The sequence below is a fragment of the Miscanthus floridulus genome, chromosome 19, assembly GCF_019320115.1.
Source record: "Miscanthus floridulus cultivar M001 chromosome 19, ASM1932011v1, whole genome shotgun sequence".
Classification (NCBI taxonomy): domain Eukaryota; kingdom Viridiplantae; phylum Streptophyta; class Magnoliopsida; order Poales; family Poaceae; genus Miscanthus; species Miscanthus floridulus.
The window spans coordinates 113,997,892-114,141,227 of NC_089598.1; the positions used below are offsets into that span (position 1 = coordinate 113,997,892).

Here is a 143,336-nt window from a genome sequence, read left to right on the forward strand (position 1 = left end):
TTTAACATTCATTTGATATAGTTTCATTTCATGATGCGGTGCATATGCAAGGAGGATACGAATGGCTTCAAGTCTTGCAACTGGTGCAAAGGTCTCTCCAAAATCCAACCCTTTAACTTGAGAGAACCCCTTTGTAACTAGTCTTACCTTGTTCCTCACAACAAAGCCTTGATCATCTTGCTTGTTGTGGAACACCCACTTTATTCCAATGACTCTTGCACCTTATGGTCGCTCTTCAAGAGTCCAAACTTCATTGTAAGTGAAGTTGTTCAACTCTTCATGCATTGCATTTATCCAATCCAAATCTTGAAGAGCTTCTTCTACATTCTTAGGTTCAACACAAGAGACAAAAGAGTGATGTTCAATAAAAGAAGCAAGTTTTTTAGATCAAGTCATTACACCCATTGAAGGACTCTCTATGATGAGATCTTGTGGATGAGCTTGCAATAGAGGTGAATTTATTCTATCAACCACTTGAGGGGGAGGTTATGGAGCGCCAACATCTTGTGCTTGTGCCACTATTTGATCATGAAAGACATAAGTATCTTCATTTTCTACTCTCCCATCTTTATCATCATCTTGTGGCACATTTGATGAATAAGGCAGATCAATCACTTGTACATCATCTCCATCATCTTTAGGCTTGATTTCTCCAACCGAAATGTTCTTCATAGCCTCCCTTAATGGTTCATCACCTACATCATCAAGATTCTCATGTGCTCCTTAAGAGCCATTAGATTCATCAAATTCCACATCATATGTTTCTTCAACCAAGCCGGTGGCATGATTAAATACTCGATATGCTTTGGACTTTGATGAGTAACCAACAAGAAAACCAATATCACAACATCTTTGAAACTTTCGTAGGTGTTGTTGCTTTTTGTAGATGTAGTATTTGCAACCAAACACCAAGAAGAATGAGATGTCTGACTTCTTCCCATTGAGCAACTCATAAGGTGTCTTGCCAAGAAAATTTTGAAGGAATAGGCGGTTGGATGCATAACATGTGGTGTTGATAGCTTCTACCCATAGAGCTTTGGGTGTGTTATACTCATCAAGCATTGTTCTTGTAAGTGTGATAAGTGTCTAATTTTTTTCTCTCAACTACACCATTTTGTTGAGGAGTATATGTTGCGGAGACCTCATGCTTGATCCCAACTTCATCACAACAAGCTTAAATGTTTGTGTTGTCAAACTCTTTTCCATTATCACTTCTTATCTTCTTGAGCTTCACTTTAAACTCATTTTGTGCTCTCTTGGCAAACTTCTTGAAACATGAAGCAACCTCGATCTTGTCATGAAGGAAGAACATCCAAGTATATCTAGAGTAGTCATTAACAATCATAAGACAATAAAGATTTCCTCCTAAACTCTTGTAAGTTGTTGGTCCAAATAAGTCCATGTGAAGGAGCTCTAGCACTCTTATTGTTAACCTGAAAGCTTTTGTAGGATGAGTATTTGCAACTTGCTTGCCGGCTTGACATGCACTACAAAGCTTGTCCTTCTCAAATTTCACATCCTTCAACCCTCTCACTAATTCATTCTTCATAAGCTTCTTAAGTGAGCTCATCCCAACATGAGCAAGTCTTCTATGCCATAGCCACCCAAGTGTTGTTTTGATGAATAGGCATGTCTTCAAGTTAGCATCTTCGGAGGTGAAATCCACTAGATATAGGTTGTTGCATCTAAATCCCTTGAATATAACTTGATCATCATCTTTCTTAGATACAACCACTTCCTTCTCGGTGAACAAGCATTGAAAACCAAGATCACACAATTGGCCAACAGATAGCAAGTTGAAGCTCAATGAAGCAACATATAGCACATTTGAGATTGAATGATCATTTGATATTGCCACTTTGCCCAATTCTTTAACTTTGCCCTTTGAATTATCACCAAATGTTATCCTTTCTTGGCCATCAACTTTTTCATCTAATGAGGTGAACATACGAGGATCATCGGTCATATGTTGAGTGCAACCACTATCAATTACCCAATGACTTTCACCGGTCTTGTAGTTCACTGCACCAAGAGATCAAGCTTATTTAGGGACCCAAACTTGTTGAGGGCCCTTGACTTTCTCAACAAGTGACTTTCTAACTCAAATTTTCTTAGGCCTATTCTTATTAAGAGGTCCTAAGAACATAACTGAAAGCTCTAGTTTGGTTTTGGTTAATTGATGAAACCCTAAGTGCTAACCTAGTTTATCAAAGTGATTATGAGATAGGTAGCACTACTCCAAGTGATGAAGCAATGGCGAAGATCATGATGATGGTGATGGCATGGTGATGATCGAATGCTTAAACTTGGAGAAGAAGAAAGAGAAAAACAAAAGGCTCAAGGCAAAAGTAAAAATTGTAGGAGCCATTTTATTTTAGTGATCGAGACACTTAGCGAGTGTGGTCATATTTAGGATCGATAGCCATACTATTAAGAGGGGTGAAACTCATATTGAAATACGGTTATCAAAGTGCCACTAGATGCTCTAACTCATTGCATATGCATTTAGGATCTACTGGAGTGCTAACACCCTTGAAAATGTTTGTGAAAATATGCTAACACATGTGCACAAGGTGATACACTTGGTGGTTGGCATATTTGAGCAAGGGTTAGAAACTTCACCGGCAGAGTGTCCGCCCGTAGAGTGCGGACAGTCCGATGGTGCCACCGGCGCCCTAGACAGAAAAGATGAAGGTCACTGTAAGTGACCGGACGTTGGTCTCGGTTGAATCGACGCGTCCGGTCAGTGGCAGCAGAGGGCGCGTGTTTCGGTCTTCGACCGGACGCTGGTAGGGTGCGTTCGGTCAGTGCTGACGTACGCTGACGTGGGGCATACAGAAGAGACGTTGAGTGACCAGACGTTGGGTGAGTTCGGTCGGGCATGACCGGACGCGTCCGGTCGTGAAAATTCGCGTTAGGAACATTTCTGGAAATGACCAGACGCTGAGGTCCAGTGTTCGGTCACTTTCTAACTGACGCGTCCGGTCATCACTTGACCGTTGAAATCGGGCGATCGGCGTTTGAAGCCGATGACACGTGGCGCACATCGCACGACCGGATGCCGAGGTCTCACGTCCAGTCAATATGACCAGAGCATCTAGTCGGCCCATGTTCAGTGCAGTGAGGAGCCCAATGACTCTATTTTGTGGGGGCTTCTATTTAAGCCCCATGGCCGGCTCAAGCTCACTCTCTTGGCCATTTGCATTGACATAGCAACTTTGTGAGCTTAGCCAAAGCCCTCCCACTCATCTCCATCATTGATCCATCATCATTATGAGATTGGGAGAGAATCCAAGTGCATTGCTTGAGTGATTGCATATAGTGGCACTTGGTATTTGTGTTTCGCTGCGGGATTCACCTGTTTCTCTTGGTGGTTGCTGCCACCTAGATGGCTTGGAGCAGCAAGGATTGTTGTGCAGAGGTTGGTGATTGTCTCCGGCTTCGATCGTGGTGATTGTGAGGGGTCTTGTGCCTTCCCTGATGGAGCGCCGAAAGGTAACTCTAGTGGATTGCTCGTGTCATTGAGTTACCTCACATGTGGTTAGGTTCTTGCGGTGTCCAATTGTGTGGACGAGGTTCGTGCAACACCTCTTAGCCGCCAAACCACCAAGTGTTGGTCGACACAACGGGGACTAGCGTGCCGGTAAGCACGTGAACCTCGGGAGAAAAATTGGTTGTCTCTTGCTCTTTGGTATTCTCCCAGTGATTGATTCGGTTTTCATCTTGTGATTGGTTCACTCCTCTACACGGAGGTATAATCATCCTACTCACTTATTTATATTCTTACAAACTAGTTGTAGCAAGCTCTTTAGTGTAATTAGAATTGAGAGCTTGCTTTGTTATTTTAAGTTCATCTAGTGGAGCTCTTTAGAGTAGCAAGATTGAGAGCTCTTAGTGAGTAGTAACATTGCAAGTTGTGTGCCTAGTAATCATTGCAACTAGAATTGTTGAATAGGTGGCTTGCAACCCTTGTAGAGCTAGAGCAAGTTTGCATTTCGCTATTTGTCATACTAATCAAATTGCTCTAGTTGATTTGTAGATTTTTAAATAGGCTATTCACCCCCCTCTAGCCATATTAAGACCTTTCAATAACTTTCATTTTTTTCATTAGAGTCCTTTCTAAGCATGTAATGAGCATTGAAAGCAAAATGTCTATCATGCTTGGGCAAAGGTTGTGGTAGTGGAGTTTGACACTCATGGGCAAAGTGACCTTCTTGTCCACACTCAAAATACCTCTTTGGCTTTGGCTTTGACTTGTGTTGTTGTTGGTGTTGAGCTTGAGCCTTCTTCTCTTGATGTGCCAAATATCTAATTCCACTTCTATCCATCTTCATGACGGTGTTCATGAGTAGCTCACTTTGAAGATGTTGACCTCTTGTGAATTTGCTCAAACCGGTCTTGAGATGTTCTTTTTCCAACTTGGGCTTATTGTTCTCTTCCTTGAGTTCATCATGATTTTTCTCCTTCTTTAGTCTCTTATTCTCTTCTTTGAGCATCTCATTCTCAAGAGCTAGATCATTATCATGGTCAAGGTTCTCTATCACAATAGTGTTGGTGGTTGATAGCTTTTCAAGATCTTTCTTGAGCTTCTCATTTTCATTTTTGATCTTGACATGCTCATCATAGTTATCGGACTTAACCACTTGCTTGCCTTTGCTACTAGAACCTTGCTCAATGCTCTCAATAATCAAATCATCACATGTTGTAGCTATATCAATCTTAACAACATGGTTAGTAACATCATGTGGCTCATTGGATAATAGCTCATGAGAAACAACAAGATTATCATGATTGATCTTGAGATTTGTATATTCTTCTTTTAATATGTTGTAGCTAGTGATGAGCTCATTATGTATCCTCTCAAGTTTATCATGTTTTTCTTTAAGCTCCTTGAGTTTAGATGACATAGCTTCATTTTCTTCTCTAAGTTCAACACTAGCTTTTTCTCTATGTCACATTTAGCTAAAAGAGAGTCGTTCTTAAGTTCTAGCTTTTCATTCTTAGCTCTAGTCTTTCTAATGATCTTAGTGTATTGATTTAGCAATTTGACAAGATCATCATATGAAGGTGATTCAAATTTATCATCACTATCACTATCATCATTGCTAGCATGATCATCACCACTACTATCATCATCATTTGATACCTTTCGTTCACCCTTGGCCATAAGGCATAGGTGTGTAGAGGATGGTGGCGGTGGTGTCGGTGAAGATGATGAAGAGTCAATCACAATAGCGGCCACCTTCTCATTTTCACTGTCATCATCGGATGAGCAACTTGATAAATCAATATCCGTGAGCCAATCACCGACGATGTATGCCTTGCCATTTTTCTTCTTCTTGTGGAAATCCTTCTTCTTGCCATCCTTCTTCTTGTATGGCTTATTTTTCTTCTTCTCATCTTCATCTTCATTACTTGAGGCATCCAGCGACCCACGCGCCTGCGGCCTGCACGCAGCACGCTGTGGCGGGCGGCAGCACTACTTCAGCCTCTGCTCTGTGACTGCTGGTCTGCCGCCCAACTCCTGCCTCCTGGAAATACCAGTTTCTCTTTCCCCATTTATCCATTCTCACTTCTAAGGGTCTGATTTCTAAATTAAAGTTGAACTCTTCCAATTTTTATAGTACTCAATGAAGAGGAGCATGACAATAAAATCCTTTTTTACTCCGGGTCCTACGTCAATTACTTCTCAGTTATGACATTTGTGAAGAATGAGTTGAGGAATAAGATGGGAAGTGAATGGTTAAATTATAGGATGGTTTGTTATATTGAGCGAGATGTCTTTTCAAACAAGGATGATGACATTTCATATCATCTTTAAGAATTAAAGTCTCGGGATATTTTTTAAAGTCTTTGCAAACATCAAGGACCATAATTAGCTTGGTATTTTTTAACCACTATCATGTTCCATCAATTATATCATGGATTTAAAAATGAAATCGAGATATCATTTAAACTTATGCATCTACGAGCTTTGTTTTGTTATTTATCGGTATTAATCCCGGTGCGGATGGTATTCTAACCTGGTGCGGGCGGTATATATATGCTTTGATAGTTAGTGACGGAGCTCGTCAATGATAGTGGCCCTAGGCGTCAAAATTGACGAGCTCCGCCACTGCTAAGAGGCAAAGGCATCATTGACCTCTTGCAAAGCTAATTTGATAATATGGGAAGCTACCAATCGTGATGGTATGGACAATGCATGTCAAGGTGGAGGATGAACCTATAAGCAAGAGTGTAGCGTTGGGACTGGCCTTAGAAGCAACAAAAATATATGTGATGTATTTGTGCGATTAACATCTACTTTTACTTTTGTAGTACTTATGATGAGTGTATTTTGCATTCTTACGCTATTCATTAATATAGATAGCACTGGACTTTGAGAAAGATGGTTATATGAAATTTCTTTAATTCCTACCAGGACAGATCCTTTACACAAAACAGTTAAAAATAATTGCCAAGTGTTCAATGGCGCTTCCCTGTGTTTGGCTTCCGAACATGGAGCTTCGATGCTAGACCGAGCTCAGGCTCAGTAATTCGACGTGAAAGCGAACACCCACGTCCCATAGGGCACTGCCGTGCACCTTGAATTATCAGCTCCTATTTCAAGAAGCAGAGCCCAAACGGTGATAGGACTGGCAAGTACGTGGTACCGGGCATGCCTCCTGCTGTGCCTGTTTTGGGCAAATGGTTAACGCACTAGTAGCTCCAAAGGCCCAACACTAGACGTGCAACCCGCGTGATTGACCATTGACGTTTTTGACTGGTGCCTGGTGGTGACCCGTCGGTCGCCGGACCTTGTGTGAAATGAACGAGAACGAAAGGAAAGGATCGAACCGAGACCGGCACGCACCGCTCCAAAACTAGAATGGTCCCCTTTTTTCTCCACGGAAAATACTCAACCTGCTGGGCGGCTAAAGATGGCAATGGGACCCGCGACCCGATATCCGATGGGTATTTACTCCATTAGGGTCTAAATATGGACTAAACACACTACCCACGGTTACATAAATGGACCAAACCCTTCACCCATCGGGTACGTGGGTATGGGTATGTTCCAGCAATCCCGGTACCCGTTTACCCATGGGTGAAAAATACCCAGCCAAAAACTAAATAAGCCCACCATCCCATATAAAAATCCTAGGTTCACCCGCCGGTCCCGCTTGCCGACTTGGCCGTTGGAGCCCTCGACCGCTTGAGGGAGGCTCGACACCTGGCCTCCCGCCGCCGAAAAAATAGGCGCGTGAGTAAAGCACGTCGTTACCTCGTCTCGGTGCTGGCAGCCTGGCACCGCAATCACCACTCACCAAAAAAAACGTCGCCGCCGTCGAGAAAAAACTACGCCGCCCGCCCACCCCTCGTGACCTCGTCTCGGCATCTCGCGTATTCGCATCGCATCGAAGCGCCAGGAACTCGCCATGCCATGCCGGCGACGGAGCAACTCGAGCAAGAACGGTGATTGCCATGTTCCCCTTCCCCTAATCCCCTTCATATAATATTCTTTGCACTTGCAAGAGCAGCACTGCAGAGGCGCTTGGCCCTCCGCGCTCCTTTGCCTCTTTCCCCCGCACTAACCAACTCCTTCACTCCGGCGTCAAGGGATTTCGTGGAGGTCCTAGAGGATGGTGTCCACCTGAAGCCGCCCAGATCTCGAGCTCGTCGACGCCGTGAACACTCTGAAGCTACAAGATCCGGAGGTCCAAGTTGAAGTCACCGCCGACGCTCCTGCAGCGGATCCGAAGAACGGCGCCGGCGCCGCCAGTACTCTTGTATCCAAGCCCAAGAACGGGAACGACGCCGCTCATACGTCCAAGTCCAAGAACACCACCACCAAGGAGAAGAAAAGGACCGGGGTTACTGCGGTCGTGGAGAAGACGAAGCAAAAGGACGGCTGACCCCCTCTTTCTCTGGCTTCATCTCGGGAAGGTGCTGCTGCTCCTTTTGGCCGCCGCTCCTCTTCTGCAGCCACATCTTCGGGTGGAGGTGGTGCAGTAACTAATACTCGACCTCCTAGTACTAGCCGCAAGTTGCTGCAGCCACTGATGTAAGTAAACCCAAGAACAATAGTGCTAGTGCCAGATTGTATTTATTCTGACTATATGCTTCTTCTAGTTTAAATGAACGAAAGCATATCCTGCCATGTCTGTCAAACCCACCATATCACCATGTCTTTACTTTCAGATTTTGTTTATTGGCATGCCTAAATTTTTTATTTCATCTTAACATACAGAAATATTTTACTATGGACATCATGACTATGCATGCATATAGGCAATATAGCATTGCATTCAGTCAGTATACCACTAAAATAACTTTATTTTTTTCTATTTTTAGTGACATAGCTATCCTAGCTCCTCAGTTGTACTGCCGTGTTGTGCAATTACTAATTCCCCTATTGCCATATGTAAGCAGTTCAAATAGAACAAATTGACAGATTTTGCTTGTTTCCCATGTCCTACCATACCTGTTATGTTTGATATTTTTTATATCATATCTTTTTTTAATAACATTCATTCTTATTATGTCATACATATTGAAAAAAATGAGTACTAACCGTGATAGCTAGGGTGGACCGGTCGGCTGTTGAATTATTGATTTTCATATGCGTGAATAAATTATTGGCGGGTACGGATGACCCGTCGGGTATGATTTACCCGGGCGGGTATGGGTCTGGGGAAAATTCCCCACCCATGACGGGTATGGGTATTCTGGCGGTACTAAATTTTTATGGTGGAGATGGGTCTGGAGTGGCCATACCCGATGGGGATTTACCCATTGCCATCCTTATGGGCGGCACCGCGGCAGTGCTTGGTCGGCTCTGCCGAGCACACCCACTAATTAGCTTCAAAATAGTTTTTTTTAGCCTTTTTGTTTCTGTAAAAACAGCTCTACGGGTGAACTAAATCTGTTTTGGTGAATCGTTCGATAAAATAACTTCTCTTTGTTGCGGGTGCCTGTAGACGTTTTCCGCGTCGTTTCGCACATCCATGTGGGACCCACGCCACCCTGAACGTCACCAGCATCGAGAAAAGAGGGCCGGGAGGAGGAGGAAACACCGAGGCGATGCAGCAGAAAGCGAGAAGGGGGATGCAACATCCGATTTATTTTTGAAACATCTAGATGCAACACTTGCAGCATACGTCTAAAGGCAGATGAAACACTTAAAATAAGTGTCTGAAACACTTGTGGAAAACGCTTGAAAAACATTTGAAAACTATTGCAATCATATGCAACGTACAGATGAAACACTTGCAAACATGCGTATGAAAACACCTGTGGAATTACTTAAAACATATGCTTGTAACATGCAACATCCAGATCTACTTTTACAACATCCAAATAAACACACCTGCCACATACGTCTAGAACAGATGAAATATTTGGAACACACACTTGAAACATACGTGTATAGCCATTATAACATGTGCAACATCCCGATTTACTTTTGCAACATCAATTAATATACAACACTTGCAACATACCTCTGAAAACACTTGAAACATACTCTTGCAACATATGCTTTCAGCGTAGCATCTACTTGCTGCTCGGATGAATGGAGACTCGCCGACGCGGAGATCGATGCCGCGGAGTGGGGGGAGATACCAGCGGGCGGGTGGCTGCGTGGCCCCGGCGGGCCATTCTCTCTCTCCTTCCTGCGGTCGTCCGCGCAGGTGCAGCCGGTGCGTGCGATGAGGCCGCCTGAGCCGCCGCGAACCTCATCCGCCTTGTCGAGAAGCTTTGGGAGCAGGAGTCCGGCCTTCGCACAAGATCCTGAAGGAGACCGTCGCCATCATGCCGTTCCTCGAGACCGACTTCGAGGGTCCAGGCCGAGAACGTGCGCCTCTGCACCTAGCTCGACGCCACCAGGACCAGTTAGCACCACGTGGTTGAGTTTTTTTAGGGGAGCAGGTGGTTGAGTTGGAGAAGGAGGTGGCAGAATCATTTTTTCGAAGAAGTCAGGAGCAAGCTTCATATTGGACTCCACAAGCCCACAAAGAGCACGTGCAGAGCGTCGGATGCCCTAGGTAGAGCATTTCCGTTGTCAAAAAGAGTAAGAACCCATAATACGTTTTCATTTTTCATTTTTTTGTGTTAATAAACTTTTCATTTTTTTTCTTTCTTTTTTTCCCTCTCTTTTTTTCTCTTCTCTTCTCTCTCCACGTTATCTCTTCTCCCCCACGGCTGCACCGAGCCGGATGAGGTGAGTAGAATTCATGCGTTGGCGTTTTCAAAAAAAATTCATGCGTAGGCCCTCACGGTGGTCTTGGGCCTGGAGTGCACGGCACGGCCCAGGTTAGAATCTCCTTTTCAATTTTCTCACAAGATCGGCGGCCACTGCGACGCGGACTGCGCCGGCGGCGCTGAGTAGGAGTCGACGTTGACCCAGAGCAGCGAGAGCACGGACACGAAGAGCACCGACCATAGCACTGCGATGGTGGGTGCCCTCCTGTCCCGCCGCGCAAGGAGGCCCCTGAAGAAGCCCTGCAGGTGCGCCCACCACACCCACCCGGCGAGAGCCAGCTTCACGAGGACCCGGCCCCACGACCGGTACCCGTGGTCCACCCCGTACGACACGGCCACCACCACGCCGGCGAGGTTTCCCAGCAGCAGACTCGCCGGCGGGATCAGCAGGTTCGACCACCGCAGCACGTACGGATTTCCGCTCGTCGCCGCCGGCGCCATTGTCGTCTTCCGAGGACGACCGCCTCCTGGTCGCCGTCTCCGTGGAGGTGGAAGAGAAACCGACGTCGACCCCGGCGCACGAGCGGAGGATGCCCTGGAACACGGCCGCGAGGCACGCCGACGTGCCGGTGACAACCCAGAGCTTCTGGTCCCGCCACCACGCGCGCAGCGTCACGCCGCTCCACCGAAGCTCCAGCGCGACGGTGGCCACCACCGAGGATAGGAGCAGGATGAGCAGGACCGCGTCGTAGTAGCCCACGTCGTCCGGGAAGATGGACTTGCCGGTGAGGAGGAAGGCCGCCGGGAGCGCGCAGTAGACGGTCAGCGAGAGGGATGCCAGCGGGTAGGCGACGCAGCTCACGTAGCCCAGCCGCTGCATGACCGCAGGCGCCCGCCAGCGCCGGCACAGACGGGGCAGTGCCGGCTCAGCAGGACGCCCATGGCCGCGACCGCTCGCTGCGACGCACAGGCGAGGACGTCAGAGGGGTTGGCACGCGCGAAGCTCCGGAACGCGGTCCGCGCCGGCGCGCAGTACGCTGACGCCCACCCGCGCGCGTGCATCCTAAACCCCGTGACCACGCTGCCGCCGCCAGAACCGTACATCCAGCCAACGTCTTTCCCCCACCTAGTCCGCTCCTCGTACGCGCAGCTGACGACGTGGATCGCCTCCCTGAGGAGAGAAGAAGCGTCTGCGGCCGTGGGCGAGCCGCCGCCGCGCGCTCTTGGCTCGCGAACGCTGACGCAATGAACGCCGATGAATGGCCCAAGTGCTGCTCCAACGCGGCGTGGCAGGAACTTGTCGGTACTAGGGACACCTTAAGGCTGGGCTCAGCCTCGTCCGATCCTAAGGTCGTGGGTTTCGTCTCACCCAACTTTGAGGCCGTGATCTTCGTCTCGCCCGACCCCTAGGCCGTAGGCTCCGTCTCGCCCGACCTCGAGGCTACGGTCTCCGCCTCCCCCGATCCCTAGGCCGTGGGCTCCGTCACGTCTGACCTCGAGGCCGCGGTCTCCGTCTCGCGTTGACCCCTTGGGTTCGGGCTCCGTCTTGCCCGACCCCTTGGTGCAGGCTCCGTCTCGCTTTCTCCTCGGGTGCGGGTTCCGTCTCGTCCGATGGGGACCCATATCGCCGCCAACCACTCCAGGTCCAAGCGTATGGATCTGGGTCAAAACCCTGACACCAGGGAAGAGACTGGCATGTCTCGATGTAACCCGCGGCCCTGACGGGCCATACCTGAGGATTCACATCAAGAACAGCGTCGAGCTTGCTGGTGCTATTCTGTCTAACTCTCGTACGAACGCTGACAGACGCGTCAGTTCACCACGACTCCACTAGGACAGAATGGAACGCCATGACCGACAGATGACACCTGCGCATGGCGCCAGTGATGAACAGGGTCCCGACGTGGAGCCATCTCTGTCGACATCTACAGGATCGACGAGACCCGCATGAAGGAGTAGAAGGACCCGGCAATCCTGAAAGCCTTCTGCTCCCTCTCATTCTTCTCCTTTTCCTTCGCTGTAACCCGCGTTTTCTCTTCGCCTATAAAAGAGAAATCAGGGCGCCCCATGAAAGGAGAATCCAGATCCGCATGAGATCGAACCACGAAATAAAAACACAAGAGCACGACACGAGCACACGGCTGAGCAGGGATCGAGCTCTCAACACTCGTTCACCCCTTTCACCAGAGACTTGGGATCATTTTCCTCTCTCGCCTGTTTATAACCCCTACTGCAAACTGAACGTAGGGACATTTCGCTCGAACTAGTATAAATCCTTGTGTCTTCCGAGCACACCATCCAAGTCAGATATGTAAATACAAATTTACTCGTCGATAACGTAACCTCCGCCTTCTTCCTGCCATGCCAACGGTTAGGACTCCAAGCAAACCGCTCCGAGCACCGAGAACAAATGAGAATAGCTAGCTTGCCTGCATCCGTCAGCTCGTGGGTATCCTCCGAGTCAAGCAGAGGCACGGTGGACATGGGCCTCCTCAACACTCGCTTCTTCACCTTCCCGAACCACCACCTGCTCCGGCGCACCGGCGCGTCCTCGTCGTCTTCGGAGAACGCGGGATCGAACCCGTACAGCGCCTTCCTGTTGAAGCAGCAGCCGGAGCCGACGTACACCGGGCCCTGGATGCCGTCCAGGCACTTCATGTCGATCTGAACCCCAGCGTGCATCACAAAATCGGGTCGGGTGTTAGTGTTACACGATTCGGAGAGCAGTGTCGGACAGCGCTGCAGTGTGCAAGTAAAGCTTTGATCACTTACGTCGAAGAAGACAGAGTCGCGAGTCGCGAGTCGCATGCCGCCGCTCCCATCGTCCTCGACGCCGATCCTCAGCGGGAACTGGACGAAGCACGTCCTGTTCCCGGCCTCAGGGTCCATGAGGAAGCACATTGCCTCCCTCAGGACGCCGCTGTTGGCGACGCAGTGGTCGTGGTCCAGGTTGAGCACGTACGAGTCGTTCGTCAGCAGAGCGGACACCCGGAGCTGGCGAACAAACAACTCAGAAAACTATGGCAGGTTGCAGCTGAAGAACATACTGCTGGAAACACGTACCAGGGCGTTGAGGGCGCCGGCTTTCGTGTGATGCTGGAACCCCGGCTTCTTCTCCCACGACACGTAGAACAGCCGGGGCAGCTCGTCCCCCACGGCGTCCTGATCGCCGGGGTGGCCCAGAAGAACCTGGACACCATGAATCAAACTCCATGGGACGTCTCGCTGGCACGTTGGGGTGAGGTGCAGAGAGTACTCTTTGACAGTTTGACCCGTATCATGGCAAGATGGTCTCTCGTGTTGTTCCCGGGCCACGGCGTGCCGTCCGACATGACCCAACCGTCCTCTGGCACCTTCCTCGCCTTCGCGGCGAGGTAGTTCATCCTCACCTTCAGCTCCTCGTACGCTCTCTGCAACATGTTGCCTCTAGGTTATAAGCGAAAGCTTGATTCACCTCCCTCAACATTCTCAGCTCTGCCATTGCGCCGTCTTCGAAAGCGCCGTCTTTCTCTTATTCATTGTTGATCTAGCCAGATCCATGAAACACCGAACAGAAAGTGCCAGCAGTATATAAGGGATATACAAACTAGATGCTCTGGAAAGCAAGGCAAGTACACAAAGTTAATTGGTGAAGCGTTGCCTCCCCTCCACAATGAAATTCATCATGGACAAACAGAAATGTTTCTCCCCTAGCAATCCTTCAATCCACACTAAGAGCAATGCAACCAGCAGCAGGTAGAGGATTAATTCACAGTTAGTACCTTGGTCCCTCATTATATTCAAACATAGAATTCACACTAGATCCGGTCATAGAAGCATGGCACTGCCAAAGAAAACGTAGGTACTACATAATTAACTATTCTTGGTCTTGGTTCACCAGTACAGCGGCACAACATTCTCTCTTAAAAATACATGCTACTGGGGTTATCTGGTTATCTTCAATTATCGCATTTCCAACACCATGGAATCAATTCACATATATTTCGGCTTCATTTGCTCAGAAGCTTGATATGAAGTGGCTTCCTGCAAGGAGAATAAGGCATTCAGGTTCAAGGAAAGTTCAAGTTACAATTGTGCTCTAATTATTGTGTGCAAATGGCCGAACAAACATACACCTCTCGATTGAATTATATATAGAAGGTTAAGCAGGCAGAATGCATAGAACATAAGCAATGAAATGGGAGAGGCATGGTACCTCACTTCTCAGAACGATTTCTTTCTTTGAGTGCTTCAATCAATTGAACTTGTTCAGATAGTGTTCCTGACTTGGGACAGAGCCCCTGCATTGCATAAAGAAACCAACAGCTGAAAATTATAATGCTTAGAAGCAGTATCTGGCACAAAAGCAAAGAGATACGGATGTCATTGTACCTCACTTGATCCAACACCAATTTCTTCCTTTAATTTTTCAATCTCAATAACTTCTTCAGGTACTTCGGATCCCACCTTGGCACAGAGGTCCTGCAATGCATAATTATATAATGATCAATTGTAATTTGTAAACCAGTAGGATGCAAATTGAAACAAAACAACTCAAATACCCTTATATGCTTGCTCAAAACAACTGAGATCTGGGCACTACGCTCAAGTTGTTTGTTCCGCATCAAAAGGTCTTCGTAAGTCATGGCATTCTCTGGCTTTCCATTGCTACCTCCTGTTACGGAAAGTGGAATCAGGGTAGGGGTATGGATGAAAACGATACGGATATTTATTCGACCGTCCGTTCGACCGAACAAATATGAACACTTATTACTCGGATATCCGTATTTTTTTTTCAGATACGGATAATAAAACGGATATCTTAGGCGGATATCAAATACGGATGTAATATCATCGATATTCGGCGGATATCGGATAATCCGATTAAGTATCGGATATATCCGGATATTCCAAACGGATATTATTCAAACGAGATGGAGAAATTTAAAAATCACAAATTTGAACCGTCCAAACTATCTCAAATGGAAAGTTGACCAAAACAACAATTGTAGATCTTAATGAGTTGAACAAACTTGGTATTCAAAACTTTTCAATTTGAAGTCATTTAGAGTTCATAATACTAGAGTCAAAGTGTTATTTTTTCATTTGACCAAATTTGACTTGGTCAAACTTGCTCAAATGAGACACTAAATGACCTCAGATGAAAAAACTCTGAATACCAAGTTTGATCATCTCAGCAAGATCTACAATTGTTACATAGCTTATTTTCCCATTTGAGAAAGTTTTATCAAACACTAGTCACAAATTCTTAAATCTCATATAGACTTTCTAAAACTATGTCACACACTTATGAAATTTGAACTACATTTTGTTCAAACTTTCTCAAATGAAAAAATGGCCTATATAAGGATTGTATATCTTGATGAGATGAACAAACTTGGTATTCAAAACTTTTCAATTTGAGACAATCTAGGGTTCCGAAAACTAGTTTGTAGGCATCGAAATTTAAAAATCACAAATTTGAACCGTCCAAACTATCTCAAATGGAAAGTTGACCAAAACAACAATTGTAGATCTTGATGAGTTGAACAAACTTGGTATTCAAAACTTTCCAATTTGAAGTCATTTAGAGTTCATAATACTAGAGTCAAAGTGTTGTTTTTTCATTTGACCAAATTTGACTTGGTCAAACTTGCTCAAATGAGACACTAAATGACCTCAGATGAAAAAACTCTGACTACCAAGTTTGATCATCTCAGCAAGATCTACAATTGTTACATAGCTTATTTTCCCATTTGAGAAAGTTTTATCAAACACTAGTCACAAATTCTTGAATCTCATATAGACTTTCTAAAACTATGTCACACACTTGTAAAATTTGAACTACATTTTGTTCAAACTTTCCCAAATGAAAAAATGAACTATATAAGGATTGTAGATCTTGATGATCTGAACAAACTTGGTATTCAAAACTTTTCAATTTGAGACAATCTAGGGTTCCGAAAACTAGTTTGTAGGTGTCAAAATTTAAAAATCACAAATTTGAACCATCCAAACTATCTCAAATGGAAAGTTGACCAAAACAACAATTGTAGATCTTGATGAGTTTAACAAACTTGATACTCAAAACTTTTCAATTTGAAGTCATTTAGAGTTTATAATACTAGAGTCAAAGTGTTGTTTTTTCATTTGACCAAATTTGACTTGGTCAAACTTGCTCAAATGAGACACTAAATGACCTCAGATGAAAAAACCCTGAATACCAAGTTTTATCATCTCAGCAAGATCTACAATTGTTACATAGCTCATTTTCCCATTTGAGAAAGTTTTATCAAATACTAGTCACAAATTCTTGAATCTCATATAGACTTTCTAAAACTATGTTACACACTTATGAAATTTGAACTATATTTTGTTCAAACTTTTTCAAATGAAAAAATGGCCTATATAAGGATTGTAGATCTTGATGAGCTGAACAAACTTGGTATTCAAAACTTTTCAATTTGAGACAATCTAGGGTTTCGAAAACTAGTTTGTAGGCGTCGAAATTTAAAAATCACAAATTTGAGCCGTCCAAACTATCTCAAATGGAAAGTTGACCAAAACAACAATTGTAGATCTTGATGAGTTCAACAAACTTGGTATTCAAAACTTTTTAATTTGAAGTCATTTAGAGTTCATAATACTAGAGTCAAAGTGTTGTTTTTTTATTTGACCAAATTTGACTTGGTCAAACTTGCTCAAATGAGACACTAAATGACCTCAGATAAAAAAAACTCTGAATACCAAGTTTGATCATCTCAGCAAGATCTACAATTGTTACATAGCTCATTTTCCCATTTGAGAAAGTTTTATCAAACACTAGTCACAAATTCTTGAATCTCATATAGACTTTCTAAAACTATGTCACACACTTGTGAAATTTGAATTATATTTTGTTCAAACTTTCTCAAATAAAAGAATAGCCTATATAAGGATTATAGATCTTGATGAGCTGAACAAACTTGGTGTTCGAACGTTTGAGACAATCTGTATCTTTATCTTATTTGTTGCTTTACTCTTTAGTCTTTCGGCTTAATCTAGATGGATTATGGACTCATAGAGTGGCGTAATGGTTTGCTCACGTATGATATATACTGCTTTTACTCAATATCCGAATAGATATTTGTATCCGACCTTCTCCGAATCCGATTCATACCGTATTCGATACTCATTATTCGTATCCGTAACCAAGTCAATCCGTATTCGTATATGTATCCGAATGCTATCCGTGTCCGAATCCGAATCCGAACAGAAATATGAAAACAAATATAATATGAGTGATATCTATTCGTATCCGATCCGTTTTCATCCCTAGGTAGGGGTCGTCGGGGTTGGAGATGGCAATGGCGTCCTAGACTTGGCCCTCTGGTGCGGTGGCACGTAGCGTTGGACACCGCTGCCTGCAGGAGCAGCCACCTGGTTGGTGTTCGCGTTGGCCAGGCTGGCAGTGCTGATGGCCATCCCTGGCCCAGCTCCACTTTCCATAACACTTCCACCCTTAGCCTTCTCTGTGTCATTGTCAGACAGTGTAACCTTTTCTTTTATATCTTTCTCCAAACCACCTTTTCCTTGTGAAATAATGTTATCACCTCCTTGTGCTTTCATGAAGGGTGAGTTGAAGATTTCCACTCTTTTGCACATTACATGAATTGGTGATGGCATGCAGTTCTTTGCTCTAGTAAACAAGAAGAAAATTCACTTTGTTAAGACCTAGCAACTATAGAAGTAGAAAATTTAGGACCCACAGTAAGAACTACTCACTCCATTCTAAATTATAAGACGGTTTAGGTTTTCTAGATACATTGCTTTTGTTATGTATCTAGACATGGTGTATATCAAAGTCCATAGCAAAAGCTATGTATCTAGACAAGCCAAAATGTCTTGTAATTTGGAATGGAGAAAGTAGCAAATAGAAATTTCTCATGTTAACAAGAAATCTACTTTGTTAAAAAATGTACTTCACAAAGTATACAAATTGAAAATATGAACTAGCAAGTTGACTCACATTTCTTCAACCCCTAGATTGACATCAAGGGTATGGTGCAATAAATTGAACCACATCTCTGGTACAAAATCACCAAACTCTTCAGGGACCATGAGCTCAGCCCCATCAACATTGAACAATTGCCTCCCATTAGCATCCTGCGCCAAAAGATAATTTTATTAATAACTTTATTGACACTTTTTGGATATATTTTGAGACAAAAGCATAAATTCAGAAGGTACATACCACGCTATTTTTCGAAACATGCGTTTTGTAGTTCCTGACGAAGATAAAAGCACTTGTTTATGTGTCGACGTATGGTACATTTTTCTTCCCAGCACCATCTGCCTCTACTCTCCACTGAAGAATCTGCTTGAATATGTCAATCTTTCGTATATTGTTTATCCAATCCATAGGTGGCTTACTGAGATCTAGAACATCAACAAAATCTTTCCTTTTTTTACCCACAAGGCGATCAAATTTAACCTTGAGCTGGTAGAGGGCATTTGATCCACCGATTGGGATAAGTAAGCAAAAGTGAGTCTCCAGTGACACTCTATACGATTCAAGGAGAGGACCACATGGAAGTTTAGTTAATTTTGTTAACAAATGAGATAGATAGGGTGGGTGCTGTTCGTCCAGAATAAAGATATTCTTGATCAGTTTTGCCAGCTCTTCGAAGTCTTTGAGTCTTTCACTATGGGATGCTAAACGAGGCTTTGGAGGCTTGAGTCCATGAACTTGCCCATACAAAACAATGAAGGAATCCAAATCAAATGCACCATCCCAACTCAGGTTGGCCGCATGGTTTCTCGTAAAGAGGCAAATCCAGCTGCATAAGACTGCACAACCCTCATCAGTCAGCTTAACTCTTAGAGCATTCTTCTTGGGAAGTTTAACCTTGATAAGAAGCCTGTTGCCATTGTCCCCAACTTTTCTCATCAGGGCAGTGGCAAAGTACTCAGTGTAATTCTTGTGTAAGAGAATGAGATAAGACTTCTTGTCGATCAACTTTTCATCTAATTGCATCTGTTGTATATTTTACAAGCAAAGGCATAGATCCAATTTACAAGAAAAGAAAGATACATAGAGCACAACAATACTACAATGTTAAATATTTCCTTGAATGCAATAGCAACATACGGCAAGCACCTTAACATTGTTGCAGACTTATTCCAGGAGATCAAACTAATTACTTCCTTTCTTGCATCTACAATATCTTTCAAATAGCAGCATGTGTGTAACTCCAGTTTAAGGGAATAAAAGACATATTGATCATAGTAATATTATAACATTTCCTTGAATGCAGTAGTAATATATGGCAAGCACTTTTAGCATCGTTGTGCCCTTATTACAGGAGATCAAACTAATTAATTTGTTTATAGCATTTACTATATCTTTAAAACAGAAGCAAGTGTTTAAATCCAATTTACAGAACAAGACATACTGATCATAGTGATAGTATAACATTTACTCGAATGCAGTAGTAATATATGTCAAGCACCTTTAACATCATTGTAGATTTATTCCAAGAGATCAAACTAAACACATGTTAAGCCTTGCAATATTTTAACATTGTCTAGGCAAGTTCATAAATCTAACTTATAGGAACAAAATAAACATTGAGCATGGCAAGATTATAACTTTCCTCAAATGCATTGCTAACGGCAAGCACCTTTAGCGTAATTAAAGATTTATTCCAGGAGACCAAACTAACACTCTATGGCATGAATAAATGAATTTAGGTAAAGTTCATACATGAAAAGCTCAAGTTTTAGGAATTATCATGTGACAATAATCTGTGTGGAATCATGAAAAAGGATGATCTGATAAGAATGCGGAATATTGTGCCCAGAGTGCTGACCTTCAGCGTAAAATGTTGTAGAGTCTACAAAAGTCTGAAGAAGCGGACTCCGAAGTGCAGACATTTCTTTGCGAAGCATGCTGAACTCCGTTGGGTCCGGTTTTGCCTCTTCGATCTTCATAGGAGGAACACGAGGCACGACGATCTTCCGCGGTTTGTATGGTCTGAGGAACAACGCAGTAGGCATGGTAAAAGGGGGAACGAAGCCCCTGTCCTCAGCTTGAGACTCAGCGTTGATGGGCGATTGTGGAGGGACGCAGGGATTGGTAGCACTGCCGCTGCCAGTATCCTTGCGATGTCCTGAAGCAGCGCTGGGCAGGATCCCCTTCGCCACCGGTATTCACACCCATGCGGGGTACTAAAGCAGCTCTCGGCAGGAGCTCTCCACCGCCAGTGTTCATGCGCGCTCCCAAAGCAGCGCTTGACAGGGTTACCCCTACGCCGACGCCAGTGTTCACGCCCGGTACCGGAGCAGCGCTGGGTATGCTCGAACTGTCTGTTCCGCCACCGTCGCGTCCTCCCCCTTGGATGTCATGAGAGGCCCCGGAGCAATGCTCGGGGGGGCTAAATCCGCGGGAGTTGTTGTCTCCGCCACCTCCGCAGCCGTCGCCACGAGCACCTCTTTCGGACCTAGGGTTGATGATCTGGGAGCAGGACGAGGGCAAGAGACCACGAGGGGAGAGCAAAAAGTAGGCGCGGCAAACCAATTCCAAATCCAAGACGCGGGCTGTGTGAGTCTTTGAGAGGGAGATCAATTAGCCCCACGTGTTCGGGCATTTGGACATCGGGATTCCATTCCGATTTTGGGTGTCGTGTGAGGAATTCATGTGGAATTGAGATGGGCGGGTCCATTGCAGGCTTGCATCAGGATGTGTTGTGTAAAGTTTGCACATAAAGTTACTGAAGCCTTCTACAGTAGCAAAATTGGAGTTCCGAATTTTGTGACCCATTCTGACCGATTTTGTAATAGTGTTGCCAAAAAGAGTGACGCCATGCTAGATTTTAAAACAAGCTAGTTGTTAGTTATGGCTTAAAAAATAGCCAGCTAAAAATTAACTAACTAGTTGTTGGCCCATGCCTAATTTGATCCTGGGCTAACATAGAGAGAGAATAGAAGATAGAGGTGACTTTTAGCCCCTATTAGTTGTGTTAGGAGGACTATTGAATTAACAACTAGTTGAGGCTTTGGCTAATCTTTAAAACCACCCATTAGCCCTTCATGGATGGAATGTCTAAATTTGGACTTTATGATAATCTAACGCTTCATAATAAACCAACCAATACACTAGATTAATAAAAAAAGAAAAGAGTCTACATCATTAAATTTTATGATCATCTAATAGCTTAGATTAAACCAAAGAATACATATCTAATATAATGAGTTGTTCATGTTCTGTTTGTTCCTAAATTGTATTTGTTGGTTTTGCAATTGAACATGAGAGAGGAGAGGTGGGTGAGAGGAACATAGACAAATGATTGATGGGTAAATGGTACTCTCCACCTTCCCCCTCACCCCCTCTTTTATAGGAGAGTTAGAATGAGAGGTTTTCATTTTTTTCCTTGGTGGGACTTGTATTTAGAAAAGAGTAAAATATATAAATGTCCCAAAACATTTTCAAACAAGCTTGCATACTTTGTAATTTGGGCCATAAAAACTCTAATGGGTTTAACATATGCCTCACCCCAACAATAGCCCCTCAGCTATTCGATTTTAGCTGCAAGTAGAAGACATAATAGCTAAATACAACTTAATGTGGCCCAATTACAGATTGAACTTGGCTATGAGGATCACCCTTCACAACCCACGTACATGTGTCTCGCTAAAAACTCCACCCCAAAAAAACACTAGTGGGAAAAATGGGTATGGAGAGCACGCACACGGCTCTAATTTATAGATCGACTAGATATGCTTTGTCCTAGCTGACTTTGCTCGAACATCCATGACTTTGCCTTTAGCATCATGCTCCTTCACATGGACTTGAACCATGGATAGCTTTTCTTCATGACAATGTTGAAGTCGATGGCGAAGCCACTCGCCAAAATATTGATGAAGGCATGTTGACGAAGCCAAAGTCGGTGGCGAAGCCACTTGCCAAAGAGTTGGCAAGGGTGTTGTCGATGATGCCTATGTCGATGGTGAATTCAGTTCCCAAAGAGTTGGTAAGGGCATTTCGATGGTGCTTAAGTCGATGGTGAAGCCCCTTGTCAAAATATTGATGAAGGCATTGTCGACGGTGCCGAAGTCAATGGCAAAGTCCCTTACCAAAAATGGTGAACGCATTGTTGACGAAGTCGAAGTCGATGGTGTAGCCAAAGCCACTTTTTTCCTTGGTTCATAAGATAGAGATGTTATTGGAGTGATGTCCAGTTAAGTCGAGCGAACAATGGATCTCCTTGATGTACTTTTGTCGGTTCAAAAAGTGACCAACTAGTAAATATTTGTAGTTTTGCTGCACGTTGTGATCGGAGGTGGCCTAGCACTCAATGACACGGGATTTAGACTAGTTCAGGCAACGTGCCCTACGTCCAGTGTAGGTCAGTCGGTGACTTTATTCCCGAGCCCAGGTGCTCGAAGTCTGTAGTGGAGTTACAAACGAGAGAGAGAGAGATGGGGTGTCTGGTCGGTCCGGTCGGAAGGGCCAAGATCGACAAGAGCTATGCTATGAACGAAGTATCCAACCCTAAACTTGAACTTGAAGAAGTCGACTTGGGTTAATTCTCTTTTGTTTGGAGGGAGCACATCCCCTTTTATAGAAGAAGGGGGTGGCTTTACAAGTGAGAGGGAGAGAGAGCATGGACGTTTCTAAGCCTTGTTGCCCACGCCGATGGGGATGGGACAATGGTGGGCGCCCGCAATACTGTTGATGTCACTGCAGAATGTCAGGTACATGTGGGAGATTGAGCTGCTTTCTTCTAGACTGGAGGACGTCGGTACCTGCAAAAATGTTGTCTCATCGGCTGGAGGCATGGTAAAGCCATGTTTGCCTGGTACGGTGAATTCCGGCACCCACAATACTGTTGATGCCTAGAGGCATGTGGGGGGTCTTACCGTACGGGCATTTTGACCGGTGCCTACAATACTGTTTAGGGCGGTTGTAAAGCACTGTTCCGCAGGGTATGGTGCCTGGTGCCATGGTTTGACTTGTGAGCCCTGTCTTTCCTTCCTTAGTACGCCTTCTGGTTCTTCCTGGGCGGGCATCCCCGGTCGGATGGCCCCAGTCGGTACTGGCACGCCAGTTGGCGAATAGCGATAGGCAGGGTTTTCTATGAACCCCGGTCGGAGACACGGGGTCGGAGTCAGAGGCGATCCTCGGGTCAGGCTTTCCAGGTGGAGGCCGTGCCAAGGCGGCCGGGGCCTGACGCTAGCACTCCGATCAGAGAGGCCGTTCAGAATTGGCCTGAGCCTGAGCTAGTGCTTTGGTCGAAAAGATGGGCTGAAGGCGGCCAGGGCCTAAAGTGAGTGCTCCGGTTTGTTGAACTTAGACTCTCGGGCCGGTCCAGAAGAAAAAAAGCCATCCTCCTGGGCCGAGCCCTGGCGTGGAAGCCGGTCCCCGAGGGACCCCGTGTTTATGAACCCGACAGGAGCCCCTGAGCCCCCGGGCGATTTGGGCAGAATCGTCCGGGGGATTTTTGTCTTGCCGACGGGTGCGCATGAGCGCACCCGCGGGTGTAGCCCCTGAGCCCCCAGGCGGTCTAGGGGGTGTTTTTTCTGTTTTATCGGCGGGTGCGCGCGAGCGCACCCGCGGGTGTAGCCCCCGAGCCCTAGGCGGTTCGAACCGAACCAGCTAGGGGTATCGTCTCAGCAGGCGTGTATGCGTGTTTTTTAGTTTTGAGACAAAATTTTGTTTAACCACGGTGTCGTTGCGCGCCGTGGGGCGGTTCGTGCCGAAGTTGTGAACGGACCATGGCGTCGGTGCGCGCCGTGGATAGGATCGAGGTGGAATCGCGAGTAGACCTAGGCGTCAGTGCGCACTGTGGTCAAGAGAGTTTTAGTTTTAGTTAGTGAAGCCGTTTGAAGCCATTACGTGAGTTTAGGAGTCGCGGTCCCAGGAGCCATAGCTGGATGTCGCCAATCCTATCGATGCGAGTTTAGGAGTCGTGGTCCTAAGAGCCGTAGCCGGATGTTGCTGATCTTATCGACGCTAGTTTAGGAGTCGCGGTCCCAAGAGCCATAGCCGGATGTCGCTGATCCTATTGATGTGAGTTTAGGAGTCATGGTCCCAGGGTTTATTTGGAGCGCAGTGAAGCCGTCTAAAGCCGTTACGAAGACGTTGTTAGTTTAGTTAAAGATCAGACGAGGCGGTGCTCGCGAGTCGAAAACATCCGACCGAGACCTGCGCTTGTTAATCGTGGGTTAGCCCTCGTGTGAATAGTTTTGTATTTAATGAACACATGCTCACCTTGATGACCTGAGAGACAGGGTTTGGAGAGCTTCAGTCAGAAATGTCTGACCGGGACCCGTGCTCATCATTCGAGACGGAGTCGGCACGGCCCGCATGGGGCGCCCCTTTGCTTCCTACCTGTATCTCAGGTGTGGATACTGAGTGATTCGATCGACTTAGGGGGTCGGTTGGTCTCTTGGTGGAGATTTTGTGTGGTGGTGTCTCCATCTAGGGGCTCCATGTTCTTCTACTGAGCATCTATAGGTGCGATGTCCTAAAGGTATTTATTGCGTTCACTGAAGTGGAAGGAGCGGAGCGCGACTGCGGTAGTATTTGTAGCAACAGAGAATGCAATAGTTTAGATTTGTGGGTGAATCCCCATGTGAATAGTTTTCTGTATTAATGAATACAGACGTGCTGTCCTTATGACAGAACCATGATATTCGTTCCCTGTGTTTATCTTAGCAAAACTTTTGTTTTTTATCCCTTCTTTCTCGTACCTGCCCGTTTGTTTCGTAGGCCACGACCTTGTGAGCCCGAGGCGTGGCCCACGAGGCTCAGCTGTTCGTAACCATAGGAAAAGGCGGGGTGCGTTTGGTTGGGAACAAGAATAGAGTTAAGTAAGGAAAACACAGGGAGTGGAATGCGTTTCTGTTTAGGGACACAGTTACTTTATCACGCGATAGTAAAAAGAGAGGTAATATTGTACATGGAACTCCCGAGCGACCCGGGCTAAAAGTGTTTCGGGCAGGGGTGCTCTTACGGGAGCATGTCTTAACAAAAAAGTGGTTTAGACCAAATTTAGGGGAAAAATGACGTAGTTGTTCAATGTTCCAAGTATTGTTGAGAAGGTTGCCGTTGTTGTCCTCCAGTCGGTAGGTGCCCGGTCGAACTACTTCGGTTACCGTATAGGGTCCTTCCCATGGTGGAGAAAGCTTGTGTTTTTCCTTTGTTGATTGGGTCCTCCGGAGTACGAGGTCACCGACTTCAAGAATCCTTCCTCTGATCTTCCTTTCGTGGTACCTATGGAGGGTTTGTTGGTAGTGAGCGGAGCGGATGATGGTTGCTTCACGGGCCTCTTCGAGTAGGTCGACTGCGTCTTGTTGGGCCTTCGTGGCTCATCGTGGTCGAAAGCCTTCACTCTTGGTGCGCCATGGTCGAGGTCAGAGGGCAACACTGCCTCGGCTCCGTAAACCAGGAAGAAGGGTGTGAATCCCGTGGATCGGTTTGGGGTCGTTCGTAGGCTCCAAGGATCGCTGGGACCTCTGCAACCCATCGCCTAGCGTATTTGTTGAGTCAGTCAAAGATGCGTGACTTAAGTCCTTGGAGGACCATGCCATTGGCGCGTTTGACCTGACCGTTAGTTCGTGGATGTTCGACCGAGGCCCAGTCGATCCTGATATCGTATCCGTCGCTATAGTTTAGGAACTTCTTCCCAGTGAAGTTAGTCCCGTGGTCAGTGATGATACAGTTAGGAATGCCAAATCAGTAGATGATGTAAAGGAAGAACTTGACTGCCTCCTCCGACCGGATGTTGGTGATGGGTTTGGCCTCTATCCACTTGGTGAATTTATCGACCGCTACGAGTAGGTGAGTGAAGCCGCCTGAGGCCTTTTTGAGGGGTCCGACCATGTTGAGGCCCTAGACCGCGAATGGCCAGGTGATAGGGATGGTTTGGAGTTCTTGTGCCAGCAAATGGGTTTGCCAGGCATAGAACTGGCATCCCTCACACCTGCGAATGACTTCCTCTGCATCTCATAGTGCGGTGGGCTAGTAAAAACCTTGGCAAAAGGCTTTTTCGACCAGCGACCTTGGGGCTGCATGATGCCCGCAAATGCTAGCATGAACCTCAAGGAGGAGATCCTTCCCTTAGCTAGTGAGGATACACTTCATGACTACCCCTGATGGACTCCGTTTGTAGAGCTCGTCACTGAGTGCGACAAAGGTTTTGGCGTGTCGAGCGATTCATCGGGCCTCCGTCCTTTTAGGTGGGAGAACCTCTTCAAGAATGTAGGCGAGTATCGGTACTCGCTAATCGGTTTGATCGGGCGCCAATATGGCGACGTTTGCAGGTGGTGTAGGGGTACTGGGGTCGGAGCCCCCGGGCGCTGATTGGGCATCGAGGCACGTTCGGGTTGGATCTTCCAAGATGCAAGCGGACGGCTCGTGGATGTCGTTGATGAAGACCCCGCTTGGGGTTGGATCCCGCCTGGCGGCCAATTTTGTGAGGAAATCGACGGCATCGTTGTCCCTTCAAGGGATGTGATGCAGTTTGATCCCCTGAAATTTGTCCTTGAGCTTGCGCACCTCTTGGTAGTATGCTGTCATGAGGGGGCTTTTGCAGGAGGATTCCTTCATGACTTGATCAACGACTAGTTCCGAGTCGCCACGGACGTAGAGTCGAGTAGCGCCGAGCTCGATGGCGATGCGGAGTCCGTTGATAAGGGCCTCGTAGTCCATAGCGTTGTTTGAAGCTAAGAAGTGGAGGCGGATGGCATAACGGAGCCTACTCCCATCCGGGGAGATCAGAACCACTCCAGCTCCTGAGCCAGCCACCATTACGGACCCGTTGAAGTAAGTATTCGTGGGTGACGTCTAGAATTGGTAGCTGGATCTCCGTCCATTCGGCGACAAAGTCCGCGAGAGCCTAAGACTTAATAGCGGTGCGGGGGGTGTATCTGATGTCATGGCCCATGAGTTCAAGAGCCCACTTGGAGATTCATCCCGTGGCGTCGCGGTAGTGGACGATGTCTCTGAGTGGGTAAGAAGTGACGACCGTGACTTCGTGGTCGGTGAAATAGTGTAGCAGCTTCCTGGTTGCCATTAGTACGGCGTATAGGAGTTTCTGCACCTGGGGGTACCGGACCTTGGGGTCGGTAAGCACTTCTCCGATGAAGTATACAGGTTGCTGCACTTTGAGCTGGTGTCCCAGTTCTTCCCTCTCTACGACCAGGGCGGCGCTCACCACATGGTTACTTGCCACGACGTAAAGGAGGAGGGGTTCTCCCCGCTCAGGAGCGACGAGGATTGGGGCCGACATTAGGGACGTTTTGAGGCTTTCGAGAGCCTGCTAGGCTTCCTTAGTCCAGACGAAGGCATCCGTCCTTTTGAGGAGCTTGTAGAGCGGCATCCCCCATTCGCCGAGCCGGGAGATGAAGTGGCTTAGGGCAGCTAGGCAACCTATGAGCCTCTGCACGCCCTTGATGTTGCGTATATGGCCCATGTTGGAGATGGCCGTGATCTTTTCGGGCTTGGCTTTGATGCCACGCTCGGATACGATGTATCCGAGCAGTTTCCCCTTTGGAACCCCGAAAACACATTTTTCGGAATTCAGCTTGATGTTGAACCTTCGGAGGTTTGTGAACGTCGTGGTCAGGTTTGCGATCAGGTTGCAAGCTTGAGCCGTTTTGACCACCATGTCATCAACATAGACGGCGATCATTGGTTTTGGCCGCTTGGCCTGATCGGGCTGGTCGAGCGGATCGATTTGGTCGGTGAAGCATTGCTGCATGCACCTTTGGTAGGTGGTGCCAGCGTTCTTTGGGCCGAAAGGCATGGTGACATAGCAGTACGAACCATATGGGGTGATGAATTAGGTTGTGAGCTGATCGAACTCTTTCATTTCGATCTAGTGATAGCCTGAGTAGGCATCCAGAAAGAAGAGGATTTCACAACCCGAGGTGGAGTCAACTATCTGATCTATGCGTGGTAATAGGAAATGATCCTTCGGGCATGCTTTATTAAGTCCAGTATAATCAACGTACATTCTCCACTTCTCGGTCTTCTTTCTGACTAGGATGGGAATGGAGAGCCAGTCAGAATGGAAGACCTTCCAGATGAACCCGGCTGCCAGGAGGGGATGGCCGATTCAGCGGCGCATGCCTCTCAATAGCGAACCTTATGCTGTCATTTGGTCCAGGCGGCGTCGGATCCGTCGAAGATCATGATACATTCGTTAGCGTCGGGGAAGTCGTCCGTGTCTTTGCCTGCCGTACCTACCTTCTTGGGTGCTGCCTCTTTGCCATCTCCCTCCTTTGGCCCGTCAGCCTGTCGGAGGAAACGTTTGAGGAGCTCACACTCCTTGTAGGGGTGTTTGACAGGGTAGGCGTGGTTGGGCATGGTCCGTCCATGAGTTTGTTGAAGTGGTCAGGCAGTCCCTGATGGGGCTGCTTGACTGTGCGATCGGTCGCGGTGACCAGCGGGGCGTTGTCCGACCGACGCCGATCCTTTTTATTTTTCTTGCCCCTCTGCATGGAGGGGCCCTCTTCCGGGTCCGTGCATTTGGCTTTGACCTTGTCTCGGCCTCCGCTCAAGATCGCTCCAACCGCCTCCTCGCCGGAGGCATGGTTGGTGGCTACATCAAGTAGGTCACGGGTGGTATGGGGTTTCAAGCAGCCAAGCTTATGGATAAGGGACTCGTAGTTCATCCCAGAGAGGAATGCGCTGATGACGTCCATCGATGACGTCAGGGAGGGAGTTACATCCTTGGGAGAACCTACAGATGTAATCCCATAGGGACTCACTAGGCTCTTGCTAATAGCTCTTGAGGTCCTAGGAGTTCCCCGGTCGGACATACATCCACTAGAAACTCCCGACAAAGACCCTCTTGAGGTCCGCCCAGTCGTGGATGCTGTCGTGCGGAAGGAATTTGAGCCACGCCCGAACATGTTCCCCCACGCAAATGGGAAGATATTGAATGATGAAGAAGTCATCATCTACTCCTCTGGCCCGACTGGCGAGCCGGAAGTCTTCGAGCCAAATGCCTGGGTTCGTCTCCCCAGTGTATTTGGCGATGTTGGTGGGCGGCCGGAAATGCTGCGGGAACGGTGCTTTCTGGATGCGCCGGCTAAAGGCCCGAGGCCCTGGGCCCTCGGGGCTGGGGCTTCGATTGTCTGGCCGGTGACTGTGCCTGGGGCACGTTTCACCGGTTCCCTCGATGGTTTGGCCAGGATTCGTGGCACCTGCCGCCGTATGGTGGATATCGTTATTACGTTGGGACCGATGCCAGTCGCCAATGGTGCTACGGGCGTCCTAGTGCGGATCGGGCCGCTTGTGTACCAATGGTGGGTGCGAAGCAGGCACCCGGTCGGACCGTGGCGCGACTACCGCACTCCGAGCCGGTGCTAGCGGCTGTAGCGGCGAGCGAATGGAGCGATCCATCTGGCACATCCCCATTCCCCTGGTGGGGAGAGAGGGCGTGCATCAGGGTCATGACGTAGAGCTTTTCGCCTGTTGGATGGTGGCAGCTTCTCCTAAAACCCATAGGTTTTGGTAGACTGCCCGCTCCTGAGGGTCAACGGGCTCAGGAACACCGTGTAGAAGCATTGCTGCAACAGCGATATTCTGGCCCACCTGGGCGAATTGTGGGACATCGTTTCCCTTGTTCACGATGTTGTGTTGGACCTGACGGGTGTGGCCTCGGGCGCCACCCGCCAGGCCATGCGCGTGGGGCGCGTCGTGCTGGGCCGACTGAGCCAGCGCGGGTGGCGGCTGGTTCTACTACCGTTGTTGCAATTCCTCAGCATGCGCTTGAGCAGACGCGAGGGCCTCCGCATGAGGGTTCGGAGGGATGTGAGTCTGTGTAGATTCCACAACCACCGACGGCTGTCCCGGAGCGTCCGCCATGGCGCACTCCCGGGACGGACAGTGGTGTGGTGCCACATCGCCAATGCTGGAATCGTCGCTCATGCCCTCACCATTCAAGGGTTCGTGGGAAGCGGTAGGAGCGCGGCCTACCATTCCCACAAATTCGGACGTGAGGGGGAAAGGCGTCAGCACCCTTTGGAGTCCCCGGGCATACGTATCCGCAGAGGACGCGAGGCCGTAGGGGAACCGATCGTGCGCTGTTTGCGGCGTGGATGACACAGCCTTTCCGGGTGCTCAATTGGGGATAGTAAATGAAGAGTAAGTAGCGGTACACGTATTACTTATAGCGAGGTTTGAGCAGAGAGTTTTTTCGGATAGAAGCGTAGATGCCGCGCCGTCGATGTCACGCATCCCAAAGTCGATGGAGGGCGCCCCTTCGATGGGTGCCGAAATGTGTGCCTCCTCATGGAGGTGGAGTACGCCGAGCCGGTCAGCGACAAAGTCCAGGCTTCCAAAACGGAAGGCCTAGGAAGGCTCTAAGATGGGTGGAACCCGCATCCCGACGTGCGAGAGTGTGGGAAATTCCATCGAGCCGAAGCGAATCGTATCGCCCGAACCCGCCACGGTGGGGGTGGCGGAGAAATGGGCCATCCGATTACCTAAAAAGTGTTGAACGTACAGCATCTTCCCCACGGACGGCGCCAACTGTCGGTTTAGAAAGTGACCAACTAGTAAATATTTGTAGTTTTGCTGCACGTTGTGATCGGAGGTGGCCTAGCACTCAATGACACGAGATTTAGACTGGTTCAGGCAACGTGCCCTACATCCAGTGTGGGTCGGTCGGTGACTTTATTCCCGAGCCTAGGTGCTCGAAGTCTGTAGTGGAGTTACAAATGAGAGAGAGAGAGAGATGGGGTGTCTAGTCGGTCCGGTCGGAAGGGCCGAGATCGACAAGAGCTATGCTATGAACGAAGTGTCCAACCCTAAACTTGAACTTGAAGAAGTCGACTTGGGTTAACTCTCTTTTGTTTGGAGGGAGCACATCCCCTTTTATAGAAGAAGGGGGTGGCTTTGCAAGTGAGAGGGAGAGAGAGCACGGACGTTTCTAAGCCTTGTTGCCCACGTCGATGGGGATGGGACAATGGTGGGCTCCCACAATACTGTTGATGTCACTGCAGAATGTCAGGTACATGTGGGAGGTTGAGCTGCTTTCTTCTAGACTGGAGGACGTCGGTACCTACAAAAATGTTGTCTCGCCGGCTGGAGGCATGGTAAAGCCATGTTCGCCTGGTACGGTGAATTCCAGCGCCCACAGTACTATTGATGCCCAGAGGCACGTGGGGGGTCTTACCATACGGGCATTTTGACCGACGCCTACAATACTATTTAGGGCGGTTGTAAGGCACTGTTCTGCAGGGTATGGTGCCTGGTGCCGTGGTTTGACTTGCGAGCCCTGTCTTTCCTTCCTTAGTACGCCTTCTGGTTCTTCCTGGGCGGGCGTCCCTGGTCGGATGGCCTAGTCGGTACTAGCGCGCTAGTCGGCGAATAGCGATAGGCAGGGTTTTCTATGAACCCCGGTCGAAGACACGGGGTCAAAGTCAGAGGCGGTCCTTGGGTCAGGCTTTCTGGGTGGAGGCCGTGCCAAGGCGGCCGGGGCCTGATGCTAGCACTTCGATCGGAGAGGCCGTTCAGAATTGGTCTGAGCCTGAGCTAGTGCTCCGATCTGAAAGACGGGCCGAAGGCGGCCAGGGCCTGAAGCGAGTGCTCCGGTCTGTTGAACTTAGACTCTCGGACCGGTCTAGAAGAAAAAAGGCCGTCCTCCTGGGCCGAGCCCTGGCGTGGAAGCCGGTCCCCGAGGGACCCCGGGTTTATGAACCCGACAAGTTTAATTCTGCCTTTTGCAAGCCAATACATAGTCTTTAAGATTATGAAGATGCTTTTGAGCTGGTTATTAGCACTATGGCTTGTAGAGGCAACACGTGCAGCTCTACAACACAGTTGCTACATGAGCGACAATGATGTATCCATAGCCACTCTTGGGGCAGCCAATGCTAGCGCATAGGCGTCGCGTAGTGGCCTCGAGGGTAACTTTGCCATGGCTTCGAAGCAAGTTGCGGGACTCTTGATGTATTGGTGGAGAACTGTTTGTTTCTATGTGTGGGTAGTTGGTGGGATGTTGTGGAGATATATGCTGGTGAAAGCCTAGTCGAAGATCTTATAGGTCTCGACAACAGTGACTCCTTCAAGCATTGTTTTCCTTCTTGAAGGCGGGTTGCGTCGGCTTTTCTTGTCGTTTTCCTCCTTGGAGGCGTCACCTGGGAGGTCTATCTTCATGCAACATCGACTGGTATGGATTTGTGCAACTCTTGGCATTCAAGGTTCAAACTTGTGCAAGATTTATTGTGTGTAGTCTTCACAGAAGGTAGTCGCTTGTGGGAGGCCGTGACGTTGGAAGGCGAAGTCGATTTCAGATAGAGACTTGAGTGTCGTTCTTTTATTTTATGTTACTTTGTTTCACTGTGTAGTGAAGTGTGTTCTGAGCACCATGGATATGTTGTAAAACACTGTACTAATTCATTTGTGAATGTCGGAGGTCGGAATATTATATTCCTTTATCTAAAAAAAAGATAGAAGATTCATGTATTTTTTTAGAAAAAAGAGGAGTACTAGAGCATCCCTCCATTTAATTTCAAATTACCAACACGTTTTGGCTTATCTAGATATGTAGGTTTTGCTATGCACTTAGGTATACACTATATCTAGATACACAATAAAAATAATATATTTAGATAAACTAAAACATCTTGTAATTTAGAATAGAGAGAATACTTTTTATATTAGTCATAAATATTAAAAATAATAACATTTAGGGCTTACAAATCTACATACTAGGTTTAATTGTAGACCGTGCAAGGATAGTTGACAACATGATTGCACGAGCAAGGACATGTACAACCCACAGACATAATGTTATCTGTAAGTTTTACACAGACATTTAAATGGACAACTTGTACAGTGGATAGTCTATTCACTACGTGAAAAATGGTTTGTAGCAACGGAATAAATTTTGTGTAGGGGCCCCTACAGTGGCGTGCTCGGGAGCCCAGAGACCAGCCGCCCCTACAAATGGCACAGTAGGGGTGGCTGGTAATACGAGCCGCCCCTACAAATACGCTGATTTGTAGGGGCGGCTGGTGTACCAGCCGCCACTGCTGTATCTATTTGTAGGGGCGGCTGAATCACCAGCCGCCCCTAAAAATGCACTTACGAGCAGCTAACCTAGGCCTGGGCCACGCCGGCCTTTCTGCCCACTCGAGAGGCGCTACAGTGTACTTGCACGCATATAAAACAGAGGGTGCACACTGGCTAGGGTTTGGCACTCGCACTTGCTGCCCCCGGCCTCCTTCCGCACGCGCTCTCTCTCCCTCTGACACCAGCGCCGCCGCCCTCCATGGTTTGGCACCCGCACTTGCCGCCCCCGGCCTCCTTCCGCACGAGCTCTCTTCCCTCTGACACTAGCACCGCCGGCCTCCATGCTCCTCTGTCCGTGAGCTGCAGCGGCGTAGATTGAGGGAGCCACGTCGGATAGCCAGGCCTAGGAGGCGGTGACCGCACGGACTAGGTAGGCCGCGGGTGGTGGCAGCGTCTGCGCCGATCCAGGAGACTAGGCCGCGTGGATCTGGCCAGAGACCGCGGGTGGCGGTGGTGGCTGTGTGGACTCCGGCCACGAGCCGGCGGCAGAGGCCGCGGGTGGCGGCGAACGCGTGGCTCGGGACACGAGACTGTGGTGGAACCTCATAGGAAGCCGTAGGTGGCGGCGGCCGTGCGGGCTTGGATCCGGAGACGGTACCGCAACCCTAACTGCCAAGCTCGCCACCGGCGCTGCTGCTATTGGTCAGCAGTACAAGAGGACGTCTCCGCATCGCCCCTGGAGATCCCGCCAACGAGGGCTCACCCTGACTGGACGTGGAGAGGTATGCGTTTGTTCATGCATCTTGATTGGTTAATCTACTAATTGGAGATTTGTGATGGCTGGGTGAGGAATCTGAATGCTCCGTGCATAGTATGCAGTTTCCACTATCATTTTTGCTAACTGGAATTGTTGTATTTGACATAAGTAACTTAGATTGGAAGATCTTGAGTAGCATATGTTTATCTGTATAGAGGGATGCATTTTCCACTATCATTTTTTCTAACTGGAATTGCTCTATTTGACATAAGTAGCTTAGATTGGAAGATCATCAGTAGCATCTAGCATATGTATATATATCCACGTTGGTGCTTTTGCATGCAAGTATTGAGGGGGATGTAAAAAGTCTCCTGGATGGTAAAACTTCCACAGAGCTTGAAGATATGCAAAGTCAAATTGAGTCCCAAATGCGCTCTGGAACTGCAAAAGTTGTTGAATACTGGGAATCTATCCTGAAACAAAGGTATGCCAGTGGGTCTGCAAATGCCAATCTATTCATACCGTTATACAAAGTAAACCGATGCATTTTTTTTTGAAAATAAGGATGCATGGGTTTATTGACTAGACCTCAGTAATAGGCAAAAGGCGCTACTTTGCCACCACTGGTTGGTTGGTAAACTACTAACCTGTGGTGCAGTTGCATGATTTGAACTTCTTTAAAGGCTTATTACAGTAATCCTTTATAATCTAGAGCTGCGCTATTGCATTGAACTTCTGAATTTTGATTTTGCAGTTTATACTTACAAAAAATGCTTGCCTGAGGGAGATCCATGCTTCTATCCTAAGGAAGCATTTACATCGACTGGAGCATCCTGGTGCTGTTGAACAGGATGTGGAATCTGAGAAAGAAGATGATAATAAACTGGAGGATGAGATGCATGAGGACGAAGGTTTACCTTCTTTTCTGATTACTCAATCAACTATGTTTCCAAGATAATGAAGTGATTTCCGATGTATGTTCTATTTGTAGATGATAAGCGATATTCGCCTGAGCCTATACCTCAGCACACAGAAAACCAATTTGAAGAGGAAGATGGATCCTTCTCTCCACAGCTAATGCATGGCAATGAAGATGAAGATGCAATTGATCCTGAAGAGGACAAAGCTGAGCTGGTAGAGTCCTGTGTTTCTATTTCTAATAGTATTAATAGAAACATGATTGGAACTGTACTAGTTATTTGCTTCAGTGCAGTTAACTGAGTAGTTTAATTGTCAAGTACAGATTGTTAGTAACTGGACTCCATATTATGCAACAAAAGAGGCTAACTAACAATATTAGGACGAAAAGTTCTACTGATATGTCTTTTCGTTAAGAAGACAACCTTTCAAGCTTCTGCAGGCCTTCCTGCATGTCTTACCCTAAGAGGGGGGCATTGATTCATTTAGATCTTACTTTTGATGGCAATGCTCCTTATGGTGACTTAAATTTGAGGGCTTTCTAGAGTTCATATACAAACACAATGGGTGAAGATTTTTCTTAAGAACATCAAGTTATTAGGGTTTATTTTGTGAGTTGATTAGATAATTAGAATGATGTTGGCAACTCATACTTAATGTTTTAATCATCTCCAGGACCGAAAACGTGAAGCTGTAGTTTTGGAGCATCAAAGGAAAGTTCAGGAAGCCATGAAAGCAAAGGCAAGAGTGCCTGATGAGATGGAGATGAAGGCCATAAAAACGATGGGAGCTATGGAGGAAGGAGATGCAGTATTTGGTGCCGGTGCTGAAGTGAACCTTGATTCACAGGTTTGGATGATTTTCCTTTGATCCCATTGCGTTTTTAGCATGGTAACATGATGATAGTTGTATATCTATATTTTCCAATATTCTGCCTTGATACTGGATTAGCGAGAGAGTTCTCAGAATTCAACTAGGATATGGCGTGACTGTGACACTTTTTTAGTGTTGATCCAGAAGGACCGATGGTTATCTTGCTATAATCTGGACCATAGATAACACACCTTAAGCTACACCAAAATTTTCAAATAATCTATTGACTCATGTAATTGTAATTGAGTATATTTTGACAGTTTAATATAGGGGTAATGCCATATTTGAGTTCGATACCATGGGTGGTAACAAGTTTTACACACAAGAAGCGTGATTTAGCAACTTTGGTGCATCCTACCGCATATGAACTCAGCTGGTTTCTGATGGCATATGCTTGTTCAATATGCTCGCAGGTGTACTGGTGGCACGACAAGTATCGACCAAGAAAGCCCAAGTACTTCAATCGGGTGGACACTGGATATGAATGGAATAAATACAACCAGACTCATTATGACCATGATAACCCACTGCCTAAAATTGTTCAAGGCTACAAGTTCAATATATTTTACCCTGATCTTGTGGATAAATCAAAAGCACCAACGTACAGTATAGAGAAAGATGGAAGATCATCATATTTGAATTATATATATATATATATATATATATATATATATATATATATATATATATATATATAGAGAGAGAGAGAGAGAGAGAGAGAGAGCTACTATACCGTGGCTAGCTACAAAATCACCGTGCGTCCAGCGCTCCACCCAACAGGATCCGGCTAATCCCCTTGGCGCTAGCGTCTTTGGTCCCATCCAATTAAGCCAGCAATTAATTCTGCTAATTAGTCGCTGGTTTCCTTTTGCACCCGCATAAACCATATGGCACAGAAAAACTCGCAAAAAGAAACATATCGGAGGCGCGGCGGCTGCGTCCTGCCAGCGACACCTTCCTCTTCGCGGCGGCAGCCTCACCTGTTACAGCTGGATGGCGATGGCCACAGTGACTCCAGGCCAACCATGTCTGCAGTTTGCACGGTGGTGACGGCGCGCCTTTCTGCTCATGGATGGGCGACAGCGCAGCCCATCGCGCGGATGCCCCTGGCGGCGATGCGGCTCGCGTCCGCGCCCACGGCGACCCTCGGCTGTGACGTGGCCCGCCCCGCGTGGATCGCAGCCCCGGCGGTTGCGCAGCCCGCGGCGGGCAGATGGTGCCCTTCGGCAATCTGGATTCTCTGACTTTCTTCAGAAAAGTCACAAGTGACTTTCTCTATGCCTGATGTCGTCCATTTGCGAGCCAACGGTGGCTGCGCATCTCAGCCTCCCACTCCCAGCCTGCCCAGCCCAAACGTTCACACCAGCCCATATAAGGCCCATTTCGTGGTCGAGGAAGGTCATGCAGTTTACAGACCAGTGTAAACGTAGGCAGTTTAGTGCATACGAAAATATTTTTAACGGTTCCATTCTAATAAATAAATTCCATCAATGGTGACCACTACAGCATATAAATGTTTGCCTTTAGCCAGAGAACTATCGAGGCTAAATACCAAAATAATATCCATTAAAGCAATCCATTAGCACACAGGTGCTCAACTGTCATCCCAAAAGAACAAAATGTCTAATATATGAGAGCAGCAACTAAATTAAACACCTAAAAGAAGTTCTTGAACGGCATGTCATCAATTTCACTAGGACCCTGCAAAGGCAAATGATAAATTAGAAAAGCAAAGAGAAATAATAACACTAGCTCTACAAAATTTAAGAGGAGCAATAGAAGTACCGTCATCAAATCTGTGAAGCTAGTGAATGCAAAGGAATTCTGGGCTTCATGAGTACTGTCCAATAACACTTGAGTTTGTGCATCACCATCATTCTGGGCTTCATGAGTATTGTCCACCAACACTTGAGTTTGTACATCGCCACCATTCGCTTCATGCTGCATAAAACATACGTCTTGTTTTTTTAGCAAGAAGTAATAAACTACGACACTATATTGCAAGTTTTCAGCAACATACATTAGAAATATCTGGCACTTTCTTTTTGTACTTTCGTGTCTTGTCAAGCCAACTTCTATGCCGCTTTGAACTTCTTGGTTGAACCTCCTTTTTCTTAAAGCGGGCAGCACTAAGCAATTCTTCAGCTTGTTCAACGTTAGGCTGGACATTATATGTATCACACGAGATACCTGTAGATGCACTGAATTTGTCATGTAGTTGTTTACCAAGGCAATCAAGTGCATTGTCAACCAAAATGCAACATTCTGGACCGCTTGCAGCTGGATATGCCAAATTCAGGAACTTTTTAGAAAGAAATTTGTAGCGAAGCATAGCATCTAATTTCGGATCTTCAATTATGCTCCTTCCTGTGTTGTCTTGGATAGGTCCATACTTTGCTTCCCTTGTCCAACGCTTCAGCACATAATGGTCAGGCAAGAACTTGATGTTCATCAAGTCAAGAACTTTCAAAGCATGGCTGCACAATACACCGGTCCTTGCAAACTGCCCACAATTACAAGAAGCCGTTTGCTCTGAGGGATCACCAACAACTACACGTTCTATTTCAAAACTTAAATCACCATCAGACCTCACAATTGCTACAGCATATGTGTTATTTTCTTTCAATTTTCTAGCACACACAGCCATGGATCTTTCATATTTAGCCTGGAATGCTTCAAATATTGGGGGAGTGTAAAGTTTGCTAGCTTGCACTAACATAGGTGTCCTCATTCTTAATCTAGGTAGTTTTTTCTGGCTTCAAAATCTTCTTCTAATTCCTTATTTCTTTTTCCTTGCACTGCCCTCTCAAAATGCTTTAGGAATCGAATGATGTCAAAATCTGATTTCAGATGGTCTTTTAAATCACTGTTGAAACTCTCACTTAATTGTGTGCTTCTCATTCCCAATGTGAAAACCTCCCTCATGTGACATTCGGCCCATTTTTCCTTTAACTTGCAGATGCTATCGAGCCAAGATGCCTTCTTCTTCTCCACCTTATTTCTCATAATGTTAAATGCTTCTTCGAAGGCCGACTTGTCCTCAATGTTATACATGCAAAAACTAAAATCTGAAAGAATATGAGATTCTTCATCCTCTTCCTTTTTTTATTACACAAGTGCTTGACAGCATTTTGCATTATGTGATAGGTGCACAATCCATGCCATGCTTCTGTGAATACAACTTGGATAGCATTTCCCATTGCTGTATCTTGGTCAGTAAATATAGTTCTAGGTTGTTTTTCATTGTGTGCGGTTAGAAATGCCTTAAATAGCCATGTAAAAGAGGCACATGTTTCATCAAATAGAAGGGCAGCTCCAAAAATGACAATCTCCCTAAATTGATTGAAGCCAACAAATACACCGAAAGGCATGTATTCTTTGTTTGTGCCAAAAGTAGTGTCGAATGTCACCACATCACCAAAATGAGCATAATCAACTAACATCTTAGCATCTGCCCAAAATATATTGGTTATGTGTTCTTCCGCGTCCAATTGCATAGCATAGTGGAAAGAAGGGTTCTCAGACATCTTGTCTTGGAAATACTTTAACATGCTTCCTACCTGACCATATGCCAACTCCCTTTGGCGCCTACCCTGCAAGTATTTTTTGTGATCACGACAAGTATAGCTAAGATTCATTCGTCCTCCAACTTGGCGACTAGCCAACTCATGTGCAGCTTTTGGCCAAATTCCAGAATCATCAGCTGTCTCAATTTCAAAAGCTTGCACTTCTGAAATTTTTCTCTGCGATGTCATCAAATGGAAGGTTTGAGGCAAGTGGAGCACATGATTGTGTTCAAGAATCAGATCAAACACTTCATAATTCCCTGTCACTCGATCCAATGTAATACCCATACGAACTGGACAACATGTTCTTGTTTCAGCTCGAGGATTTTTTGTGACATGATCTCTCCTATCTCGTGCTCGACAACCTTCCTTGGCACACACATATCTACACGAAGTTACCCTTTTATCACATTTGCTTTCATTTGCGTACCGTTTTCTGACCTCAAAACCTGCATGACCCCCATAATCTACCCAAAATGACCAAGCATCATCCAAGTTTCTGAAAATCTGACCAATACAAGGTACCCAAATTGGAGTTGCATTCTCTCTGTGTGAAACAAATACATGGTCATTGCTACAATCTGGAAGTAAACAGAGGGGGAAAAATCGAATGTAAGCATAACTTACTCGATGGGTTGCGCCATTAGTATCACAGGAAGGATGAGCAAAATGAGACGCCGATCATCACCCAGTTCACAACTCGCCACGATGTGGGCCTTACTTGGGCTGGTCTCAACGTTTGGGCTGGGCAGGCTGGGAGTGGGAGAGCTGAGATGCGCAACCACCGTTGGATCGCAAATGGACGGCATCAGGCATAGAGAAAGTCACTTGTGACTTTTCTGAAGAAAGTCAGAGAATCCAGATTGGCCCTTCGGCAGTGTCACCTTGCTCCCGACGCCGATTTGCCACGGGGATCCGTTAGGCAAGGCTCGGCGGCGGTGCGGCCTGGTCTACGCGGATGGCACACCTCGGCGGCGGCGGCCCAGCCCGCGCGCGTATATATGTCTCCTCCAACGGCGGCAGCGCTCACTTCCTCGGTGGATGGCGCACCTCGGTGGCACCATGGCCCGGCCTACACGGAGCGCGTCGTCCCTGGCCATGATCCATGGTGTTGTCGCCACCGAACTGCTGTGCAACGCTCCATGCTGTTGCTGCTGTCTCCATGCTGTTGTGCGACGCTCCATGCCCTTGCTGCCATCGAGCTGCTATGTGACGCTCCTTGTTGTTGCTGCTGTGCGACGCCTCCGCACGCCACAGGTCGTCTCTGGCCACCACCGAGCTCTCCACGTCGTTCGTCCTGCTGTCATACGTCGCCGACAGGTTCATGCTCCCCTGCGCGCGCGCGAACCTCCCAGAGGAGCCGAGGGAGTCGCCGCCGCCGGTGGGCCCGTCTTTGCTGACCGCGGTCGACGTTCCGGCTGCCGATCACCCACCATTCTTCTCCCTGGCGTTGCGCCGGCACCGGAGTAGAAGGTGTCGTCGATACGGATTACCGTTAATCATTCTCCGTGTAGTAAACCGCATGTGCCATTACTATGGTAAATGATAATGTGGATTATCGTAAAGCATTATTGTCCAGTTACGTTTTTTGTTACTTCATTTGCTCGTTAATATTGCTCGCTTTTTGGTAAATCACTAGCCACATTATCGTCACTTCTAATCCGAGGCATATTCTAGTAAATCATTTTAAAATAACAGGATTATGGTATTGCGAATCATACGGATTATCGTAACTACTCAATCATGGTAAAACTAATCTGATACAGTTTTAGTAAACGTTTCGTTGAAATAGTGTGCCACCAAATTATGGTAACTCACATTATCATTGTGGTAAATAATGCATGATTACTATAGTTGCATGCATGTACGTACAACTTCGGTTCTCATGTTACCATGCTTGCATGTGAGTACGACATGCAATGCACGTAGGCCTAGTAGTTACGACATGCAAGCCTTGTAGAACGTAACGCTGACGTCTGCAGTTTCGAAGCATGTAAGAGCAAGTATAATAGCAGGCCGTAAGCCGACTAAATGCTGAGGTGGAGGAAAGAGAGGAGAAACAGGCTGTAAGCTTACAGCCGGTTTGGGCACAAGAACCAAGAAAGTCTGTGAGAGAGACAAGTGAGTCATGTATTAACTGTAAAGAGCTAACTACTATACAAGTGGGCTAAGAGAAAGCTAAAAAAAACCTTACAGCCAGCAAGCCGGCTGTATTATTAGGCTTGCTCTAAGCATCTTCCGGTGATCTGACTCTAATGCCGTGAATTAATGCCCCGATGACCGGCTCATAAATTGTAGTAATTGATTAGCGCTGTTGCTGCTACATCCAGACAGCGACGGATCCTTGAAATATTTTAGGGGGGCTGAACAACACTGATGCTTGATCTTAAGTCCTAGCGTCCTTACACTATAGAATTTTGCCTAAAAATTCATGTGGGCTCCACAGGGGTTCTACTGCACCGGTATGGGTAGGGGGCTCGAGCCCCCCCCCCCCCCCCCCGCCCCACCATTGGATCCGCCCCTGCATCCAGCGCATAAGCACGATGGCTGGATTTGGCTAGGTTGGTGCGGTCGGTTTGGCCTGGCTATAGAATAAGCTATTTTATAGCTAGCTATAGAGTATACTCTCCATATATATATATATATATATATATATATATATATATATATATATATATATATATATATATATATATATATATATATATATGTGTGTGTGTGTGTGTGTGTGTGTGTTTTGGTCGAATTTAAATTATAAATTTGATTTTTTTGTGGAAAAATGTGCTGTAGGGGCGGTTCTAGATTTAATCGCCCCCTACAAATAGATATTATAGAGGCGGCGGGTACTACAGCCGGCCCTACAAATCGATTTGTAGGGGCCGCCCATACAGCCGCCTCTACAAATGCATGATTTGTGGAGAAGGTATGGTAGGGGCGGCTGACCGAGCCGTCTCTACAAATGATCTACAACCGCCCCTACAAATGTTTATTGTAGTAGTGATTTTTTTATTCCTCAACTCTTTAAGTACAAGTTGTAGTATCTAAACGTACACACCAACTCACACCACCACACGCACACAAACTCACACACACCCACCTACCCTAGTGTGCACGCTAGACCTACACCTATACGAAGAGGCTGCACATGGCTGAGAGATATCCAAAGTCAACCAGACTTCACACGTGACGGACACGTCACACTGACCATTATGGCACATCCACGTGTGAGGCAGCAGCCGGACCTACAAATTAATTAATGGGGAAAAACCCCGGTGAGGCAAGCAAGTTGATTCCAAGTGGAATTGAACCCGCGAGCGGTCTCTTCACACCTGGAAGCCAGACCAACTGCGCTATCGCTCGGTCCTCGCGGATAGTCTATTTGAGTGTCTACGGACCATTTAATGGATGTGTACATTCATGATCAACCATGGAAAGGGTGGGGGATTTATGTTATTTTGTTGCTTCTTTTTTTATACAAATAGTGAATGGTAGGTGTTTTGACATATCTTGCATATGTGGGTGGATGATTGACACATAAAAAAATTTTGTACTACATATTCTTTTATCGTATTTCATCACTCAAACGTTTAAAGATAGGATCTGGCAGGTCCTGAATGAATCCGCCGCCGCCATCGAGACGTCACATGCCGCAACTCTTCCCTCGCTACCACCACTGCCACCGCCGCGCCTAGGGCCCCTCTCCTCCTTCCTCTCGGTCATCTTCCGGGGATAAGAAGGGGAGGGGACCCATTCTTTTCATGCAGTTTCATATCTAGTTGTTTAGGGTTTAGTCAAATAAATTTTCCAACGAAATCAGATGATTTTTTGTCAGGATCGTGAGTCCTGTTATGACTTCGGTGATTGCCACGTCAAAATCGTTGTTGCAGGCATAGATTTCATCAGCAGACGGCCAATTTGTGGCCTTTATCTTCCAGGGGAGGGGTGCTTCCGGGTGCTCCCAACATGGACAACTACTCTAGGTCATCGATCTGTTCGTCGATGGTCACGGAGAGGAAATTAAGGTTTGGAGGTGATGTATCCGCATCCTATGTTGTACCTGACGATGCAACTGTCGATATTCTTTGATCGGTTCAGATGGGTTTTGGGCTGCTTTCGAATCGTTGGATCTTGCGGCATGTCTAATTTTTTGGGGTTGGCCATTGGATTTAGCATAAGAAATGCACTTTGGCTCTAGCGTTCGAGAAAAGGCATTGGAGAAAAAGATGATGGAAGAATCTGAATAAAATATTATGTATTTTTTATTTTAGATTTTTTCATGTGTAATTTGGAGATGGACTGTGCCAAGTTTTAATATGACCCCCTTTCCTTAAAAAAAAGGATAGGATCTGGCAGATGTAGTTGTCATCGGCACATCCGAACATTTGCATCTATCAATCTGAAAACAAGGCAGTCTTCTTACTCCACAATGCAAAGGAGCTACACGCAGTATAGAAAAGGGTGCAACCAATCAGTAGAGGAAAAGCTCCACAATGAAAAGTCAAAATTCTCTAGCTGCACATATAACTGAACTTTTTATAAGCCCAAATATAATATAATTTAAATAGCACATTTGTTCATACTTTAAGCAAAGTCAAATAGTACAAAGAACCAGTAACAAAAAAAAATAGTGGTCATCTCTCCTCTAAAGAAAAAACTGTGGGCGGCAAACTTGATTTCTCACAGGTCTCTAGCTAGCAAAGGTAAACTACTTGGTAGCTAATTTCTCACAGCTAACTCTTCTACATACAAGTTCACACATGCCATATATGAAGCAGTGAAAAAACATGGCAATCAAGGTGATGCATTCAGAACAATATGACATATAATCAGCAAGTCTGAAATTGATCGATATAGCGTGACTAGTTTGCATTTGCAACCAAGTGCAACCAGTGCCATTAATTCAGACATGACATATGACTAGTTTCCTTGATCAGCTAGGAGGAATGCATCTGCAACCATCAATATATAAGAGATGTGTACACAACTTTGTCAAGAAACATACACTTCTTATCAACCATTTCATTCATCAACTGCACAGCCTTATTCAAGGAACCAGTCTTGCAGAAACCATCAATTCAACGGCAGGTAGAAACTCTGATGGACCTGCTATCACTAAAAAGAATCGAGGTTAACCCATCGAGCAGCAGCAGCACTAGCAGATAACGAATCAGACCTCGTGTGCAATGATTGGGGGCGAATCGGCCAAGCAAGATCCACCATGGAGGAAGCCCGGTCCAGTGCTGCATGCCGCACCGCCGCTACTGCCGCCGCGGCTGGCCCGCCGTTGCCACGACCAACGGGGATCGATCTTGCCGCCGCGTCATGCTGCGACCAACAGAGATGCGTGTCATCCAGCGCCATTTAATTTCCGCGCGACTGAAGGGGGCGTGACTCAAGGGAAAGTGCGGGATGTAATTTAGCGCGCGTGTGCTACGACGGTGATGCTGTCTCCAGCTCGGGAAGGTGCGTTGTACGTGGCCTAAAACGGCGAAATAGTCGAATGGATGTTATGAGTCAACATTAAACATGAACCTAGACATATACGGAGTATCTAGGCAGGCATATATTCAAAGTGTAAAGTAGGGAAGGATTAAAACTTGGACCATAAAGTGGATAAAATTAATGTGAGCGCGATGAGTTGGTATATGATAACTTTCTTTCCTTTTTAATGGTTCTTACAGCTATATATACAAACGAGTATGCACATTATACAGGATATAATAATCTTGCGTGGATTAGACTAGCATTATGGATTTGATGTGCGTGGTCAAAGCTATCGTAGTCCTAATGGTAGCGATGGTGATTGGAGCTCGCGCGGCGCCGGTTCACAGGACCATCCAGGTATATACACTTGTGTACGTACATGCTATATATACCAACGAGTGACACGTACGTACACATGTTTGTTTTGCTGATCATGCAAATAATGGCACAGAGTGACGACGGCGACGTGATTGACTGCGTCGACATGTACCACCAGCCGGCGCTCATCAAGCGCGCTCCACTTGAGAAGAGCACAGAAATACTTCAGGTCTCTATCCATCAAATTCTTCGTTGTCTTCTTTCTTTTTTGCCGATGCTGATTTTGACGTGTCAATCCCTCTTACTTCCTCGGATCGATCCTTTAATTAATCTGTTGGTGATTTGTGCTATGCTGACCTATCACTACTGGATTCAGGTTCTTTGCCGAGTGCCTGAGGCATTCGGCAAAGGCCAGATTGCACTCGGCAAAGCCTTTACCGAGTACGACACTCGGCAAAGAACACACGGTAAAAAATTAATCGGCAAAACCCTCTTTGCCGAGTGTCTTTTATCGAACACTTGGCAAAGGCTTTGCCGAGTGCCCCGGGGACACTCGGCAAAGAAAAGCAGCCGTCACGGCGCCGGTCCGTTGACGGTCACTTTGCCGAGTGCAAACCCGACAGGCACTCGGCAAAGATTTTTTATTTTTTTTTAAAAAAAAAATTCTTTGCCGAGTGCCAACCCTTCAGGCACTCGGCAAAGAGTTTTTATTTTTTTTACAAAATTTCTTTGCCGAGTGCCAACCTTCATGCACTTGGCAAAGATTTTTTATTTTTTTTTAAATTTCTTTGCCGAGTGCCCCCTGTCCGACACTCGGCAAAGTTTGATTTTTTTTAATTTCTTTGCCGAGTGCCCTCTGCCCGGCACTCGGCAAAGTTTGAATTTTTTTTAAAAATTTCTTTGCCGAGTGCCCTCTGTCCGGCACTCGGCAAAGTTTGAATTTTTTTTTAAATTCCTTTGCCTAGTGTCCTCTGTCCGGCACTCGGCAAAGTTTGATTTTTTTTAAAAATTCTTTGCCGAGTGCCCTCTGTCCGGCACTCGGCAAAGTTTGATTTTTTTAATTTCTTTGCCGAGTGCCCTCTGTCCGGCACTCGGCAAAGTTTAATTTTTTTTTAAATTTCTTTGCCGAGTGCCATGGTCACAGCACTCGGCAAAGCTGGAAAAATGGTTGTCTGGACACCAATTTTTCCAGCTTTGTCGAGTGTTGTGACCATTGCACTCGACAAAGAGGTCCTTTGCGGAGTGCAACACTCGGCAAAGTGACCCAAAACTGTAATTTTTAATTTTTTTTTACATTCCATCATGACAAATAAATTCATACAAACATATATTACATATATATCTCATTCATCACATATATATCTCATCCATCACATATATATCTTATCCATCCACACATCCATCCGCACATATCACATCCATCACAATATATATCACATATATAACAGAAGTGCTCAAGTCCATCCAAATAAATACACAAGTCCATCAAAGTCCACAAGTGCATCACAAGTATATCACAAAGTGAACAACAAATGAAAAAAAATACAACATGCACTCATCTCGGCCAAGGCGACTGTGGTGAAGGCCCAGCTCCATCATTCGGAGGTGCATGAGGTGGATTATTCGAACCACCATCAGATGGAGACTGCACAAAGGAGAAAAGATTGCATGTGAGACAAGATTATTTGGATAGCTAATGTAGGAAGGTAGAGGCCATACAAGCAAAGCACAAGCGAAAGTAAAAAACTTTCATACTCATAGGAGTAGCTGTAGCTGCAGGACACGGAGGCGGAGGATGGAACCAATAGCCTAGGTGGCAGAGAGAAGCCCACATGTTGCCCAAGTCCTTGTAGAAACTCCGTAATGTCCATTAGCCTCTGCGCCTGGGCCTGCCGCTCGGCCCGCTCAGCCTCCAGCTGGGCCGCCATCCTCTGCTGCCCGGCCTCCAGCTCCTGACGTTGCCTCATTTCTTGTTCCAGCCGGACCTGCAATATTTCACTCCAATGTTTCAGTAATACAAAGCTAATTAAGGTGTATAAAGATCAATGTGTGACGAATAAAACAGGAATAACCTCGAGTGCGTCGACCCGGTGCTGTGCAGCGGTCGGCCGTGTGCGAATGGCCGGGCTCTCGCTCATGCTCCGTGCTTGGATCTGGGACAAAGAGGGAGTAGAGGCCGTGTCAATGATGCCGTTGCCAAGCCAGAACCGCCCATGCTTCTTGCCTTGCCCCTGCCCTCATGACGGCCTCTCCATCAAAGTCCTGGGTGCTCGGATCGTGGTCTGACCCATGGAGCGACCTCGCCACCTCAGTGTACTCACTGATGCGGGAGTGGACGCTCGGGTTCGTGTATGCCTCGGGCGGGTCCTCCAGGTTGAAGGAGACGTCGACGTCGCCTTGCCCTTATGGGCCATACACCATGCCTGGAAGTCCGAGCAAGCCTAGCCACTATGTGACGCCGACTGGGAGAAAGACAGCACGATGATTAGAAATCAGGCAGAACTGAGCGTCACAATAGATAAATGAATTCGCGTACCCATGCTTGTTTGTATCCAGCGAGGCTGCGGCTGCCTTGATGGTGTGCCTGGACCTTGCATCTGCAAACGACGGTCCTAGGCATCCCTGTGCATCTTGAGGTACTCCTCCGTGAACCACCTGTCCACCATCATCGCCCAGCACTCGGGATACGCTTGGCACCACCAGGGAATCATCTACACGTCATCAAGTATTGGACATATAAGAAGATCAAATTAAACCAACTTAATCTCAAAACGAATCAATATTGATGTTCTTCATTTACCTCAAGGTACTGCTCCCGGGTCAGCTGCATCTCTCTTGCGTCTTTCTTAGTTTTCCTCTCTCCAAGCTTCGACCCTGTAGTAGGTTACGATGGCCTAGATGCGCACCTCGTGATGCATGTCGGAGACGAGTTTTTTACAGGCTTTGGTAGTCACCTGCTCTGCCCTGGCCTCAAATCCCTCCTCGCATCTATAATAAGTCTGCATACAAAAGCGATGTATCCATTCATTATTTCAAGAAAAGTTCAATGAATACGACGTATTGAGCAATGTTGTGCGAGGGAGACTTACCCAAAGCTCTGCCTTCACCCGCGCCGCCTTGTTGGGGTACTCCGCATCGGTGGCGACGGTGTAGTGGTCAAACGAGTAGGCCGGCTCCGTCTTCGATGCATACGTGACAATGCCGGGGAAGTGTTGCCTGCACAGAAGACCCAGGATGCCGTTGACTAGCCGTGCGTTACCACCCAACACAACCACCCAGTTCCTGCACAAGTGATTAAGAAACATTATTAGTTTTTTTCATCATATCATATGAAGTAGTGGTGATAACATATAAAGTTACTTACTTTTGCCCTTCGGGGCGAATCACTGGGCGTTGGTGAGGAAGCGGAACATGTGGAAGGCTCGTGGGACCTCGCAAGTAGACACTCAAGAGGAGTCGGAGGAAGCGGAACCCGTGCCTGCCGCCTCCAACTCGTCGTCCTCGTGCGGCCCCTCCTCCTTGTCCGTCTGTCGAACCAGCTCATCATCTGACTCATCCACCGGCGCCACCTCCTCCTCTGGCTCCTCCTCATGCGGCGTGGGAGGAGACAGCCCCCTCCTGCATCTGGCAGTCCTCCTCCTCCTGTTTGATCCCTCCACCGCCCCCTCCGCCTCCTCCTGCAGCCGGCATGGTCTTTGGTATATCGAGTTCACGGACCAATGACTGTCACCCGCCATCTTTGTTCAATCACCTGCAACAAAAAAGAAAAACAAGATGTAATTAGAAATAGGTGAAAAAATGAACAAAACATAATTACAAAAAACATAGTAATACATGTCTTAGAAATATTTGCAAAAATGAACAAAACATAATTACAAAAAACATAGTATTACATGTATTAGAAATAATCTTCATGATTGAGATTAGCTGGATCATAGGTCTCATCATCACTATCAACATTGTCCAACTCATCAACACTATCCAAAGGAGGAATGTTGTCTTCATTGTCATTGCCTAAACGTAATCGCTCAAGCATTTGTATGTCCTTCAGATTTCGCACCTCATCTCCAGCGTCCTCGTCATCATCTCTTTCATTGTCTACTTCCATTCCTATCTTTTCGGTTAAGTCTATGTCAAACCTTCCTTGTAGTCCCTCTTCTTGATAGAACTCTCCATCATATGTGTTTGGGTTGAAGTTGTAATCTTCATCATTTGGGACAGGTAGTTTACCATGTGGCGATACCTTGTGCACAATAGACCAACCTTTAATATGCTCGGTGTCTTTGCACGCGTATGACGTATAATAAACCTGGACGGCCTGTTGAGCCACAATATAGACATCTTTTCCTGGATAGACGGAATCCTGTCGAATCTCGACTAGCCCAAGCTTAGGGGTCCATCTTGTTACTCTAGGATGAAACCAATGGCATTTGAATATGATAGGAGTAAGAGGTTTGGAAACATAGAATGATAGTTCGTAGATTTCTTTAATTCTTCCATAATAGTCGAGTCCATCAGTGCCGGACGTAACAACTCCGTTGTTTGTGGTTTTTCGATTGGACTGACTCTGCTCGTAGCTTGCTGTGTGAAAATGATATCCATTCATGTCATAATCGGTAAATGACTTGACCCTAACGGCACAGCCGTTTGCAACCTGTCTTAGCTCGTCACTTATAGACGCGTTAGTTTGGGCTTTCTATTTGAACCGACAAATGAAATCGAGGCTCCCTGGTCCCGCACCCCATGAAAGAAGGGTATCATTTTCTTGCGGGGTAGGTTGCCTTGATCCATGCTAGGATTGATGAAGAAATTCCCTGTACCAACGAGAAACAAGGGGGTTGGACGAAGAAACAAGGACATATGGTGAAATGAAACAAGTTCATTCAGAACTTACCCAATGAACGGTTGCACCTCGACAAGGTTGGTCAACACATATAGCATGATACTACGCCACTCTTCATTTTTCAATTGCTTAGTGGTCGATGCACTTGCGCTTTCGAGTTATCCTTGGAAAAGGCTGAGGTTTGATTCATTTTCGCCAGTATTGTAACGAGGGGGTGGATTATAAACGCTAGGAAGTTTCTCAGTGTAGTATTTCTCTATGAAGTTCGACACCTCCTCTAGAATGTATGTCTCATACGGGAGGTGCACAATCAAATGCTGCATCGGCAAGAAGAAGCCGGGTGGAAAGATCTTCTCCAACTTACAAAGCAACATGGGTGCCACTTTTTCCAAGTCATCAATGATGGTCCGAGAGAGCTCCTTGGTACAAAGCTAGCAGAATAAGTAGCTCAACTCTACCAGCACTTGCCAGACATGCTCCGGGACATAGCCTTGAACCATCGCTGGAAGAAGCCGCTCAATCCATATGTGGTAGTCATGGCTCTTCATCCCATTTACTCGTAGAGTGCCTAAGTTCACTCCCCTCTTTAGATTCGCTGCATACCCATCAGAGAACATTAGCGTCTTGATCCATTCAAGTACTTCCCTCCTTTGGTCCTTTTTCAAGACAAAATCAGCCTTAGGCCTTCTCCAGGTCTTGCCACGACTAGGAGGCTGCATCTCTTGATTTGGTCTATCGCACAATGTTGCTAGGTCCACTCTAGCCTTAGGGCTGTCCTTAGACTTTTCAGTGTCCATGAGTGTTGCCCAAAATGCCTCGACAACATTCTTTTCAGTGTGCATTACATCAATGTTATGTGGCAGAAGAAGGTCATCGAAATAGGGGAGCCTCGTCATGCCCGAGATATGAGTCCACATATGTTGCTCACCATATCCCACAAAACCACCTTCATTAGGCACGAGAGCATCTATCTGAGCATGAACCTCGGCACCAGTCATCATCCACGGTGCAGGGTTTGTCACTTTGACACCTTTCATAAAGTTCTTGATGTCTTGTCTGAATGGATGGTCAAGAGGTAGGAATTGATGATGTCTGTCGAACGACGAATACTTGCCACCCTTCTACAACCAAATGAACCTCACACCTTCCTTGCATATTGGGCATGGGAACTTCCCGTGAACACACCAGGCGCAGAATATCCCATACACCAGGAAGTCATGCAGGGAGTAGTGGTACCAAACGTGCATTTTGAAGGTTGTCTTTGTAGCTTGATCGTATGTCCATACCCCTTTGTCCTAAGCACGGACCAATTCATTAAACACAGGCTCTATGAACACACCCATATTACTCCCTGGGTGTCCAGGAATTATCAACGACAAGAATACGTTATATCGTTGAAAGGAGACACCGGGGGGAGATTAAGGGGGATAACGAAGACGGGTCAACATGTGTATGGGGCAGCCATCATTCCATAAGGATTGAACCCATCAGTTGCCAGCGCGACACGTACATTACGAGCCTCATCTGCTTTGTCACGATGTTTGTCATTAAAGCGGATCCAAGCTTCACCATCGGATGGATGTACCATCTTGTTAGGATTGTACCGTTTGCCATTTTTGTACCATGTCATCTGTTTCACGGATTCCTCGGTCATGTATAGCCGTTGGATCCTCAGTAGGAACAGAAGGTACTATAGGATTTTCATGGGGATCGTAAGTTGCCTCTTCTAGCCATCATCAGAGTCTACCTCTAGGTACCTGGAGGATTTACACTTTGGACAGAACTTTGCATGCTCGTGTTCTTTCCTAAACAGGACGCACCCCTTTGGACAAGCATGTATCTGCTCATACGACATCTTAAGTGCTCGAAGGAGTTTCTGTGACTCGTACATGCTCTTTGGCAGAATGTGGCCCTCCAGAAGCATGGTGCCAATCATGGCCAACATCTTATCGAAGCCAGGTCGACTCAAGTTTAACTCGGACTTCAACCCCATTAAGCATCCAATGGCATCTAGTTGAGACACCGTTGACCGATCGTGAAGGGGTTTCCATGCCGAGTCCATCATGTCGTAGAACGCCATGCGGCTACCTCTATCTCCTCCTTCTCATGTCCCTCATCGAACTGTCCTTGGTGAAAGTCATCTAACATGTCTGGTACCTCGGCATCACCATCAAAAGCCTTCACCCGTGGTCTCACCACCTCCTCTCTCATACGATGGGCTTCACCATGGTGGACCCACTGGGTGTAGTCCGACGTAAATCCATTCTTCACAAGATGTTTACCCATTTCCACCTTGTTTACCCTCCTCCTGTTTTCACATTTGCTGTAGGGACACAAAACTAGGCAATGTCCTTTAGCAGCCTTGCCAAATGCACTGTTCAAGAAAGCATTGGTCTTATTCATCCATTCCGTGGTATAATCACTCTGACTTCTCCAGCCCGTGTACCATCCACTGACGGTCATCCATCCTCTAACATATGTATCAGCAAGTAATGTAACCATCAATTGCATCTACATGGTGTTCCTACTATCTAATTAGGTGAGGATAGATCCTAATCCCACCCGTGGATGCGTAGATGAGGCTAGTTTTCCATGCTCTACTCCTATCCGAGATAGAATTTCGGTAGCACCTCCCCGCTGTTCTCTAGATACACGTCCTGCCAAAGAAGAGTGCGTATCCAGAGAACAACAAAGAGGTGATGCCGAAACTCTATCTCGAACCGGAGCAGACCATGGAAACTAGGCCCATCTACGTATCCGTGGGCTGTCCAAAAAACGTGGACAATCTGAAACAGATATAGTCATAGATATGCAAAGATCTGCATACCTCCAACCGTATCTCTTTCGAATGAGAGACGCCTAACTAGGTTACGCGATCTATGACCATGATACGGAAAGAGGGGTTATACCAAGGGTGGCGGCGGAGTCAGGCTAGCGGGGCCATGGCGGGTCGGTGTAGTGGCGAGGTGGCGTGGTGTAGGCAGACTGGCACGGCGGACGGAACTCCAACTCGGCTCTGATGAGCTCTTCTCTACAAAAAGGGAACAAAATACTGTCATTTAAAAAAAATCAGCAGAACCTCCCTACACAGTGAGGTTTCCAAACCTGCAAAAAACAGCGGCACGATGGCCGACAAGCACAGATGTCTCAACAGAAGCCATGTAATTGGGATATCAATCCATGCAGAAGAATATATTCAAGTAGTACCACTACTTTCTACTATTACTTCCACTATTGCTACTACTACTACCACTAGTTCTACTACTACTACCACCACTATTGCTACAACTACTACCACTAGTTCTACTACTACTACTACCACTACTTCTTCTCACTACGTACCACTAATTCTAATACTACTACGACCCACTAGTTGTACTACTACTACTCAGTACTTCTAATACTACTACTACCACTAGCACTACTAGTACAACTAATACTAAAACTATCACTACCACGACAAACACAAAAGAGAAGGAAGGCATACCTGACGGGTGAGGGGGGTACGGGCGGGCGGCGTCGGGGTCGGAGTCGGGGTCGTCGGAGTCGGGAACAGGGCCGGGGGTAGGGCTAGCCGAGGGGTAGGGCTGGCCTAGGGCAGCCGAGGGCAGGGCACGGTCGGGGACAGGGCGTGGGCAGCACGGGCGGCGTGGCGCGGCGCGCGGCGTGGGGACAGGGGTGGCGCGGGCGTGGGCACGGGGGCTGGCTAGCTGTCTGTTTGACTGCCCGGCCGGCCGAATTTGGTTAAGTCCCACAACCGCCCTTTGCCGAGTGCCGGATCAGGGAGGCACTCAGCAAAGATTTTATTTAAAAAAAAAATTCTTTGCCGAGTGTCCCAGATCAGGCACTCGGCAAAGATTTAATTTTTTTTAAAATTTCTTTGCCGAGTGTCCGCACTCGGCAAATTTTTTTTTGAAAAATACTTTGCCGAGTGCCCCTGGCACGGCACTCGGCAAAGATTTTTTTAAATTTTTTTTAAAAAAAATACTTTGCCGAGTGCCCCTGGCACGGCACTCGGCAAAGATTTAATTTTTTTTAAATGTCTTTGCCAAGTGCCATGTGAAGGCACTCGGCAAAGACGAATTTTTTTAAAAAAATTCAAAACCCTCTTTGCCGAGTGCCTTATTCGTGGCACTCGGCAAAGACACCCTTTGCCGAGTGCCATGCCCCGGCACTCGGTAAAGTTTTTTTTTTGTTTTTGGCCTCCAATTTTTTTGTGCAACCCTTTTAAAGCACCAGAAACTCCTAGTTAGAATTTGGAGATTTTTTTATGGCTTTTTGATATATTTAGTTACTTTATTTCATTTACTTGATTTTTTTTCAAAAAATATAATTTTGAACTGCACGTGGTGCTAATAATGGAATTTAATGATTCAAAAATGATAGTCATGTTACTGAGTGTAGTGTGAGGCCTATCCAGTAATGGACCCAAAATTTCGGACATCTTGTTCACGAAACATGACCGCAAACTTGCGTGCGAAGTGTTTTTAAATTCTATAAAAAGCAAACGAAGTCCGAAATCATGAAACTTGTTGAGATGTCGTGATATCATATGTGGAGGCTATGATAAAAATTTCAGAAGATTTCATACATGTTGTCACGTACAATGCTTACAAACTAGGACATCCTAAACCCCGTGACCACACCGCCGCCACCGGAACCGTACATCTAGCCAATGTCTTAGCCCCACCTAGTCTGCTCCTCGTACGCACTGCTGACGACGTGGATCGCCTCCCTGAGGAGAGAAGAAGCATCTGAGGCCGTGGACGAGTCGCCACCACCGACGCCGCGCTCTTGGCTTACGAACGCTGACGCAATGAACTCCGGTGAATGGCCGAAGTGCCGCTCCAACGCGTCGCGGTAGGAACGCAACCTCCGCCTTCTTCCTGCAATGCCAGCGGTTAGGACTCCGAGCAGGTGAGCACTAAGAGGAATGAGAATTGCTAGCTTCCATCCACGTGCCTGCTTCGGTCAGCTCGTCGGTGTCCTCCGAGTCATGGTGGACATGGTCCTCCTCAACGCTCGCTTCTTCACCTTCCCAAACCGCCACCACCTGCTCCGGTGCACCAGCGCGTCCTCATCGTCGTCTTCAGAGAACACGGGATCGAACGAGTACAACGCCTTCCTGTTGAAGCAGCAGCCGGAGCCGACGTACATCGGGCCCTAGATGCCGTCCAGGCACTTCATGTCGATCTGAACCCCAGCATGCGTCACAAAATCGGGTGTTGGTGTTACGTGACTCGGACAGCAGTGGCGGACATCGCTGCAATGTGCAAGTAAAGCTTTGATGGCTTACATCGAAGAAGACAGAGTCGCGAGTGGCATGCCGCTCGCCACCATCGTCCTTGACACCGATCCTCAGTGGGAACTAGACGAAGCATGTCCTGTTCCCGGCCTCAGGGTCCATGAGGAAGCACATTGCCTCCCTCAGGATGCCACTGTTGGCAATGTAGTGGTTGTGGTCTAGGTTGAGCACGTACGAGCCGTTCGTCAGTAGAGCGGACACCTAGAGCTGGCGAACAAACAACTCATAAAACCATCGTAGGTTGCAGCTGAAGAACAGACCCACGACGATGTACCAGCCTACCAGGGCATTGAGGGCGCCGGCTTTCATGTGATGCTGGAACCCCGGCTTCTTCTCCCGCAACACGTAGAATAGCCGAGGCAGCTCATTCCCCGCGGCGTCCTGATCACTGGGGTGACTCAGAAGAACCTGGACACCATGAATCAAACTCCATCAGATGTCTCACAGCGCTATCACGTTGGGGTGAGGTGCACTATGCAAAGAGTCTTGAACTCTTGACCTGTATCATGGCAGGATGGTCTCTCATGTTGTTCCCGGGTCACGGCGTGCCGTCCGACATGACCCACCCGTCCTCCGGCACCTTCCTCGCCTTCACAGTGAGGTAGTTCATCCTGACCTTTGTAAAACTTAAAACAGGATCTCTAGGCATAGAACTAGCATGTCTACTTGCTATTAAATAAAACCATGAGTCCTAAAACATCTGCTAATGCAATAACCGTAGATAGAACGAGAGAAAGAGAGAGGTGAAAGGTGCAAACCATCGACTGCCTTGGAGGAAGATGGGATCGACACCACAATGCTTGGCGATAACCCAGTGGCAGTGGAGTAGCGGCGCGATGGAGTCCAGCATAGTGGCGACGATGCAGAGGCGATGATGACGCGAGGTGCCACGGTCCTGTGGTGATGGCGAAGTCAGTGGGTCTTTCCGTCGCTGGCAGCACCCTCTTTAGATTAGGTTAGGTTTTAGCTGTTGGTGGGTCATGGTGGCTTAGGTCAACCTTGTAGTTAGAGCCCTGGTCCCCACCTCTCTTTATAGTGTTGTGCGATGGAATGGTTAGACGCCCCCGATCAGGGCGTTGATTCAAGGGCCCAATTGACCGTTGATGGAGATCAAACTAACATTCTCCCCCTTAATCTCACCTTACATCTTTCAATTTTATATCATTTACTTTTGTTCATTCCAATACAGATTAGCGCATAGAGCATGTTTCATCGTCACAGTCAATTGCTGATAGATTTAACAACTACAGCACACCACTCTATTCTAAAATAGATACTTAACTTTGGGTCTTCTTTTGTCTAGAAATTATAGGCTTTCCCTTAAACCCATGCCGGCTACATGTTCTTTGAACACATTGGGTAGTAAGCCTTTTATAAGCGGATCCGCGAGCATCTTTTCGGTACTTATATGCACAAGACTTATGACATGATCCTAGACTTTATCTTTCACAACATAATACTTTATGTCAATGTGTTTGGCAGCACCACTTGACTTATTATTGTGAGCATACTGTACTGCAGGATTATTATCGTAGCATAACTTAAGTGGTCTATAGATGTCGTCAACCACCTTCAAATCGGGTATGAACTTTTTTAGCTAGTTCACCTGCCCCGTTACCTCATAACACGCTACAAACTCGGCATACATTGTGGATGATGTAGTGACGATTTGCTTTGAGCTTTTTCATGAAATAGCTCCCCCTGTGAGAGTGAATACATATCTAGACGTGGATTTTCTATCATCTCCTGCATAATCAGAATCTGAATATCCCACTATATAGAGTGAATCTGATCTTCTATACGTCATCATGAGGCCTTTTGTTTTTCGTAAATAACGCAAGACTTTCTTTACTAATTTCCAGTGTTCTGTTCCAGGATTGCTCTGGAATCTGCCAAGTGACCTGGTAACAAATGCCAAGTCAGGACGCGTACATACTTGAGCATATTGCAAGCTTTCGATAACTGAAGCATATAGAACTATTTTCATTTGATCGATCTCGTACTGATTCCTGTGGCATTGAAAATCCCCATATCTGTCGCCCTTGACTAAGGAGCAGGTGAGGGACTACATTTGTGCATATTAAATTTCTTTAAGGTCTTTTCTATGTATGCCTTTTGTGACAGTCCTAATACCCCTTTACTTCTATCTTAGTGAATCTCGATCCCTAGAACGAACGAAGCTTCACCAAGATCTTTCATATCAAATTTTGAGGACAAAAACTTCTTTGTCTCCAGTAGTAGACTGATATCACTACTAGCAAGTAAGATATCATCCACATACAGGACATGGAAGATAAACTTCCCATTCTTAAACTTTGCATAGACATAATTGTCCTCTACATTCTTTTTAAACCCAAATTTCTTATTGTCTGATCAAACTTCAAATACCACTATCTTGAAGCTTGTTTTAATCCATAAATGGATTTCTTTAGGCAGCATCCCATTCGTTCTTTTCCTTCCATGATAAAACCTTTCGGTTGTGCCATGTAAATATTTTCCTCCAAGTCTCCGTTGAGAAATGTTGTCTTTACATCCATCTGATGTAATTCTAAATCATAATGTGCCACTAATACCATGATGATTATGAAGAAATCCTTACCTAAGACTAGAGAAAAGGTCTCATTGTAATCAATCCCTTCTCTTTGCGTAAAGTCTTTTGCCACAAGTCACGCTTTATATCTCTATATTCTCTTGAGAGTCAAGTTTTGTTTTGTAGACCCATTTACAGTCTACTATTTTGGCTCCTTTAGGAATTATTTCCAAGTCCCAAACTTTATTGGCATTCATAGATTTCATTTCATCTTCCATGGCCTCAAGCCACTTTGATGAATGATCACTTCTCATGGCTACTTCAAATGAGGTGGGATCATCCTCCATTTGAAATTCCTCAGTGTTGTATACTTCATAGTTAGTAGGAATAGCTGATTTTCTAACTCTTTGAGACCTTCTAAGGGCCTCCACATTTGACACATCTTCTGTTTGAGGTTATTGTTGCTCCCCCTCAAGTGTGGCAATAGGTTCTACAGGATCCTGAAGAGCAGGTTTCTCATCGTCATTCATTGTTGCCACAGGTGAAATAACAACAGATGCTAGAACCACAGTATCTTGCACTGTCGGTGCAACGACAACAGGTAGTGAGAAAAATGGCTCATGAATCATTGGAGTGGGCGCATACACCCGCTTTTTTCCAGGTCAATTTCTTGAGCTACCATGCTCCCCTCATCATTTCATCCTCTAGGAAGACAACGTGTCTCATTTCCATAAACTTTGTATGTCTGTCTGGACAGTAGAAACAAAAACCTTTTGACTTTTCAGGGTAGCCAATGAAATGACAACTTACTGTTTTGGGATCTAGCTTCCCAATTGTGGGGTGTATGACCCTGGATACCCAAGGCAGACCACATGGGCCGCACCCCTAGGGGTGGCCCAGCCCACAAGAAGAAGCCTTACGGGGCACGACTCTACTCGGCGCCTTCCGCAAGACATCAGAAAGATATCCTGATGATACTACAAGATTTGTTAGGATATGTATGATCCCAAGATTCCTGTAATCAGTTATTACTTTCCGGTTATCTCTCATATCTAACCGACTTGTAACCCTGCCTCCCGGACTATATAAGGCGGGCAAGGACCCCCTCTAAAATCACGACATATCATACGATAGCTAATATAAACCAACAGACCACAGGAGTAGGGTATTATGTCATATTGATGGCCTGAACCTGTCTAACTCGTGTGTCTCTGTTGCCTTCTTGTTCTTGATCTCATGCTCCTCTACCGATCAATCTACCTTCGTGGGATACCCCTTGGAGGACTGCCGACGATATTCTGTCGACACTTGGTGCGCCAGGTAGGGTGTGCATGCTGTTTCCTTGTCGAACAAGATGGCTTTTTCCGCAGGCTCTTCGTCCCTTTCGCAACCTGGCCAGATCTTCATGGTCGGATCCATCTCGTGGCTCATCAATGCTGACGGAGTCAGAGAGCTCCTCGAGCCAGGGCAGATCGGTTCTACGCCGGCCACCCCCGCACCTGCAACTGCTGATCTAATCTCAGAGCCAATTCTGAGGTCTCCTTCGACGACAACTCACCGTCCACTTCCTCGCTACTAGAGGATGCCGATCAATAATGATGATCCGATCAAATCCATCGATCGGGTCGGACTAAAGCTCACCGATTGTCTCTTCATCGCCGAATCGACAATGGACACTCTGGTTCAGCGCTGACCACCCTCCGATCCAGATCTATCAGAGGCTGCTCGGCAAACTGCAGGGGTTATGGCCCTACCCTTCGGATTCACCAACGTCGCCGCCGCTTACCAACATGCCCTAAGGGGCAAACTCGTCGACCAGGTCGCCATCCAGCCTCCGCCAGCTGTCAACACGCTACACTTAGGCCGAAGCCCCGGAGCGCACCTCTAGACCATCCCGGAAGAAACTCCGGGCTCTGAGTCTCAAGGCTCTACGGAGACCCTCGCTGAAACCTTCTTCGATCAATTTCTCCTTCCACCCTTCTAGGGTGGTGCGATCTTCAACGTCAGCATCGACACCCCTCCTCAAAACGGTGAAACCGAGGAGGAGCGCGTTGCTCGGGAGAACCAGAACGTCAACCGCATGCAGCAGCGAGAAAACAAGGCAGGCATCGCGAGGGCCAAGGCTGCTCGGAATAATCGGCCCGATTCTCAAGGAAGACTGCTCCTGCTCCACCACGACCTCGACGAAGAATTTCTCCACGTCGACGGCCACGACATCTTCAAGACTCCAAGCGCCAACTTGGCGGTAGCTGCCAACGAGCTCGCTCGTTTCCCTCAAACGCCCGAGCTCACCAAGATCGCCGCCATGCTCAAAGCGGCTCACTGTCAGGTCAATGAGATCCGCGAGGATCAGAGACCTTCATGCTCTATGAGCACGATTCACCAATCAGCTGCGCCGAGATCCAATCGCTGCCCCAATCAAAGATGTTTCATCGACCAGTCGCTACCTCTCCAGGGGGACACGGGGGCATCGCGCCGAACACCATCGCCAGCATGACCAGGAGGTCAAATAGGATGCTAGAGTACATCTTAGCAACCTCCTGGATGTGCGACAGCATATCGAGCAACATCGCTTTGGTCACCCCAAAGACGAAGTGCGTCGCCGCTAGGATTACGAAAAGGAGTACGGCAACCCGGACTCAGCCCTCGAGCCTATCCCCGACCACAACGCCACAGACGATGGTGTCAACAACCCTAAGGGGCCTCTGGCTTTTACAAGGGCACTCTGAATGCTTCGGTGGCCCTATGGTTTTAAGATCTCCGGGGTCGAGCCCTACGAAGGAAGAATGAACCCAACTCAGTGGCTGTAGGCTTATGCCACTGCCATCCGTGCCATGGGAGGAGACACCAATGTCATGGCAAATTATCTACCCATCATGCTCACATCGCCCGCCATGAGCTGGTTTACCAGCCTTGCACCAGACTCCATCGGCTCATGGGAAGAGTTGAAGAAAGTCTTCACCGACAACTATATGGCCACGTGTACTCGACCCAACATGAAGCATGATCTCAGCCGCATCAACTAGAAGCCATCTGAGCTCCTCCGCAGCTACATTCGACGTTTCTCCGAGATGAGGAACTCTATCCCCAACATCATGGAAGCTAAAGTCATCACTGCCTTTATCCGAGGACTCCACCATCGCGAGCTTCGCTCCAAATTCAACCGCAAGCCACCCACCAGTATCGGCGAAATGATAACTACCACCAACTAGTACGCAGATGCCGACGAAGCTGAGGTGCGCTTCAACGAGGATGCAGGCACTCAGTGCCTGCCTCACCGCTATGACAATCGCCCCAACGACCGATGTCACAGCGACCGCCGCACTGACGACCGCAACTACCATCGTGATAGCGGTCGTGATCGAAAAGGAGGACATAGGCCTAGCCAAAATCGCCGCCGCCGGCCAGAACACATTGTCATCGCTGTTAGTCCGCACCAAGCGTAACTATGATGAACAGTACCAAAAGATCATCGATGGCCCATGCCCTCTTCATAAGAACGCCAAACACAAGATGAAGGACTGCATTGGTTTGGCCAGGGAGTTCCAGGACAAGAGGCTCGATGATGACGCCAACGATGGAGCCAGAGGTCGCCGGCCACCTAGGAACAACAACAATGCCTTTTAGGACCACAATAAGGTGGTCGCCACCATCTTCGGGGGCCTCGCATCCACTAAGAGTAGAAGGGAATGGAAGCTCGCCACCCGACGAGTGCTTGTTGTCGCTTCAGAAGAAACTACCACCGACCCCAGCTATTGCCCATGGTCGAAGGTCACCATCACCTTCACTAGGGCTGACTAGTGGGCAGACATACACTACACAGGGCATTTCCCCCTCGTCCTCGACGCAACCGTCCAGAAGGTGCTCTTTAGAAAAGTCCTTGTTGACGGTGGCAGTGCTTTGAACCTACTCTTCATCGGGGCCCTAAGGGAGTTGGGCCTCGCGATATCATATCTCACTCCCTCAGACTCCTCCTTCTGGGGTGTGGTACCTAGAAGGGCATCCAGACCACTTGGAGAGATCACCCTACCAGTACAGTTTGGCATGGCAAGTAACTACCACGTCGAGCATATCAACTTCTACATCGCCGACTTCGACACCGCCTACCATGCCATACTTGGCCGGCCAGCTCTGGCCAAATTCATGGCCATACCACACTATGCGTATCTGGTGTTGAAGATGCCTTTGCCTATAGGAGTCCTGGCTCTGTGGGCCAACCTCTCTGTTGCCTACGCCTACGAGACAGAGAGTCTCGTTCTCGCCGAAGCCACCAACCTCTCCATCCAGATGGCTAGCATGGTCACTGAAGCCAAGATAGCACCCGCCGATGACATGGAGATTCCAGAGCTAGAGATTTCCCGCACCTCCGCCAAGTCCAATGAAATCAAGGAGGTCGGCCTCGGCCTCGACGACGCCTCCAAGACCATGAAGATTGGGGCTCACCTTGACCCCAAATAGGAAAGCGCGCTCGTCTCCTTCCTATGTGCCAATGTCGATGTGTTTGCTTGGAAACCTACAGACATGCTAGGGGTACCACGGGATAAGATCGAGCACTCCTTGAATGTCTCGCCGATCGCCAAACCGATCCAGTAGAAACTCTGCCGATTCACGCCAGACAAGAAGGAGGCTATTAGGGTAGAAATAAAATGGCTCTTAGCTGTCGAGTTTATAAAAGAAGTGTATCATCCAGCTTAGTTAGCAAACCCTGTTCTCGTTCAAAAAAAATAAAGAATGGAGAATGTGCGTTGATTATACTGATCTTAACAAACACTGCCCTAAAGACCCCTTCGGCTTGCCTCGGATAGACGAGGTTGTAGACTCTACCACTAGCTGTGAACTACTCTCCTTCCTTGACTGTTACTCTGGCTATCACCAAATCTCCCTCAAGGAAGAAGACTAGATAAAGACGTCGTTCATTACACCTTTCGGTGCATACTGCTACAAAACTATGTCCTTCGGACTCAAGAACACCGGGGCTACCTATCAAAGGGCCATCCAGATGTGCCTCGACCAATAGATCAGCCGCAATGTCGAAGCCTACATTGATGATGTGGTCATCAAGACCAAGACAACCGATAGCCTTATTGCCGACCTCAAAGAAACCTTCACCAACCTGAACAAGTACCGATGGAAGCTGAACCCTTCAAAGTGCATCTTTAGAGTTCCATCTGGTATACTGCTAGGCTACATCGTCAGTGCTCGAGGCATCGAGCCTAATCCTGACAAGGTCACCGCCATCACCAATATGAAATGGCCAACATGCGTCAAGGATATATAGAAGCTTATAGGTTGCATGGCTGCTTTAAGCCGCTTCATATCACACCTTGGCGAAAAAGGGCTACCTTTCTTCAAGCTCCTCAAGGCCTCCGAGCACTTTTCCTGGTCGGAGGAGGCAGACTCAGCTTTCGAGTAGCTCAAGTTGTTCTTAACAAAGCCGCCAATCATGACAGCGCCAAGGCCAGATGAGACTCTACTAATATACATCACCGCCACTTCTTGTGTCATGAGCACAACTATTGTGGTCGAACACGAAGAGGCCGGGCATGCCTATAAAGTACAACGTTCGGTTTACTTCATCAGCGAGGTACTTAATGAGCCCAAAACCCATTATCCTCAGGTACAAAAGCTGTTATACGCCATTCTTATTACGTCGCGCAAACTCCAGCACAACTTCGAATACTACAAGATCACCCTGGTCACTGAGTTCCCTTTGGGGGACATTCTTCGCAACAAAGAGGCCAATGACCATATCATTAAATGGGCTGTTGAGCTCAGCACCTATTCCATTGATTTCAGAAGTAGACCTACCAATAAGTCATAGGCGCTCGCTGACTTTGTTGCTGAGTGGACCGAGATCCAAGAGCCCATCGCCGCTGCTTGCCCCAAACACTGGGTGATGTACTTCAACGGTGCCCTTAACATCAACGGTGCTGGTGCAAACATTCTGTTCATTACGCCGACCAAGGATAAGCTACGATATGTTCTCCGGATACATTTCCCGGCCTCCAACAACACCGTAGAATACGAAGCTTGTCTCCATGATCTTCGTATAGCTATTGAGCTTGGCGTCAAATGATTCAAGGTGTACGGGGACTCCGCGCTGGTTATCAACTAGCTCAACAAAGACTGGTCCTGTTCCAGCGATAAGATGGATGCTTACTGCACTAAAATCAGAAAGCTCATAGGAAAATTCTATGGCATCGAGTATCACCACGTGGTATGTGACCAAAATCAACTCGCCGACCACTTATCCAAGCTGGGTTCTTCTCGCGTCGTGATCCCGCCGGGAGTCTTTGTTCAAGATCTCCTGCCGCCATCCATCAAAGAAGATAAGGAAGTCAAAGAAGTTCCCCCTGCCGAGCAGTTGGTACTTGTGGTACCTTCATCGGTCGCCGACTGGAGGGAGCAATTCATCAAGTACCTCACCAGCGCTGAGGTACTCGTAGATAAGACTGAAACTAAATGCCGAGTTTGTTGAAGCAAGCTTTACATGCTGGTGGACGGCAACTTGATGAGGAAGAGTGCCAAGGAAGGGATACTACAGAAATGCATCACCTAAGAGGAGGGAGTGAAGCTACTTCTCGAAATTCACTCTGGTTCCTACGGCAACCATGCGGCCTCGAGAATATTGGTCGGCAAGGCTTTCCGAGCTTGTTTTTATTGGCCCACAGCCATCACTGATGCATAAGGTCTCTTCCAACGTTGTGAAGGATGCCAATTCTTTGGTAAGCAAATACACGTACCAGCGCAAGAGCTACAAACCATCCCAGCTTCTTGGCCCTTTGCATGCTGGGGACTAGACATGATCGGGCCGTTCAAGCCAGCACCAGGTGGTTTCCGGTACGTGTATGTCGCCATTGACAAGTTCTCCAAGTGGATTGAATATAAACCGCTCGTCTCGGCTACTGCAAAGAAGGCAGTTGAGCTTTTTGAAGATATCATCCACAGATTTGGTCTACCAAATAGCATCATCGCCGATCTCGGAACTACGTTTACTAGACATCACTTCTGGGACTTCTACGAAGGCCATTGCATCTCCGTCAAATATGTTTCTGTTACCCATCAAGAGCCAACGGGCAGGTTGAACGGGCTGACGGTATGATCCTTGATGCCCTAAAAAAGTGATTGTATCAGAAAGAAGAGAAGCACCCGGGCAGATGGCTCAAGGAGCTTCCAGCTGTAGTCTGGGGACTGCGTACTCAAGCTAGTCGCAGCACCGGCGTGACTCCATACTTTCTAGTCTACGGCTCAGAAGCCATATTACCATCGGACATTACTTTCCGAGCACCTAGAGTGGAAAACTATGATGAAGAGCAGGCCGAGGCTATTCAGTCTGAGGACATCGAGAGAGCCGAGGTAGAGCGCCTAATCACCTGTGTCCGTACAGCTAAATATTTGGAAGGCTTACGGAGGTACTACAACCGAAACGTCAAAGGTCGTTCATTTGCTGTCGGCGATCTCGTTCTCCGTAGGAAACAAAAGATTGACGGTTTGCACAAGCTCTCTTCCCCCTAGGAAGGGCCGTATATCGTCAAAGAGGTTACTCGACCAGGTTCGTATCGCCTAAGTGACTTAGAAGGAGTCGATGTTCCTAACTCGTGGCACATCGAACACCTTATACGTTTCTATCCTTGAAACACTACAGACATGTACTTTACAATTTTATATTCAAATAAGTTTTTGGTCTCCATAACTTGTCACCGTTTTGTCTCTATTGTGGTTTAACATCCATTTGTGGTCGCCGAACTATATGCTATTTCATGACGAACTCCAATACGTACTCGCTGTAACTGCGCCGACCACGTTTCTCCAAATCGTCGAACACGATTTCTCCAAATCACCGAACATGATTTCTCCAAATTGCCGAACACGATTTCTCCAAATCGCCGAACACAGTTTCTCCTAATCGCCGAACATGATTTCTCTAAATCGCCGAACACGATTTCTCCAAATCACTGAACAATGTCACCGAATAAGTTTCTCCAAATCTCCAAAGCTAGCGCCAAATGATTTCTCCAAATCGCCGAACAATTTCACCGAATAAGTTTCTCCAAAGCTAGCGCCAAACGATTTCTCCAAATCACCAAATGATTTTTCCAAATTTGCTGAACAAAACGCCGACAAATTTTCGCCCAAAATCACCGAATAAATTTTCTCCAAGTCGCCGAATATGTTTTCTACAAACCTCCAACGTATTTCACCACATGTTTGCTCCAAAGTTGCCAAACACTTTGTCCCAAATCTCCAAGACCTTTCACCGATCAGCGAGCAGCTTACTTTCTTTTCTATTCTCTTCGGAGAAGACCCAGTCTCTGATCTCTCCCTAAACGTGCTACGGGCTCCGCGCTCTGCGTTATGGGTGGTAGGTTGTGGTTCCTTGGTCGTGCCTATTTATCCTACACGTCTACGGGGTCCGCGCCCCACGTTATGGACTACGGGCTAGCTAAGGCCGAATGCTCAGCACAGAACTAGTTGCTCGGACTACGCTTATACGGTCTATATCTCCAAGTTATTTCGATAAACCACCGAGCAGCACACGTTCCGCTTTTTCCTCTCTATGGAGAAGACCCAGTCTCTAATCTCTCCCTACACGTGCTGCGGGCTCCACGCTCTGCATTATGGGTGGTTGGCTGTGGTTCCTTGGTCACGCCTCTTCTTCCTACATGTGCACGGGCTCCGCGCTCGACATCATGGACTATGGGCTAGCTGAGGCCATGGGGGTCGGTAGCGAACTAACTGCTCGGACTCTACTTATACTCTGTATAAATACTTTATGGTCATAATTACGAAGATTTTTTCGCTGAAATTCTTTCTAACCGCATACGCATGCACTTCATAATAGTTATCATCTGTATAAGTATTTTCCATGCTTTCGCGCATTCTAACTATACTGTCTAGAAATTACAGATGATGTCCATCAAGGAGATCATTGTGCTTCACCATTACTGTTAGTCTCTCCGAATAGGTATATATCGTCGGCCAACTTTTTCGCCGCATCTTCCACCTCATCCTCCAGCCACTGGGTCTCCGCTTCGCTCAGCCCCTCGGCGTACTTGCCCCCTATCGCCTCAAGGTCAGTGGCTGGATAGTGGGACCGAACAACAGCAAGGGCGTGGGTAGCGGCGGAAACAACGGCATTGCGGTTGAAGCTCTTAAAGCCTTCCAACGCCGTCTTGCATATTTCGATGATGATATCTAGGCATGGCGGCCTAATGTCGGGCTAAGGAGTAGTTTCCGGTTCGATGCAGTCGAGCACTGGTTTGATTCCGGCAACTACGGCATCAAATTTGTTCCTCTGGGTCCAGGCGTCTTGCTCCATCACATCGAATTGTGCCTTGACCCTCCGATGGTAGTCTGCATGCATTTTGAAGTACCATCAGACAAGACAATTACTTCAGCAGAAAACCCGACCAGGGGGTACTCATCGTTCAGCTCCTCGGTTAGTATGTTCGCTCACCCTATCTCCTTCGCTTTATCCTCTCAGAGCTGCTCGAGGGCCTGGCGTAGTTGACCAAGCTCCATGTCTAGTTCTACAAGTACATTATTCATCACCAAAAGTAATCATATCCAACTATGCGAGATATTTTTGTGGATCGTACGTACCTTTCTTCTGCTCGGAGATTTTCTACAGCTTTTCAAACTGCTCGGATGCATCTTTAAGTTGTGTAGAGGCAGTGGTCAGCTGCTCGGACTTGCTCCGAAGTTGTTCTTTCGCAGTCGCCAGGTGCTCAGACAGGACCCCCTTCTGGTATTCTACGTCCCGCGCGTTGGACTCAGCAAGGTCTCGCTCGCGCTAGGCCCTTTGAATGTTTTTCTCCGAATGGTTCATCGCCTCCTTGAGTTTTTTGTTCTCCTCGGCGAGGGGCTCTATCCTCTTAATCAGCTGGTAACGGTGCTCGGCAGTCGGAGTTATCCCCTGGAAATGCACAATGCACAATGACGGAAGGACACCACCAATGTCAACGAAGAATATTCAAGATTCAGTATTAACCTTGATTTGTTTAACTACTCCACCAAGGGCGGATTTCAGCCTCCTCATTTCTCTAGGGGTGTCCTCTTCCTCGACAACTACCACTTCATCACCGTGCTTGCGAAGGATTCAGATGGATTGGATTCGAGGCTCATCATGAACGATCTCCTCCACCTCGTCCTCCTCTTCCGCAGCAGTAGGGGTCACCGCAGGGGGCTCTGTGGCCGGACAGTGGGTCTGAGCATGACCTATGACCCCTTACGGGGCACCATTAGCTCCTCAGGCACCCCTGGTCTCACCGACCTAGACTTTGTTCCTTTGCTGGCAACTCCAGTTTCAGCTCCGAAGGGTTCAGCGCTACCCGACATTGCTTCAGGCATTGTCGCTGAGCCGGCCTCTGCTGATGCCGGCCCCTCGCTGTCTCTAACTCCACCCGTAGCGGTCGTTGATTTTTTCACCGGCTATCGAGCACTGGGGGACCGTGACACAGGGGCAGTAGGTGTTACCTCCACCTCAGGATCAACCCGAGGCTGCTCGTTAGTCTAGGCGGGCGATTTCAGATCCTCCATGTGCCTTGCGCTGCATAAGAACATTTGGTCAATCGCCCAAAAAGCTAAAATCAAATAGCAAAACAACACCAACGCGAGGATACTTACCGTTTGGTCTACCGGTGCACTTTTTGAATCGACGAGGCCTGTTTGAGCCCCTAGGTGCGGCTGTGGGGTCGAACCCCGTGCTCTTGGGTGGAGGTCTATCTTCCTCTATAGTCGGCCTCTGCTCTGCCTGCTGTTCCAGTGTTTCTCCACCCGTAACACCAGGTTTACCTCCGCCTGTTGCTCGGGGACTCCTGTCGTTTGCTCCGCGGGGATTTTTGTTGCCTGCTGCTCGGGGACGTCATCACTTCCCCTTGGTTGCTCCTCCACGTGTGTGCTATGTGAAGCTGTTTGCACGCTCGGAGGAGGGGGAACTATATCTTCATCGTCATCAGACCACTCGATCACCACGGCCCTCCACGGACGAGTGGTCTGGTCGCCGCCTAGTGATATACCGCCCGATTTGCGGGGAGCGGCAGTCGCCGTTTTTCTCTTCTTCTGGGCCGGCTCGTCTGCCGCTGCCCGTTTCCCCCAGGATTTCTCCCATAATGGGGGGGACGCGCCATGTGATCAACATCCGAATCTCTAGATTCTGATGAGATACCGATGGAACTTTCTTTAGGGTGTACAGTTGGTCGGACGTCCACCGCCGGCGGCCATTCAGCTCTCGGCACGTCAAAGAAATAAAATGCCCTGTCCTGCGAATGGATCTTTGCATAAGTCAGTTCCCTGCTCGGCAATCGATAGTTGAACAATGCAAGTTAAGATGGTTACCTGAGGAGGCGGGTTTGTATAGTTGAAGGCCTTTGTTTCTTTCAGCCAGCTAAATGAGGCGCCGGAGGTGAATAGTTCTACGGCGCGGCTTATTACTTTTTTCCTTGACAGCCGTTCAGGTCTCTCTCGGGTTTCGTCATCGTCACCCTTGTAGTCAAAAGCAGGGTAGGCCCTCTCCTTGCAAGGCTGGACACGGCGTACTATGAAGCTTGCTACCACAAGTTCACCTCTCAACTCCACACCATGAATCAAGTCAAGGAGCTCCTTCACTTGCTCCATGTCGATACTTCTTGGTCTCTCCGACCAGCTTCTTTGGTTCTCCAGGATATGGTCGACATCGCAGCGGACGGTCGGGTGGTTCTGTTTCATGTAGAACCACTTGGAATTCCACCCTTTCAGGGAAGTGTTCAGTGGTACGCTGATATAATCGCTAGCCATTCCATCCCGGAGCTGCAGATATATGTCACTGACCACCTTGGAGCCACCGCCGCCTTTCTTCTTTAACCAAAACAAGTGTCTAAAGAGGTTGAAGTGCGGCAGAATCCCAAGAAATGCCTCATAGAAGTGAAAAAAGATTGAGATGTGCAATATAGTGTTGGGGGTAGAGATTGCACAGACTAATCGACCAAAATACCAACAGATCTCGTAGGAAAGGATGAACAGGGAACCCTAATCCACACCAGAAATAATCTTCAAAGACTACAACTTCATCGGTGTTAGGCATTGGAAAGGGCTCACCACTAGCTGGCCGCCATCCGGCGGTGACGCGGTCAGGAAGCACACCCGTCGTCACCATTCTTTCAAGCTCTGCTTCTCTAGTGCGCGACGACGTCCACTCATCGTCATGACTGGCTCCGCCTCCTGCCTTCTTTGAGCTTGTTTTCTTTGGGTTCACGGCTCTCCTCTTCAACGCCATCTCAGATCTGGATGCGGTCTGGCGTCGGCAACGTGTGGTTGCGAATCTAAAGGTGTAGTGGCTGAGGTGGAAGATGAAATGGTGAAGTGGCAAGGGTGGGAGAATGGGGGGCGGCGACACTGTTATAAAGCACTATCCCACTTTTACGACTCAAGGGTTTTTGGGAAACCGTTCCCGCGATCTGCGCCGCTTTGAATTCTCCGATGCGGCTTAATGGGCCGTTACCTAGGCCTCTGCGCAACCGCAGCCCATGGCGCTCTTTTGTCTCTGCCTTCTGTTGCTCCTCACCGAAATATCGCCGACTTCTCCACCATTTATTAAGGCTAAGTAACTGACACTATACAGCCGTTACTCTAGTTTTTTCTCCATGATTCGATTTCTTTGATAACTCCGCCTGCAGCATGGGGACTGGCGGCCTATTCCGTTGGTCTTTAATTGTTTTTCTGTTTCTGATCCTGGCACCACGTGACCTTGCGGTGAATGTGCTTTGTCTCTTTCTGGGGCATGCCCGGGGACTGGCTTGCTGCTCGGCTGGTTTTCTACTATTCTTCAAGTTTCTGACCCTGGCACCACATGACTACATCATCTGCTATCAGGCTCAGGGACTAAGTGGGCACACTTCACCTCGCGGTGAGTGTGCGGGGTTTTTTCTCGAAGACTACATGCCTACAGAGGAAGATTGACTCCTACAATTTTGTTCGGACTCTAAGTGGGCACACTTGGTCCACTACAGAGAAATTTTTGATTCTAAACTTGAGCTCCTTACACCCTTATGGCAAGCCGTACTTTGGTCACTCTGCTCGGCGATGGTTCACGATGCTCGGCGATAGGTCGCGCTACTCGGCGATAGGTTATGCTGCTCGGCAACGGTTCACACTGCTCGGCGATGGCTCACGCAGCTCGGTAGTTCAGCATGGTGGTTGGACCATGAGCTTGACTACTCGGCGTTGTTCGCACCTGCTCGGACAAGCTTAAGATGATGTTGCACAACGGGTACAAGGCGCTCGGGGACTAGCTATGGGGTGTACGACCCCGGATACCCATGGCAGACCACATGGGCCGTGCCCCTAGGGGTGGCCTAGCCCACAAGAAGAAACCTTGCGGGGCACGACTCTGCTCGGCTCCTTTCGCAAGACATTAGGAAGATATCCTAAAGATACTATGAGATCTATTAGGATATGTATGATCCCAAGATTCCTGTAATCAGTTATTACTTTCCAGTTATCTCCAAATCTAACCGACTTGTAACCCTGCCTGCCGAACTATATAAGGTGGGCAGGGACCCCCTCTAAAATCACTACATATCATACGATAGCTAATACAAACCAACAGACCATAGGAGTAGGGTATTACGTCATATTGACGGCCTGAACCTGTCTAACTCATGTGTCTCTGTTGCCTTCTTGTTCTTGATCTCGCGCTCTTCTGCCGATCAATCTACCTTCGTGGGATACCCCTCGGAGGACTGCCAACGATATTCTGTCGACACCAATGTTTGGGTTAAATACTTTAGCCTCAGCAGGACTCCCCCACACACGTAAATGGTTTAGTGAGGGTACTCTTCCAGTCCACAACTCATACGGTGTTTTGAGCACCGACTTACTTGGTACTCTATTGAGAATATGAATGACGGTTTTTAACGCCTCTATCCACAGGCTCAACGGTAAGGTGGAGTAACTTATCATACTACGCACCATATCCATCAGGGTACTATTATGTCTTTCAGCTACTCCATTCTACTAAGATTCGCCCGGTGTAGAATACTAGACTACTATGCTATTATCCTGTAAAAACCTTGCAAAAGGTCTAGGAACTTGGCCATATGGGGTATGCCGATCGTAGTACTCCCCTCACGGTTGGACCTGACTATCTTAATCTTTAAATTGTGTTGGTTTTCAACTTCTACCTTAAATATCTTAAATTTATCCAATACTTCTGTTCTTTCTTTGATTGGATAAATGTAGCCATAACAGGAGTAATCATCTGTGAATATTATGAACGAATCATAACTATCCACACTCTTTACAGGAAACGGACCACCAATATCTGTGTGAATAATCTATAAAATTCCTGCGCTTCGTTTGGTATCTTTCTTAATTTTTTTTACATACTTTCCTTTTATGCATTCTCTGCATTGTTCTAAATCTGAGAACTCTAATAGAGAAAGAATATCATTCTTAACTAGTCTTTCTATTCTTCCCCTCGAAATATGGCCTAAACGATAGTGCCATAATTTCAACGACGCATCGTGAGCTCTCTTTCGTTTTCTGTTTACATCCGCAGACGAGGATACATTCTCATTGTCGCACGCAACGTTTCCATCATCGCATACAATATTCACATCATCACGTAGTGATAACAAATAGTATATGCTCTCTTATGCCACCATTTCTAGAGTACCTCTCTGTCACCGGCTGCTTTATTAGCTGAGTAGCATGTCTTTGAAGAGCCAATGAACTGACTCTTTATTCTATTGAGGTACTTGGTGACCGTGTCACACTCTAGTATTGAGCCCACAATTACAGGCTCAATTGTTTTCTTTATCATAGCCAAATATTTCTTGTTGGTAGTGACCCACTTCCTATGCTCAAGGTTATAGGATATCTTTTGGGATTCAAAATCCCCCTCTCTAGTTGCCAAGCGGCATCAACCTCATTTGTCTCCCTCACCGGTGCCACAGGCTCAGTGGAACACGGTGATGTGACTACCAAGTCCACCTCAGCCAAGATGAAGGCCATGTTAATCTTTTTCTTTCACTCTGTGTAGTTGTCACCTTTAGGAGTGGGGATCGCTTTGATACAACCCATCAAGTTGTATTCGCCTGGCAACACAATTCATATAGAGTGAGAAAATAAATAATAACAACAATTGTTAAATAATAACAACAATTGCATGCCTTGATTCCAACGTTGGTCAAAATTAAAACATACAATTATGATATTGCATAAAATCATTAAAATTACGATATTGTTATTAACAACGTTGGTAAAAAAACAACATCACAATCATGTCAAAATCTCTTTTTCTCCAATTAAATATCACATTAGTTGATTACAATATTGTTATTAACAACGTTGGTCAGAAAATAACAATATCATAATCATGACAAAATCCCTTTTTCTCTAATTAAATATCACGTTGGTTCAAAATAACTGGAAAATAAACAATTTCTTTAGCAGCGGAAACATGAAAAATTCATTATCTATTTTTCAGAAGCATTAAACTTTTCTCGAATATTCTCTGGAAAATTATCCTGGTTCAAATTTTAACAGAGATATTAAACTAGACAAAATTCATCGAAATCTGCTTCTAAAAATTAAATAAAACAAAAACAAAAAATGTTATTGTGCAATTTGGACCGAAATTATTGGCGCGTTGTGCACTATCGCGGCCCAACTGTGAAAAATCGACCCGCTCCAGTTTGGCTCTCGCGCGCACTGCGCCTTCCCAGGCCGCAACCTGGGTCTGGGCAGGCAAAGCCGCACGCCGTGCACTCCCGCCAGGGCCGAACGTTGGCTTGTTCGCTGTCAGCCGTTCATTTGCATCGGACGGTCGAGCGTGCGCATCGGTCGAACAAAATCCCAACACGGCGGCCTCCCCGAAACCCTATCTCATTTCGACTCCATCCATCTCCTCTCTCAGCGCAGCGATGGAAGAGAGAAGGAGCGACGCAGCAGCCATGGCGGCCGGAGGAAGTGGTGGTGCCGCCATGCGCCCCTTTGTCGGTGCGTGCGTCCACCCAAGGGTGAGCGCACTGCCGTCGAAGGGCTACGCTACGGTGCCCTTGACACCCGAGCCCGAGGCGAAGCCACACGGTGGTGTGACCTGCCCGGTCGGCGCCTCTGGTTCTTTTTCGCGCGCCGGCCATGGAGATGACCGGCGGCGAAGACGGGACGGCCAGGCCCCAAGTAGGAAGCCCCTTCTCTACCGTCCCCTTTCTCTTTCTAGGGTTAGGGTTTGACTCACTAAAGTCACTATTTATCTTCCCTAGTGAGTGCTTCGTGGGTTAGGGTTCGGCTTCGCGTGCCGAGACCCCTTTCTCTTCTCTGCTTTCATTCACCCTGTTAGGGTTAGGGTTACTCTTGCTAACGGCAGCTGTCGGTCTAGCTCCAGTGAGCCGCCTCCCATGCCCTTTCCCCTTTCCCCTTCTCTATCTTTAGATCTTGCTACGTTCTTCTCAGTTCTTTGCTGATTGGGGATTAGGGTTAGGGTTAGGGTTTCGTTAGGGTTCAGATTAACCCGATTCGGTTTTTCTCTCGGTTTTGATTCGAGACCGGCGAGATAAGCCCCTTCCCTTCTTCTCTTTTGGATCTTCTTTCTTTTCTTTTTGGAGTTGAACCGATTTGGGGTTGGGGTTAGGGTTAGGGTTACTGTTCTTCTTCCCCGATGAGTTTGGGCTCGGTTGAACCCTCTGCATCTCGATTTCTTTCCCGATTAGGGTTAGGGTTTCAATCCGAAACAGATTGAACCCTCTGTTACTCTTCGATTTCTTTTCAATTCTCTACCCCATACAGATCTACACACTGTTAACCCGGCTTTGATACCATTGTAAAACTAAAAATAGAATCTCTAGGCATAGAACTAGCATGCCTACTTGCTATTGAATAAAACCGTGAGTCCTAGAACATCTGCTAGTGCAATAACCGTAGATAGAACGAGAGAAAGAGAGAGGTGAAGGGTGCAAACCATCAACTGCCTTGGAGGAAGATGGGCTCGCCATCGCAATGCTTGGCGATAACCCGGTGGCAGTGGAGTAGCGGCACGATGGAGTCCAGCGTAGTGGTGACGATGCAGAGGCGATGGTGACGCAAGGTGCCGTGGTCCGGTGGTGACGGCGAAGTGGGTCATCCCGTCGCTGGCAGCACCCTCTTTAGATCGGGTTATGTTTTAGCTGTTGGTAGGTCACGGTGGCTCAGATCAACCTCGTAGTTAGAGCCCTGGTCTCCACCTCTCTTTATAGTGTTGTGCGACGGATCCACCAATCATGGAATGGTTGGACGTTCCCGATCAGGGCGTTGATTCAAGGGTCCAATTAACTAGTGAAGATCAAACTAACAACCTTCAGCTCCTCGTACGCCCTCTGCAACACAGCCAATTACTCACGATCACCTGGGGTCAATCTCTTCTGCGGACCTATGAGTGATGAGTGATCGATGACCTTCATGGCGCGGGGTTCCTTGATGAACGACGGCGCGGCCCTGTCCCTGAGGTAGTCGACGCCGCGAGCAAAGTAGAGCTCAGGCGCCCTCGGCTCCACGGCGCGACGCCGGCAGAACGGCACCCACCGCCGCGCGAACCCGGCGGCCTCGAACAGCAGCATGTCCGCGCCGTCGTCGGAGACGTAGCAGGTCAGCCTCCGCGCCGGGTAGTCCGCCGCGAGCACCGACAGGACCGTGTTCGCCGTCGCCAGCGGAGGCTCCGACGACGTACCCGCGCCCGCCGCCGTCACGAGCACGTCCACGCTGCCCAGCCGCGACGACGGCTCGCCATCCTCGCCGTCCCTGTCGTCGTCGCACCTTGATGCCAGCCTGTCGAGGTGCGTCTCGCTGTTGGTCGGGGACAGCTTCGGGAGCTGCGCGACGAGCCAGGCCAGCCAGAGCCAGGGCGCGCCGCGCGCCGGGTGCGTGACGCGGTACCGGAAGAAAGCGGCGAGGAGGACCAGGCGCAGCGCGACGGCCACGCGGTACAGGTTGAGCTCGGCCGGCGGGAGGGGCAGTTTGTCGCTGAGAGCCTCAGGTGGGCCGCGTCACGGTCACCTTCCCCGCTGCAAATTCACCCATGGCGAAACATGCTAAGGCCCAGTTCGGCACGCACAAATTCTACACCAGTTCCGCAGGAATTTGCAGGATTGCAGTACCCAGTGCTCTAATCTTGCCAAAGAAAGAAAGTAAAAGGTTTTCTTGGTGACAGGAAACAAACTAAAACTTGGTTCGATGCACATGGTAATCCTGCACGAGATTGAAATTGACATGTTGTGCGTTTGCAACGGCGTTGAAATGGGTGGTGCGGAACTGATGAAATAGCAAGAGCTAGGACATGCCAGTAGTTATCTTTCTGAAGATTCAGGCTCGAGGCCGGGTTCCTCCGGGTCCAGAGCCGGGGAGTTGACAGGCACGATCTCTGGGCTATCTTCGTCCATCTTGATCGACGATCGTAACTAACAGGCGAACAATTCAGTTTATTCAGAGCGCAATGTGCACATGTCATGGTTTCTCCTCAGTAAACCATTTGATGTAGTACAAGAAACCATATATCAAAAGCCAGTGAAAAACGAAAACTGTCTCGATCGATCTAAAGTAGTCTCTTTTGTTCTCTCCCATCCATTCCTTCGTCTTCATCTTCAAATCAGACGCAAGACCCCATCCATTCCTTCGTCTTCATCTTCAAATCAGACGCAAGACCCCAGATAATTCCTTTCCAGACATCTGGCTGGGAATGGGAGCGACAAGATTTGGGTCGTTCCTACGATGTTTGCGAGGCGGTTTCAGTGGAAGAAACGACACGGCAGGACAAAACTACCTTTTGTGTACTAGCTGCAACAGGCATAAGCTGTGCCTGTGGTAGTAACAGACAGGAGGGTGAGCTAGTATTTGCCGAGGAATCAGAGTCCGCAGCATCTAACTTGTTCTTGTGTAAACCTAAGCAAACATCTAGTCAACCGTGATGTTGGCACGAGAATGAACTAGATCGTGTGATCCGGTCTATAGCCGGCCCAAGAGAAGGCCGTAAGCCTGCAAGTGTCGCACATTTCAGTTTCAAACACTTAAACAAATAGTAAGGCTGATTTTTATTTTCAATTTTATAATTAGCAACAGTGTTCCACCAAGGATCAGACTGACTGAACTGTGTCATCTGAAATTCACATGATCTGCACGTTTGTACAGGTGACACAGAAATTCAGAATTCAGACAAACCTAGTTACAGTACAGTTGCACCACGGACTGCACTGCGCCCACGCCGCCTTATGCACAGTCTACACGACCGAATTACAAGTTGGCAACACGATTGCATACAGCTATAGAAGTTCCAGAGCGGACTGAACACGTGCATATGCAGCACAGATGTCCCTGTGAAGGATATGAGATTGTCAACTAAATAACGAGCTTGATTGATCAGGTGAACAGCCAATTCAAACTTATACTACTAGTAGTAGCTCTCAAGGGGGTATTTCCTTGCTTTAATTAATTTCTTCAAAATGCAACCGGTTCTAGTCTTCTATAGACGACAGCTATTGGCTATCTCCACCGGCACTGCTGCCACATGGGCCTCCTCTTCTGTTTACAGTGGTGTTCTTCAGTATCTGCAGGCAGGAAAATCAAATTACAATCAAAGTTTCAGTTATAAGATAGGAACAATGTTGGAATACCCCTGTTTCAAATTACAGGCCACTCTAGTTTTGTCCTAAGTTAAACTTATTTAGTTCTGACCACATTTATAGAAAAATACACTTCACATCTACATTCTATAATATCAAATAAATGCACTATCAAAATATGTTTCATAGTTTATATTTGTTTGATTTCAGTTATATTTTTGTATTTTATAAATTTAGTAAAAGTTATAGAAGTTTGACTTAAGACAAAACAAGAATGACTTACAATTTGAAACAAAAGGAGTATGTTTTTTAACATATTTGGTCAAAATTAAAGACATCGGACTTAGTGGAAAAAACTTCAAAATTTCGGCTATACATGTGTGATCTCATAATGTATAACAGGTAATTCATTTTTCATTCATTTTTTCAAATTTTGGTCAAAATTTCAAGAAAAAAACGAAAATTACAACCGATTTTCAGCCTTTCGGTATTCACAACCGGTAGGCCGAATCTTGGGACAAAACAAAAGGGACCTATATAATCTGGAATGATAAGTAGTACTACATGCTAACAAAAGTTAGTTAAACATGTGGCTGACAGTTTTACCGTTACACAACATAGTACCAATGGGCTTTTGAAGTCTGATCGCGCACTATTTCCACGATGGAAGGAATGGACTATATCATTGGTCACCAATGTTAATTAAGCGTGTCAATGGCTTCTGCATGGTGGTATTCGGTAGGATAATGACATAAGCTCCATTTTCAGTGGCTAGTGCTTACTATATAAAATACAAAGAGTACTTGTAATTCATTCATCACAGAAAAAGGTAACCCCTCCAACCATTATTGGAGGGCGCATTTTTGTATAAAGAAATCTTGAGAGGTGAATTTTGAGTTTTAAACTTATTTTTGACCAAGTATATTCCAAATTGCTATGATGCTAAAAGTACTTCAAAATACAAGCACATCAATATAACTTTTATGTACTAAATAAACATGTATATAATCTAACAGTTTGGTCAAAACTTGCAATGTTTGACATATTTCAAATCAAAATATGTCTTACAAAAAAAGTGGAGGGACGGAGTACCTCTCTAGTGTTAGACATTCTTTTTGTTCTCTTATATATACAGCAGCATGTTTCAAGAATGGGTAAAAAATCGTCAAGGTTTGCATAAGATGAACTTTGTGCACGCTTGCATATTAGCCATGAGAGGTAGGGAACTAGACTTTGCAGTTCGCCCATTATTCAAGAAATAGGAACAAATAAATATGTAATATGATATGACTGTGCTGCGTGTACCTGTCTAAGCATTTGGTTCTCGTTCTGCAGCGTGGAGAGCCTCTCCTCCAGTTCCGAGTTCCTCTTCTCCAGGTCTTTGACCCTCACCTCCAGCTCGCTGAGGTGCGCCTTCTTCCTCTCCCGTGCCTGCTGCGCCGACACCCGGTTCCGAAGCAACCTGATGAAAAGTGCGAGCATCTTAATCTGATCGTGCCCATGCATTGTGTAATTGTGACCAATGTGGATATATAAATAGTTCGCGGTGGGCTTATGGCTACGAAAAGGACCATTTGTGATTTGGGCTGCCGATATGACATCGCTTGTCACCGTTCCTTAGCAATACGGAAAGGGAAAGCAATTTTATTCCCTAACTAAATAGATCCTTAGTTACATATATCCATGTTATTAAGCAAATATTTGTGGATTCACAAAAAAAGCAAATATTTCTGAACAAAGGAGCATTAGATTTGTTGTGAAAACTATATACGTTTTGGAAAAAATATGACGGAACGCTGTACTGAGTTAATTAAACAGCAAGAGTGTAACAAACCGAACAATCTCACAGCACCAAGGGCCTAGCCGAAAAAGGACTTAACACGCAAGAGAGAAAAAAATAGGTGATAGATTAAAACCAGTTAGCATATGTTAGTTGAAGGGTGGTCTAACTGGGTTGGGTTGGGTCCGACCCATTTTTGACCGCATTTGGTTTGGAGAGGTGGGGGTTGGATTCAACCCACGGTAGGAATATTCCCGTCAGATGTGGGTTCATCCGATTCCACCGATTCGAGCCGACCGGGCGAACCCACATCGCAGCACGCGCGGACGCAAGCAAGAAGCGACGAGTTGAGCTTGACGGCTACGTGCAGTGGACGGCGGCGGACACGCTTAGCCCCGGCCCTCGGCAGCACGGCGGCCGCACATCGGCGATGGAGGGTAGACCTGGGTTGCCGGAGCCTGGATATGTGGAGCGAGCACGCAGAGCCGAGCAAGATGGGGAAGGAGAAAGGAGATGAGGGAGGAAGAAAGAGAGCTGAGATAATTAATGACGCGTGGCTCCCGCACGTCAGGTATCCAATCCCACCAAACCTAGCCCTTCATCCAAATAAGAGGCTGGGATAGACTAACCCATTAAACAAAACACGAAATGGGTTGAACCCATCATAAAAATCAGGGTTTTTTAGGTGCCTAAATCAAACACATGTTTTTTTAGGGAAAAACCAAACACATGCTTATCAAACAAACCTAATAGTCTAATATATTTCAAACTCATTCTCTCGCTCTTTTATGCACCACAGATGTCAGTATATATATATTATCTGATCAAGTTGATGTCTTGTTCGGTGAAAGTTTTATCCACATTTAATATGTTGCAACGTAGGCATTTCACATAATATAAATTATTTTTAAGATGAGACAAACAAAATGTGATTGGCTCGGTTTCAATTTTAGAGTCATGAGTCAATGAATTAAATATTATGAAATAATAATATAGTGAAACTTTTATATCGATGATGATTATTTTATCTCTATTTTATTTTATATTTTTGCTCACGTGGTAGACTTGAAATAATAGAGGAGTAGAAAATGGCATAAAGGGAACCTGTATATGTACCTACTGGCATCTACTCCTGTAGTTGCGTACGTGAAACACCGCCTTTAATTAGGTCTACCACTCTACGTACTTACTAGTTACTACACCGACACAAAACCTCTCGATCGGGTCTTGACCCTTGAGGACAGTCTCTGAATATTAGCATGTCCTCCGCGATCGTACCAACAAGAAGCAGCTAAGCTCGCAACGGATCCAGCTACGAAGAGGCGTCAAGGCAACGCACCTTTTGAGGCGCCGGTGTTCCTTGTCGGCGGGGCTGCGGCCGCGGCGGCGGGCGGCGCTGGCTGCCTGGGACGCGGACGACGTCCAGGCAGTAGCGACCGCGGCAGCAGTGGCCTCCCTGCCAGACGTCGACGGGCCGGCCAGCTCCAGCCCGACCTCCGGCACCCTCCTGATCTCCTCGTCGCTCTCCATCGCTGCACGTACACCGCGGCCAGTGATGATATGATCTTGTTAAAATCAGTCTTGATCTCGGAAACTCGTGCATGCATGCTAGCTAGCTGATCGACGTGAGAGAAATACATTGCTGCACTTCACTTGTAATTGTAAAGTTATACAGGACAAAAAGTCTTTTCCTTCGAAAGAGGAAAGAAGAAGCGAAGACCAACGATCCTTTTCAAACAAAGTGATGAACCAAGAACAAGCAAAGTCAGAAGCACATGCATGCTTGAAGAAACTGAGTGATGAACCAAGGAGAGAGAGATCGTCATAGAAAAGCTAGTGTTGTGTGCTCGTGCCTTCCCTGGTCTCCTCCGTCTGCGGCGCTGAGCTGGAGGAGCGCTCGCTGCTGGAGGGCAGCGAGCTCGTCGTCTGATCCTGCATATTCTTGCGCGCTCGGCTGTCGGCTCGTCGGCAGGGGGGGATAGATTTCTTATTAATTGTGTGCACGTTTCTCTGTCTCCTGAACCTTTATTGGCGCTTTGCTTCCTTCCTGCCTTCCCCTGCCTCGACTTGGTCAGTGTTCGACGATTTGTTGTTGAGTGTGCTCAACATGGTCGACAGTTTTTTCGCAAACATCTAGCGGGATCTTTTACAGACGGCCCCTCACCGTCTCTCATATTTCACGTGTTCCTGCTCGTCGCAGCAGTGAAATCTATATCTATACGAAAGAAAAGCACTAGAAATTCGACGAGGAAAGAGAGGTTTTGTATGCAAAAAGCCCAAAAGGCACTGTGCTTTCGGCTTCCGGGGATCCAGCTCTTGCCGACGTGACACTGACAGGGCGTCCACCGTCCAGTTGAAATCGCGGGGCCCGGGCGGGGGCGCCCCCAGCCATCCGTCGCCGCCGGATCAAAGGGCCGGGACGCCGGCCACGTCTCGCCGCACGGGGCCACGCGTTAGCGGAAGGTGGCGAGGCGCGCTGCGTGGACGCGCTCCCGGCCCCCCACACCGCTGCCGCTCGCCGACACGGTGGCCACGGCGCGTCCGGACCCCGCGCGTCAGCGACGTGGGCGGGGGCGCGCAGGCGGGCAGGTGCGCGCCGGCACGAGGAGGGCAGCTGGGGGCGCGGCGCCCCTCGCTGCCGTGCGAAAGCGCGCACCTGCGCGCGTCCCCGTTTTCAATGCGGAGCCTTTTTGGCGTGCGGCGGTGGCTCGTCGTCGGCCACAGCGCGAGACCGAGACCTCGCCGAGGGGGGATGCTGCTGGGATGGCGGGATGGGGGCTGTTGAATCCGACGGCGGATTTGTGCGCTTTGTCTGCCGGTCCTCGCGTGCTGTCGGCGTCAGGTACTCAGGTTGGCTAGTACGCGCCGCAGACTGTGTCATCGCCGGGTTCGTTAGCAACGTCATCACGGTTAAATTTTTGACTGTCGTTAAAAGTTGAGTTAGCTTTATTACATGTCCAGCTACCGGATGACGTCGGTCATACACTCATACCCTCACGCATAAATGCTCAATTTGCCAATGGAAATCATATCGACACAGGCCAACAAAGGGGCTGCAGGATGCGTGCGGGTGCCGGGGTTAGGAGCTCAGGGCTGTCACTGGCCGGCGGCCGACCTTTTGCAGATTGTTGTGTTCCGTGGAGTCGTCAGCCCGACACGCTGCGAGACTCTCGAAGAGAAGGAGAAGCGGAGGAACAGGAACAGGAACAGGAACAGGAACAGGAACAGGAACAGGAACAGGAACGAGCGGTGCTACGGCCTACGATGACTTTGTGCCTTTGCGGAGAGTCTTGTAGAGAATACCTCTGGTCTTGGGACTGACACGGTGGCCTATATTGGGCAAAATAGCCTTTGAAGTTCAGAAAACTTATGGAAGCAAGGGGGGCGTGGCCCACTATGGCTCCCACGTAGCTCCGCCGTTGTTGCAGACGGCTTCGGCACATGCAAACTAGTGATGTTACATGAAAAAATTCAATGACTGTGAAATAGAGAGGAGACCTATATATGCAACTTGTGTGACAAAATTCTCATGGAATATATAATGGTACCTCTGTTGAATGCTTCCATAGAACAAAAATTGGTGTATGATATTGTTATTACTACATTTAACAAAGACATAGATTGCTATTTCATACTGATTATTAAAACAAGTACTCCCTTGGCCTCTCTAATACAAAGTGTGCTACGGACAAAATTTATTGCTTTTTTTAGTATTGTTTTCCAATATTCTTCGATATTCTTACACTACGGTTATTGAGATGTTTATTGTAGTGCTTAGAGGGAATAATGAAACAAATTCAACAAAATTATCGTTTTTGCGCATGCATTATGTTTTGTGGTGCGGTCGAAAACAACAATTAGCATGTGCTTTTCAGCATTTGGTGGTATCGCGGTTAGTGGTGGTGCACAACAGCACAAGATGTAGCTGGAGAAGCAATGAAAGCTGTTTTGTCGAGCAAGAGTTTAGCTAGCAGCACAAATAAGTAATCTGAAGCAAATATGAAAAATATGAGAATGGGAGTGAAGAAGCAAGGTTGTTTCTTCTGCTCCTTGTTTTTTCTATGCTTATTTGTCCAAGGTCGTGGTAGCGGCATTGTAGACACATGAGTTAGGAGCGATCTTTACTAAATAGAAACTTTCGACCTAATGGTATTATAGCTATGACATGTTTAATTGATTTATTAATTTCAGCATACTAGTTTTGATGACCTACTAGTATCATCTAACTTGCTAATAGTGTTAATGGACCAAAAGGTGAGTAGCACATATGTCCACACAAATATTAGTAAAGCATTGTTTGGATCCAACCTTATTAAACTTTCTAGACTTTTTTTAGGCTTCAGGAGTGGTTTTGTTGATACCAAGGAATTCAAGAGGAGTGGGCGTGGGAAGGAAGGTTAATCAAAAGCGCTGGACTCTATATATGCTTGTGTGGTCCAAAAAGTATTCAATGTGCGTGCATTGCCAACACGCGCGACACAATGCAAGTTTAGATTTGGGGAGGTTGGAGGTTGTGTGACACGGGTGGGTAGTGGGCGGTGCATCTGGCGACAAGGGCGATGGACAAGGCGGCGACAGTGGTGGGGATCTGGGGTTGTGTTTTTTGGGTTTTGATGAGAAGTCTCCATGCCCGACAGCCACTATCATTTTTGTTGTGTTATGGTAAATACTTGAGTCTTAATGCATGTAATCAGGTTTAACATTACGTAATAACCACTATTTTCTGGTATTTTTAAAATTTGTCGCTATATGTGTTATGTGGACATCCTAGACACAAATATAGTTAGCATTGTTTATTCTTAAAACTAGGTGTGACAACCATGCACACTCTAGCATAGAGAATCCTAGTTGCCAAACAATGGAACTTACACCGAATCAAATGCAAAGCACCAAGCTTAACAAGAATGAAAATGCAAGAATGAAAAGATGGACAAGAAACCATCATTTCCCCCCTTGGCTCGAGTAAACCACGTTCAAGTACTGAAGAGTCACTAAGAGCCTGTCACGCTTCCTTAACTCACCAATATTCAAGTCTTCGTTAGTGAATACTCCTCCACTCCGGATTGGCAGACTTCAAACCGAGAGCTCCTCTAGGATCCTTCCCACACAAGAAGCTCCACCGGGAAGGTCACCTAGTCCTCCACCGGTCTATCCAGGCGTTGGCAAAAGCCAAGTCTTCAACCTTCACTCGATGACTTTTGCCAACGCCTGGATATCACATGTGGAGATGTCTGAGTTTTATGCATTCGACGTCACAACTTGCTCGAAACCTTCTCAATTTTTTACCACAGCCTACACATGCGATAACATGACACCTCGACAAGTTTCGTGATTTTCGGACTTCGTATGGATTTTATATAATTTAAAAACACTTTTCCGACAAGTTCCTCGTCATGTTACGTGAAAAAGATGCCCGAAATTTGATGTGAGTTCGTGGATAGGGACTCAACATACACCAAATACCATGAATAACATTTTTCGAATCACTAAATTGCATTATTCCATCCAACTGCAGTTCAAATTTAAAATGTTCGAAAAAAATCAACGAAAAGAAATAAAGTAGAAAAATATATCAAAAAAAGTCAAAATTGGCCCAAATTTTAAAATTGAGTTTTCAATAATGTATTATAGCACCACAAAAAAACTGGGTTCAAAAAACAAAAAAAAACAAAAAATCTTTGCTGAGGGCCTAGCCTGGCCCTCGGCAAAGGGGATCTTTGCCGAGGGCCTGACCAATGGCCCTCGGCAAAGAAAATTAAAAAAAAAAATAAAAAAACTTTGTCTGGGTCCTCGGCAAAGGGCCCGACCCCAGATGGGCCAAGGGCCATCCAACTACCCCTGTTCGAGCCCCCTCCTTCTGGCCGACACCAGCACCGCCCCCTTTCCCCAACCTCACGAGCCCTCTCTCAGCAAGCCCCTCCTCCCTCCACTTCTCCCTTCCCTTTCTAGATGCCCTCCATTGCAGCATCAATATTTGAATTGGAGCAGCGAAACGGATCGAGGAGGAAGAGAGGATCAAGGAGATGTGTTAGATCGGGGTTTTCCCCCAACCTCCCCCTGCGGATTTTCATGGGGAAGCCTTGGGTAAGAGTTGAATCCATTCCCCTCCCCTGTAATTAAGAGTTTTTCGAGGTTGTTAGCAGCGGGGATTAGAGGTTTTGAGGTTGGATTGGAGTTTAGCCTCGTTTTCTAGTTGTGGGTTCCTGGCAGATTCAGCAGTTTGTCTAGGGCTCGAGTTTTGGGTTGGTTAGGCGCGGAATTGATCCTTGAGATAGTTTAGGAAGTTATAGAGGACTTTGAAAGCTTTCTATATTGTTTTTATTTGTATTTTTTGGTGGAGTAGAACTCGAGATACGGCTAGATTATTATGGCTGTTCATGTTTGCCTGGCAGATCAAGTAGGTCTGTTTCATTGGTGTTGTTCATATAGTAAATGGCCGAATTGGCTCTTTCAACTATGAAGTCTTTTGCAGGGGCATAAAAGTTCTTACTGCCAGCAAAATTTCATATTTTTCTATGGTATAGTCTGGGAGATATGAATTTCTGTATATTGGTACATGAGCTGTTAGGCAGATTCTGAAGGTCTGTTTTGAGTTGTATATTAGGTGACCATAGAGATCTGATAAAATTATTGTCTTGCTACCAAAGTTGTAGTTTATTCACTCTAGTTTCTCAATATATATTTATTGGTTATCTAATCTGTTGTATAAAAATAGATGTGAAAAAGAGAAGCACTGCTGCTCATTATTGATGTTGTTGACAAGGAATGCAGTTTGTCTATCCTTATTGATATTGGGGTCATGTTAAAAATAGAGGTTCTGAATAAAGTTGTAAGCTTTTTCCCTTAGGTTTCTAAGGTGTATTTGCGTGTTGTCATATCCTTTGTATTTTTAAGGATACAAAAAGTGAAACAACACTGCTGCACATGGTTGTTTGAGGATATAATCTGATCTTATTGTGTCAAAACAGGTGGTAATGCTTTGGATCACGCCTAGAGCAGTTGTCTCCTTCTGTGGGAGGCAAGTAGTGTAGCGGTGGTTGCTACAAGCTTTAACTTGCTTTTTATTCCACCTCCACCTTAAATTTCAGAATGATAACTTATCAAATATGATCCGTTCCAATATAAATTTATGACCATCTTACTTTTGTTATTACATATGCCTTGCTCTTTATTTATAACTTGGTAATGGCTCTTGTTGGCATAACTAGGATGATGCTTAAGTTGTCAAATAAGGAGAGACATTTATGGTATAAGCGGTGTATACTCTCTTTGTGGAATTATTCTTGGCATTGCATCACAAGGCATGGCATTTGCATCGCATTTGCATTTTTGGGTGCTAATGGTTTTCTTTTATATGACTTTAATTGACAATGGTGGTGAAAAGTGAATCCTCTCCAAGGTTTGGCGATGAATTGGTTTTATTTATGTATCAGGGTGTTGGAGTTGTCATTGTGATTAATTTTTCCATTGAGGAGCTTTAATTGCTGGTATTAGTTAAAGCATGGTCTAATGAGCTTGTGGATTAAATCGCTTGCGCAGGTACGCGCTGGATGTGAACGCGGAGAGGGCGGACGACGTGGTCACCCACCAGCGGCTGCTCGAGGAGGCGCGCGATTCGGAACGCCGGCCCGCCTTGCCCGTGCGCGTCGTGCAGGTCAGAAATCCAGTAATCCATCCATCCACCCATTGGAATTGGATCCACTGTAATCGCATGGTTGCATGTTGCACACGCGTCGATTTTGATTTGCGCTTCGTTCAGAAATGTGTGCATCGTTTCCTGACCAAGTACCTCTCTGTGTTCGATAATGCCAAAGTCTAAGATTGTGAAAAGATGCTTTTTATGATGTTATTATCCTTTTGTTCCAGGAGTTCACACACCTTTGCGACATGAGTGATGATACTGATCACAGTGTACATCTCATTTCCAGGTAAACAATTTCCTCCTATGCGATGCTGGATTTTCGGTTTTTTCTTTCCTTATTTGTTTAGCATTTCAGGATGTATAATATGAATAAAATCACCCTTCTGGACCCCCAATAGACTGTTTCTGATATTTCGGAGTTGCAGTTTTACAAATGGCTAACATGGCTAAATTGTGGTGGTATTTACCTTTCGAAGAATGCATTTTTTCCTTTATTAAAAAAATGAGAGCAGTAGACAGTAAGCTCTAATGCTTTGCTGCGAATCGGCTCCATATATGTCTTGACGTGCCTTTTCTTTAAAAACACTGATCTTAATATGTGGATATATACTATTTTCCTTGAATACAAGAAAATCCACACTTTCTTAAGTTTGATATATATATGAATCTTGGTTAGGGGTGGAAGCATCTCCAAAAAGGCCGATACTTGCCGTAGCTAGCATCTTTAAGCTTTTTGTTTCATTCTGGTTTGATGACATTGCATGAAACTGATAGATTATCATATGTGGAGGCCTTCACTTTTCCCGAGTACATAAAACTTAAGCTCATATTTAGGGACATATAGAGCCTGTTGATATGCAAACAATTTGAGAAGTTATATTCTCTGTTAACTCATTGTTCTCTCTGTTCTGAATCTTGCAGGCCAATGCATGAGATAACTTTTGCAACTATTGATAAGCCAAAGCTCCTTAGTCAGGTAGTCACACTTCTTTTTCCTTGGAGTGTGGAAATTCTTTGACACGGCTACTCACAGAATTAGCCCTGGCATAGTTAATAGAGCTAACTAAATTCAGTAAATTAAGAAGCCAGCATACATAATGAATGAAAAAATAGTTTTAACAAAGAACTTGGTAATAGTAGGAAGAAACTAACAAAATACATTAAAGCCATTTCCAGAGTAAACTTCTGTTGTGAACTGGCAACTACTTGCCACCTGACACTCTGTCGTCTATGCATTATTTTACAGCTGACCTGTTTGCTTGCCGAGCTCGGTCTTGACATCCAAGAAGCACATGCATTTTCAACAATTGATGACTACTCATTGGATGTATTTGTCGTCACTGGATGGCATCTTGAGGTACATAGTTGAGGTACTTGTCGTCATTGGATGTATTTGTCGTCACTGGATGGCATCTTGAGGTACATAGTTGAGGTACTCATTGTCGTCATTGGATGTATTTGTCGTCACTGGATGGCATCTTGAGGACTAGTGTTAGGTGATCTGGTTGGACTTTATTGTAATATTTGTGGTTTATGGTTCTGACTTGTGCTTGGATTTCATGAACTTTTCGTAATAAACATGTGAATGATGATGAACATGTGACTTGTCGTTGTAATATATTGTGAGAAAATGGGTTCTGTGTGATATATATATATGTGATGGTTTATATATATGTATATATATGAAATGCTTGTGTCGATGGAATGCAAAAAACAAAACAAAAAATTAAATTTCTGCCTCTTTGTCGAGGGCAATGACCAAGGCCCTCGGCAAAGAAGGGTCCTTTGCCGAGGGCCGTCTCATTGCCCTTGGCAAAGATTCATTGGAAAAATTCTGGAACATTTCTTTGCCGAGGGCCATGGTTGGAGGCTCTCGGCAAAGACTTTTTTAAAAAAAATTAAAATTTCTTTGCCGAGGGCCTACGGGGAAGCCCTCGGCAAAGATTTTTTTTTAAAAAAAGAATAATTCTTTGCCGAGGGCCGTCCCATTGCCCTCGGCAAAGATTTATTGGAAAAATTCTGCAACATTTCTTTGCCGAGGGCCATGGTTGGAGGCCCTCGGCAAAGACTTTTTTTTAAAAAAAATTAAAATTTCTTTGCCGAGGGTCTACGGGGAAGCCCTCGGCAAAGATTTTTCAAAAAAAAAAAGAATAATTCTTTGCCGAGGGCCGTACTATTGCCCTCGGCAAAGATTTTTTGAAAAAATTCTGCAACATTTCTTTGCCGAGGGCCATGGTTGGAGGCCCTCGGCAAAGATTTTTCAAAAAAAAAAGAATAATTCTTTGCCGAGGGCCCCCGGAGACGGCCCTCGGCAAAGACTCCGTCCCAGGCGCCGATGCCGTGACGGCTGCTTTTCTTTGCCGAGTGCCGGTCCAGCCCTCGGCAAAGGCTTTGCCGAGTGCCCGATAAAGGGCCCTCGGCAAAGACCCTCTTCGCCGACTCAAAATTCCCCGAGAGCTCTTTGCCGAGGGCCGCCCTCGGCAAAGCCTTTGCCGAGGGTTAATGGGCCTTTGCCGAGGGCCTCAGGCCCTCGGCAAAGAGGCCGTCTGCAGTAGTGATTCATCCCTAAATTAGGAAGGCTCGGCCTAATAAAAAAATAATTGTATCGATTGTTTCGGTATGAAAATAACCTTAAATAAAAAAAAAAACAATGAGCTAATCACGTCAAGCTTTATGATTTCATATGAATTATATATCCAAGCTCATTTGAGAAAAGTTATATTTTTTTTCAAATATACCACACAAAAGAAAAATCTCGTCAAATGAGATGACGATTTTCAAATCTTGCCATCTAAAACTATGATATTTAAAATTTTATCAATTAGGGCCTATTTGGAAAGTTAGTTTTAGGCTAAATACCATTGTAAAATACAGGCCTGTAAAATTATACAGTTGAATTAAAAAATGTTGCTTGCATTGGAGATGATCGGTCTACCTACTAAAATTACTGGTGTTTGAGGCTATTACATCCGGAAAAAAAATAATCATCTCGCTGGCAACTAATTTTTTTTTTCCGACGAATGTCGGGCTCCACCCTCCGCCCCATGTCCTCCTCTCGCTGCTGCAGTTTGTGTCCTCCGCTCCACCTCCTCCCCTGATGCTGCCGGCGCTGCAGTGTGCCAACGAGCTGATCCCCAGGACCCAGGTGCGTTCTGCCGTCAAATCCTCGAGTGTCGGGCGGCCGTGGCCGCCGCCATCACAACAAACGCGGCGATGCCGCCCGAAAATAGTCGCGCCGGGGAGATCGTCGCTCGCGTCGGCCGCCCCATCGCCATATGCGTGCCGCCGCGGAGCCATCCTCGGTGCCCTCCGAAGCCTGATCCATAGCCGCTTCCACCACCCGGCGGGACCTCGAGCGTCGTTGCTCATCCAGTGCTCGCGTGAGATCGAAGCCATAGGCCTCGCTCGTCTCGGCAACGCCATCTACCCCCGGGTCTCTTCGCCCGCACGCTCGCATTGCTTGCATCGATGCGTGACCTGGCTTGCTTGCTTGCATCGCATTACTACTCAGCCAAGCAGCGCGACGCCCGTGACCTGGCTGCTCCGTCACTCAGTGGAACGGTGGCAGATACCCAAACAAACATTTTACGGAGGAAAGAAATTACAGTTGCATTCTAGTGCACAAGAAAATACACCCGGAAGCTAGTTACTGGTGAAAAAAAAATTACAGAGCTCCCAAACAGTGCCTTAATTTGATGAGAGTTCTATATTTCTGTGTTTTTAGGTACAGACAATAAAAGTTTGATTGGTTGCAAGCCAATTTTTATCTTGCCAATTTTAGGGCAAGTCAAAATGTAGTCACACCAATATTAGGGCAACCAATATTTTGATAAGGCAATCAATGTTGACACTTGGTTTGCTACCAACAAGAGTCTTGCCGACTTTTTGGAAGGTATTGCCAAAATTTTGGCACCAAACCAATTGCTTGCTAAATTTCTTAAACTTGCCCATATTTTGGCATAGCAAAAATTGGTTTGCAACCAATCAGACTCTTAATCTATACGTACCTAATAATAAAGAGGTAAAATTTCAACCTTTTTTTTGTACCTTTTTTTATGGTCTCTTCTAACTAATTTTATGAATATGGAAACCGCATATTGCCCTTCTCTTTATCATATAACATTGCATTACTACTTAAGCCAGCGACGGAGCTACCCTAGGGGCGTAATGGGGCGGCCGCCCCACCTACTGGCGGCGGCGTCCCAGATCCCCAGACTCCTCTTCTTCCTTAGGTCCGACTGCCGATTGCCCGAGGTGCCGAGCAGAGGCCGCGACATGGCGATGAACGACGGGCGAGCTGCGAGCGGCGATATCCGATAGAAGAAGATGACCGGTTCCTCTTGTTGGGCACTGGGCTCATTTTGGTCACTTCAGATTAGCCCAGCAAGGGCCCAATTTGGTTCCCCAAATCCCCAATCCCCCAACAGCCATCCGCTACTCCGTCGCCTGTCCGTCATCCACATCTACGTGACGCGTGCCGGCGGCCGCTGCCCGCCGCCACTAGCCAGCCGCCGATTGCCTCCTGCTGCTACCCCACTCGCTGGTCGCCGCATCCCCACTCGTCAGCTACCACTAGGAGCCAGCGCCTGCGGCAAGCCTCCGGCTGGCCGACCCACTGCGGCACTGCTTGTCCGCCGGCCGGCGCCAGGTGCCGCCCACCGCCAGGAGCAGCCCGCCGAGGAGCATGAGCTGCCGAGATAGCGATGAAGCGAGGAGGGGCGTGATGAGGTACAAGAACCTGGCGCTAGGGATACAATCACTTTATTGTTATTGGCTAATTGATTTTCATAACATTTACGGGTTCACACCTACTAAGTATTTTGTATTTGCAAAATGTATGGGATATCTGGTCAAGAACTATTATCAATTTATTCTGCAAATTTGAGGTAACATCTTGATTTGAGGTAACATCTTGTTCATCCACCTTTCCGTTATAATTTGTGTGATTGTAGCTTTTTCGTCATAATTTATATGACTGTAGTATGTTAATACGATGCGATTTAGGCCAAAAGTCTTTTTATTTATTTTCATGTTAAAACTCGCCCCAGCTATAATTTTTTTCTGGCTCCGTCATTGACTTAAGCTAGGTAGTCTGGATAGATAGGAATCCTAATCCAATTAGATATCTCTGATCCTAAGTAATTTGAATAAGAATCCTAATCAAAATAGAAAAAATATAAGAATATAAATCTCCTGCTCGGCTCCGTTCTTTTTCCCGTTTCGGTGGACCACACCATCCATATGTCCATGTCCTTTTCGAATTTCCTGTTGCCCATACTATTTTCTTTTCTTTTTCAAGAGCTGTACGTCCACAGCATGCATATATAAATATATATATATATGGGCCCATAAGGTTTCCGATCCCTTTCTAATCCTATTTTAATAAATATACCGCGAGGAGTTTCTTTGTTCACTACTAGAGAACAGACTTTAGAACGATGTCCCAATTTGTCATTAGCCTCGGCATTTTTTTTTGCCCCCGGGACTAAAGGACCCTTTAGTCCCGGTTGGTAACACTTTCTACTCAAACGTTTTATCCATTTTTTTAAGTTTTCCCTTTTTTTTTTTTTTGCTTTGTCCGATCTGAAGGGTGTTGAATATGGAGTCCAACTGTAGCTCATTGAAGCTAACCCATAAAAAAAAGAGGGAAGTAAAAAAAGGGAAGAAAGAAATCTGACAAATAAAATGAAAAGTATGACACTATATAAATCTCTACCTCAATGGATGTCTCAAAAAAAAAACACATAAACAAGATTGAAGAATGGCAAGTTCAAGATGAAGTAACTATACCATACATGTATGCGAACCTATCTGCGTTAAGCCTGACTCTAATGCGCAACCAGGCCCATACATGTACGCGAACTAATCAGGCCCTAGATGAACTAAGCCATACGATCTTGCCATTGGCTTTTGCACAGCGAGAATGTCGATGTGGTGGAGGAACATGCTAAATGGATGGATGAAAATTTCAACGCTCCGTCTACTATGGATTCACACGTTTTGGCCATGGATTTGACGCCTACGCTGTTCGTACACGCGTCCCCCAACGACCTCGGGCGGAGTCACGGTAGAACACCCCATGAAGAGAGATCAAAATCAACGAGTGGATGACAATGGCATGGTGGAGACATGCCTGGCGGTGGAGCGCGCTTGGAGGCTGCCTCTACCATGACACATCAGTAACTAAACTCTTATTAGTTTTAATAAGATAAGATGAATCATAAATTTTATCGGCCCTCAAAGTAAAAGTCACAAAACTCGGTATTTAATAATACTAGCACACGGATAGTATTGAAATTAAGGTTACAATATATTTACAAGTAAATATTTTTGTAATAAGATGAACTATAGATTTTTATGAGTTAAGTAAAAAAAACTCGATATTTAACTATGCCAACACTTGGATAGTATGGAAATTAGGGTTATAATGTATTTTGAGTAAATATTAGTTTTGCTATCATTTTGTGTCTCCCATACTTTTATGAATTAGAGTACTGTGTTAAGACACGGTGGGGTGTTCGATTCCAAGACAAATTGAAATTTCTGACCTGATCATTGGATAAAACTTCAAACGTCCTTTACGTATTTGAATTTGAGTAGAACGTGTCTGGACATGTTATAGAGTTTGATTCCAAGATGAATGAGAACACATGACGCGATTGTTGAACAAATCGTCTGAACTTCATGTCGTCTAAGTGACTAGACTATAAACTATACGTCCCGTAGCAACGCATGAGCATTTTTGCTAGTAAATTTTATAAAAGATGAATAAATTATTATTTTTATATAAAAATAGAAAATTTCTTTCCACGCGACGAGTCACGACACCGGATCCTGTCAAGATGGTCTAGCACGGAAACGCCCAGGTTGGCTACATGCAGGCCGAGGCCCATGTACGCACCGCCACCTAGTCCCGCACAGACTAGCGGGCCATGCCCATTGACCCATGGGCCATGACAGACAAGCAGCCCCGTCCCCCACTGACCACTGTACTCCCCAAGCCCTGCAAACCCACAATTCGCCATCACACAGACCGACGCCTCCCGTGCATCAGAGACGTGCACCCACCGTACTCCCCTTCCATCTCCTGCGACTGCGAGTACTCCCCCAGTCTGATGACCTACCGCTACCGGAGCAGGTTGTTGTTTTTTTCTCTCTTCCGAGATCCGAGTTCCGAGACAGCTCAAAAGCACCACACGCCTTGAACCCAGGGAACAGCGTCAGGTTGGCCGGTTTGGTGCCTAGCGCCCAATTAGGTGAACAGTCCAGGTCACAAATCTCTGTATCATCATAATTCATACCATCAGTGTGAAACAGATCATTCTGTCGGAGGACATGACGCTTATAATCAGCCTGTTGGCTGGTTCGTATCGTTGCTGGTTCGTGAAGAAGTACTGCTGGCTGGTTTGTGTGAGAGAAAAATACGGGAAATTTACGATCGTTTACGATAAGCCACAGCCAAACAAACAGGCTGAATGTCTTGAAACATGAGTGTGTAGCAACGATTTTGGACTAGTAGCCAGCCATTGTCGAAAGGTAAAAAGCTAGCGTGGCCGTCAACCACACATGCCGAGACCACAGACCAGTGCGGTGCAGACCACCAATTCTGCACGAGGACGCCATTGAACTCAACGTTAAGAAACAGTTCATTATTATAGGAGAGCAGGCAGCAGGGTTACCTCTAATCTTTTTTCTTTCTGCATAATAATAATAGCCGGAGACTGTTCGTCAGAAGACGTTACGGATCAATCGACGAGTCGTCTGTGGTCCAACAGAAACGTAATAAGGGTTGGCCGGTCCAACGCAGCAGAAGGTGCCGGAGAAAGAGACGGCCACCACCACCAGTCCATATACGCAGAGACGTGACGCCGCCGCTGACATATCGTCGACCGGTCGACGGCACGAGACGAGCGTCGGGCGCCGGCCGGCCGTGTGAACGCAGGACTGAATTGGGATATAAATTCACGTCGACGTGGATGGCGCGGCGCGGACGGATGGCCGTCCCTCTCGTCCTCCGCAGCGCAATCATGTCGCTCACCAACTTGTTAACGCTCTGATGAATTATCGTCACTCATCTGCAGTAGTATTACGCTGCAGATGCCACCAACAGCCTGCCGGTGTGCGCGTGCCTCTACCTGCGTCGTCTCTATCATGCATTCATGCGCCACGATGCGCTGCCCCGATGATTCTTCTTCTCGTCATTGAAGAATGCCCCCGTCTGCCATGGATATCCTCTTCCTCCACCAAGAGCGTGTGTGTTCATCGCACGAATGGACACATGTGTCGGTCCTGATTCAAAATCTCAAACACCGAATTCGAACTATTCTATTTCATGCTAAATTCATTTGGAAATTCTGTCCGATTTCTGTGAGTGTGGTGTGATTCGGCGCTTCCGGATCAGGTCGAATGATGATCCTGATTCCTGAAGGTCAGCCGCCCAGGCCGACCATGGCATCTGCGCCCATCATGGGCACCCCCAACAAACGGACCAAATCATCGGTCCACCCCACCACAGTTCCCAACAAAACCGCCTCGCGGTCACGGCGCCGACGACCCAAGCTTCACATGGGCACGCGGTGCGCCCATATGCCTGCCCGAATCACACCAATTCTTTATGCACGCACCGCACAGCCCCCCTCTGCACCCACATGCGAACCATCAAAGATCGGAGTAGCTCGATCAAAGGCTACCCGAAGGACCAACACCAGAACAGGAGGGAAAGTTGCACCAAGCTAAGAACAAGAACAATGGCCCCCAGATCTCAATAGCTGCTGCATGCATATACCAGTAAGATCTAAACCGTCGCCCGTCGCTCAAACCTCAAAGCATGGATCTGGATCAAGAAACCAACCGACCCAAAAAGAGGAACTACTAACCTGACTAAAATGGTGTATATCGAGTAGCAAGCTCATATGACCCTATCAGTAGTATAAACATGTGCACTCTCACAACCATGGCCCAAACTTTTTACAGTGGATGGAAAAACAGATGCAACAACAACGTGCGTACGTGTTGCTATGCCGTCACTTCTTCCTGGGCTTGGACCGGCGGCGTGCCTTGCCGGCGCCGCCAGAGCCCCCGCCGAAGATGGCGCAGAGGATGCAGCCGGACACCCTCGGCGAGGGCGGGTCCATGTCCGGGGTCACGTCCTTGGTCCGGAACACCTGCTGGTCCTCCTTGTGCCCCTGCTTCTGCTTCTTCTCCTTCGCCTTCGCCTTCTTGCTGTCGCTGTCCCCACCGCCACCGGCACCGCCACGGCGCAGCAAGCCAAGATCTAAACCGTCGCCCGTCGCTCAAACCTCAAAGCATGGATCTGGATCAAGAAACCAACCGACCCAAAAAGAGGAACTACTAACCTGACTAAAATGGTGTATATCGAGTAGCAAGCTCATATGACCCTATCAGTAGTATAAACATGTGCACTCTCACAACCATGGCCCAAACTTTTTACAGTGGATGGAAAAACAGATGCAACAACAACGTGCGTACGTGTTGCTATGCCGTCACTTCTTCCTGGGCTTGGACCGGCGGCGTGCCTTGCCGGCGCCGCCAGAGCCCCCGCCGAAGATGGCGCAGAGGATGCAGCCGGACACCCTCGGCGAGGGCGGGTCCATGTCCGGGGTCACGTCCTTGGTCCGGAACACCTGCTGGTCCTCCTTGTGCCCCTGCTTCTGCTTCTTCTCCTTCGCCTTCGCCTTCTTGCTGTCGCTGTCCCCACCGCCACCGGCACCGCCACGGCGCAGCAAGCCAATGCTCCCGACGCTCTTGGAGTGCCGGAGCTCCGGCTGGGGATCCTCTGCGGCGCCATCGCCGGCCTTCGCCTCGGCGTCAGCCTCAGTCAAGAAACGCTCGTCCCAGACCAGGCCTGAGGAGCCGGACCTTCTGAAGGTTGTCGCGGATCTTTGCAACCCAGCCATGGGTGCCTATCCACCTCCCCTCTCTGCGAGGAGGACCAGCTTATCTGCAAGTGTGGAGAACAAAGGGTGAGGACGAACTGGACGGTGTGCTTCGGCTGAGTATTGCCTCCTTGCCCGCTTCTGCAGGCCCCCTCTGTGTTATATATGTAAAACGGACAGAGACTGCCATTAGTGTGCAGACAGCAGAGCAGTCAACAACCCGGTGCCATGGAAAGGTGCCTGGGCCTGTTTTCCAGTAACTAACTGGGTTCTGCAGAGGTTATATTTAATCTGCATGTAGAACAGTATACAAGAACTCATCAGATTAGAATATTAGACACATGCTTTTTCTATTTTTGCAGCACATGCCACAGGTTTTACTTCACACCGTGAGCATGTGGAGGAAGAGAAGACAAGTGCATAAAAGCAGTTAGATGCACATCACCAAACGCACTACAAGTGGTGAACAATTGCCTGAGAGCTACCAGAAAATATGCACGCATCAGCTACCAGAAAATAAATATGCATGCATTCTTCAACAGTTTTACATTCCACTGTAAAGTTTGACGATGATACGATGATAGTTGATAGAACATGAATCTCATTAAGATTTAAGGTGTATGATATGCGTTGGCACGAAAACGTTACACGTATCTAACAAAGATTGGTTACAAACCTCTGATGTCGACCATCTCTACCCAAATGAGGTTAATGATGGACAAGTACAAGTGAAGAAAAAGTCCAGACTCCAGAGGGCCCAGGGGAAGAAACAAAGGCAAATGGCAATTGTACTCAGCTCTTGGTACCAGACTATCAGTTGACAGCCAAACAACTTAATACAGGTCAGAGGAAAACAAAGACTACGGTAGTTCATAAAGATTTGACAAATAAAGTACCAATTATTATCGTCTTGTTCTTTTCTTGCATATCGATCCTCTTGCGTCCCTGCTAGACTCAGTATACCCTAATCACAAGAGCCGCACAAGCATTTCTATTGCTTCATACCTCACTACAAAGCAGTACATGTTCCCATATGCTACCAACACTTCTACAGCATGTATACTGCTAAATAGTAAAGACTTCATAACGATAACAAAAGATCCACAATGGAGAGAGAACAGGTATGGTCCTAAATAAGTGTCAAGAGATCTCTCTGGATGCACCTACCACCTGATCAATGAAAATTATTGCCTACCATCTGACCCTGTTAATGCCATGACCAGTCCTTAGTGCAGACATATCGACCCGAAACTCCTTTATTGAAAACACCAAGATATTTCTATCAAAGTTAGGTGCTGCGCGGTAGCAGAGGCAGAAGTACAGACTAGCCTGTTCGGCTGGAGCCGCTGGTTCGTGGATTATTACTACTGGCTGGTTTGGTGTGAGAGAAAAATATTGTTCTAGCTGGAAGACACTGTTCATGTGAACAGTGCTCGCGTGAGAGGGCTGGCCAGCACCAGCCAGCCAGCCGAACAGGCTGTATAACTGACCTACCCAAAACCCAAGATTCAAGCAATTATATGAGCATCGAATCACAGCTCTGAAAACAGGTTTAGTTGACCATATACAAACAAAAGGGTGGCGAACTGCTCAACTGCCAGCACAGTCACTTATATAATTAGCTAGTTGGACCACATAATTGGCTGGTTAGGCCATAACACTACTTCATGCTCCTTATGCATGGTATCAGTTTACGCTGTCACTGCCTCTTCCTAACAACTGATATTGATTGTCACACAGCTTCACTTTTGGTTCACCTAAAGACTAATACTTGGGATATCTTGCATCCCTTGCATAAAAATAATAAACAAAATACCAGGCACATGTCCTACAGAAACCAGGCTACGACAAAGATCATGTGAAATGCCTAGCTCCCCAGCAGAGAGTTGATCCAAGCCAAGACTGTGCAAGAATCGATGAGCATTTATCATTCAACAATTCAAGATCTGGTCAAAAGACCTCAAAGTAACTTTTATTGAAGCCAATAGTCAAAATAGTGGTCCTGAGTGAAGCCAATTGAAATGCAAGTGACAGTTAGGAGTTGTACCTGTCACATTGGCTGATCTGATAGTATTACAACAACAAAGCCTTTTAGTCCCAAACAAGTTGGGGTAGGCTGATCTGATAGTATTGCTACAATCTAAAAGATACTCCATGTTGAGCTTGCAAAACTTGTCATACTTTAAAAGCTCAAATTTAGATGTTTGTAAGGATTCCAAGTGAACACTATAACAAAGGCTTATCTGAAGAAGTTATGAACTAGCACCAATCTCAGATAGGGATCTCTTGAATGCAACACGATGGTCAGGGACCCCATCTTGTTCCCTTCTATCCTCAAACCACTTAACAATGGTCTTTCGTGGAAGGTTTGTCACTTGAACTATGCTGCTGATCATTGTATTCTGCATGAAATGCAATAAAGCAAGTGAATGATAAGCTATTGAGCAGTCTGGACGATCTTGATGGAAATTTTAGTTACCGTGGGCCGTTTGCTTCGCAGGTAGACTCTTTCTAAGGTCTCAAGTTGCACCTTTTTCAGTCTTTTTCGTGCAGACCATTCTGCACTCATGACATGCACTGGAAGCTCCAACTGTGGTTTGATTTCAGTGGTATCAACCTCGTCAACAGTGGTCGAACTAGGGGGTTCTATTTTCTTCACTTCAGATTTAGAAGGGGCTTCATCAGGCAAAGAATCAGACATGAGTAGAAGCTTCGGTGGTGGATTGCGGAGCATTTCAATGACCAAAGCCCTATCTAAACCTAGCTCCCCTGCAAGATTCTTTATCTGCAATACAAAAGAGCACATGGATGAGAAATGCACAGCGTTCAATAGTTTATTTTCAAGCTTTGCCTATTCCAAAACAGTGCCCAACCATAATGTATATCATACTGATTTCCAACATGGAAAGCAAAAAAGAGGAAACTCAAGTGCATATACTACAGCTGCTTACACTAGTTTTACGCCGACCTATTTTCAGTGCACGAGCCAATCTCCTGAGTTGCCAGGTTTTCAGCTCTGGTTGTTCGCTTCCATCTATTTGCTCATCAATACCATAGTCCCCAGAGCTCAGCAACGAATCCCCTGCTGATTCATCAACGCCACTGACATCTTCAATTGCTTCTGCCAACTCCTTTTCAAACCTTGCCAGATCTTCTTCTGATATACCATCATCACCGTCATCCACAGATAAATCATCATTCTCAAGATCTTCTTCCAGCTGCTTGAAAAGTGCTTCCAGTGCACCATCCTCGTCGTCGTCATCATCCATGACATCTTCTGCAGCCACCACATCCTCCTCACTCTGAATTTTAGTCTGTAACAAGGAGAAAGTTTTCAACAAGCCTTCCAGTTATAATGCACAGAGATACATAAAGGAACATGAAGAAACAGAAAATTCAACCTAGCTGTAGATAGTATGTTAAGGTAGAAGATAAGATCGGAAGGGGGCAAAAGAAGTTAGCTAAATCCTCCAAGGCAATTTTGCAATAACTGACAGAATAGCTCTAGTTTTTACACGAACAACCTCTCCAATAAGTGTACAGAAATGCTATACAACACACATGTGTTTTAGCGCAAAAAAACACATGGATTTTTTTGCTCTCTCTCTCTCACTCTCCCGTCCTCACCCTTTGCGTGCACACGCATCCTGCGAGGAAGGAAGCCGGTCAAAGAGGCGCATCGAGCGCGGCGTCACTTCTGTACGGACCACGCAGCCTTCTTGTGCGTTGGGGGTCTTGCGCTTGCACAGGCAGCCTTTCGATCCCAGAACGATCATGACGAGTGACGACCGGCTTCGAGAATGGAGCCGATTACAGTTAAATCATCCTGTTCGCTTGATCTGTGATTTGTCCTTCCCTAGAAAAAAAAATTGTGATCTGAGAAGGGTGGAGGCTGTTGGATCTTAATCCTATGGTGCAAAAAAAAAATCATATGTTAAAACTGCATAAAACACATGGTTGTGCAGTACCCACTCTAAGGGCTCCTTTGGGAGACCCAATCCACGGGGGTTTCCCCGCGTTTTCCCCGGGCCAGGCCCCCGCGTGGATTTCGGCCACGGGGAGAAGCCCCCTTGTATTTGGAAGCCCGTCACCCGGGAGAGGTCGACCCGAGCCCCATACTTTCCACGGGGTGGCTCGTCCCGCACCCAGGGGTCCGGGCGGCTCTTCCCCGACCCGAGCGAGGGCGACGAAGAGGAAGCACCGCCGCCGCCGTCCTCCTGCCACCGAGCTCACCCCCCATCGCCGCCACCACCACCGAGCTCGCCGCGCCGCCCCCCCCCCCCCCCCCCCCGGTCCCCGCCGGCTTCTTCCTTATCTCCGTCGCCGGCCTCGCAACTGCCACCACCACCGTCCGAGCTTAAAGATCTACTCCAGGTTAGCTCCAAGAACCCGTCCAAGTTCCTCACCTAGATCTAGTTCGAATTGAAGTGTGCACGATGGATGCACTAGCCAGATCCAAAGCGCAATACCATTTAAATTGCATACTCGCACAGACAGGCCTATAGCTGTTTGTGCTTTGTGATACTCTTGCATCTCTACGGCAAGGTAAACAGCAGCGACGGGATAGTATTCATTAATTTAATTTACATATGTAAAGCAGAGTGAAGAACTGGTCTATAGAGACTCAAATATACATTAGTTATTCATTATCGCTACATAAATGTACATGCTTTCAGGAAAACAGAAAACAGTATGCAAACATTCGAAATCGTTACAAAAAGTACAGATGCTTGACATGTTGTGTGGATTGTAGGAAAACAATAGATGCTGGACCCTCGTCTCCAAACTAGTTCATCAAGAATGAAACCACTGTTGCTGCATGACCTTTGTGCTCTCAGAATGTTCTCCCTGCAATCTCTTTTTGCAACTGTATCCTTTAGATACACCTGTGAATAGGCTTGTAAACTAATTAAAATTGTTGGTCAATAAAAATTTGGGATGAGCATGTCAAGCTCATTAGAAATAATTCCAACATCAGTAAGGTTGTCATTGACAACAGAGAATCTCAACAGCAGTGGGGATGATCAAAGGTTACATGAAACTTTTAGAAAAAAAGAATAAATCAATTTTATATCACCTAATGGAGGAGATGAACTATCTGGCTATTGGGTGTATTTCTGATGGGAGTTCATATTGCCCACACCAAAAAAAAACTACATAATAATAAGATTGATCTTGGCATAATAGGACCATTTAAATTGCATACTATTTCTGGATCATCGTTTCTACGTGCAATCTGCAGTTAATAACGAGTAAACGAGGCTAGGCTAGCTAGACTCAAAGTGGAGCTGGATCTGGATCTGTTAAATTATCCTAGAAAAATCAAGGATCTACCATTTTTTGCTATAATGTACTGGTTGACCAGTGAATGAATGTTGTTCTATTTATTGCTGTAATACCAACAGATTTACCTATAGTTAAAATTAGATATTTGCTTGTCATCTTAGTTTGCTTCATCTACAATTCTCAGTTGACAGATTGTTTTCAGGGTGAAGACAAGAAGTGACCCAGCAAGTTCCACTTCCTTGCTTAGCAGCTTAGGTACTTTTGTTTGTCTCTGTTACTTATTCCTCTCCCTTGTTCATTTGAGCTGTGATTCCATGAATTTGCTGCTTTGGTTATATGTTTCAATTTTGGTAATATTTGGACGACATCTGGTAATATTTGTCAACAAAGCAGAGGATCTGGTAATATTTCGATGACGTTTGTGAATTATGGTTAAAAGAAAAACATTGGCAAAGACCTGCTGCTAGTTGCTAGTTGCTAGAAGGCAAAAGAAAAACATCTGGTATGCTCATTCCAGTACCAGCCCACATTGTTAGAGTATATATCACAACTAAGGATAGATAGATTTAGTTAGGATTAAGACCCCGTTTATCTACTTGACCCCAAATCCTATGAATATGCCAAGTCAATGCAAATAATATATCAACCCTCTTGTTCCTGTCCCATCTACTTTGATCCTGAACCTATGAGAGAGAGAGGGGTGAGAAAAAGGAAAGCAAGGGGCTGGGCAGGGGCAGGGGCACAGGCACAGGCAGCTCACCTGAGCTGGAGAGGAAAGGGGTCAAAGACTGGAACAGCCTAGGGGCATGTGGGGGGGCTCTTGCTTTCCTACCGGTACCCAGTGCCTGCACATATCATTTTTGCAGATTCTTTTGTGTTTTCTTTTGCCCTCCCTTTTTTGATTAAGATGGATGACAGGATGACTGGATGAGCGAGCCATGTTTGCCTTCTTGGTTGCTCAAATCTTTGTTCATTACTGTACTTGATATGTTCATCAGGAACAGGCTAAATGCTGGATGAACAGCTAACATTTATCAAAATTTCATTATATTGGTATAAAAAACCCCTCATTTCTGTACAAAGAAAAACATAATAGCAGACCAGACAAAGATGATGAAAGCAAGAATTTCACTAGGACATACAAAGAACCAAAACAAGAAATAAATGAGTAGGAAAATGCCTAACACAAGAATCACATTTTGCTACAGAGATGTATTGCAGGGAACTCTTCTTTTATGTATTGCAGTTCATAGAACTCTTCTTTTCTGTTTGGCACATCAGTTATAATTCTTGTTTTTAGTTATATTATATCCTATTTAATAATATTATCCCTATATAATAGATAATGGGTTCTTGGGAGGAGGATGTTAGGCAGTTCATGTTAGATGAGGAAGAATTGGACGATGAACTTTTCTTTGTTATTGTCCCTGCTGTCATGTCATGTCTCTATGATGAAAAGATGCCAGAACACACGTCATCTCTTCCTGGTGCCACAAAGGTCAAAGAAATCCTAGAAGGCCACGAAAATTGGTGCAAGTCAGAGTTTAGAATGGAGGTTGAGATCTTTAGAGCTATAGCAAATCTTCTCAGAGCAGAAAACTTATTACGCGACACACGCGGTGTTAAGATTGAGGAGCAATTAGGAATGTTTTTGTTCATGCTCTCCCATAATGCTAGCATTGAAACGCTGAAGAAAGCATTCCAACACAGCGGTGAGACAATTCATAGGAAAGTCAATGAGGTCTTCGATATAATTCCAACATTGACTCATAGATTCATCAAGCTTCCAAATCCAAACCAAACACATGCCAAGATTTTATCAAACCCTCGGTTCATGCCATTCTTCCAGGTTAGTCATATATGCTGCTTGCCCTTGTATCATTCTAAACACACTATTCCAACAATCTTAGGTTCCTTTTTACGTGCAGAACTGCATTGGCGCCATTGATGGGACACATATCCCTATTACTATCAATGAAGATAAGGCCCCTCCTTTTAGAAACAGAAAAGGGACATTGTCCCAGAATGTTATGTTCGCTTGTGACTTTGATCTCAAATTCACTTTCATCTCTTGTGGGTGGGAATGATCTGCGTCTGATGCAGGAGTCCTACGTTCTGCTCTTACGAAGGGTTTTCATGTACCGCTAGGGAAATTCTACCTTGTAGATGGCGAATATGCTAACACTCCATCATTCATAGCACCGTACCGAGGAGTTAGGTACCACCTTGGCGAGTTTAGAAGGCGTGGATCATCACAGAGAAATGAGTATGCAAACTACAAGGAGTTGTTTAATCATCGGCATGCACAACTTCGGAATCATATTGAAAGGGCATTTGGGGTGTTGAAAAAACGGTTTCCAATTCTGAAAGTGGGAACACACTATCCAATTGAGACTCAGATCAAGATTCCTGCAGCAGCAGCGGTATTTCACAATATAATTAGAGCGCACAGTGGGCAAGATAATTGGCTAGATCACCAACCACAATATATCAATCCAACCACTTTTGTTGATATGCCGGAGGGGGATAACAGTTATCCAAGCGAGATAGAATCGAGTGATGGTAACACATTACGAGATCAAATCGCGCAAGCGATGTGGGCTGCCTATAATAATTAGATGGTAATTTAGAGCATTGTTCATCATTTTCAGCATTTTACCTTACATTTATATTTCTATAATTTTAGCTTATATTTATCTTTCACCATTTTTCAGCAATGTCAACGTCCCAGGGTACAAGGGCTGCATGGACCTACACGTATGAGAAAGGGCTGGTGGATGTAATGAAAGAGCATGTCAATATCCCAATGTATAGGGCACAAAATGGCTGGACAGCAGATGGTTGGAGAAATATTGCTAAACGTTTCAATGAAACCTTCCCTTTAGCTCATTTTTCAAAACAACAAATGCAAGAGAAGGAGAAGGAGTTGAAAGGAAACTATAGGACAGTTAGAGATGCCAGAAAAGAGAGTGGTGTTGGTTGGAATGAGACATTAAGCATGATAATTGCCGAACCAAAGAAATGGGAAGACCTAATTGAGGTTAGTCACTTTCTGTCAATTATATAGTACTGTGTTTTCACTATTTTAAGAAGCTAACCAAAATGTTGCTTTGTTGCATTTAATAGAAGTATCCCAAAGTCAGTAAGTTCCAAAAGAAGCCACTTCCTCTTTATGAACACCTGGCATCATTGTATGCAGGTAATTTTCCTTTGTTTGCTCATGAATACATTAAGTTTTTGTTGTGCTGGACACTACTTAGCCTATAGCGTAAGGCTTCTCAGTGACATTTGCTCAAACTTCAAACTTCATATTACCATAATCCAAATTCCATTGGGTTCCTTTTAGAATCCTGCTTCTTCCCGTTGCTGTCATCACATCTCAATTAACATAGGAGTTTATGCTACTAGCTGGTACTAATTGTTTATGCGCGGCGGCGTCACTACCTAATTTTGATTTTGTATAAGCATATAGTACTTTGATGACTCAAGCTTAATTTGGTTCGACTAGGAGGTATATAAAAATCTATATATGCATATACATACACCGGTGGTTGGTGCAAGCTGCTGCAATCATGCATCTATTGATGATGCAAGATCGATGCTAGCATCAGCGGCTTCGAGCTAGCTGATGAACAGCTAGCTTCGCGCCTTCGCTTAAGCTATAGCTAGCTTACGGTCGTCTCGGCCGGCACTGCTACAATTGGCACTGCAGGGAGCAAGTACGAGAGCTAGCCGCTGCTATATGTCACAACGAACTCCTTGTTGATAGTTGCAGCTAGTACATGGAGAGCTTGGGCACATGCAGGCAGGTCACACTGGTAGATGCGTATGGCTGATTCGGTGACTGAAATGGTGGCCACGAGGGACTAGCCGTCATGGGCACTGCCTGAGGGGTTGTGATGAGCGGGGAATTATTGACTCCCTGAATAGCTTGAACCATGTTAGCCCGCTGCATCTGGTCCACCTTTTGCATCTTTTGTTGACGGCCTGCAGCAGCAGCCTTTAGTTGTACCGCCTCTTTCTGGCCAAAACTGACCCTGATAGATATCATTTTCATGTAGTCGATTTGACAAACCAAAATATTAAATTAGGCCGGAAGCAAGTGAGGCTGAATCCATCAAATCCAAACCGAAATAAGATGTGGATTATATATAGAAGACTCCCAGCTGCGTAGCATTTCTTTCTTGCAAGTGGGCATAATGTTAATCAGCAGAAGCATGTAAACAAATGCAGAACACTGGAAACTAGCCTGAAATCTAGGCAAGCCACAACATAGTCATATTTAGAATCCACCACTGCATCAAGCTACTGGTTTCAATTGGATCAACAGCTAACATATCATTATGAAATCAGTGAAACCAAAGTCTTACTGCTGCACCTGTAATTGAGCCCCATCAGTCTTTAGAATCCTAACACCTATAGGTAATTTTCCTTTGTTTCCTCATGAATACAATTTTTGTGGTGCTGTATTCATGAGCTAGCTGTATCGTAAATCTGAATTGATAAACATGTGCCTATGGTGCTGAATAACTTTGAATAATACCTAAGAGTGCATCTGTGATGTGTATTGATAGGAAGTATAGCCACTGGAGATTTGAATTTTACATCAACCGAGCCACCTAACATGACAGCACAACCTCCAATTGAAAGAAGTCACTCTGAGCAAAGTACACAGAACACGGCTGCTGGCTCTGATTCTATTGGCATCAATTTTGGTACAAATCCTTTTTCTCAAATTGAGGGCCCAGAAGTGCAATCTGCACCACCCTATCTCAATCTAGAGGAGGGAGCAAGTGCTAGTGGAAAAAAACGCAAGCAAAGTCAAATGTCAGCTAAACTCGGCGAATTCATAGACTTGAGAAAGATCCAAATGGAGAAAAATCAGGAAAAACTAGATGAGAAGAAGAAAAAAGAAGATGACTATTCTGTAGAAAAGTGCATTGCTGTCGTGGATACCATAGAAGACCTAACTATTGAGCAGAAGGTAGATGCTAATGAGCTCTTTCAATCTGAGATGAATCGACAGATATTTATGATGACAAAAAATCTAGCTGTTCGACTAGTTTGGCTAAAGAAAAAAATTTCACAGGTATGTTTGCTTGTTGTCTTAGTGTTCTTCTCTTGTAGCATTAGATCATCTAAACTAAACTTGTATTCTGAGATGATTCTTGCCTCATTAATTGCAGATGTCCTAGTGACTAACTGGTGGAGAAGTGCGATTCTGTTTCAAAGGTAAACCCACGTTTGAGTACACTACTGTCTATATTTCCTGTTTCAGTGTGGCCAGTGAAAGATGCAAGCTTTAATCTATTATGAAACTGCAGTGTACTTGCAGTGCAATTATATCTTGTTGGATTTCATTGGACTGACTTGTAGTGGTGATGTGCTACCAACATAGAGTTATCTATATTCTTATCTGCATTTCCATGGGAAAGATTTGATCTGCCTAGTGGTAGAATTAGTAGTAACTTTTGTATTAAATTTAATGGTGTAAGGTTTGGTTAATGTGCTATCACCAGCAAGTACATAGTGGTCACTGGCTCCTAGCTTTTAGCTCCTGGTGTAGTGTTAGAACATGACCAGATGTTCTACTTGTACAGAGTTCCAATTTTATAAAGAGTCTAAAGATCTAAGTATGTTTCTGTCTTTGTATGTGTATCCTAAGCACTGAGGTATGCTGTCATGGTGCAGGGAAATTAGAGATGGAGTCGGCCAACACCCAAAAGGAGGACAATACTGGGTCAACATTGCATTCATAGCTCATTTATTTTGATGAACATACTAGTTGTTAATTACGTATTGTGATGGCGCATGATGTGTCTCCTTAATCAACTTGTTAGTTTGTCTGATGCTCTATTTGAGTTGGCTTCAGAAGTAATACCGCATCATCATTATTCAGACAAAAACTGAAGAATGTCATGTTGAAACCTATGTTCAGAGTCAAGTTCTGTATAGAGTACTGAGTTTTATTTAAGTGCTAATGATGATACAGAGCATGTAATTATTTTCTAAGTTAACTGATTTTTTATCTCTCTTGCGTTCTTTGAATTTTCCATTTTTCCTTGATTTTGGCATATTTCTATGTGTATTTTTAAGTCCATGTCGATGCATTATTAGCCTTCTATCACCAGTGCTAATGATGTATTATTTTTCTCATAACTTCCGTTGATCTTTTTTCGATTTTTCTGATATAATTTTTTTTTATGTTTGTACACTTGTTTTCCTTGCTCCCATATTCACTTTCCTTGTTGAAAAAAATTATGAGAAAACAAGTGCTTTGCCTTTATTAGCCCAAGGATAGGCTGTGCATCCTCGTTCAAATCAATAGACAAAACACACCCTGGGCTAATCAGCCCTGCTTCCAAATGATGGGGGAGGGGACGGGGGAAGGCCTCCCTGGAAAGCAGAGGTCCACTAAAATCCCCGTGCGGGCTTCCGGACCCTGGGTATATCTGGCCCTCCTCCCAAATGAAGCCTAAGTGTATGGCCAAGGACAACTGCATCATTACATCTTACCTGCTACCCCAACTTACTACTTCCCCCAATCTTAATCTCCAAGGGCATTCATGGTCATCCGAACAACAACTAGACCGAGACGAACTAATCAGGACATCGGGGACGTAAGACGAGCAAATTAAGCAGCACCGCGACGCGAGGCTGGTTACCTTGTACTTGGAGAGTCTCCGTCGGAGGGGGCAGGAAACGCCGCGCGGCGGGCTGTGGATGCGGAGACGCATGCGAGTTCCGAGGAACGGCGCGGGAACCAGGCCGCCGGAGATGCAAGTCCTCGGCGCGGCCGAGGCCGAGGCGGCGGCGAGCGGCAGCACCGTCGCCATTTCCGCGAGCTCTTCGGATATTTCGCAGTCCTCTCCTACCCTCGACGTGGGTTGGGTTCTGTTGCTTTTGCGAAATGCCGATGGGCCGTCTCGCTGAACGAGTGCGCGTAGCCCTCATGTGGATCACCATGCCGGTGGGCCGTGCCTTCTACCCTCGAAGGCTTTTGAACCCATTACCCTGGCCCGTGAATCAGAGAGGCCCGTGTACGTTTACGCCGGCCTTTGGGTCATTTGGTGGCCCGTCCCCAATCTTACTACTCCCGTGAATCTGTGATCCTGTCCCTGTCTCGTCCTCGCGGCGTCAGCACAACACCTCCCTCCTCGAGACCTCGCTCCTCGCTCCCTCACCAGCTCGCGAGGTAGCTGTGTGCGGCGGTGGCAGCGTGGAGCCGTGGATGCTGCTAGTGCGGTGCTGAGTCAGCTTCGTATCCTCGATCCTGTTGACGGTTCGTGCCCCTCTCCCGCTTTTACGCCCCGCCCGTGTACCTCGATGTGCTCCGTGTGATCACGCCGCGCGTGCTCGTGCGCTTCATGCGGAATCGTTTGCGCATTTGATTCTGGGGGTTTAGATTCGATGTGTTGAAGGCCGCGGGGGATGGGGATTCGTGTTGAGGGTGTGCTAGGGGTTCATAGGGTTTAAGTCTAACTGCCGTGTACTTTTCAGAGTTGCTGCTTGTATACATATAAGTTGGGGAATCGAGTGATTAGGCCATGGAATGAATTATTCAGTGGTGCATTGTAGCATATTATGAGTAATGGAGAATTTAAACTTGAGTCTAACTCAGTTGGTGGGTACAGTCCTCTTTGACTCAAATTTGAGTGCCTATTTGTCCATATTTATTTACAATGCTGCCTAGTTCGTTCTAGGTTAGTCAGTTTTTTCATTTATCCATAGCAATATCGGATTTGTAGGTTGGTTTCCAGCCCAACCACAGTTATTTGTGCAAGTAGTACCTCTGAAATGCTGTTTTGGAATGTGTATGGGGTTTTACTGTTTTACAATTTTTTTGTGTTTGAAAAGAAGGCTGTGTATTTACTGCTAGTTGGTTAAGTTTCTCTTAGACCCTTTCTTCTTTCAAATAAAGTCTTTCAGCTCCACCTCAATGAGTATGATGAATGTCATGGTGCATACTAAGTTACCTCTATTCTTTCTTGGAATTAGAGTGAAGCTTCTCGTTAACTTCCATTTCATTATCTGCTAAGGAGTCCTATAGAAAGATGGGAAGGAAGAAAAATCCCTGTGTTTTCCTCGATGTGTCGATTGGTGATGATCATGCAGGGAAAATGGTTTTTGAGGTATGGCTTCCCTCTAAGTGGGTGTCTTATGGTTTCCCTCTGGAATTTTTCAGGATTTAATTGATGTTCGTTCTAGTGCCCAAGTGTTTAAGTACCAATTCTTGTCCATAGAGGCCTCAGATGTTGATCTTATTCACTTATGTTATCACTGGACTATATGTACTATCCAATGAGTCCATTCTAGCCTTAGGGCCTCTTTGGTGGGGCTTCGGCTCCGGCTCCGCGACAGCTCCAGTAGTGGAGCCGCACCAAACGGCGACGCTCAGAGAAGTTCTTCTTGCGTGTTTGAGAGGTGCCGGAGCCCTTTTTCCTGTATGGACGGCTCCGCTGTTGGGCCCTGGCTCTGGCAGAGGAGCCCCTGCCCACGGAGCTGTGCCAATCAGGCACTTAGTTTTCATAGGTGTCTTCTGTTATTGTCAAGGGCCTGGTGACCTAGGGTAGGTGGCCCTCGACTACGGAGTTCGTAGTCTCGTGCCGTTGTCTTGCCCACGGAGCTGTGCCAATCAGGCACTTAGTTTTCATAGGTGTCTTCTGTTATTGTCAAGGGCCTGGTGACCTAGGGTAGGTGGCCCTCGACTACGGAGTTCGTAGTCTCGTGCCGTTGTCTTCCGATCGCGGAGGTTATGCCCCTCACGGCGGCTCGGGCTTGAGAGCGAGAGAGAGGGAGATTAGGGTAATTGATCTTGCTTCCCCCCTTTCCCCAACGTGCGGTTACAATATATATATAAGGTCATAGCCTCAACCAACCAACTAAGACTCCTATAATTAAGGTACTTAAAATAGAAAGCTATTTCTAACTTCCTTCTTAGCCACGTGAGGTGACCGATTCCTGGGCCTCCTCGTGGCCATCTCCTGCGCGTGCTGTGCGTTCGGCACGGCGGCGTACATCACGGGCGCGTCGCGTACGGCTGTACGCACGGCCGTACATGACATCTCTCTCCCCCTCGAGAATCAGCTCGTCCTTGAGCTGGAAGTCTGGAAAACGCGAGGTGAAAGAGTCCAAATCCTCCCAAGTGGCCGACGCAACAGGCTCGTTCTTCCAGCGCACCAAGACCTGGCGCACGCCGCGCGCAAGCCGAGCCTTGACGACGCGTTCTGGCTCCGGCACCGTGGCGCCGTTGTGGACGACCGGCAGGGGCGGTGGTGCAGACGGCGGGGCACCCACCCACGGCTTGAGGAGGCCGACGTGGAACACATTATGGAGTCGGGCACGAGGAGGTAGCTCCAGCCGAACAGCGACGTCGTTGATCACTTCCACAACGCGGTACGGCCCGAAGTAGCGCGGCTTCAGCTTCCCGGTGGCAGCGGCGTCTAGCGAGGCGACTGGGCGGTGACGAAGACGAAGTAGAACCCAGTCGCCCAGCTTGTAGGAGACGGCGCGGTGCAACTTGTCGTAGTGGCGCTTCTGGGTCGTTTGCGCTTGTTCCAGGCGGTAGCGCACGTCCTGCAGGAACTCGTCACGTTCCGCCATTGTCTGGGCGACGGCGGCGACACGCGTGTCCCCGGGTTCATAGGATCGGATGCTCGGGGGGTCGCGGCCATACACGACGCGAAACGGCGTGTCGCGCAAGGAGGACTGGTAGGCCGTATTGTAGACAAACTCCGCCCATGGGAGCCACCGGAGCCATTGCCTTGGACGATCCCCTGTAAAACAGCGCAAATACATGGTGATGACATGGTTAGCGGCTTCTGTCTGGCCATCGGACTAGGGGTGGAAAGCCGTCGTCATGTGTAGCTTGGCCCCCATGAGCCGCATCAGTTCTTGCCAGAACTTCGAGGTGAACACCGGATCCCTATCCGACACCATGGATTGCGGCATGCCATGAAGACGAATGATCTCGGCGAAGAAAGCCTGGGCCACGGACTCCGCGGAGTATGGGTGCGCAAGCGGAATGAAGTGGGCGTACTTGCTGAAGCGGTCCACCACCGTCAGGATGACCGACTTGCCTTTCACCTTGGGGAGAGCTTCTACGAAGTCGAGGCCAATGTCACTCCACACCACCGAGGGCACCGGAAGAGGAAGCAGCAGCCCGGCAGGATGGAGGTGCTCCGCCTTGTTGCGCTGGCATGTGGCGCACGCACGGACGAAATTCTGGACGATGGTCCGCATGCCGGGGAAGTGAAAATCCCGACGCAGCCGATGGAGAGTACGTTGGACGCCCTCGTGACCGTCCTCGTGCACGGCAGCGAGGAGCTCCTGCACAAACGGCGAATCCAAGCCGATGTAAATGCGCCCGCCATACGTGAGGAGGCCATCCCGCACCGCCCACGGGTCGGCCCTCGTGCCGGCCGTGACCTCGTCGCGGAGCGCCACGAGCGCTGGTTCGGTCTGCTGGGCGTGGCGGAGCCGGTCGAAGAAGTCAAACCGCGGGGCGGACAGAGCGAGGACCGCGCCGGCCTCCACGTCGCAGTCGGTGTCCCGGCGGGAGAGGGCGTCGGCGACGGTGTTCTGGGCACCCGGCTTGTACTCAACCACGAAGTCAAAACCGAGAAGCTTGCCCACCCAGTGGTGTTGCGGTATCGTGGCCAGCCGCTGATCGAGCAAGTACTTGAGGCTGTAGTGATCTGTCTTCACTGTGAATCGCCGGCCCCAAAGGTACGGTCTCCAGTGGCGGACGGCGTGCACTAGGCCAATCAACTCCCGCTCGTATGCGGCGAGGGGGCGGTGTCGGGGTGCAATGGGCTTGCTGAAGTAGGCCAGGGGATGCTTGTCTTGGAGCAGCACTACGCCAAACCCATGCGTCGACGCGTCGCACTCGACGATGAATGGGCGGGTGAAATCCGGCAACGCGAGCACCGGCGCCGAAGTCACGGCGGCTTTGAGGGCCGTGAATGCCGCAGCCGCCTCCTCCGACCATGAGAAGCCATCTTTCTTGAGCAGCGCTGTCAGGGGGGCAGCGATGGCGCCGTAGTTGAGGACGAAGCGGCGATAGTAGCCCGCCAGGCCGAGGAAGCCGCGGACCGCGCGCGCCGACCGGGGCACCGGCCAGTCAAGGACGGCCTGCACCTTGGCCGGATCCATTGCCACGCCCTGCTCGGAGATGATGTGGCCGAGGTAGGAGACCGACGCGACGCCGAACGCGCACTTGGAGCGCTTGACAAAGAGGCGGTGGCGAAGCTCGAACAGCACGGCGCGGAGGTGTCGGAGGTGATCCGCCCAGGAGCTGCTGTAAATAAGAATATCATCGAAGAAAACGAGCACAAACCGGCGAAGGAAGGGGCGCAACACGTCGTTCATCAACGACTGGAATGTTGCCGGCGCGTTGCACAAGCCAAACGGCATCACCAAGAACTCATATAAGCCGTCATGCGTGCGGAACGCCGTCTTGTGGACATCCTCCGGTCTCATGCGAACTTGGTGGTAGCCAGAACGGAGGTCGAGTTTGGTGAAGAAGCGCGTTCCCTTGAGCTCGTCGAGCAACTCCTCCACCACGGGGATTGGGAATGCATCTTTAACGGTGAGAGCGTTCAACGCGCGATAGTCGATGCAAAATCTCCACGCGCCGTCCGCTTTCTTGACAAGGAGTGCCGGCGATGAGAAGGCGGAGTTGCTGCGGCGGACAATGCCTTGCGCGATCATGGAGTTGCATTGGCGCTCGAGCTCGTCCTTGTGGGCCGCCGGGTAGCGATAGGGCCGGACTGCCACCGGAGCCGCGCCGAGCTTGAGGATAATGGGGTGGTCACGGCTGCGCGGCGGAGGCAACCCCGAGGGCTCCGCGAACACATCAGCAAAGGAATCCAGGAGGTGCTCCAGGAGTGAGCCGTCCGTGGTCGCGGCGTGGACCGGCGGCGTTGCAGTGGAGGCCACACCGGTCCAGCAGATGGAGCGCCCCGCATGCTCGAAAGACAGGGTGTGGGTGGCGACATCCCATGCGATCCGTCCTAGGACGGCCATCCACTGGGTGCCCAGCACCATGTCGTAGCCGGCAAGGGGCGTGACGTATAAGTCGACGTCGAACGTCATGCCCTCGATGGAGATAGCCGCCTGCCGGAGAACGCCGGGGCAGGCCACCTTCTCGCCATTGGCGACTGTGGCCGTGAGCCGTGGGCGGGGAAGGATGGTGAGCCCGGTGCGGTGCGCGGCCGCCTCGCCGATGAAGTTGTGCGTGGACCCCGTGTCCACCAGGGCGATAAGCGTCGTGGTGCCCAGGGTGACCCGAAGCAGGATGGGGGCACCCACGGTCACGCCCGCCACGGCATGAAGGGAGAAGACGGGAGCCTCCCTCGCCCCGTCCTCGGCCGCGGCAGCAGCGTCGCCGTCGGGGTTGTCGATCTCCACGCCGTCAAGGAAGAAGAGGCGGCGACAGAACCTATTATGACCACGGGAGTACTTCTCATTACAATTGAAGCACAAACCTTGGCGGCGCCGTTCCGCCATCTTGTCTGGAGTGAGGCGGCGCGGGCCACCCTCGGCGCGGCCCTGCTGTGCAGCCGCCAGAGGGGCCGGGAGCGCCAGTAGAGGCGGCGGCGCTGGTAGAGCCGCCCGGGGCGTGGGTGGGGGCGGGCCGCGCAGAGCTCCCCTTGGTGGGTGCGGCGCCGGCCGCTCGCTCTCCATCAACTCCACTTGGCGTGCCAGACTCATGGCGGCGGCGAGAGTCGCCGGGTGATGAAGGCGGACGGCGTGGCTGAGCGGCGGAAGGAGGCCGCCGGTGTAGAGCTGTATGCGTTGATCCTCGTCGAGCCGGCCCGCGCGCGGTAGGAGCGCCTGGAACCGGTTGGAGTATTCCTCCACGGTCCCGGTGCGCCGGCATTCGGAGAGCTCGAACATCGGAGCAGAGCGGAGGGGGGGGGTCCGAACCTCAGATTCAAGAGATCCTTGAAGCGCCCCCAATTCGGCGTGCCGTCGTCGTCCTGCAGCTGGATGAACCACAGCTGCGCGGCGTCGTCCAGATGATAGGACGCCATGAGCACGCGCTCCTCCGCCATGGTTCGGTGTTGACGGAAGTAGGCGTCGCACTTGTTGAGGAAGAGCATCGGGTCGGACGTGCCGTCGAAGCGGGGGAAATCCCACTTCTTGTGCTTCGGATGGAACTCCTGCTCGCGCGGTCCCTCCGCACGACGAGGGTCGCCGCTGCCGGACGACGACGAGGACCTTTCCTTCATGGCCGCCATGTCGGCCTTCATTGCGGTCACATCCGACGTGAGCGTCTCCATGGCCTTCAGGAGGTCGGCGAGAGTGGGCTGTTGGGGCGCCGTCATGTTGATCGAAGCTGCAGAGACGGGGGACGATGGGGAGGTGGGGCTGTGGTGGGCGTTGGCGGCGGCGGCGGTGGAGGCTTGGCTGGAGGCGGCGGCCGAGGATCGTCGGGAACCTGATACCAGGTTGTCAAGGGCCTGGTGACCTAGGGTAGGTGGCCCTCGACTACGGAGTTCGTAGTCTCGTGCCGTTGTCTTCCGATCGCGGAGGTTATGCCCCTCACGGCGGCTCGGGCTTGAGAGTGAGAGAGAGGGAGATTAGGGTAATTGATCTTGCTTCCCCCCTTTCCCCAACGTGCGGTTACAATATATATATAAGGTCATAGCCTCAACCAACCAACTAAGACTCCTATAATTAAGGTACTTAAAATAGAAAGCTATTTCTAACTTCCTTCTTAGCCACGTGAGGTGACCGATTCCTGGGCCTCCTCGTGGCCATCTCCTGCGCGTGCTGTGCGTTCGGCACGGCGGCGTACATCGCGGGCGCGTCGCGTACGGCTGTACGCACGGCCGTACATGACAGTTATGAAGCCTCAAGGCTTATCAGTTATCATTATTGTCAGGTTTTTCCCCTGGCTAACAATTTGAAATGCCGTTGCTCCCCTTGCAGCTGTTTGCTGATGTTGTTCCGAAAACAGCTGAGAACTTCCGAGCATTATGCACTGGTGACCTTCCTTACCTGTTGAGTTGTCTGCTCCTTTCGGTAAGCACTGTATATGTTTATCATTTACAAATGTCCGTAATGAATAGTCTTGCGCATAGCTCTGAGATAAGATGCTCCAACTGGCCTGCCTGCATAGCTGTTTGTGACCTCACCTAGATGCAGCATTTGAAACCTTTATACAAACTGTCTACTCTTTATGCCAATTCATTCAATATTTTCTGCTTAAAATCCCCATATTCTTTCTTTCTTTTATATGTAATTCTTGCACTATTCCTTGTACTGATTGTTGTATTGTACATTAGGAGAGAAGGGAGTTGGAAAGGCAACTATATCACTGCTGTATTACAGGGGCACAAGGTTACACAGCATTATAAAGGGACTCATGGCACAGGTATTATGCCATTTTACTTGTATTTTGAAATAAACATTTTACTCTCTTAGTTAGTTTCATATTTCTTTTTCTATGATGGTCTTTACTTTCTACTTTTTAGTAGTTTAGTGGTTTCTTTTCACATGATGTTTCACAGTATGTTCTGCTCCATTTGGGTTTGACTTTAACCTGACCATCTGATTGACATGTTTTATGTTATTTAAGGGGGTGACTTCTCGAAAATAAATGGCGAGTGATGTGGTTCCATGCCTTTCTTTGCTTGTTCTGTGCATAGAGATTGTCGTGTGATAAATTATTTAATTATGTGCTAGTTTGCAGTTCCGTTATATGTTTTGCCATGTTTTTCTGCTATAATATATTCTATTAGTAGAATTTGTCCAGTACACGTTTTCTCTGTTTGGTCTAAGGTTACAGTGCTCTTGTTATATCTTGTTGGAAGTTTGAACCTAAGGAATCTGTTGTGCTTATGGTAGTGGAGGACTGTGGAACTTCAACATTACCCATTGAACTCTTTCCTTTCCATGTAATTCTTATCAAGCAAACTTTTATTACACTCATTTTATTTTGGTTTTATGAGTCTCATGGCTAGTAGAAGCAAACAGTAATTCTTATAGTGTGGCACGCTGGCATGAGGTTATGTTGTTAAATTTTTAATATCGTGGTACTGTGTTATCAAGACATCAATACGTTATTTTGTTTCTTTATGTACGATTGGGCTTTCTTTTCTTCAGTATGGCAACACGTTACATTTTCTGTTCTTATTGTGCATGTTAATGCGCCACTTTAGGAAGTTTAGGCAACGTGTGAAACATGAAGTACGAAAGAATAGAGCTGTATCATGATTTTTTTAACAGAATTTTAGTCTGATTCTATGTGTGTGCTTTCTGTGGCTCTTTTACATTGTCATCCTAATTTACCATCTAAAATGATAATTTCAATTGGCATCATAGTTTCTGCAAAAAAAAAAAAAAAAGGTTGTATCCTGTTTCATTGCGTGCTATGATTTCCTCAAAAATGTTCCTTATGGATATCATGTATGTTTCTGAAGTGTTGGTCTCCACTGAACTCGCCATAAGGCATTCTCCTTGTCGATGTCCTACATAACTTGGATTTGGAAGTTGGAACCAGAGGGAGTATTATGGGTTTGAAACAAGGGTAAGCTATATTATTATCTTTTTCGTCATCAAATGATGACATATTAAAAAGCATTGTAAACTTTGTTAGTTCTTTCTTTTCTGTAGTCAACCTTATTTTGTACCTCACTATGACAGAGATTTAGTTTTCACATTTCAGATGAAAATTTTGTCTTACTCCATGATGATCGTGGTGTACTGTCGATGCCAAATACTGGACCAAACACAAATGGTTCCCAATTCTTCATCACGTTCAAGCCTGCCCCTCATCTTGACAGGTTTATTTCTATGAATTTTGTTTCCAGTTTTTTCTACATGTCTATGGTGGTTTAACTTTAGTCCAAGTACCCATGCAACAAACACAAAAGTAAGCACTCAGCCTGTAGTTCATACACTAGAATAAATATTGGCTTATGAGAACTTTTAATGTACCCTTTGCCTAATAAGGTCTTGACAGGATAAAAGTGACTACACTCAGGCTCAACAAAAGTTATGCTACCTTGTTTTCCAGCCTATAGATGCATAGAATTTTTATGGCATCATGCTGTAGGAAGTAATTTGCATTGTTAACAAGTGAAATGTCTCGCTTAAGAAATACAATTGCAGGTCAGAGTGAAAAGGAAATTTAAGTAAGATGAACAAACTTTGTTTCTTGTGTATTGATTGACATGCCATGTTCTGAGTGGTGTGCTTCACCTCGTGGCCTGAGCATTTTGAGAGGGGATAGTGATTTATTGTTTGATTCTATTCATGTCCTGAGCATTGTGTGATTTAGTTTGGCTTTGGTAGCAGGGCTACTGCAAGTCTGCAACCAGCTTACCATACTTATAGCTAGTAAAGAAGATGTGAAGGTTTGCTCGAGAATCGACAAGACTATTTCTTTAGTGTAGATCTCAAGATATCTTAAGTGTAGTCCAGTTTCATAAGATACTCATAACGCATTTTCCAGGAAGAATGTTGTGTTTGGCAAACTTATTCTTGGAGATGATCTCCTGAAGAAGATTGAATGTGTTAATGTTGGTGGTTCATCACCTCGTGTTCCTCCTGTTCGAGTAAAAATAGTTAATTGTGGTATGCATATGGAGATCAATGACCATGGATCTGTGGCAAGAAAAAATGGTAGGAGTCTTTAGCAATGTGGTACAACTATAGATACACTATCGTAGACTTCAGTATTAAGGATTTTGGAATTTAATTTCTAATATAGATTTTTCTCGAACAATTTCTATATATAAATAATAGATTACAGGCCAGGAATATCTTGCTTCAAGTTATTTAACACTTCCGGTTGCATGATTGTGGTTTCACGGATAAAGTGAAAGCTGATATTTCAAATCTCTCCAATTATATAGCTTCTGGTGGAGAAAATAGCGAGCAGAAGCTAAGGAGTCATTGTCAGAGGTCTTCAAAAGGTAGTGATAGTAGCATTAGTCCAAGGAGAGGCCCGATCAAAAGGCCATCTATCCACTCTGTAGAAAGCAGTAGGAACACTAGTCCAACCAGTCAAAGCATGAGTGTAGGCCCTCATGGCCGAAGCCCCAGCAAAAACTCATCTAGAAGAGATAGCAGAAGTCTGGATACACCACTTTCTAGAAGCAGAAGGAAATATACTAGTCTCTCTGATGCTGAAACAAGAGGTTTCAGACGGACATCACGAAGTCACTTGCCACATAGGAGTAAAAAATGCAAGCCCAGAAGTATCACCTGTGCAGAGAAGAATGAGCAGAAGCCTACCTGCAAGCAGAAGAAGAGGCATTAGCCCAACTAGAACCGTTAGCAGGAGCCCTGCAAGGTGCTCTAAGAGGAGGCGAAGCCGAAGCCATGGGAGATCATCTGGAAGAAGTTCTGTTCGTAGCCACATCGCTTCATCGACCTTATAGGAGCAGCAACAGGGATGCTAGTCCAACTTGCAGTCACAGGGTAAGATCACCCTCATCCGATCCAAGGTTTTGGGATTCGGCCCGAAATGACCAAATTTTGGTGAAATTCGCCCATTTGGGTGAGGTCAAAAAATTCCGTCAGATTCAAAATTTTTGTTAAGTCTATAGTTCGAACATGCATACAAGTTCTTATTTCAATATAGAAGTGCAAACTTTCCAATCTATAATTCAACCGTTTCATATTCATGCCTATTGATCAAATTTTGGCCAAACTAAAGTCAAATATTAGCTAAATCTGAACATTTTAACTAGTCAAAACAAGTGAATCCTGGTCCAAAATTTCCGAGATTCGCCCATGCCGGTTAGGTCCGAAATTTTTGGTGAATTGAATCCTAGAACCCTGATCTGATTGTGGTAGAAGCCCATCAAGGAGTGGTTCTTCTGATGGAGCTCCAAAACGTATAAAGGTCGTGGTTTTACTCAGCGTTACTTCTTTGTAAGAAGATACCGATCACCCACTGCTGATCGTTTGTCCGTAAGGTCAGACCACTATGGTGAGAGAAGCAATCGTGACAAGTAATCAGGTAGATCTATGCTGTGTTCCCTTTCTTCACTTTTGAATAGGTATTGAAGTTTCATTTTGCAGATACACGAAGTATCAAAGCTCCCGTAATCACAGATGGTATAGAAGCTCATCAGAGGGCGAGAATCACCTAGGTCATGATCCTGCTCTTGCGGAGTTAATCGAGGACTGGGATTTCTCTCCGGGTAAGAGATTTCAAGCTGAAGTCCTTCACAAGTTCTCTTCTTTAGTGCATCACCCATCATCGTCTCCGGATGGCTCGTTCTTCATGCTTGTGGTTTTCCGAAGATACCTCTTTCGTTTGACTGAAGAGTCGGCTACTATGACTCTTCACTGTTGCCTGGGTGGCTCTCCTGCTGGATTTCATGTTTCCTATCTGCAAGATCGACATTTTCGCTTTTCTGTTGCCTCGAAGCATGTGGGTTTGTTGGTTCGTGCCCTTAAGAGGTTTACCATTGATCACTTTGACATCTACTTCCACATGTGGCGTGATGGAGGTGAAAACTGGAAACTCGAGCACAAAAAATGGGAAAAAGAAGAGAAGGAAAGCTGGTCAGCTGTGATCAATAAAAACAAACGCAAGATATCTGCCAAGAGGGTTTCTTTTCATAAAAAACTTATCCAAGATTCTCTGGTTCATAAATCTCGTCCTAGGGAGCTTTGGTCGATGATCAAGATTGGTGCTATTTTCTGCCCTCTTACAACGGACTCGCGCAATGTTTTGAGGAAATCTTCAGTTTCTTCAGATTATGAAAGAGGTTTTGGTTCTCTTGCTAGCCAAGTGTGGGATGCTGCTAATGTTACTCATGGTGATGCTCCTATCGAGTATACCTGCTCTTCGACAGCTAGGCGGACTGATGTCCCAATCCAGAAGGTTTTTCAAAATCTCAAAAGAGATCTTCACATTAACACCAATCTCGATTAGGCTGCCCACACTCAGCCGTCAGCAAGGTTTAATGTCGGGTCTCCTCCCCAGGGTGAACGCTTTAGTTTTTCCCCAAATCATGCAACTCGCCTTTGTTTCAGATGCTTAAGTCCAGCTCATCTTGTTAAAGATTGCTAGGGGGAGACTCGTAGTATTTACTGCTTCAATTATGGTCATCGTGCTCGTTACTGTGCTTAGGGCAGTCCCAATGGTGCATTGATGATAGTTTCCATCCTCATTAAATGACTTGCCACGTAGGCAAAACGCTGACATGGCAACGTAATTAATGAAGAAAGAGAGCAAAAATCATAGAAATGGTTTCTTCATGAAGAAATCAGATCTACTCTTGACCCAATGCACCAAGAAACCATGAAATCGCCATTAGGGAGAAACCACCAGTTTCTAGGGAGCTCGTGTCGCACTTCCATTGAAGGAAGAAGATAGAGTTGGGAGAGAGAAAGAGAAAATAATTATTACTCATAGAAACCATGGGTTAGAAAACAGTACTTTTTTTTTGCGGTATCCTATATTATAGAAACTAATAGTTTCTTTCATTGGGACTGCCCTCAGAGACGATCAGACCTCAAACGTAAATGGGCCACTAAGCCCAGCACACAACCCTCGGGTGAAGACCATGGTGGAGAAGGAAGAAAAAATTATATTCAATGGTCCCTTGGATCCAATGCACCTGATGACGCTGTGCATTCTATGCTCGGCTCCCATGATTGTACTCATTGTATTCTCTCTAGTGTTATGGAAGAGGAACAAGGTTATGCTGCGATGGTTGATGCTGCTTCATGCCATGCTGCCTCTGCTCTTCTCCAGCTTGGACAGGGCAATGAAAAGAAAATCTCTATTGACAAGCAGCATGATGAGCAAGAAAATTTAGTGGCTGAACATGCTGGGATCCAACAAAACCAAGCTCTTGCAATCAGCAACTCTCCAATGCCTGTTGTGATCGATAACACGTCTGGAACTAACCAAGATCAATTGCAAGTTAATCAACAGCAGGTCACTGATCCTTTAGCGCTGACTGTCACAACAGGAAGTAAGCCATCTCAAAATTTATTGCTGATGGGCTAAGGCAACTAATTGTCAACCAAAGCAATGACGCCTCCAACAAGATAATGGGAAGCCTCAACATTTCAAACTCACTGATCCACATTTCTCAACACTTCCATATTGGGGCAGGGCAAAGTACCGAAGTGATTGTGGATTCACTGAACCTAGAACAGAACAGCACGCTGATGAACCAGGAGAGGGCTCAAGAATATAACTCTCAGATTGCAAACAACCTTGCAATAGTGCCTGCCAAACCTGGGACTACTGCAGAGCAGAATGATAGAGTACATAAGGAAGCAATCACTAATATCCTAGTCTCTGGCCTTAGACAGATAATGAACAATCAGCTAAACATTCAAGGCTCAAGGCCTTGAGGAAGTCTGGCCGTCCCGGACTCCATCATCTGCATTGATCTCGCTACTTTAGGCATCAATTCTCTGAACATTACAGTATCGATCCCAAGTCAGGGCAACATTCTAGAACCAAGGACTGCTGTAAGGAAAATGGACCTAGGCCCATTTACTTTGGATTTTGGCATTTGATGACCAACACAACTAAATTGGACTAATGAATTTGTAAGCGATTGTTTTGTAGTTCAATAGGGTGCAAGACGTGACTTGACGAAGGCAACATGACGATCCGATGATCAACACCTTAAGCAAGACCTTAAAAGCACAAGAGAAGACCCAAGATATTAAGCAAAGTCTAAGCACGAAGATAGGAACCAAGACGGACGCAAGATCGCGAAGAAACGAGCTCACAGAGGTGACCAGACGCAACACCAAACGCTGGCGGCATAGCGACTGTACGCTCCGATCAGTGGTTCAGCAACAAAAGGCGTCAGCAGCAGCGACCGGACGCTGAGTACTGAAAGTGACTGGACGCACCGATGACCACTGTTCATCATCTCGGCAACACACTCAGTACTGACCGGACACTGGCAGCAAATTGACCAGACGCAGGAACTGCAGCGTCCGATCGAGTACAGAGAGGTTCCAGAGCGACAAAATTGCGACCAGACACGTCCGGTGGTATGTGACTGGACGCTATCAGCGTCCGACCAGTTGATCGCGCTCTAACGGTCGGGACGACCGGACACATCCGGTCAGGACGAAAGCAGCGTCCGGTTAGTAGCAGAAAAACAGAATTTCATCCCTAACGGCTACTTTCTCAGTGGGCTTATAAATAGACCCCCCAACCGGTCATTTGATAGAAGTGGAGCTGAGGAAACATACCAAGGGTGTTGATACACCATTTTAGTGATCTCCAGTTGTATAGTGCTTAGTGATTTATTAGGTGATTAGCATAGGTGCTTTGTGAAGTGCTTAGGTTGATTAGACCACCACTTATGCGCTTGCTTTAGGTTTAGGCCTAGTGTTTAGTGAGGTTTGCATACCTCTTACCACTCGGTGCTTACACGCACCACTGTTATATATCGGAGGGGCTTATAGTCTTGCGAGATCACACCAACTACGTTGTGGTGTGGCCGCCACCGTGTACCGGAGGGAACAAGGCCCGTGGCGTTTTGGCTGAAAGCTTGATAGTGAAGACGGTGGGGAGCATCCAGGAGAGCCTTGCCGGAAGGCACGTCAGAGACCCACTTGTACGTGGGGAAGGCCCGAGGCTATCTATGGATTACCCGGCCGGGAGCTTGGCCCTTGCGAGGGATTCCTTGCGATGGGCTGCAACGAAGACTAGGGAAAAGCTTGCGTGCTTCTCGATACCTCGGTAAAAATACCGGAGTCATCGACAGGAGTTTGCATATCTCTACCTTGCTCTTTAGCTTCCATATTTACATTGTTTGTATTATTCCTTTTGAGGTAGAGATAGCAACACAATAGCAAAACCGTAGTTGCACATTTTAATAGTTTATCTTTTGCATAGATTTAGCTAAGGGTAGAAAACGAGGCCATAGTTTAGAAGTAGAATTCTAAGTTGCCTAATTCACCCTCCTTCTTAGGCGTCATGGTCCCCTACAAGTGGTATAAAAGCCGGTTAGCTCAATTTGGACCTTTGGCTTAACCGTCGTTGAGCCGACGCTATTTAAGAGTGGTTGGGATGAATACCTCTAGGCCTCCACACTTTGACGGCACTAACTTCCCCTACTATAAAGCTAGAATGGCTTGTCTCCTTGAGGCGGTTGATTTGGGTGTTTGGAGATTTACTCGTGACGGGATGAAAGCCATTAAGAATCCTGATAAACCCATAAAGAGTGAAGAAAAAGAAATTCATTTCAATACTAGAGCTAAGAATTATTTGTTTGAATCTTTTAGCATGGATGTGTTTAACCAAGTGTTCACTTTAAATATGGCACATGAAATTTGGTTAAAACTCCAAGAGCTCCATGACGGCACATCTAATGTCCGTGAGCAAAAACATTGTCTAGCTAAACAAAATTATGATTCCTTTAAAATGAATGATGATGAGCTTGTTCGTGATATGTATTCTCGTTTGAATCTAATTATCAATGAGCTTCATTCAATAGGATTAACAAAGCTAGATGATGCGGACATCATGAGGAAGATCATCTCCGTGCTACCACAAAAGAAATATGCAATCATCATCACCATCCTTCACAACATGGAGGGCTTAAGCACCATGACCCTGGCTATAGTCATTGGCAAGATAGTGGCATTTGAAATGTCATGCAAGATGAGTCAAGAAGAAGCCTCTTCATCAAGCAAAGGCAAAGCTCTCACATGTAGTGAGAAAAAGAAGATGAAGGGCAAGCAAGCTAAGACAAGCTCAAGCTCAAGCTCCTCAAGTGAAGATGAAGAAGAAGATGAGTATGATGATGATGATGATGATGATGATTCAAGTGATGATGATCAATCTTCCTCCTCCACCTCCGACCTTGATGAAGAATCAATCAAATTTATCAACAAGGTGGATAAGATGATCCGAATACTCAATGTCAAAGGTGTGCCCATCCAAATTTAAGATTTCATATTCACAAATCAAAGAAATGAGAAAAGAAAGAAAGGATGCTATGAATGCAATGAGTTGGGGCACTTTGTGGAAGTTTGTCCAAACAAGCCCACACCCAAGACAAAGAAGAAGGCATACAAGGACAACGCCCTCATGTTAATAAAGTCATGGGATGATTCTTCAAGTGAAGAAAAAAACCACCACAAGAGGCGAGGGCACAAGCGCTCATCATCAAGGTCTTCTCATGTATGCCTTATGGCACGAGGTAACGAAAGCTCATCCTCTAGTGAGAGTGATAGTGATGATGAAATGCCTTCTCTTAATGAACTTGTGGAACAAAATCTTAACTATGCTAAAGTTTGCACTAGTCAACAAAAGAAGCTAAAATTGTTGCAAGAAAAGCTAGATAGTTCACAAGAAGCATATAAAACCTTACTTGAACAATATGAGACATTTGCTAATCTCAACATTGAACTATGTACTAAAATTGAGCAACTTGAGGCTAGTGCAATAACAAATGCATGCACAATCAATGATGAGCAACTTGTAAAGAAAAATAAAAAACTAAAAGAAAAGTTAGCTATCTCACAAGATGCTTATAAAAGTTTGCTTGCTAAAATGGAAACCATGTGCAAACATTATGATGAGCTAACTAATAAAGTTGCTAATCTTGAAGCCATTGGTACAACCCCCAAGGCATCTAAAAAGAAAAGTTCTATCTTTAATATGCCTAAAAAAGATGCCTCTACTTCTTGCAATGATTTATGTTTAGACTCATCTTTGTGCAACCAAGTTTGTGTTGAGAAAGTTGTTGTAGATACATGCACACAAGAGGTTGTAATGGAGAATGAGCAACTCAAGCAAGAAGTGGCTCGCCTCACCAAGGACTTGACTCAAGTGAAAGGCAAGACAAAGCAAGTTCAACTTCATCAAGATAACACCATCAAGGGAGTGAAGAAGCTTGATGAAGGATAAACCATGGTTTGCTACGTATGCCACAAGGAAGGTCACAAGTCCTATGAGTGCAAGGTGAAGATTGGGGGAGGAGCAAAGAAGAAAGAGAAAAAACAAACAAGTAAGCTCTCCAACACCTACACCAATAAGGTGGACAAGAAGACCTCCATACCTTATCTCTTGAAGAAGAAGAAAAATGACAAGGTGGTGGCCATCAAGGTGAACAAGCAAGCCAACTATGGGGTCAAACGCTTTTGAGTGCCAAAGGAAATCATTTTAAATATGAAGAGCACCAAGAAGGTTTGGATCCCGAAAGGGAAGTGAGAAGTCTGTTTGGACTTTGGGGAATTTGGAGACTTGGCAAAGTATGGGTGCATTTCATGGGGTGCATCATGATGGACAAGGATATTGCCAAGTGGGTTAGTGAATACTATGGACCCAAATTCCCCTTCCCATGTTAGGTAACTAGATTTAATTTCCTACAAGTGGTATCTTTAAGCATCTAGTTACTTTTCATGCCTATGTTTGCATTTGCATGCTTATATCTCTTGTCATGCATACACTAGGTATATCTTATGGTAGGCTTGCTCGGTTTCATTCTTAACCCTTGGAGCAAACCTACATGGTTTTAATTGTTTAGGAGCACTACACATAGCTTGTTTTACAATTGTTCATCTAATATGTGCTAGTCCAAATTGTAGATAATTTCTCCTGAATATCACATTCGAAAATGATTCTCACATTCATGTGATGTCATCTTTCAAGTGGTATTTTTTATTCTAAAATCAATGTGCATGTCTCCTACAAGTATTCCATACTTATGTGCACAAATTTAGGGGGAGGTTACTCTACAAGTTGGATGCTTTGAGACTAATACCTTTTCAAGCTTATCATGTGTGTAGTAGTCTTATTGCAAGGAAAATGGAGTCCCCAGAGTTAAGCATCATACTTTAAATATCCACCACCTATTGCAAGTGGTAGAAATCAAATTGGTTTCCACATGTGGTATTTATAAACTGATACCATCATGTTGATTTCACTTTGATATTTATATGCTTTCTCCATGCATTATATAGATTAAACTCCCTTGAGCATTAATTTGCCAATTATGCATAAACTATATTCTCCATCATATGTATGTATATATTTAGGGGGAGCTTAGTCTATGTAATATGAGAGTCAAACTTTGTGACCTATTCCACTCCACATACAAAGGATCACAAAGTTTGACTCTCCCTTGTGCTACTAATGTCTTTCTTTTTGGTGTTTGATTCCAAAGGGGGAGAATTTGTAGGACCAAAAGCAAGCATTAATTTGTAGGACCAAGCCCAATCATAATAATTTGCAAGTGTTAATGGTTCGAGAAAGGGAGGATAGTGGATTATGGATTAGTCTATGTAATAGAAAGAATTTGTAGGACCAAAAGCAAGGCTTAAATCCATAATACCACATGGGAATATTTGCAAGGGCAAGATAAGTTTCAAAAGATGTTTACATGTGGTACCGTTAGATTTACAATTTGTATCCTCATTTGGTATCTTTTAGTCTTACAAGTGGTATCTTTTAGCATCATATAACCTTGCCTTTTTGCATTGCATCCTAGCAAGTAGATAGTTTTTAAATTCCAAATTTTTATTATTTGCTTGCTTTGGTCGTGTTGTCATCAATCACTAAAAAGGGGGAGATTGTAAGGAAAATAGACCCTAGGCCCATTTACTTTGGATTTTGGTGTTTGAGGACCAACACAACCAAATTGGACTAATGAATTTGTAAGTGATTGTTTTGTAGTTCAATAGGGTGCAAGACATGACTTGGATGAAGGCGACGTGATGATCCGATGATCAACACCTTAAGCAAGACCTTAGAAGCACAAGAGAAGACCCAAGATATCAAGCAAAGTCCAAGCACAAAAACAGGAACCAAGCCGGATACAAGATCACAAAAAAACAAGCTCATAGAGGTGACTGAACACAGCACCGGATCTGGTGGCATAGCGACCGGACGCTCCGATCAGTGGTTCGGCAACAGCAGGCGTCAGTAGCAGCGATCGGAGGCTGAGTACTAAAAGTGACCGGACGCATCGATGGCACTGCTCATAATCCTGGCAACACACTCAGTACTGACTGGATGCTGGCGGCAAATCGATCAGACATAGGAACTGCAGCGTCCGATCGAGTACAGAGAGGTTCCCAAGGGCAAAATTATGACTGGACGCTATCAGCGTCCGATCAGTTGATCATGCTCTAATGGTCGGGACTACCGAACATGTCTGGCCAGGATGAAAGTAGCGTTTGGTCAGTAGCAGAAAAGCAGGATTTCATCCCCAATGACTACTTTCTCAGTGGGGCTTATAAATAGATCCCCCAACTAGCCATTTGACAAAAGTTGAGCTAAGGAAACATACTAAGGGTGTTGATACATCATTTTAGTGATCTTCACTTGCATAGTGCTTAGTGATTCATTAGGTCATTAGCGTAGGTGCTTTGCGAAGTGTTTAGGTTGATTAGACCACCGCTTATGCGTTTGCTCTAGGTTTATGCCTAGTGTTTAGTGAGGTTTGTATACCTCTTACCACTCGGTGCTTGTGCGCACCATTGTCGTACATTGGAGGAGCTTGTAGTCTTGCGAGATCACACTAACCGCGTTTGTGGTGTGGTCGTCACCGTGTACCAGAGGGACCAAGGCCCGCAACATTTCGACCGGAAGCTTGATAGTGAAGACGGTAGGAAGCATCCGGGAGAGGCTTACCGGAAGGCATGTTGGAGACCCACTTGCATGTGGGGAAGGCCTGAGGTGATCCATGGAGTTACTCGACTGGGAGCTAGGCTCTTGCGAGGGATTCCTTGCGAGGGGCTCCAACGAGGACTAGGGGTAAGCTTGCGCGCTTCTCGATACCTCGGTAAAAATACCAAAGTCATCGATGGGAGTTTGCATATCTCTACCTTGCTCTTTAGCTTCCGCATTTACATTGTTTGTATTATTCCTTTTGAGGTGGAGATAACAACACAATAGCAAAACTATAGTTGCAAATTTAGATAGTTTATCTTTTGCATAGGTTTTGCTAAGGGTAGAAAAAGAGGCCATAGTTTAGAAGTAGAATTCTAAGTTGCCTAATTCACACCCCCTCTTAGGCGTCATGGTCCCCTACAATTGCTAACAACACTATGCCTATACTGGAGGTCCAAAGGCATCAAACTAGTATGATTGTAACAAGAACGACCCCGGTTACTAATGTGTACTATAGAAGGAAGTTTAGGAAAAATAAAAGCTCTCAGGCTAACATGAGAAACAACCAAATGCAAGAGGAAAGAGTTCAAATCTTTCTTGAACCAGTTGAAGATTACATGGTCATACATGAGCAACTTGATGAGGAAGATTACTATCGATGTTTTGAGTTACCACCGATGAGTAAATTTCTAGTATTACGTGTCTGGCTCGGATGGTGTGCTTAGAGGATATGAGGTTTATACTAGTTCGGATAGAATATTGCTACATCTAGTTCATAGCTGCTGCTCGTGTTACTAGCACTGAAAGTTTGTAGTAGGGGTTACAAATGAGCGAGAGAGAGAAAGGACCCCGAGTCTCTGGTGAAAGGAGTGAGCTGAGAGCTCGATCGCTACTTGGCTGTGCGTTCGTGTCGTGCTCTTGTGCGAATCTATATCGGATCTTGATGGGTCAATGGGTTTAGGATCCCCTTCATGGGGTGCCCTGCTTTCCCTTTTATAGGCCAAGGGAAAGCATGGGTTATAGTGGAGGAAAAGGAGAATAATGAGAGAGAGGAAGGCCTCTAGGATCGCTAGGTCCTTCTTCTCCTTCATGCGAGTTCCGCTGACCCTATAGATGTCAATAGGGATGGCTCCATGTCGTGGTCCTATCCATCACTAGCACCATGTGTAGGCATCATCCATCGGTCATGGCGCTCCACTCCATCCTGGCAGACGTCGTGGTGAACTAACGCGCCTGTCAGTGTTCATACGAGGGTTAGGTAGAATAGCACCAGTATGCTCGACGCTGTTCTTGATGTGAATTCTTAGGTATGGCTCATTGTGGCCGCGGGTTACATTAGGGCTTGTCGGTCTCTTCATTGGTGTTAGAGTTTTGACCCAGTCCCATACGCTTGGACCTAGAGTGGTTGGTGGTAGTATGGGTCCCCGTCGAGCGAGATGGAGCCCACACCCAAGGGGTCTGGCAAGGCAGAGCCCGTGGTCTTGGGGTCAAGTGAGGTAGAGCATAGACCCAAGGGTCGAGCGAGGCGAAGATCATGGCCTCAGGGTCGGGCGAGACGGAGCCCACCCCCAGAGGTCGGGTGAGGTGGAGCCCGCACACTTGGGGGTCGGTTGGAGCTATAGGCGTGCTCTTGACTACTCGGTTGAATTAATATTGATGACCATTAGCTCCTCCTCTTTGGGTACCCTAGTATTGGTCCTCGACAGTAGCCCCTGAGCCTATAGAGGAGTAGAATACTCTTTTGGAGGCTTTTCCGAACAGGAGGACTCTGAGGGCCTTGGCCTTTTCTTGTCACCCATGGCATGTCCTGGGGACGGTGATTCCCTTTCGTCATGATTGGGCCTCTCAGGGGTATAGCCATGAGATTTGGTGGGTCAGAAAAGGTCTTTCCTGATTTCGACCCCTACGGGGTCTGTCGTTCTGCGACCATGCGTTCGGTCTCCTTGCAAGTCCAACTTTCCTCGAGCCCCGGCACGTAGCAGGGGTCCAGTTGAGGTTCGACTTGTCTTCCCTTAAGCGTTTTTTCTGATAAAAACACAGGGGCTGAGCTATGCCATGATTTTCCTCTATGGATGAGCCATGGTGCTCGCTGAGTTGTTAATGGGATAGTCTATAACAAAACTGTCTAATTTATAAGAGCACAAGTACAATAGCCACCGTCGAGCCAGTCTAACCATCACACTTGAGCCCATATAAATCCGATAGTCCATCGAGTATCATGAATGATCTAGAATCAACCAACATGCAAGCGAAGATCATACATGATTCAACATACAAGCCACATGTTACAACAAGTAGTTCACAAATAGTTTGGCATACATCGGAGTTCCATCATAGTTGTTACAACAATAGTTTAACAGTAGCGGAAGCAACATAGTTCTGAACGACATCAATAGTAGTTTAGATACATAGCCAGTCTTCACAGTCATCTCCAACCAAAAACATAAGGGTGAGATTATATATAGAATGACCATGCCCATGGTCCTATTCCTCATCCACTGTAGGAGCAAAGCAGTGTTTACAGTAACCGTGGTACATCATGTTATCTGCAATAATAGGGAAATAAACCCTGAGTACGAGAAGGTACTCAGCTAGACTTACCATCATAAATAAAAAATAAGAGACACCAAGGATCATGCAGAGCTTATAAGTGGAGCTAGTTGTCATCCTTTGCCTACAAGCCAATATTTATCTAGTATCTTTTAACTTTTGAATAACAAGTTTATTATTCCTGTTCCATTCTAGATTAGAATCCATCCTATGCCAAACATGTAGTGTACCATTAAATCATCACAATAGTAACCATATCAAGTTGAGCATTTCCATAATCCACATAACCAACACTTTCATCAATTACTGCGATGAAGGGGGCTCATGTCAAGTTCTCACTATCCGAGAGAGACGGCGATTTGAATCGATTCCTATCCAGCTAGGGAATTATTCCTAACACACACCCATACTCCCCCCGTTAGGGCCACATCGGGTCACCTTTGGTACAACTCTGGTCCAAATCATGGGTAAGACCAGCGCCGTACCCTCAAAGATTCTACCAATCTGCCAGGAAGCTCGAGACTCAAACATGCCCTTAGACTCACGCCATTGGCTCTTCACACATCCTTACTGCCTCCAGGGTGCACACTTTAACTACTCGTGTCCCTGGCCTGAGTTGAGCTACTCGACTTCATGGTCGGAACGACTTATCTGGCTAACTATGTGAGAGACATACGTTCAACATGACAAGAGGGCCTCCAATAGCCGGTCCTTAAACGATACAGACGGAATCACTATATGTCACCACACCTAACATATAAGATTCCATCCGATCTCCATTTATGCAACATCACCAGGTTATGTTCCACGATAGCACAATATAGCCAACCATGATCAAGTCACCACCTATAGCTCGCAGGTGACAGGAAATCACCCGACTTCTATCGGTCTAAGCATGGCTAAACATAAAGGTCAATCCTAGACCTACATAGGATTCAAGATAGATATTTCTAGGCAAGGAAAGTATATGCAGCAAGTGGTTCCAATCAACTCCTAGTACTTAATGCATTAACATAAAAAGGACTCAAGTTGGTATTAGAACACATAGGATGTTAGAATGCTCCAGGGCTTGCCTTTCACAAACGTGGTCGACTGGTGGTCATGGCACTTTTGGAGATGATCAACTTCAGGCTCGCCTTCGCCTAGAGCTTCTTGGTGCTGAGCTTCCTGGTTCTCTTGTGGATTGGCTTCGATTTCCACCAACATGATTTCATTTAGTCATCACAAGATGATTTAATAGCTATCTAGGTTAAACAATTCAATCATCCAGATCTGTCCAGAAGACAAGCAAATCTGATAGCAAACTTCTAACAGCTATAACTCCCAAACCCTTTAGTCTATTACCATGAAAATTTGACACAAGTAAGATTAGCAAGTTATCTACAACTTTGTTAATAACAAGTTCCACAAGAAATGTAATTATAATCATGAATTTATCAATACAACGAAAACTAATCCTGTAGCCATCTAGCGAAATTATAAAGCAATAATTAAGTAGCTGCTTATAAGCAATCAATTTCAACCAAAACTAACCTTATTAGAAGATTATATACATCACAAGGACCACAGAAAACATTATGTTTATGCCCAACTAATGTATTTAGATACCTTTATTAATTTCTTCATATAATAAGGTGATTTATGAGATAAATATTTCTAGTGTTCCATAAATTCTATGAACATTACAGTAGCATACAAATGACCCCAAAAGCCTACTGTGCAAATTTCATGTCAATTGGATAAGTACAGCCCTCTATACAAAAATGACAAGTTGCTTAGGTTTATTTTAGCAAAAATAGTTTAGCCTATTAAAAAGTGTCAAGCAACAAATTTCGTATTTTTGTTAGCTTTCCTAGAACCCATTAACACTATACAAAAATTTGCATTCCAATATGTTACTTATTTTTATGCTTATGAATTTCCTCAGAAAACACCATTTATTAAAAGATAAATAGAAAGACCCTACTCTAATCAATTTTACTGCAAGTTTAGTATTTTTCCTAGCTATAGCACGTCAATACAAACTCAACAAAATTTTAATCACAATTTTTGCACATACCAAGCTCAAGTTATGCATTTTCAAGATAGAAACCATTTAAAAAGCATTTAAATAGATCCATTTTATTATCCTAGAAAAATACTAGAAACGGTGCATTGCATATTTTTATCAAATACTACACTTTATGATGAATCCAACAAAATTTGGTTCACCCATTTGGACACCCCTAGCTCTAGATATGAATTTTTGAAACATGCATTCAAATCTATGAAAAACAAATAAGAATCAATCACTACACAGACCGACAGATGGGCCCCGCTGGTTAGTAGGACCCACACGTCAGTGACTCCAGAGCAGAGGAAGGTCAGCCCTATCTTGCCGGTGGCGAGATCATCGACGACGACGATGACACCAACGTGTTCCTCTCATCAAGCCACGTCGATAGGTGGTGACTACATGACCTAGGGTTCACCGAAGATAGCTCACCAATGATAATGGCAGATGGTGGAGGTAACGCGGTGGTACACTAGTGTTCTCTAGCCATTGCATGCTCCGGTGAGGTCCGCTATGGCCATGCGGAATCCTAGCAAAGCTATCTAGGGTGGTTAGGGCTCCGGTGAGGTGGCAGTGAGCTCCGACCGCGTGCATGCCACGGCGGCGGTGCACGGACCATGGTGGTGCTCCCACCGTTCTAGCTAGACGATGATGAAAGGCGGGTCTCCATCATGCCATATGCAAGGTCTAGGGTCACTCAACCTAAGACGTGCGAGAGAGGAGGGAGATGATGGACTAGCTCGGCAACGGCGAGCTCGAGTGCCACGACGGCCGCGTGTAGAGCGACGACGCGTTCCGACGCAACCAAGCGGTAGCGTCAAACTAGACAATGGATTAAGATGCTAGGACCTATGATAAAGGCCAAACAAGGGAGAGAGAGAGCAAAAGTGCCCGGATTGTGGCTAGCCACAGCGAGCATGGAGCTCGGTGGCGCTCCAGTGAGAACACCGGTGGCAGAAACGGCAAAATGCGCCCCTACCTAGACTTGAAGTGCTTGGCAAAGGGGTGGAGGTTGAAGCATGGAACAAAGCAGAGCTATTGGTGCGATCAATTGAAAATGGTGCGGCGATGGTAGCGAGCGAGCATGGCGAAACTCACGGCGGCGACGACGATGGTGGTGGTGCTATGGCGGGCGAGAGGGAAGGCGAGCGAGGAATGGATTGAGCACAGTGTCGCCTCACTCTTCACCATGCTGTGACCTGACCGGTCAGACCAACACCGACATACGGCCGCCACATGGCGCGTGCAGCCTATGGCCGGTCGACCACCGATGCGTGCATGGATGTGGCCATCAGAGCCGATGACAGCGCCTGACGAAGCAACTTAGCGATCATCTAACTCCCAATCAGTTTGTTCTTAGCAAAAGCTCTATTAACAAAAGTTATAGAGCTACATATGATCTACAATATTGCTAAAAGGACTTTGGCCTAAATCCTAATGGTTTGTGAGTTATATCATCCCAAAGTGCAGCACTTGAAACTGTAATACGATCCCAGACTTAGAAAAAAATTCAAAGTCAAAAATAGTAATTCTATTGCTATTTGTGGACTATTTTTGAGCATGCTATACACTGAATTAGGTCTTGACCCAAAAATAAAAGTTGTTACTCTAGTCAAGTACTATAACTTTTCTTAAGGGTGCATAGCCATGCAAATAATCTATGCTATAGTTCAACTTAGGTCAAACATGCAACTTGAAAATGATAGCTTACACTATAACCATGACTTAGAGGCCAAATTGGTCCAAGGCATGAATACCAAAGTTGTTCCATATGACATTCTAAACATGTTAAAGGTACTCCTAAGGCCCCACAAATATTTTATACATTGGTCACATGTAAACCCTAGCATATGTAAAGCATTTAGTAACAAACACATGTGATATAAACAATCATAGAGATAAAATTTGAGATGCTCATGCTCTTGAATGATCAATGATGCTTATGCTCGTGCAATGCTAATGCCAAATGCATGCATAACACCAAGGGTGTTACATAGTCTGAGTGGGGCCCCGGCATCCCGTTCACGAGGGTCCAGCTTAGGTCAGCTGGTGACCGACTCTAGATTCGCATCGGTCAATCCATATAGTTCTCAGGTCCGTTCGATCGGTCCCAAGGGCTCTCTGCTTTTCTTTGAGGAAAAACCATGGATCAAATCTGCCCGAGGCTCGAACGTGGGCCGAGACACCCGCGGCGCTCGTGCGCCCGGGCACTGGCCGCTAGCAGGCCCATCCTTTCCACCCCTCACTCTAAAAGTGCCCGAAGCGGTTGTCGAACCCGTCGGTGGGCTGACCTTCAAACTCCTGGGCTTAGACGGGTCGTAGGAGCATTTTTAGCTCTATATCCCTCTTACCTGTGATGAGTTGTAACACCCTAAAATTAGCTACTTTCTAAAAAGAGTAAAATAATTTCTGTAAATTGCTTTGTGCTCATAAAAACATGGGTAAAAGAAAATTTTCTTTAAATTCAAATCCAACATAAGGGTAGCAACATGTTTGCGCATACATGTCGTTGCATTGGTACTTTTGTGATGAGTGGTTTGAAAAATAAATTCAAATCTCAATGTTCAAAATATTATTTTCAAGTAGTGGAATAAAAAGAATTTGAAAACTTGCGAAAACAAAAGTTAGATAAGTTGCTTTGTTTTCAAAATCCAAAGGCTTGGAAAAGGTTTTAAGCCACGTTAGAATGATGCCTCTCTTTCCGAGAATCTTTTTGACCTTTTTCAGGATTAAATTCCTATTTCTTGGAGCTGTCTTTTTCCTTGATCAATCCAAAAGTCTTTTCCAGGAGTTAAAACCACTTTGGTTGTGTTCCTTATCCTTCCATCTATCCCTAGAAATTTTCTAGTATTTTTTGAAGCTCAGAGATATTTTCGGAGCCTAAATAGTAATTCCAGATTTTCTAGAATCATTTTAATTCCAAAAATCAATGATTCCTTAAATATCTCCACTTTCCAAAATCTCCAAACCCTATATATATATATGCCGATGTTCGTCACAACGCGCTGGTTCTAGAAGTACAGCTCGTTTCACAAGTCGCCACTCGTAGCCCCGTAGATCAGACGCCGAAGTTCGGAAAAGCTAGGTTTCCGACAAACTTCCGGTGACTTTTCACGCAAAACCGTCGCGTTCTGGCATCAATCACCACCACAAGGTAGGTCTCGTCGTTCTCTTCACCGTTGTGTATCCTTTTTATCGAATCCATCACCGTTTGACTGTTTTCCTGTTCATTTTTCTTTTCCGGTGAGGAGCACCATGGCCGGCCATGTTCTTCGTCTTCTCCGGCCACCCCATCGCCCTGCGCCTCTCCTTCAAGCACGTCGCGCCTCGGGACAAACAACCCTGCGCCTCCCATGCCGCCGCCCATCATGTGCGAGTGCGCCTACTCGCAGTCGAGTAGGGCCACCGCTGGCCTTCAGGCCCGTGCAGGAGCGCCCTGCGTCGCCGCCTTGGCATAGCCGAGCGGGCCCAGCCCATCCCACGTGCAGGCCCGCGCTGTCGTGGTCTTGCGCCGCCCCGCCGTGCCTCCGGCTGCCTAGGCTGGCTAAGCCCTAGGCCAAACCCCTTCTCTGCTGTTTCATGGCTAGAACCACGTTCGTGAAGATAAAGGTGATCCAAGGTAGAAGATGGTGGTAATTACAAGATTGCTACTACGTCTTTTAATCCCCGTCGTTTAATCATTTAAGCTCCATTTTAGTTCGTTCCAGTTGCGTTAGTTTCATGTCGTGGAGATCTACGCAGTAGAGTTATTGGTTTATATGTCAGATGCTTATAATTAAAATATTAATTGTGTTATAATTAATTAATCGCTATTTAAGAAAAATCGATTTAGGGTTTTGATTTCGATTCGATTGTGCGAGTTTCATCGCAATGTGTGATACGTGTTAGCAGCGATGTGTAACATGTCGCACATCTTGGAAATTTATAAGTTAAATATTAATTTTATTAATGATTATTCAATAACTTTTTAATTAAAAGCAATTTAAGTTCTAATTCTGTTTTGCACCGTTTAAGTTGCGTTTGGTTCGTGCTGGCGTGAACTATATGTTAGCGGCAATGTTTTTCCATATGTAGCTAAATATTGAAATAATTAAATATGCATGCAAATAGTTTTATAATTAAGTAATATATGTTTTATATCTTGGCATCCCCTCATGTTATACTTGTTGAGTATGGTGCACTCACACTTGCTTTACAATCAACAAAAATCACGGATGAGTAACAGATGGTGGATCAAGTGAAGAGTTTCTTGTGGAGTCCTTGAGTACCAGGCGAGTGTTTTCCCCAGTCAACCGTCCCTGTGGAGTATGGAGTCCCAAAGAGAAGATTAAGAATAGTTTTCGCTATGCTTCTGTAATAGTTGTAAGTTATGTTGTAATTATGTTCGATATATAATAAAGCATTGTTCTTGATATTCTCCATATTTGTCTCTATATGTGTCGTGTGGACATCCTGGGCACACATATAGTTAGTGCTTGGTATTCGTCGAAAAACCAGGTGCGACAGAATGGTATCAGAGCAATGTTGACTGTAGGACATAAGCCTAGTTAGCACTAGTCTTTTCTAAAAACCTATTTTACTATAAAACTATTTCTCCACCTCCTTGACTCATTGAATTGAATATTTCCAATCCTTGTCCTATTGTCTCCTCTCCTTGATAGCTCCCTTTGAGCTATACTTTCTTATATCCTTGAGTTGTTGTTCTTGATCTCTTGCAAACTTTCTAGTCTCACCTCTATTCAAATTTCCAAAGCCCTGATAAGAAAGTTTTCCCTTAAGAATGCCTACCAAGTAGCTAGAAGGAACGATTAGTAACGAGCTTGTATTTCATGTTTGGATGGTTTGTCCTTATGTTATGGTTGAGTTGGATCTTTGTAATGAGTGCAATGAATTTGTGGGTTATGCTCATAATTTCATTTATATTAAAGGTTTAAGGTATAAGGATCAATGGAATAAATAGTATGGGTTCTCTTTCTCTTGTTTCCTGCTTTCTGTCTTTCGGAGCGGTCTGTCTTCTATGGCCTATGTCTCCAACCTATGTGCAACCAAAAATTCTAAGAAACTTCTGAGTGAAAGTAGACTTCAAGATCTTTCTTTTCCCGCAAGAGTCACCTTGATAGCATTTCTGGTTTGGGAGATATGAAAATCACAAGGCGATACATCCGCATTGTCTAGAATCTGGAATAGTTTCTGTTGAGCAAAGATTTCGACCAAGTTAACTATAGAATCTGAAGGAGTGGTCTAAATGAAAGTTGTGGAGAATTTTATAAGCTTTCCAATGGTTTAGGATGCAACTTTATTGGATAAACAGAGCTCAAGATATGGATGTTTTCCTGTGCTGTTGTTTTCTGTTTGCAGGAAGGATCAATTTTTCTTATTCTTATCTATGTCCACAAGCTCTCTGGGATGTCAGAGGATGATAATACACATTGAAGAAAGTTACATGTTGGATGTTGGTGCCTCTATTCCATCTCTTCTTAAGGGGGGTAGCCAAGCTAAGAGTGTTGCGAGTTGGTGAACTACAAGGAGTTCGGAACTACGTCAAGATTGATCTTCGAGCTAGCTATGGTTGGGAGTTTGATCTTCACGTACCTAGGATATAGATGTATACAAAGAGTTGCAAGAATGCTCAAGACTAAGATTAGCTCTTGAAAACAAGGGTTTTGATTTCTATTTCAAGCTCTTTCCTTGAAATGAAATCTTCAAAAGATGTTGGAAAATGAATTAACAAACTTTGAAAAACTTCTTCAAAAGTTGATTTGAACTAAGTTCAAAAAGGGTTTAAGTTTGTTTTCTCATTTTCAAGAGTTGGTATTCAAAACTTAATTTCAAAAGTGTTCGCCAAAGAATAAGAGTTGATTTGAAAGGAGTATTAAAGTTTAAAATATTCAAAAAGAGTTGCTAAAGACTATATTTGAGACATTTCAAAGTTTTGATTTAAATTTTGAAAGACTCTTTTGCTCATTCAAAAGAAAACAATTTGATTTGAACTGCTTCACTCAAGGTTTTAGTTTAAAAATAGATATTCATAAAAAGTTTGAAAGTATCTTATTTCTAAAACTTTAAAAAGTTGGAAGTAAATTTGGATTTCAAAACCCACTTTGCTTTGAACTAAATTTCAAAAAGAGTAAAATGTATTCGGTTACTCTTCAAAGTGTTATTCTAAAATATAAGGAAAATGGACCTTAGGCCAATTTACTTTAGATTTTGGTGTTTGATGACCAACACAACTAAATTGGACTAATGAATTTGCAAGTGATTGTTTTGTAGTTCAATAGGGTGAAAGACGTGACGTGGACGAAGGTAACGTGATGATCCGATGATCAACACCATAAGCATGACCTTAGAAGCACAAGAGAAGACCCAAGATATCAAGCAAAGTCCAAGCCCAAAGATAGGAACCAAGCCGGACGCAAGATCGCAAAGAAACGAGCTCACAGAGGTGATCGGACGCTGGACCGGACGCTGGCGGAAAGTGACCGGACGCTGACAGCAAATCAACCAGACGTAGGACTGCAGCGTTTGATCGAGTACAAAAAGGTTCCAAAGTGGCAAAATTACGACTAGACACATCCGGTGGCATGTGATCGGATGCTGGCAGTGTCTGATTAGTTGATCGCGGCTCCAACGGTCGGGACGACCGGACGCGTCCGATCAGGACAACCTGAGCATCCGGTTAGTAGTAGAAAAGCGGGATTTCATCCCCAATGGCTACTTTCTCAGTGGGGCTTATAAATAGACCCCCCAACCAGCCATTTGAAGAGTGTGGAGCTAAGGAAACATATCAAGGGTGTTGATACACCATTTTAGTGATCTCCATTTGCATAGTGCTTAGTGATTCATTAGGTGATTAGTGTAGGTGCTTTTGTGAAGTGCTTAGGTTGATTAGACCACTGCTTATGCGCTTGCTCTAGGTTTAGGCCTAGTGTTTAGTGAGGTTTGCATACCTCTTACCACTCGGTGCTTGCGTGCACCATTGTTGTATATCGGAGGGGCTTGTAGTCTTGCGAGATCTCACTAACCGTGGTTGTGGTGTGGCCGCCATCGTGTATCGGAGGGAACAAGGCCCGCGGCGTTTCAGCCGGAAGCTTGATAGTGAAGACGACAGGGAGCATCCGGGAGAGGCTTGCTAGAAGGCACGTCGGAGACCCACTTGTGCGTGGGGAAGGCCCGAGGCTATCCATAGAGTTACCCGACCGGGAGCTTGGCCCTTGTGAGGGATTTCTTTCGAGGGGCTCCAACGAGGACTAGGGGGAAGCTTGCGTGCTTCTTAATACCTCAGTAAAAATACCAGAGTCATCGACAGGAGTTTGCATATCTCTACCTTGCTCTTTAACTTCCACATTTACATTGATTGCATTACTCCTTTTGCGGTAGAGATAGCAACACACTAGCAAAACTGTAGTTGCACATTTAGATAGTTTATCTTTTGCATAGGTTTTGCTAAGGTTAGAAAAATAGGCCATTGTTTAGAGTTAGAATTTTAAGTTTCCTAATTCACCCCCCCCCCCTCCTCTTAGGTGTCACGATCCACTACAAGTGGTATCAGAGCCAGTTGGCTCAATTTGGACCTTTGGCTTAACCGCCATTGAGCCGACGCTATTTAGAGTGATTGGGATGGATACCTCTAGGCCTCCATAGTTTGATGGCACTAACTTCCCCCATTATAAAGCTAGAATGGCTTGCTACCTTGAGGCGGTTGATTTGGGAGTTTGGAGAGTCACTCATGACGGGATGAAACCTATTAAAATCCCGATAAACCCACAAAGAGTGAAGAAAAGGAAATTCATTTCAATGCTAGAGCTAAGAATTGCTTGTTTGAATCTTTTAGCATGGATGTGTTTAAACAAGTGTTCACTTTAAATACGGCATATGAAATTTGGTTAAAACTCTAAGAGCTCCATGACGGCACATTTAATGTCCGTGTGCAAAAACATAGTCTTGCTAAACAAAATTATGATTCCTTTACAATGAATGGTGATGAGCTTGTTCATGATATGTATTCTCATTTGAATCTAATTATCATTGAGCACTATTCAATAGGATTAACAAAGCTAGATGATGCGGAGATCACCTCCGTGCTACCACAAAAGAAATATGCAAGTATCATCACCATCCTTCATAACATAGAGGACTTGAGCACCATGACCCTAGCCATAGTCATTGGCAAGATAGTGGCATTTGAAATGTCATGCAAGATGGGTCAAGAAGAAGCCTCTTCATCAAGCAAAGGAAAAGCTCTCGCATGTATCGAGAAAAATAAGATGAAGGGCAAGCAAGTTGAGACAAGCTCAAGCTCAAGCTCCTCAAGTGAAGATGAAGAAGAAGATGAGGATGATGATGATGATGATCAATCTTCCTCCTCCACCTCCGACCTTGATGAAGAATCAATCAAACTTATCAACAAGGTGGAGAAGATGATCCAAAGGCTCAATGTCAAGGGTGTGCCCATCCAAATTCAAGATATCATCTTCACCAATCAAAGAAATGAGGAAAGAAAGAGAGGATGCTTTGGATGCAGCGAGTTAGGGCACTATGTGGAAGTTTGTCCAAATAAGCCCACACCCAAGACAAAGAAGAAGGCATGCAAGAACGAATCCCTCACATCAATAAGGACATGGGATGATTCTTCAAGTGAAGAAGAAGACCATCACAAGAGGCGAGGGCGCAAGTACTCAGCATCAAGCTCTTCTCGTGTGTGCCTTAAGGCATAAGGCACAAGGTAACAAAAGCTCATCCTCTAGTGAGAGTAATAATGATGCTGAAATGCCTTCTTATGATGAAATTGTGCAACAAAATCTTAATTATGCTAAAGTTTGCACTAGTCAACAACAGAAGCTTGAAAAAATAAAAGAAAAGCTAGATAGTTCACAAGAAGCATATAAAACTTTGCTTGAACAATATGAGACATTTGCTAATCTCAATATTGAACTATCTACTAAAATTGAGCAACTTAAGTCTAGTGCAACAACAAATGCATGCACAATTAATGATGAGCAACTTGTAAAGAAAAATGAAAAATTAAAAGAAAAGTTAGCTAGCTCACAAGATGCTTATAAAAGTTTACTTGCTAAAATAGAAACCATGTGCAAACATTATGATGAGCTAACTAATAAAGTTGCTAATCTTGAAGCCGTTAGTACAACCCCACCAAGACATCTAAAAAGAAAAGTTCTATCTTTAACATGTCTAAAAAGGATGCTTCTACTTCTTGTAATGATTTATGTTTAGACTTATCTTTGTGCAACCAAGTTTGTGTTGAGAAAGTTGTTGTAGATACATGCACACAAGAGGTTGCAAAGGAGAATGAGAAACTCAAGCAAGAAGTAGCTCGCCTCACCAAGGACTTGACTCAAGTGAAAGACAAGGTGAAGCAAGCCCAACTTCATCAAGATAACACCGTCAAGGGAGTGAAGAAGCTTGATGAAGGACAAACCATGGTTTGCTACATGTGCCACAAGGAAGGTCACAAGTCCTATGAGTGCAAGGTGAAGAATGGGGGAGGAGCAAAGAAGAAAGAGAAAAAGCAAACAAGCAAGCTCTCCAACACCTACACCAACAAGGTGGACAAGAAGGCCTCCACACCATACTTGTTAAAGAAGAAGAAAAATGACAAGGTAGTGGCCATCAAGGTGAACAAGCAAGTCAACAATGGGGTCAAATGATTTTGGGTGCCAAAGGAAATCATTTCCAACATGAGGAGCACCAAGAAGGTTTGGATCCCAAAGGGGAAGTGAGAAGTCCGATGGACTTTGGGGAATTTGGAGACTTGGCAAAGTATGGATGCATTTCACGGGGTGCATCATGATGGACAAAATCATTGCCAAGTGGGTTAGTGAATACTATGGACCCAAATTCTCCTTCCCGTGTTAGGTAACTAGATTTAATTTCCTACAAGTGGTATCTTTAAGCATCTAGTTACTTTTCATGCCTATGTTTGCATTTGCATGCTTATATCTCTTGTCATGCATACACTAGGTATATCTTATGGTAGGCTTGCTCAGTTTCATTCTTAACCCTTGGAGCAAAACTATATGGTTTAAAATTATTTAGGAGCACGACACATAGCTTGTCTTTCGATTGTTCATCTAATATGTGCCAAAGTCCAAATTGTAGATAATTTCTCCTGAATATCACCTTCAAAAATGACTCTCACATTCATGTGATGTCATCTTTCAAGTGGTATTTTTTATTCTAAAATCAATGTGCATGTTTCCTAT

General features: G+C 46.2%; 7 protein-coding genes and 3 pseudogenes across 9 annotated transcripts; 5 read left to right on the plus strand and 5 right to left on the minus strand.

Moving 5' to 3' along the window:
* Positions 1-10,317: 10,317 nt before the first annotated feature.
* Positions 10,318-75,759, minus strand: LOC136526652 (putative cellulose synthase A catalytic subunit 11 [UDP-forming]; annotated as a pseudogene).
* Positions 34,358-36,418, plus strand: LOC136528631 (splicing factor Cactin-like). Its single transcript, XM_066521590.1, has 5 exons — positions 34,358-34,462; positions 34,684-34,840; positions 34,921-35,063; positions 35,523-35,696; positions 36,134-36,418. Exons 1-5 carry the CDS (start codon positions 34,358-34,360, stop codon positions 36,416-36,418), a joined length of 864 nt encoding a protein of 287 aa, XP_066377687.1.
* Positions 37,377-40,612, minus strand: LOC136528633 (protein FAR1-RELATED SEQUENCE 5-like; annotated as a pseudogene).
* A 1,135-nt stretch (positions 75,760-76,894) lies between the features above and the next one.
* LOC136527745 (transcription factor HY5-like) lies at positions 76,895-81,334 on the minus strand. The gene is made up of 4 exons (XM_066520562.1): positions 80,968-81,334; positions 80,454-80,646; positions 78,640-78,796; positions 76,895-77,319 (listed from the first exon to the last, which is right to left on the minus strand). Exons 1-4 carry the CDS (start codon positions 81,050-81,052, stop codon positions 77,248-77,250), a joined length of 507 nt encoding a protein of 168 aa, XP_066376659.1. The 5' UTR covers positions 81,053-81,334; the 3' UTR covers positions 76,895-77,247.
* A 3,577-nt stretch (positions 81,335-84,911) lies between these two features.
* On the plus strand, positions 84,912-88,403 carry LOC136527271 (serine/threonine-protein kinase STY46-like). Of its 3 annotated transcripts, none has more exons than XM_066519933.1 (6): positions 84,912-85,198; positions 86,654-86,768; positions 86,981-87,042; positions 87,678-87,732; positions 88,003-88,113; positions 88,176-88,403. In XM_066519933.1, exons 1-6 carry the CDS (start codon positions 84,927-84,929, stop codon positions 88,185-88,187), a joined length of 627 nt encoding a protein of 208 aa, XP_066376030.1. In that variant the 5' UTR covers positions 84,912-84,926; the 3' UTR covers positions 88,188-88,403. The 3 variants fall into 3 exon arrangements, with proteins under 3 accessions (XP_066376030.1, XP_066376029.1, XP_066376031.1); XM_066519934.1 differs by adding an exon at positions 86,083-86,132 and having other exon boundaries at positions 84,930-85,198; positions 88,003-88,403; XM_066519932.1 differs by having other exon boundaries at positions 88,003-88,403.
* A 7,691-nt stretch (positions 88,404-96,094) lies between these two features.
* On the minus strand, positions 96,095-98,506 carry LOC136527035 (uncharacterized protein At1g15400-like). Its single transcript, XM_066519638.1, has one exon. It carries the CDS (start codon positions 96,671-96,673, stop codon positions 96,260-96,262), a length of 414 nt encoding a protein of 137 aa, XP_066375735.1. The 5' UTR covers positions 96,674-98,506; the 3' UTR covers positions 96,095-96,259.
* A 143-nt stretch (positions 98,507-98,649) lies between these two features.
* LOC136527034 (protein OVEREXPRESSOR OF CATIONIC PEROXIDASE 3-like) lies at positions 98,650-108,861 on the minus strand. Its single transcript, XM_066519637.1, has 4 exons — positions 108,604-108,861; positions 99,604-99,966; positions 99,132-99,437; positions 98,650-99,054 (listed from the first exon to the last, which is right to left on the minus strand). Exons 1-4 carry the CDS (start codon positions 108,772-108,774, stop codon positions 98,905-98,907), a joined length of 990 nt encoding a protein of 329 aa, XP_066375734.1. The 5' UTR covers positions 108,775-108,861; the 3' UTR covers positions 98,650-98,904.
* LOC136528637 (uncharacterized) lies at positions 100,958-107,133 on the plus strand. Its single transcript, XM_066521593.1, has 5 exons — positions 100,958-102,193; positions 104,653-104,978; positions 105,065-105,137; positions 106,513-107,027; positions 107,125-107,133. Exons 2-5 carry the CDS (start codon positions 104,655-104,657, stop codon positions 107,131-107,133), a joined length of 921 nt encoding a protein of 306 aa, XP_066377690.1. The 5' UTR covers positions 100,958-102,193; positions 104,653-104,654.
* On the plus strand, positions 103,215-104,556 carry LOC136528636 (uncharacterized; annotated as a pseudogene).
* A 41-nt stretch (positions 108,862-108,902) lies between the features above and the next one.
* On the plus strand, positions 108,903-120,978 carry LOC136526653 (uncharacterized). The gene is given in 8 exon segments (XM_066519248.1): positions 108,903-108,978; positions 109,080-109,220; positions 115,877-115,932; positions 116,214-116,321; positions 117,398-117,476; positions 117,615-117,732; positions 118,247-118,573; positions 118,807-120,978. Coding segments are annotated over 5 exon segments (453 nt in total). The 3' UTR covers positions 117,470-117,476; positions 117,615-117,732; positions 118,247-118,573; positions 118,807-120,978.
* The last annotated feature ends 22,358 nt before the right edge of the window (positions 120,979-143,336 follow it).

What these genes read in the sequence shown, in the direction of transcription:
- LOC136528631 (XM_066521590.1), top strand. Translation starts at nt 34,358, where the DNA reads ATGCGCTCTGGAACTGCAAAAGTTGTTGAATACTGGGAATCTATCCTG. An exon ending in TATTCATACCGTTATACAAA is followed by an intron (nt 34,463 to 34,683) that starts GTAAACCGATGC and finishes TTGATTTTGCAG; the next exon opens with TTTATACTTACAAAAAATGC. An exon ending in TGAGATGCATGAGGACGAAG is followed by an intron (nt 34,841 to 34,920) that starts GTTTACCTTCTT and finishes TTCTATTTGTAG; the next exon opens with ATGATAAGCGATATTCGCCT.
- LOC136527745 (XM_066520562.1), bottom strand. Translation starts at nt 81,052, where the DNA reads ATGCAGGATCAGACGACGAGCTCGCTGCCCTCCAGCAGCGAGCGCTCC. An exon ending in GAACACCGGCGCCTCAAAAG is followed by an intron (nt 78,797 to 80,453) that starts GTGCGTTGCCTT and finishes ACTTTTCATCAG; the next exon opens with GTTGCTTCGGAACCGGGTGT. An exon ending in AGAACCAAATGCTTAGACAG is followed by an intron (nt 77,320 to 78,639) that starts GTACACGCAGCA and finishes TCCTGCCTGCAG; the next exon opens with ATACTGAAGAACACCACTGT.
- LOC136527271 (XM_066519932.1), top strand. Translation starts at nt 84,927, where the DNA reads ATGGGCCAAGGGCCATCCAACTACCCCTGTTCGAGCCCCCTCCTTCTG. An exon ending in TTTTCATGGGGAAGCCTTGG is followed by an intron (nt 85,199 to 86,653) that starts GTAAGAGTTGAA and finishes TCGCTTGCGCAG; the next exon opens with GTACGCGCTGGATGTGAACG. An exon ending in AGTGTACATCTCATTTCCAG is followed by an intron (nt 87,043 to 87,677) that starts GTAAACAATTTC and finishes TGAATCTTGCAG; the next exon opens with GCCAATGCATGAGATAACTT.
- LOC136527035 (XM_066519638.1), bottom strand. Translation starts at nt 96,673, where the DNA reads ATGGCTGGGTTGCAAAGATCCGCGACAACCTTCAGAAGGTCCGGCTCC.
- LOC136528637 (XM_066521593.1), top strand. Translation starts at nt 104,655, where the DNA reads ATGTCAACGTCCCAGGGTACAAGGGCTGCATGGACCTACACGTATGAG. An exon ending in AATGGGAAGACCTAATTGAG is followed by an intron (nt 104,979 to 105,064) that starts GTTAGTCACTTT and finishes TGCATTTAATAG; the next exon opens with AAGTATCCCAAAGTCAGTAA. An exon ending in CCTGGCATCATTGTATGCAG is followed by an intron (nt 105,138 to 106,512) that starts GTAATTTTCCTT and finishes GTGTATTGATAG; the next exon opens with GAAGTATAGCCACTGGAGAT.
- LOC136527034 (XM_066519637.1), bottom strand. Translation starts at nt 108,774, where the DNA reads ATGGCGACGGTGCTGCCGCTCGCCGCCGCCTCGGCCTCGGCCGCGCCG. An exon ending in TAGGTCGGCGTAAAACTAGT is followed by an intron (nt 99,438 to 99,603) that starts GTAAGCAGCTGT and finishes TTTGTATTGCAG; the next exon opens with ATAAAGAATCTTGCAGGGGA. An exon ending in TGCGAAGCAAACGGCCCACG is followed by an intron (nt 99,055 to 99,131) that starts GTAACTAAAATT and finishes CATTTCATGCAG; the next exon opens with AATACAATGATCAGCAGCAT.